General features: G+C 45.0%; 1 protein-coding gene across 1 annotated transcript; it reads right to left on the bottom strand.

The window, feature by feature from the left end:
* Positions 1 to 51,594: 51,594 nt before the first annotated feature.
* On the bottom strand, positions 51,595 to 119,892 carry SMPDL3A (sphingomyelin phosphodiesterase acid like 3A). The gene is made up of 8 exons (XM_073675953.1): positions 119,709 to 119,892; positions 113,153 to 113,366; positions 98,472 to 98,616; positions 89,814 to 89,910; positions 83,970 to 84,148; positions 61,442 to 61,622; positions 57,800 to 57,924; positions 51,595 to 54,651 (listed from the first exon to the last, which is right to left on the bottom strand). Exons 1-8 carry the CDS (start codon positions 119,803 to 119,805, stop codon positions 54,313 to 54,315), a joined length of 1,377 nt encoding a protein of 458 aa, XP_073532054.1. The 5' UTR covers positions 119,806 to 119,892; the 3' UTR covers positions 51,595 to 54,312.
* Positions 119,893 to 144,179: the final 24,287 nt, after the last annotated feature.

Below are 144,179 nucleotides of genomic sequence, written 5' to 3'. Positions count from 1 at the left end.
CGTCACTGACAGCGTGGGAGAATTCTCACACTGAAGCGCTGAGTGCAGGAGAATTCTCCCACGCTGTCAGTGATGTGCAGGAGGTGAGCTGAGTTCATTGGACATGAGCTCACCTTATGCACGTCACTGACAGCGTGGGAAAATTCTCCTGCACTCAGCGCTTCAGCGTGGGAGAATTCTCACGCTGAAGCGCTGAGTGCAGGAGAATTCTCCCACGCTGTCAGTGACGTGCAGGAGGTGAGCTGAGTTCATTGGACATGAGCTCACCTTATGCACGTCACTGACAGCGTGGGAAAATTCTCCTGCACTCACCGCTTCAGCGTGAGAATTTTCCCACGCTGTCAGTGACGTGCATGAGGTGAGCCGAGTTCATTGGACATGAACTCGGCTCATCTGGATGTCGTCACAGAGAGACGCTGAGCAGCGCAAGCAAGCCTGCGCTTCTCAGTGTCTGCGGGATGAGAGGCTGGATGGCAGCGTTCTGCTGCGGTCCAGCCTGTCATCTCGATGTAGCAGAGCTGAAGCTGTCGTGGGAACCATGGAAAGGTAAGGATGAGGTTGCTTTATTATTTTTCTTTTATTGCAGGAGATCGTTGGCTTCAGCTGGAATGGGCGTGACGGTAAGTATGGTTTAATTTAGAACAATAAAGGATTGTGTCTTTATTTCAATTAAAGGACTTTATTCTGGGTGTTTGTGTTTTTTTTAACTTTGACTATGGGGTTAGTAATGGGGGTGACTTATAGACGCCTCTCCATTACTAACCTGGGCTTGATGTCAGCTGGCATTATAAGCTGACATCAACCCCAACCCTATTACCCCCTGCCACCGCACCAGGGCAGCGTGGAAGAGCGAGGCTAAGTGCCAGAATTGGCGCATCCTATGAATGCGCCATTTCTGGGGCGGCTGACGGCTGGTGTTTCTAGCCTGGGAGGGGGCCAATATTCATGGCTCCCTTCCTGGGCTATTAATATCAGCCCCCAGCTGTCTGCCTAGCCTTTGCTAGCTATTAAATTAGGGGGGACCCCACGTCATTTTTTTTGGGGGGTCCCCCATTTTAATAGCTAGTAAAGGCTATGTATTCAGCTGGGGGCTGATATTAGTAGCCTGGGAAGCTCCGTGGGTATTATCCCCTTCCCAGGCTTCAAACATCTGCCCCAGCCGTCTGCTTAACCTCCGCTAGAGCCTAAAATTAAGGGGAACCCCACGCCAATTTTTTTAATAATAAATCCTTTATTTTAATACTAAATGACAAGTACAGTAACCAACACTATCACTGTACTTCATATATATGTGACTGACAAGTTTCTATCTATCTAATCTATGTGTGAAGCTCTATTCTGTCTGTTATAAATTGTCGGGTACCGCTGCTGAATTGCCGGCCGGCTTTTTTAAAGAGACGGTGCATGAAAACACTATTATTTTTTTTGATAAATCCTTTACGCTAAATGACAAGTACAGTAAGCAACACTGTCACTGTACTTCGTATATATGTGGCTGACATGTTTCTATCTCTCTAATCTATGTGTGAAGCTCTATTCTGTCTGTTATAAATTGTCGGGTACAGATGCTGAATTGCCGGCCGGCTTTTTTAAAGAGACGGTGCATGAAAACACTATTATTTTTTTTGATAAATCCTTTACGCTAAATGACAAGTACAGTAAGCAGCACTTTCACTGTACTTCGTATATATGTGGCTGACATGTTTATATCTATCTAATCTATGTGTGAAGCTCTATTCTTTCGGTTCTAAATTGTCGGTACAGGTGTATGCCGCTGCTGAATTGCCGGCTTTTCATGTTTCACTGTTGGCACTGTTCCCATCGATTTGGGCAATCACTGTAATGCCACAACCACCATGGCTGTGGCATTACAGTGAGTGGCAGACAATCCCTGCATGATTGGTGCTCTAAATAGCGCCAGACATGCAGGACACGCTTTTGGTGCACGAACAGTTATCGAACATAACCTCGAACAGCCGAATTTTTTGCAAATCGTTCGGGTTCGTCGAACAACTCGAACACCGCCCAAAACAGCTCGAATTTGAGATTGGCGAACAGTTCTAGTCGAACACCGCTCATCTCTACTTGGAACCCCTAGGTGCTTCACAAATTGATTCGTAAAAATGAAAAAGTATTTTTTTTCCACTTTTTCATTTTTATGAATCAATTGGTGAAGCACCTGGGGGTTCCAAGTGCTCATTATGCATCTAGATAGGTGCCTTGGGTGGTCTAGTTTCCAAAATGGGGTCACTTGTGGGGGAGCTCTAATGTTTAGGCACTCAGGGGCTCTCCAAACGCGACATGGTTCCAATTTGTTAGCGGACACCATGTCGTGTTTGGACAGCCCCTGTGTGCAGCATTGCGGGGGTTAATGTGCCGGGAGCGGTGCAGGACCGCTCCCTGCACATAGTACCGGGTGTCAGCTGTGACAATCAGCTGACACCCGGCGGCGATCGCGCCCGCACAGCCTGTGTGCGCGCGCGATCGTGATGACGTACTAATACGGGTCAGTACGTCATGGGCTTTAAAGGGGTTAAAAAAAAATATGTTTCAAAAATTGTGCTGATGTAAAGTAGACATGAGGGAAATGTTATTTATTAACTATGTTGTTTGACATAATTCTCTGGTTTAAGGGAATAAAAATTAAAAGTTTTAAAAATGCTAAATTTTCAAAATTTTTGCCAAATTTCCTACTTTTTCACAAATAAACGCAAGTCATATCAAACAAATTGTACCACTATCATGAAGTACAATATGTCACGAAAGAACAGCCTCAACATATGTGGGATCATTTGAAGTGTTCCAGAGTTATTACCACATAAAGTGACACTGGTCAGAATTGTAAAGTTTAGCTTGGTCATGAAGGTGAAAACAGGCTTGGGGGTGACGCAGTTAAAGGGAATCTGTCAGCAAGTTTTTGCAAAGAGAAGCTGAATCCAATGATGTATCACTTAGTTTACTGGGTGCAGCAGTTTTGACACAATCAGAGGTTTTAGATTTAAAATGAAGCAGACCTGAGAAAGCTAACCCCGCCCACACCTGGCTCTGTATGTACTACGGCTATAGACAGTGAGGTGCATATCACAGGGGGAGGGGGCTCTGCCAGACTAATGTAGTCAAGCAATGTTAATATTTAGTGATAAATCCATCACAATTAGTAAACAACAGCACGCGCTTTGACAAGTGACACATCCCTGAATTCTATGTTTCAGCCTCTATCTCCTGTTGTCTTCAGATTACATAGCAAAAACCTGCTGACAGATTCCCTTTAACTATAATCTCTGCTGCCCATTAAATATAAATAAGTCTATGTGAGTCTTCCCCCCCAATTCATTTGAATGCTGTGTGCACACGTTTCATTTTTTGTTGCTTTTTTTCTGTACGGATTTCTTGTGGAAAATATACAAGGTTTTACAGTACAAGCAAAATGAATGAGATTTCGGAATTATCATTCATGCGTTGCTTATTTTTTTCCTTGCCGATATACAGCAGATTAAAATCTGCAGCCTGTCTATCCTTGCAGCATATTTCACCTGTTTTAATGAGTGGGGAAAAATATGCCACAAAAACGCATGTAAAAAAAAACACGGGAAAAAAATTCTCAAGGCATCAATTGCAAAGTGATTATTTATTCAATGATGTACATACATAGATGTGCAGCAAGTAATATAAATCCGATAAGGTAAAAACGACACTTTTACCTTATCGGATTTAAAAAGAGAAAACACAGTAGTTTGACAATAAATGGCTTCACCCAACCAATAACCATAAGTGGAGAATTTTTTGTTATCATTCATATTCTCTGAAACAAGGCCAAGAAAGGAAAAATTCTGCCGGGGTATGTAAATTTTTGAGCACAACTGTATTAGTGTCGCTTTTTCCTTATCGGATTTATATTATTTGCTTCACATCTATGTATATACATCATTGAATAAATAATTAACTTGCAATTGATGCTCTGAGAGTGTGGTGGATATTTCTACAAGGATTTATTAGGTTAATTACCTACTCCCCCGGGACATCGCCTACTCTATTCTATTTGAATGCAGACCAATTTTTTTCACTATATTACTTATACTTGGTTATTGCACCTTCCTTCATATGTCGACTGAAACATTTGCCTACGACATTGCTACTGCTGATAACATTTTATCTCACATCACTAACCCAGGAGATTTTCTCAAAGTTCCTACAAGTGAATTACGAACAAGAGAATACGAGGAGAGACGCAGATTACTTACCTATGATCTTCATTCAATTACCCTAGCTCAATACCATCATCAAGTCAAGATTCCCCAATAAATTGGTGAATGAGGGATAGTGTGGAGTAATCTTTTTTCAAATAAAGTGTTTATTTCTGTGTGTGTGTTTTTAATTACTGGGTTAGTAATGAGGGTGTCTAATAGACACCTCTCCATTATCACATCTCATGTGATGCACCAATTCTGGGGCGGCTGTGGGCTTGTAGTTTTAGAATGGGAAGGGCCCAATAGCCAAGGACCTTCCCAACCTGATAATATAAGCCCAAAGCTGTCTGATTTACCTTTACTGATTATCAAAAATCGGGGGGACCCGACGTCATTTGTTAAAATTATTTATTTATTTAATAGTTTAAATAAGGTTAAACACCCTTTAATGCCAAATGAAAGGCACTAAAGGGTGTTAGTTTATTATATGTAGGGACTTGTGAAATTACATATCTACAGGATTTCTATCTATCTATTTATCTATCTATTCATTATATATCTAATACAGGTCTATCATCTATATATGTCTTTCTATACAAGATTGCTTTATTAGGTTTGTAAACTAGCTTTAAATTGCAGAGAGAATTAAAGTATGTAAAAGATTATATTAAAAATGCATTGCATACGGATTGCACACACATGTCATATGGATGTCATACGGATGATAGGTGAGAAAAATCGCATTGTACTCATATGACACTTTTCTGGATCAACATCGGACTGATTTTTTTACGCAGACGTGAGTGAGGCCTTATATTGATTATTGGGAGGGGGAAGGAACAAATAAACACAGTTCAAGAATTGCTTTCATTATATTTTTTTTCATTATGTTGTTTATATTTTTTATGTTTTCCTACTCTTACACATCAAAATATTTTTTTGCCATATTCTGAGATTAACTTTTTTTTTTCTGCCGACAGATATATGTATGAGGGTTTGGTTTTTTCTTTTTGTTGAATGAGATAACATTTTCAGCAAAAAAAGCCAGATGTCGTATAGCAAAGCTACATGAAGATGAGAAAGTTCCACTTGTGAATAAAGTAACAAAAAAAATCCACAGGTCCCAACTAGAGGTAAGCAGCATGCACAGATGACTTTCTGCCAGCCTGGACTTATCAAAAGCTGCTCCAGGGACAGTAGAAGGTAAGAGATTTGCGGCCTCCCGTCCAGCCGCCAGGTAACACTGACCTGGACGCTGGACCAGAGACCCGGGAATCCATCTGCTCATCTCTAGTCCCAACTGTCTTGGATACAACAGACATTCCCGGATTTGGGTCTACGGCCTCCAGCCTTGGGCATCTAATGAATGTTCCTCACTGTCACCACTCCTTTTGACATCTCCTCCTCCGCCAGGGAAGAAAGAAATGGTAAATGGACGTGGATTGGGGAGTGGCCATGGGCATTGCCAAAATTTGCCGCGGCGCACTATGAGTGCCACATTATTTGCCCCTCTTTCTATTCTTCAAAAGTTGGGAGGTATGAATATAGTAGTTGTAGAAATGTAGACAAAAGCGTTTTCCCCCCTTTTTTATGCTCAACACTGTTGTGGACACACAGGGCTATCGTGCTACCAGTTCTTTAAAAAAAAAAACATTTTTCTGAAAATGTAAATGTATTGTGGGAAAGCACAAACTGAAGTGTATTGCAAATAAAATCAATAAACTGCAGACTTCTATCTGTATTTTTCAAATGTTGCCAACAGTCTGAACACCCAAATCTTCTGTACAGCCCCTCTACCCTATTGATTCTAATGTGAAATCATTTTGCCATTCTAAATCTTTTATAGATTGAAAAAAAATCACAAATATTTTAGATAAGAAAAAACCTTGCTAAATAGTAAACAAAGTAGCAAATCCACATACAGTATTTTGATAATGGTTTGGCTTTAAGGGATCCCACTCCAGCAATGATAGGATGTCCTGCAGTGGACTTCAAAGATTTGTATATTTTAGGTACAGATTGTACAATTGCGCCTAGAGGGAAATGGTTGATATAATTTTTCAGCTGCTCTTTTTAGTTAAAAATAATCTACATATTTGCAAAGAAAGGACTGTAATTGTTTTTGAAATTGTAGGTGGGCTCAACGTACTGATTTTATTGGGCAAATTGACCAATAGTAGTGTGTAGATAGTCAAAAAGACTGTTGCCTGCATGATGAGCGCAGATGATTTAAGTCATGAAATAAAGATCTGGTTTTACTTTATAGTGAGTGCCCATTTAACTACGTTCGTATTGCATTATTTGAACTATTTTTAGTAGTTTGGTGCACCTCCATATATTTTTGGAAGATCTGGTGTTGTACCGTTCCACTCTTTATTTAATTAAAATAGTTTGATAGTGCCACACTTAACCCTATCGAGTTTATTAGAAATGCTAGGCAAGTAGATGTCCAAAAATCCAGAATCTGCAAAAGTATTGTATTGTACCATAATGGTGTGGCATGTGCAGAAAGGATTAATGCCTTTTTTAATTGGTAAAATCAGCTCTCTCTAGTTATATCTAACAGAGTAAGAATAATTATCCCCAAAACAAGAATACAAACTCCAAAAATGTAAAATGAAAAAGAAGACCTGGGGGTTCTGAGAAAAACACAAAAAAGTGACAGCGGATGAAATTATGAAGGCCCCCATAAACATGAGGCTAAAGTAGGTTGAACCCGGCGATAAGGCAATAATCATCCAGAAATGTGATGCGTTTGTATGGGGCCTGCCGACTCACCCCTGACAGATGATATTAGGGAGTGAAGGATAGGGCAAGTTAGATTTCCAACAGCTTATCCTTTTGTGCTCTGAGAAGTTGGCCTCCATTATGGGAGTTGATGCTCCTTTGTATAGTGGGGTCAGTGGAGACACCTGTAAGCCATAGTAGACAGCTATCTAATGTGTCAAAGGAAGTGAAACTGATCTGGCACCAGTCCTATAATGACTATTTGAATCCCGTGATTCTTGTCAAATGGAATGTGTAGCCACGTATAGCTTGTCTGTGGTGGTGCCTCCACAGTAATCAAATATGCAGATAATGCAAGAATTCAAGAAAAGATAGCACTTACCGCAGTCTGATGGAACCATGAGCCTTTACTTCAAGCTACCGATCCATGTGAGCAGGTGGCATGGGGGATGTTGTGGAGATGAAAGGAGCTGGTAGTCCAAAATGTAGTAAGATTCTCTTCTCTAAAAGGTTCCAACAGTGGAGGTACTGATTCCTATAAGATGAATGGTAAAATGGAGTCTTGCAAGTGCCATTCACAATAGGTACAGTGGCTTGCGAAACTATTCACTCCATCCCAATTTGGCATTTTTCATGTTTTGGTACCTCACAACCCGTAGTTTCTCTGTTTTTTATTTTTTTTTAGAGTTTGCATCAGTGCATGTAAAAAATATGCCAACATCTGTGAACATTTGGTTTTCTTTTTTTGTGTGAAGCAAACAACAAATAGAAAACTTTAGTGTTTCAAATTTCATAACCCCCCCTAAAGCAGTACTTTGTAGAGCCTCCTTTTGTGGCAAATACAGCTGTAAGTTGCTTTGGATAATTCTCTGTGAGCTTTCCAGATCTAGCCACTGGGATATTTGCCCATTCCTCGAGCGTTGTTTTAGCAATATGCTTTGGGTCATTGTCTTGTTGCTAAGTGAACCTCTGTCCCAATTTCAAATCACTGACAGACTGAAACAGGTTTTGCTCAAAAATATCCCTGTTTCACATCATCCATCTTCTCCTCAACTTGGACCATTTTCCCTGTCCCTGCTGCCGAAAAACTTCACCACAGCATGATGTTGCCATCACCATGTTTCACTGTGGGGATGGTGCTCTTGCGATGATGAGCTGTTGTGGTTTTGTGCCAGACATATCTTTTACATTGGTGGCCAAAAAGTTAAATTTTGGTCTCCTCTGACCACAGCACCTTCCTCCATACATTTGGGGAGTCTCGCACAGGTCTTTTGGCAAAATCAAAATGAGCCTGACAATTTTTGTGTGTAAGTAAAGGCTTTTTTCTGCCCATTCTTCGTTAAAGGTCAACTCTATGGAAGTGTATGGCTTATTGTGGTCATATGGACAGATACTCCAGTCTCTGCTTGGGAACTCTGCAGCTCCTTCAGGGTTACTTTTGGTCTCTGTGCTGCCTCTCTGAATAAGTCCCTCCTTTCCCGGGAAGAGAGTTTTGGCAGGCCACCCTCTCTTGGCAGATTTGTTGTGGCACCATGTTTTTTTACATTTGATGATAATGTATTTGATGGTGCTCTGGGGGATCATTAGTGTTGGCAGCAGATTCAAGATATTCTCAAAGCGTGTTGACAACAGAACAAAGCTTTAATTAGCTATAAACAGGTACAGATATGATAGACTTTGTGGAATCAGGAATATACATAACTTAAGTGTCTCTGTGCAGCATCAGCACAGACACAGGAAACTGAACACAGTCACATGGTCTTTTCTGTGTGTGAGCCTCTGAGAGTTTTTTTTTTTAACTTTATAGACAATGCACAAACCTAGCAATAGAATATTTACATACACAGGAATGGAGTTGTTGCACTAAACATATTCCAACACCCCCACTCGACAACTACTTATCCTGTTAGTCCCATTGCGGTTCTGAAATTCTCAAACTTGGCTCTTGGCAATGGTTTTGTCATACCATCAGCTAACATCTTGTCAGACTCGCAATAAACAAACTCTAGTACACCACGTTCTACTAAGTCACGTAAGTGGTGATGTTTAAAGTCGATGTGTTTAGTCCTTACACTAATCTTCTTACTGCTGGCAAGTTTAATACATCCTTGGTTGTCCTCATAGATAACTGTTGGCTGAGCTAGTGGCTTGCCAAAATCTTCCAAAAGTTGTTTCACCCAAATAACTTCTTGACTTGCATAAGCATCTGACACATATTCTGCTTCTGTAGAAGACAATGCGACTGACACTTGTTTTCTGCTGGACCAAGAAATTGAATTTTCTCCTAACTTGAACAAGTAACCACTTGTTGATTTCCGATCACTTGTATCTCTAGCCCAATCTGCATCCACATAACTTCTGAGAGTGAGATCTCCTGATGCAGATATCTTAAGATTTAGCCTTTGACTTTTCTTAAGGTATTGTAGAATTCTCTTAGTTGCGTTCCAGTCTCTTTGGTGTGGCTTGCTTACATGTCGGCAGAGAATTCCAACTGTGGCTGTAATATCTGGACGAGTTTTGGTTGTATATACAGAAGTGCCCCAACTGCTTGTCTGTATCTCTCATTGGTGGGTAGCAGATCTTCTTCTCCTTCCAACTTTAAGTAGAATGGATCCATTGGTGTTGACGCACCTTTGGCTTCTGACAGTCCAAATTGGTTCAGGATTGCGGAAATTTTAGAACTTTGATTGAGAAGAAAACTCCCATCTTCCTCTCTCTGGATTTGGATTCCCAAATAATACATCACATTTCCAAGGTCCTTTGTCTCAAAGTGCTGGTTGAGAATTTCACCTAGCTTTGTAATTTCCTTTTCCTCTTGATGAGACATGATTACATCGCGTCTACATATAGGAGAACATAAATCCACTCCTTTGCTGCAATTTTCGTACACAAACATGGATCAGCTTGATCCTTCATCCATCAAAATCCTTCATCCAGCAAAACTTTGTTAATTTTTGAGTTCCATGCTCTTGCCGACTGCTTTAGTCCATAGAGTGATTTTTGCATTCTACAAATAAGGTGCTCTTCACCCTTTTTAATATATCCCTCGGGTTGGCTGATGTACAACTCTTCTTCAATATCACCATGTAGGAAGGCTGTTTTGATGTCAAAATGTTTCACTGTCATCTGTTGAACTGCAGCTACAGATATTAAAGTTCGGAATGTGGTTTGCTTCGCAACTGGAGAAAATGTAGCATCATAATCTTCACCATATTTTTGCGAGTACCCTTTTGCGACCAATTTTGCCTTAAACCGGTGAACTTTACCTTCTGAGTCATATTTGTTTTTGAAGACCCACTTACATCTGATAGCTCGTTTTCCTTGTGGTAGCTCCGTAAGCTCCCATGTTTGGAGTTGGTGAAGGGACTCCATCTCTTCATTAGCGGCATTTATCCACTTCTGCACCTCGTGGACAGGCAGTTTTTGCATCTCTGGCCATGACTGTGGATCTGGATCAGGAAGTGTTCTGACCATATAAGAAAGACATCGAGCTGGGATACCTTTGTTTGGTCTTTCTGATCTCCTGACTGGAGGTTGACTTGGTTCTTCTGTTTCTTTCTTGCTGGCTTCAGAGCTTATCCAGACTTCAGCGTTTTCTTTTTCAGTGTCTGGCTTTGGTGATTGAGATTCTTGTTCTTATTTCTTGGCTTGAATGACTGGTGTAACTTCATGGAATTTGAGCAAAACTGAGTTCTCATCAATCACTACGTCTCTGGTTATTGTTACTGTGTTGGTCTCTGGGTACAAGATTCTGTATCCCTTTTGAGTTTTACTATAGCCCACCAGGACTCCTTGCTTTGCATGTGATTCCCACTTGGAACATTTTTATTTGGGAACATACACAAACGTTTTGCTTCCAAATGTCCTTAGGTGCTTTAGGTTAGGCTTTTCATAGTTCCATAGCTCATATGGAATTTTATTTGTGGCTTTACCTGGCAGTTTGTTTTGAAGATAGCAAGCTGTAGTGATAGCTTCTCCCCAATACGTTGTAGGTAGATTCGCATCAAACAACATACTTCTTCCACTTTCACAGAGAGTGCGGTTCTTTCTCTCTGCAATGCCATTCTGTTCTGGGTTGTATGGGATGGTAGTCTGGAAAATGATTCCATTCTTTTTCAAAATGGTTTGCACCTTACCACTTGAATATTCAGTCCCATTATCTGCACGCAGGGCTTTTGGCATTCTTCCAAATTTGTTAAATACCACTGCAAGATATTCTTCAAGTTTCTGTGGAACTTCATCCTTACTGTGAAGCAGGTAGGCGACTGTATATCTGGAGTAGTCATCAATAAATTTGAGAAAATATCTCTTCTTGCGTGGAGTTTGAATAGTCATTGGACCGCAAACAGAGTGATTGCTTTCAGAAGATTGCTTTCAAGACTGGGAACATAAAGAACATTCTTTACCTGGATCTTTCTGCTTTGTGCTTAGAAAACTGGACAGTGGAGGTAGCCGTCTCCTACTCATTCTGAAGTCATATATTGACCATTAGCTAAGATGACCTTTTCTGACTTGCTTTAATCAAGGTCAGTGATGAAATCCTTGTTATTCATCATATGGCTGCTAGCGCCAGAGTCTATACACCACATATGCTTTGCAGATGAGCCTCTACTGGTATTAAATGCAGTTTCAACACATGCAGACTTTTCCTCTACGGCTGTTTTCACCTTTTGATCACTGTTCTGCTTTTTAAGCTGACTCATTCTTGCTTTCCAAATTCTTCAGTCTGCTTTAAGGTGGCTGGGCTTTCTACAGACAAAACATTCACGAGTTTCCCTTAGATTGCTCTTATTTTTAGGAAAGTCTTTAATGCTGTTTCTGCTCTAGATTCATGGCTGCTGCTTACATTGTGTGTTTTTCATTTGAATTCATCTACAAGCTTGCCTTTGACATATTCTATTGTGCGCTCATCATCTGGCCGTGCATCTAGTGCAGTGACAAGTGTGTTATAATTTTCTGGAAGACCAGTTGATAGTAGTGCAGCAACATGAAAGTCTTTAATTTCTTCTCCAATGCCCCTGAGACGCTCCACAATCTCTAGGGTGTTTCTTATCTAGTCCTGCATATTCTGCCTATCACTTATCTTAGACTGATACAGTTTTCTCATGAGATAAAGCTAATTGCTGAGATTTAATCTTTCATGCACTTTCTGTAATTCATCCCACATCTCTTTTGCAGTAGCACATTTGCATATATGCACAATCTGATCATCATGTACACTAAGGGAGATAGTGCTTTGTGCTTTCTGATCCTTCTCTAGCCAATCATCTGGTAATGGATGAGGCACTTGTTCCTGCATATATTTCCATGTACCTTCTCTTATGAGCAGCATTTTCACCTTAAATTTCCAAGATTGATAATTCTGATTGGTGAGACTTTGCACTGAGAACTTGCAGTGATCCCTGCTTGTGGACATCTTCTCTGTTGCTCTGTGCTTTTGCTTTGAACTTCTGTTGCTGTATTACTCTTCTGTGTCACTCCTGGAGTTCTGTGTCACGCTGGAGTTCTGTGTCACGCTGGGCCCATAACCTGTTGGCAGCGGATCATGCAGGATACTCTCAAAGCGTGTTGACAACAGAACTGAGCTTTAATTAGCTATAAACAGGTACAGATATGATAGGCTTTGTGGAATCAGGAATATACATATCTTAAGTGTCTCTGTGCAGCATCAACAGGCTGCTTCTCCTCTCATGCACAGACACAGGAAACTGAACAAAGACACATGGTCTTTTCTGTGTGTGAGCCTCTGGGAGTTTTTTTTTTTTTACTTTATAGACAATACACAAACCTAGCAATAGAACATTTACATACACAGGAATGGAGTTGTTGCACTAAACATATTCCAACAATTAGAGGTTGAGATTTTTTTTATAAGCCATCTATAAAGAATATTCAAGGCAATCCCCTGTCGATCACTGTGCACTCTCAGGCTTGTTTTACAGAGCTCTACATATGCAAATCTGACACTACTGCAGCTCAAGCAGAGGGGAGGGGGCAGAGAGACACAGCGAGGGACAAAAGCCCCCACCACTGTGAAGCTGGTGTAGGCAGGCCCTTCCCCCAAGGAATGTGCTCTTTGTATAAAATATGATAATTCATCACAAAGTTATGGGAATACGATTCACCTCAGTGATAAACCAACCAGATTTTCGGGAACCTGAGGGGATGGGGAATGTAACCCCAGCTTTAAACATAGTGCAGAGTGTAAGAAAAAGGGAGATACCCGGCACAGCCTTGTGGGGGCCCCTAGGGCCCCGGTGTTTGGTATCCACGCGTAGCAGGGGCCCGGCTGGATCCAATGACACCAGAACTGGCTCCCTACGACCGTCAATTAAGGACGTTTGGCCCATTTTAGTTTTGGGAATTTGTTAGCTAAGAGAGGCCAGGGGTGGATATCAAGGTCCAGCCCGGGGGCCATAAGAGGAGTGACCCAGAAAGGTTAAAAGCTCCTGCCACCCCAGGTCTATTGTCTTTTCCTGGGGAGGTCGTGACGTCAAGCCGTGTGGGGAAAGTCCTGCAATAACAAAGAGAAGGCCACCACCAACAGCCAGATCTTCCATACAACCAGTAACTGACTTTTATTAACTGCTTTATACTTTTTGCACCTCAGCTATTGTATTTGTAACTCTGACCCCTGTGTATGTATAACCCTTATGTATATAGTGTATTGTTTAGTGTGCCCCTAAGGTGATTAAATATATAATTTAACCTTGGGCTGTTCTTTTATCTCGATCCACGAACCATACGTCTGTTGTTCGGTCCAACGAACATGCTACCGGGCTGGTTTCTAGTCTGATATAAGTCTGTTATATCAAATACAAACTGGTGGCAGCTCTCCCAGGCCGTCCAGGCTCTTCTTCACTGGAGCTAGTGAAAGAGCCTCTCAGCCTGTCAGGGGTGTGAGCGAGTGTGGTGCTTCGTCAGTAATTGAGTAGGCCTCCTCTTCTCACTCCCTGGTGCCTTCCTGTACCCGTGTGGACAGTGGGTGTCTGTGCAGAACTGTACCAATCTGACCTTACGTGTCCTCGAAGGGGTGCAGAACGTCACATAGGTGCAAAGGACAGGTCCATACCACGTGCTCCATCTGACGTAATTGCAACGTCAGGCGGGAGGCGGGGTGTGGATCCATCACAAGTGGTGCCAGTGGCGAGATTCTGCGGGGTCTCCCTGCTGCCATTTCATCACAGCATTCCAAACTTGTACTTTTCAACAATTTTGTCCCTGACTTGTTTGGAGATCTCCTTGGTCTTCATGGTGTTGTTTGGTTAGTGGTGTCTCTTGCCTAAAGGTGTTGCAGCCTCTGTGGCCTTTCAGAAAAAGGTGTGTATACAGTATACTGATAGCCACTTAGATTGCACACATGTGGACTTCCTTTCACTAAGCATGTGACTTATGAAGGTAATTGCTTGCATCAGAAATTTTTAGGGGCTTCATTGCAAAATGGGTGAATACATATACAGATGGCAATTTTCAGTTATTTGATTCACTAAATTAAATTTATGTTTATATTTTTTTCACTTCATTTCACCATCTTAGACTATTTAGTGCATCACACACAAATTTGATTGCAAGAATATTTAAACACAGATTTTAATGTAACAAAATAGGTAAAAAGCCAAGGGGGGATACTGTTGCAAGCTACTGTAACTGTCGGCCGAATTATGGTTTGGCTTATCATTCAGCTTACAGTTATCTCTGATGATTCTTCCATAAAAAGGAGCATTTTCTCTTCTGTGTTCTCTATGAGAGAGCCGCTGCCAAACTCCTCTACTCGTGCCAGTCCAAAATAAGACATGCCAGAGTTTTATCACCTCTTACATCATGTATATTGGTAAGAGTCTTGAGATCCCCATACACATTAGACTGCTGTTCGAGTCCACCGATATCAGTTGGTTCTCCTGACATTAGTCTTATGAGAATGGAATCTTGGAAACTTTCAAAAAGAACCTGAAGACCTACCTCTTCCGACAAGCCTACAACCTGCACTAACCCTCGCTCCACTATACCGCTGCATGACCAGCTCTACCCTCACCTACCGTATCCTCACCCATCCCTTGTAGACTGTGAGCCCTCGCGGGCAGAGTCCTCCTTCGTCCTCTATCAGTCGGTGTTGTTCATTATTATTGTACTTGTTTTTTATTATGTATACCCCTTATCACTTGTAAAGCGCCATAGAATAAATGGTGCTATAATAATAATAATAATAATGGGAGCCTTTATGCTTAGATCAGGCAAGATTCACGGTAAACAGATTCATTTACGAGCTTTTGTTGTCCATAAAATAAAAATAAGAAAATCAATGAATTTATTTTAACCCCTTTCTGACCCAGGGCGTATTAGTACGTATCTGTGCCCTGGGCCTTATGGGCCTGATACGTATTAATACGCCCTGGCAATTTTGCCTGCACACAAGTGGTGCGGGCGAGATCACCACCGGGTGTCAGCTGACACCCGGTGCTATGTGCAGGGAGCGGTCTCGCACTGCTCCCGGCACATTAACCCCCGAAATGCTGCGATCGAAATCGATTGCAGCATTCCGGTGGCAAGAGGAGGTAAACGCTATACTTACCTTCTCTGCCAGTGTCCAGCGGCGTCTGAATCCGGTCCTGGATGTTGCCATGGTGACCCGACGTACGGGTCACCAGGAGGCAGGAAGTTGCTTTGGTCATGTGCAGTGAAAGTCCCATAGTGGGACAATGTGAACAAGTATTTAAAATGTCAGAAAGTGAAAATAAAAGTAAAAAAAATTTTTAAAAATATAAAAAAAATGAAAAAAATAATAATAAAAAATATATATATATTGTACCCATAAATAAATAATCTTATGGAAAAAAAAATAAACCAATAAAAGTACACATATTTGGTATCGCCGTGTCCGGAACGACCTGACCTATAAAACTGTCCCACTAGTTAACCCCTTTAGTGAACACGGTAAAAAACAAACAAAAAACAAACAAACATAAAACAATGTTTTATCATCATACCGCCAAACAAAAAATGGATTAAAACGCGATAAAAAAGACGAATGTAAATAAAAATGGTACCGCTGAAAACGTCATCTTGTCCTGCAAAAAACAAGCCACAATACAGCTCCAACAACAGAAAAATAAAAAAGTTATAGCTCTCAGAATAAAGCGATGCAGAAACAATTCTTTTTTCTATAAAATAGTTTTTATTGTGTAAAAGCGCCAAAATATTAAAAAAAAAAAAAAAATGCGGTACTGCTGTAAACGTACTGACCCAAAGAATAAAGCTACCTTATCAATTTTACCACACGCAGAACGGCATTAAAAAAAAAAAAAAAAATTCCTGAATTGTTGGCTTTTGTTTATTCTGCCTCCCAAAAATCGGAATAGAAAGCAATCAAAAATTGTAATTTGCCCGAAAATGATACCGATAAAAACGTCAATTTGTCCCGCAAAAAACAAGCCATCACATGACTCTGTCGGCCGAAATATGGAAAATTACAGCTCTCAAAATATGGCGATGCAAAAACTAGTCTTTGCAAAAAAATGCGTCTTTTAGTGTGTGACAGCTGTCAATCATAAAAACCCAATATGAATCTGGCATCGCTGTAATTGCACCGACCCGAAGAATAACATCGTCTAATCACTTATACCACACGAGGAACGGCATAAAAAATAAACTTTAGGGTTAGGGTTGTGCTAGGGTTGTGCTAGGGTTTGGGTTAACGTTGGGCTAGGGTTAGGGTTGGGCTAGGGTTAGGGTTGGGGTTAGGGTTGGGCTAGGGTTGGGGTTAGGGTTGGGCTAGGGTTGGGGTTAGGGTTGGGCTAGGGTTAGGGTTGGGCTAGGGTTAGGCTAAGGTTAGGGTTAGGCTAAGGTTAGGGCTAGGGTTAGGGCTGGGCTACGGTTCGGGTTGGGGTTGGGATTTTTTCAGAAGTAAAGAAAAAAAATGACGACAATATGGCAACTAGTGAGCGCAAGTACTCGCTAATTGAGTTTGCTTCGGATGCTTGGGTATGCACCGAGTATGGCGGGTGCTCGAGTGACATGCTCGAGTCTCCTCCCCAAATGTTTTGCAGCTGTTATACAGCCAAAAAAACCTTGCGGGGATTGCCTGCCATGCACGAGCGATCCCCGCATGTTTTTTTTGGGTGTCTAATAAAAAAAACATGCGGGGCAGGGACTTCAGCATGTCACTTGAGCACCCGCGATACTTGGTGCATACCCTAGTACCTGATGCAAGCTCAAATAGCGAGCACTTGAACTCAAGACTAATGACAACTTATTCAATATGATGACCTAATGTTATCAAATTCTGTGTTGTACCTCTGGGATCAAAATGTTCACTATACCCCTTGATAAAATCCTGGAGGGGTGTAGCTTCCAAAATGGAGTCACTGGGGGAGGGGGTGGTTACCACTATTTAGGCACATCAGGGACTCCCCAAACGCAACCTGTTACCCTTGTGAAAATGCAAAATTGGGGGCTGAAAAACATTTTTGTTGGAAAAATGTGAACATTTTATTTTTACGGTTCAATGTTATAAACTTCTGTGAAGCACCTGGGGGTTCAGGGTGCTCACCACACATCTAGATAAGTTCCCTAAGGGGTCTAGTTTCCAAAATGGTGTCACTTGTGGGGGGTTTCTACTGTTTAGGCACATCAGGGGCACATCCGCTAATTATTCAAGCAAATTTTACATTCAAAAAGTCAAATGGCGCTCCTTCCCTTCAGAACCCTGCCGTGCGCCCAAACAGTGTTTTTTCCCCACATATGGGGTATCGGCTTACTCAGAAGAAATTGCACAACAAATTGCATGGTGCAATTTCTCCTGTTACCCTTATGAAAATGCAAAATTGGGGGCTGAAAAACATTTGTGTTGAAAAAATGTGAAAATTTTATTTTTACGGCTCAATGTTATAAACTTCTGTGAAGCACCTGGGGGGTTCAAGGTGCACACCACATATCTAGATAAGTTCCCTAAGGGGTCTAGTTTCCAAAATGGTGTCACTTGTAGGGGGTTTCCACTGTTTAGGCACATCAGGGGCTCCCCAAACGCAACATGGTGTCCGCTAATTATTCAAGCAAATTTTACATTCAAAAAGTCAAATGGCGCTCCTTCCCTTCCAAACCGTGCCGTGCGCCCAAACAGTGTTTTTTCCTCACATATGGGGTATCTGCGTGCTCAGGGGAAATTGCAAACAAATTTTGGGGTCCATTTTTTCCTGTTACCCCTGCGAAAATAAAAAAATTTAGGTCTAAAGTAACATTTTTGTGAAAAAAGTTAAATGTTCATTTTTTTCTTCCACATTCCAAAAATTCATGTGAAACACCTGAAGGGTTAATAAACTTCTTGAATGTGGTTTAGAGCACCTTGAGGGGTGCAGTTTTTAGAATGGTGTCACTTTTGGGTATTTTCTGTCATAAAGACCACTCAAAGTCACATCAAATGTGATGTGGTCTCTTAAAAAATGGTTTTGTAAATTTTGTTGTTAAAATGAGAAATCGCTGGTCAACTTTTAACCCTTATAGCTCCCTACTAAAAAAAAATATTTGTTCTAAAATTGTGCTGATGTAAAGTAGACATGTGGGAAATGTTATTTATTAACTCTTTTGTGTGACATATCTCTTTGATTTAAGGGCATAAAAATGTAAATTTTGAAAATTGCAAAATTTTCAAAATTTTCGCCAAATTTCTGATTTTTTCACAAATAAACGCAAGTGATATTGAAGAAATTTTACCACTATCATGAAGTACAATGTCATGAAAAAAACAATCTCAGAATCAGGGGGATCCGTTGAAGCTTTCCAGAGTAATTACCTCATAAAATGACAGTGGTCAGAATTGTAAAAATTGGCCTGGTCATTAACGTGCAAACCACCCTCAGGGGTAAAGGGGTTAAAGTACAAATATAGTCAATTAAAGAGACACTTCTATCAGAAAGGAATATTAAAAATTTTTGGCTGTTTTTATGTTTAATTTTCACCGTCCTATGTATTTGAAAAGCAGATACAAAATATTATTCTTTTCTTGCAATGGTAACAGAAAGATAAAGAGCTTGAAAGAGAAAGGAGAGTAATCTCATTTTACTGTTCTGTAAAGGGAAAATATATATTCTTGTACCGTGTTAGCCAGTAGATAGAAAAATATTTAGATTTGAGAGTCCTCAGTGGTTGATACCTTTTAATGGCTAACTGAAAAGATGGTAACAAATTGCAAGCTTTCGAGACTACTCAGGTCTCTTCATCAGGCATAGTATAACACAAAATCTGAAGAGTCACATATTTATACACAATAAGACACACAAGAAAAAAATATATATATATGCAATAGGTAAGACAGGTGAAGAAAAGTAGAGTTATTATGGAAGAGATAAACAGTTCTGGCTATAAATATTTTAGCAGTTAATAGATAAGGAATGTGAAGGTTTTATTGTCCTTTGACCAGGTCCAGTGTTGTGATGGCCTCACAATTCTGAGGAGCACATACCTTAGTTGATGTAGAATGACATAAATCCATGCGACACATTCATTCCTGCTCTGAAAGTGTTAAAGGTCATCATCAGTTTATATTCTGAGATTCTTCTTTCTCTTTGAGATTTGAAATTACCTTTTAATGCTAGTAATTTCATATCTTTTATGCTGTGATCAGGGGAACAAAAATGCTTGGCTACAGGCAGATCTATTCTTTTTTCTTTTATTGTGTGGCGATGATGATTCATCCTTGTTTTAAGTTTTTTGCCCTGTCTCCCCTACATAAAGACCCCCAGCTGGACATTTGGTACATATAATTAAGTACACTACAGGGCTACCATCCAAGAACAATTGAGAACCAGATGCGGATTGTTATGCGGTGCAATGCAAGTCAATGGGTGCGATTTTGCTGCGAAATCACGCCCAAATTGGTTGTGCTGCGGATTTTTCCGCAATGATAATCCGCAGCGGAAATTTCCGCAGCATGTGCACAGCATGTGCGGATTATCATTGGGAAACATGGCAGACATCTTAACAAGCGATTTTAATGCGTTTCCACGGCAGATATGCCGTCGCGGAAACGCATTAAATCTGCATAGTGGGCACACAGCCTAAGGCTATGTGCCCACGATGCAGAAATGCTCCGGATTTTTCCTGAGCGTTTCTGCATCTCCCTGGCAGAAAAAAACGCATGCGGATTGTACATGCATTTTTCCTGCCAGGGACATGCGGATGTGAAGCGTTCCTCACATGCATTTCCGCATGCGGGTTGACAAGCGCTTTCCAAGCGATTTTAGCATCACTTGGAAAGTGCTTGACAACTTGGTCACACTATATAAATCCATGCAAACAGCATGGATTTATATAGTGTGACCCGAGAGAATGTCAAAAAATAAAAAATAAATCTATACTTATCTTCCGATGGCCCCCGGTGTCTTGCTTCGCTCGGTCCAGGCTGCCGGCAGATCGCGGTACACTGAAGGACCTGCCGACATCAGCGTCGCGTGACCCGTCACATGACTATGACGTCAGCGCAGGTCCTCCATTCCATCGCGATCTGCCGGCATGAGAGGAGGAGCGCACCGGGGGCCGCCAGAAGGTAAGTATATATTTATTTTTTATTTTATTCTTTTTTTTTTTACAGTTTTTTATGGTACCCAGGTCCGGAGGAGAGTCTCCTCTTCTCTAGACCTGGGTACCATCCGCATATTGAACGCATGTATTCCGCATGTGCTTATCTAGTGAAGCGGAATGCATGCTTTCTAATGCAAGTCAATGGCGGCGAAAATGCAGCACTTCCGCAAAATAATTGGTAGTGCTGCATTTTTTTCCCCAATGATAATCCGCAGCGGAAATTTCCGCAGCATGTGCACAGCACATGCGGATTATCATTGGGGAACATGGCAGGCCTTCTACCATGCATTTTTAAGCGTTTCTGCAGCGTTTTTGCCGCTGCGGAAACGCTTAAAAAACGCATCGTGGGCACACAGCCTTACCCAGCTTTCTGATTGTCAGTTGTCTTAGAGCTCGTGCACATGACTGTAAAAATCAGACAAGTGCTATCCCTCGTTTTGATGGTTAGCACTCATCCTCATGTTGTTCTATAGGGCTATGCACGTCTGATTTTTTCCTCAAGCATTTATTTCTATAGATCCATGGAAAAAATCGGATGCACTTGGATGACATCCTAGCGCAGTCTGATTTTCACGGACTGACAAAATGGAGAAGATGGAGAAATATTTTTTTTTCTTCTAAACATTCGAGAAAATCGTAGCACTCTCTCTCTGATTAAACTCGGATCAGAGTGTGATTAGAATAATCGGATCGATTTTTTCGGTTGAGAGAAAAACGGTCTTGTGACTCTAGCCTGTGAAGATATCATCACTAGTGATGGGCGAACATGCTCGCCACTGCTTGGTACTCACCCGAGCATCACTGTGCTTGACGAGCTCGGTGCTCGGCGAGTATTTCCGGGTTGCTCGGGGGGGAACGGAACTTGGGTCCCCTCCCTGAATGTTTGTAGCGCTTTAGAGAGCCAATGAACATGCAGGGATTGCCTGCCATGCACTGTAATGCCGTAGCCATATTGATTGTGGGCATTACAGTGATTGGCTGTCCACACAGCATTATCAGGTGTATATAAGACAAGGAGCCGCCATGCTCGTCACAGTCTACCCCGGAATCAGGCAGAGTAGGGAGAGGTGCTGCTGTGTCAGGGAGAGATTTGCTTGTTTATAGTTAGTATAGGTATTCCACAACATAAATATATATCCATCTGAACTAACAGTCCTTCTGAGGACTAATCCAGATGCATATATTCAGTGGTGATAGCAGGAGTTAGGCAGGCAGTGTATGTGGCAGACTGCTGTGCATGATACAGCACAAGAGGGTCCATTGAACATCCAGTTAGTATAGGTATTCCACAACATATATATATATATATCCATCTGAACTAACAGTCCTTCTGAGGACTAATCCAGCTGCATATATATAGTGGTGATAGCAGGAATTAGGCAGGCAGGCAGTGTATGTGGCAGACTGCATTGCATATAGTGCAAGAGGGTCCATTGAAAGTTCCTGCTGCTGCTGTTCTTACAGATATTTGTAGACATAGCCCCAAATATCAGAGGCCAGGGAATTTTTTTTTATCTTAATCCTGTTTATTTGATTAAAAAGCAATCCAGAGTACACCGTTTTTCTGCTCCATTTGCTTGTCCTCACTGCAGAATAAAGCCAGATGTGTTCCATATTTCAGCGATAAAAATCCAGAAATTTAAACTGAACGTGGAAAATATTGGCCTCCTTTTCCATTCTGTTGCAGTGTGTCGTCAAACTATTCACACTAGGTGTCTGTGAAGAATAGTATTAGTAAGTTACAGGCCTGCTATTTAAAACTGTGGTTCTCTGTCAGACATATCACCTATAAGACTGTTCAAAAATCATACATTTATTCCATTTTCAGTCCATTGCAGTGTGTCAGTGAAGCTATTCACACTAGGTTTCTGTGTAGAATAATATTAGTAAATTCCATGCCTGCTATTTAAAATTGTGGTTCTCTGTCAAACATATCACCTATAAGACTGTTAAAAAAATCATACATTTCTTCCATTTTCATTCTGTTGCAGTGTGTCTGTGAAGCTATTCACGCTAGGTCTCTGTGTAGAATAATATTAGTAAATTTAAGGCCTACTATTTAAAACCGTGGTTCTCTGTCAGACATATTACCTATAAAACTGTTCAAAAATCATACATTTCTTCCATTTTCATTCCGTTGTAGTTTGTCGGTGAAGCTATTCACACTAGGTCTCTGTGTAGAATAATATTAGTAAATTACAGGCCTACGATTTAAAACCGTGGTTCTCTATCAGTCATATCACCTATAAGACTGTTCAAAAATCATACATTTTTTCCATTTTCATTCCGTTGCAGTGTATCGATCAAGCTATTCACACTAGGTCTCTGTGTAGAATAATATTAGTAAATTACAGGTCTAGTATTTAAAACCGTGGTTCTCTGTCAGACATATCACCTATAAGACTGTTTCAAAATCAGACATTTCTTCCATTTTCATTCCTTTGCAGGGTGTCGGTGAAGCTATTCACACTAGGTCTGTGTGTAGAATAATATTAGTAAATTACAGGCCTGCTATTTAAAACCGTGGTTCTCTGTCAGACATATCACCTATAAAACTGTTCAAAAATCATACATTTCTTCCATTTTCATTCCGTTGCAGTGTGTCGGTGAAGCTATTCACGCTAGGTCTCTGTGTAGAATAATATTAGTAAATTACAGGCCTAGTATTTAAAACCGTGGTTCTCTGTCAGGCATATCACCTATAAGACTGTTCAAAAATCATACATTTCTTCCATTTTAATTCCGTTGCAGTGTATCGATCAAGCTATTCACACTAGGTCTCTGTGTAGAATAATATTAGTAAATTACAGGCCTAGTATTTAAAACTGTGGTTCTCTGTCAGACATATCACCTATAACACTGTTCAAAATCAGACATTTCTTCCATTTTCATTCCGTTGCAGTGTGTCGGTGAAGCTATTCACACTAGGTCTCTGTGTAGAATAATATTAGTAAATTACAGGCCTGCTATTTAAAACCGTGGTTCTCTAACAGACATATCACCTATAAAACTGTTCAAAAATCATACATTTCTTCCATTTTCATTCCTTTGCAGTGTGTCGGTGAAGCTATTCACGCTAGGTCTCTGTGTAGAATAATATTAGTAAATTACAGGCCTAGTATTTAAAACCGTGGTTCTCTGTCAGGCATATCACCAATAAGACTGTTCAAAAATCATACATTTCTTCCATTTTCATTCCGTTGCAGTGTGTCGGTGAAGCTATTCACACTAGGTCTCTGTGTAGAATAATATTAGTAAAGTACAGGCCTACTATTTAACACTGTGGTTCTCTGTTAGACTTATCACCTATAAGAGTGTTCCAAAATCAGACATTTCTTCCATTTTCATTTAGTTGCAGTGTGTCGGTGAAGCTATTCACACTAGGTCTCTGTGTAGAATAATATTAGTAAATTACAGGCCTAGTATTTAAAATTGTGGTTCTCTGTCAGACATATCACCTATAAGACTGTTCCAAAATCAGACATTTCTTCCATTTCCATTCTGTTGTAGTGTGTTGGTCAAGCTAATCACACTAGGTGTCTGTGAAGAATAATATTAGCAAATTACAGGGCTGCTATTTAAAATTGTGGTTCTCTGTCAGACGTATCACATATAACTGAGTTCCAAAATCAGTAATTTCTCGTGAACGTGGAAAATATGATCTTCCATTAAAAATGGGCAAGGTGCGTGGCAAGGGACGGGGAAGTGGACGTGATGGTGATGGTGCATGCAAAGGCCAAGGACGTAGCCGTGGGCAAGCTGAAATTGTGCCACAACAAACACCCACATCTTGTCGCTCGACCTTCCTGTCCCAATTAAAAGGGGACCGCAGAACACCACTATTGAATACAGAGCAGTGTGAAAAAGTTATTGGTTGGATAGCAGATAATGCTTCCAGTCACTTAGCTACCACCACCACCACCCTGTCTTCCACATGGTCAAGTCTCAGTAGCCGTGAGTCTGGACCGCATATTCTTTACCCTGATCCTCCTTCCTCCCACCACGTCGAGTGCCCGGAGACAACTGATCCCACACTTGGAAGAGCTGTTCACTTTTCCATTTGTAGATTTGGGCCTCTTGCCCAGCCAGCTTCAAGCGAGTCAAGAGTCAAGAGGAGAACGCATGTAGTGATGCCCAAATATTGAAGCAGCCATGGTTGCACGAAGGCGATGGTGGGAAAGTGCCATTACTGTTGCAAGAGATGGATGATGATGATGATGAGACACAATTGTCGGAAAGTCAGGAGGAGGACCAGGGTGCGGAAGTGGAAGACGAGGTGGTGGATGTTATAGTAACTGACCCAACCTGGCAGAGGGACATACAGAGCGAGGACAGCAGCACACAGGGGGAGGGAGGCGTAGCACCACAACAGACAGGAAGAAGCAGCGTGGTGGCCGCAGACACAAGGCGGTAAGCAATCCTCATAATGCCAACACGACGGAAGTTGCCAGTACAACTGTTAGCTCTTCCCGAGTCAGGTTATTTTTTAAAGACTCTGCAGATAACCCCAAAAAGGCCATTTGCACCACCTGCCAGGCCAGCATCAGCAGGGGTAGCAAAACCCACAGCCTGACTACCACCAGCATGATCAGGCACATGTCAGCAAAGCACCCGACTAAGTGTGCCGAACCCCAGGGTCTAGCTACTATAGAAAATTACTTCATCGCACACTCCAATGAATGCAAAGTTCATTTATTATAGGCAAAATAAGACAGAATAAGACAGTCAAACCGAGTTTCACGGCGACAGTAGACGTTTCGGCCACTCATACGGCCTTAATCATTACGTCACTATTGTTATGCAGTTCGAGGGTGTGCTAGTGCTTAATATACGGATCAAGGAAAATAATTTCTAGGTACAAGGCTTCAATAGGCTCCCAGTGGATGTGGGGTCACAGGAATCATTCTTTGGATGCCTGACTTGTTCCTGCGTCAGGTGTGGGATCACTGTGGCATTCCCTGGTGTAGTGAGCCAAGCGGTGGTGGCATAGAGGGATAAAGCAGCGCTCCCGTGTCTTGCTGTAGCCATCAGGGTTCAGCATCAGTGTCTGCAGGTGACACCACTGCTTGTTCCGCTGTTCTGCGTGCACGCCAATCCTCTGTCCATGGCGCATGTCAAGATGCCTCCCGCCCTGCACCTGTCGTTGCGCACTCTCAACTAGCACCATCAGCAAGCACGTCCATGTCCTTGTCCCAGCACAGCGTTCAGTTGTCCCTACCACAGTCCTTGGAATGCAAGCGCAAATACACAGCCAACGCCCCACAGGCCACACTTTAAATTCACAAATTTCGTGAATGCTTGCACTCAAAATGTTGCTTTTAGGCTCGTAGAGATGGAAGCTTTCTGCAATATGATGGCGGCGGCCGTCCCTCGGTACTCGGTCCCCAGCCGCCACTATTTCTCCCGGTGTGCCATCTCTGCATTACACGAGCACATGTCCCACAACATTAGACATGCCCTCAAAAATGCAGTTACTGGGAAAGTCCACCTAACCACGGACACGTGGGCAAGTGCTTGTGGGTAGGGACGGTACATCTCGCTGATGGCACACTGGGTTAATATAGTGGAAGCCGGGACCCAGTTGGAACTTCAGCCTCCATCTCCGAAATTACCACATCAGTCGCAAGCTGGAAGCACTTCAGCACTGCCTCGACCAAGCGGCAACAGGCTGTGCTGAAGCTAATATGCTTAGGTGACAAACCGCACAACGCTGAAGAGTTGTGGACAGCTCTAAAAGAGCAGGCAGATCTGTGGCTCATTGGGTATCCAAGCTGAACCTATAGCCAGGCATGGTCATGTGTGACAATGGCCGAAACCTGGTGGCGGCTCTGAGGCGAGGCGAGCTCACACACGTATCATGCCTGGCCCATGTGCTTGACTTCGTGGTTCAGCGGTTTCTCAAAACCTACCCAGATCTGTCGGATCTGCTTGTCAAAGTACGCCCTCTGTGTGTCCATTTTAGAAAGTCAGCTACAGCTTCCGCCGCCCTTGCCATGCTTCAGCAGCGTTTGCAGCTTCCAGCTCACCGACTGGAACTCTACATTGCAGATGTTGGGAAGCAGAAGAGGCCAGTTGTTGACTAACAGCATCAACAAGGCCATCGGTATTCAGGTTAGACTCCACACATAAGACCTCAGGAGTGGACATGGATGTCAGACATATGTACCAACCTCCATAACTTTGAGGACGTCACCAAGATGGTGAGTGGCAATGATGCCATAATTAGCGTCACCATCCCACTTCTCTGTCTTCTGAAATGCTCTCAACTCACAATTAAAGAGGATGCATTGCAGGCGGAGCACGATGAGATGGAGCAAGGAACCATACAGGGTGATTCCACACAGCCCAGCCTCATCTCATCCCAATGTGGATTCGGTGACACTGAGGAAGAGGAGGAGGAGGAGGAAGAACAGGAGCTAGTTTCCTGCGCTATTGACGGTACTACCTGCACAACTGTTATACCGTCTGTTCAGCATGGATGGCCTGAGGACAGGGAGGAGGAGGAAAAAGAGGAGGATTAGGAGGAGAGCATGGTCAGTCATCCTCTTGGTGAGGACAAGGAAGTTTTGCCTCTTTGCAGTCAGACACACATGGCTGAGTTTATGTTACGCTGCCTTTCCCGCGACCCTCACGTTGTCCAAATTTTGGGTGACAGTCATTACTGGTTGGTGACACTTCTAGTCCCACGCTACAAGGAGAACATTCTGTCTCTTATTCCCTTGCAGGACAGGCCTAATAAAATGGTGCAGTACAAGAAGGCCCTTGTTGAGGAATTATTAAAAAAATTCCCATCTGAAAACGCTGGTGGCAGAGGTCACAGTTCGTTGGACAACCAAGGAGTACAGGCGAGAGAGACACAAATGCAATCCAGCAGAGGCAGAGGAACACTGGGACAGTTTTCTCAGACCCTCTCATCGCACAAGCCCTGATGAGCGGGGTACTCTCTCAAGGAATGAAAAGTTTTGGAAGATGGTGAAGGAGTACCTTGTCGACCGTACCAACGTCCCCCGTGATTCCTCTGTACCTTCTAATTATGGGGTGTCCAAGCTGGACACGTGGCATGAACTTGCTCTCTACTCCTCGGAGAACCTGGCCTGCCCTGCAGCTTGCATTTTGTCATAGCGGGTTTTTAGTGCAGCCGGTGAAATTATAACTGATAGGAGCATCTGCCTGTCAACTGAAAATGCTGACATGCTGACTCTTATAAAAATGAACAAGGGCTGGATTGGGCCAGACTTCTCAACACCACCAAATGATAGCAGCGTAACATAAACTCAAATACAGTGTCTTTTTTTGGGAGGTCTAACTCTATTCCCCTACACCTCTTTCTTCACACCCAGACATGGGTATATGCTTCCTGATTTTGTCTATTTGCCCTTGTCCTCCTCCTTCTCCGCATCCCCATCCTCCACCACCATATCACCATCATATGTACCATATTAACTGTAAGGCAGCGCTAGTCATCATACTGGGGGATACTCGCTGCACCGGGTCAATTAAAGCACACCAGCCACGTTTTTCAGTTTTCACACTTCAGCAGTTTATTGCACTTCATAACTGCTTATCACACAGTCCATCTTAGTGGCTCACCGGCATATTACACACATAACATTCGGGAGCCTTTCCAGCAACAGACACGTCCACTTGGCTCCAGTTACAGCCCTCAGCTAGGCAACAACATAGAAGTCCATATAACGCATTGTTTTTACCTTTGGCGGATTTTTAGCTGCTTCACGTGTATTCTGCCACCACGGTGGCTTTATGGCTTCCCAGATGGGGGTCTCCAGCCCTCGTACCATCCAAGGCTACTGGTATGCTTACACAGCCAACATCCAGCCTCTGCCTTTCAGGCTCTTGTCTTTCAAGTCTCTGCCCTCCAAGGCTACTGGGATCGCTTACACCACTAAGGATCCAGCCGCCCCCTTTCAGGCTTCACCAGGCTTCAGTAGGCCTCATTAGGCCTCACACTCTAGCGGTGTCCCACACAGGAACAGGCCTCACGCCTTACACACACTATGTCAAGACTACCAGGGTTTATATATCTTGTAGTACACACCCACAGGACCTGTGCTGATGTCACAGTCATGTGATCAGACATTCTGTGTGCACAGGATCTGCACTATGTCACAGTCATGTGACCAGTCACCTGAGGGGGAAGGTACATGGTCGGCCAAAACACATCCTGGACCATTACCGTAATGCCAAGCAAGCCGCTGCATTACATATCCCCCCCCTCTGTTCTAACTTGTGGGGTTGAACACATAATATACACAATTACCTCATAACCCACAGTTCACACCAAGTCCATGTACTTGATAATTGCGTTGCTCAGTCCCTGGAACATTAGTCATCGACATTAGCCCATCCCTTAGGGACCTACCATCCGTCATTGTCACTGACTTCGTCACGTCACATTTCCGGGTCATAACCTTGTCAGACCTCCCCCGCTCCCAGCGGTCAGTCGTCACCTTGTCAGACCTCCCCCGCTCCCAGCGGTCAATACAGCAGTGTGACTCACATGCCCTGGTATCTAAGGTCCGGTTCTACTCCGTACTGTCCCGTCCTCTATTGGGTCGTTTGTATGGGCCACTCAAACCTGAGCTACTGGAGGTCTCACTACCTCTAAACCCACGCCCACTACTCTCAGAACATCTTGAAAGGTCCCTAACTTCAGCTGTAGCTGTTCTGTTATTTAGGGGGCCCTTTCTGTGTCTGGTCTCACAATTTCTAGACGGCTGCCATCTTCTGCTGCTCAGATGATGCTGTCTATCCACTCGCAGTCTAGCAAGATTCAACTATTCTACCTCTCGCAGGTAGGTCATTCGGTACTCCATCAGCATGCGCATATATTCCAGGCTTTCTTCCGTTCCTACAGCGGAGAATGACACCATGCCGTCTTCATCTGGTATCCAGTCCTGACGATCACGTGGACTGCTTACTTTCATCACACCAGACTTCTTTACCATCATCTGCATGGCTCGGCCATTTCTCCCAATGAGCTTTCTCACCAGAACATGAGGCACCCGGATGACCTCTTCCCGCAGACTGTGAGCTTTTTTCATAAGCTCCAGTTGTCTAACGGCTTGTTCCGTCTTCAACCGGAGAAACTGCTTCATGCGAATACATCACCAGTGCATGTCACTTAGGATCGCCACTCTCTTCACGGTGACTTCGGTCGTGGACAGGACCACCAGCTGTTCTGAGGTCGAGTACACCTTACAGGCTCCCACGGCCTTCTTAAACTCTTCATGCACGGACTCACTGGTGCACTCTTCTCTCAAATCCTCGAGTACATCTATGAGGCATTTGTACCGAGACGTTTCTGTCTCACCAGTGGTTTCCAGACGATCAACCAGCTCAGGTTTCAGGGACAACTGACTTTCAGCTTCTTCACCCTGTATGGTTCCCCTGAGCTGACTCACAGCTACAACTTCAAGAATTTTTGTCTTGACCACTTCCATCTCATTTTTATCTTCTGTTGACACACTCTTAGCTCTCCTCAGGTCCACCTTCTCATGGTATAAGGGAGTGAGTGTAACTTTTTTTTCCTTTTCCTTCTCCAAGGAGGCCTTGTTCACTGAGTGATACTTTGCCAGGTGACTTTTGAGCTTGAAAACTTCTTCCTCTAGCTCAGCTACTCGCCTCTCAGCAGCCCATCTCTGAAGCTCTTCCTGCTTCAGCTGCTCCTTTAACAGTAGAGTTCTCTCAGACCTCTCTGTCTCCAATGCGCCCACTCGGCTCTCAACAGACAGTCTCTCAAGCTTCTCTTGCTTCATATGGGCTTGTAGCGACTCCTTGAGCTCCTTGATCTCGGCTCCTACATCCACCGAATCATCCGAGCTCGTATTATTCAAGGAGGTATCTGTTTCATACCTCCCATCTCCAGTGGCCAACTCCTGGCCCTGGTCTGTGGCTTCTCCGATAGACTCCTCCATCTGTGTCCGCTCAGCTTCCATCTTGCTGATTCTTTCCTTAAGGCACGTCTCTGCCCTCTGGAGATTATCACAGAACGTCTGCAGCTCCTTCACCTGAGCTTCCAGACCTAGGGTCTTTCTGCGGAGATCACCATTTTCATCACGGGTGTCCTGCAGAGTGGTCTCAACCACTTGGCGCATGTGCTCTGCATCCGCCTTATCATCCTCTAGATTTTCTTTAACCTTGAGGAGATCCTCATAGTCTCTCTTGATTTGTTGCAGTTCCCTATTGAAATTTTCATGCCTCTTTTCTGCCTCACGATCGTGACCAGACACTTCATCTTTTATTGCCTCTTTCAGGGCAGATAGCTCCCGATCTCGCTGGTACAGAGAGTCCACCAGCCGCTCCTTCTCCTGCATTAGAGGCTTTACTTGGTCCTGGAATTGCTGCAGCTCCCTCATGAGTTCACCATATTCCTTTTTGGAGTCACACAGCTCCTGGTTGAACTGTTCGCGCAGTCGTTCTAGGTTTTGTTCACGCCCAGAAACTTCATCCTGCAGCGCCTTCTTGAGGGCAGACAGCTCTAACTGTACCAGAGAGAAGCGACCTTTCACCTCGCACAACTCATCTTCACACTCTGCTTTGTCAATCTCCAATTGAAAAACCTCCTCCTTGATTTTGCGGCGGTCCTCCTCTATTTCGTAGAACGCTTCCTTCCATTGGTTAACCTCCTCGTCGCTTCCCTCCAGGTCTCGCTGCCAGTTCCTTACAACCTGGTATATTTTCTGCTGTTCAGACTCCAGGTTCAGCTGGTCTGAGGACACGTTCCCCAGGTTTTTCCTTAGTTGCTGCACGTCACTCTGATACTGCTGCCTGATAGGCTCCAGCTCTTGGTCAGGACTGGCCGCCTCCTCTTTCAGGGCTGTCAGATCCTTCTGACTCAGTACTGTACCGGAGGTTGCTAATGGCAACGTCACCTCCTCTTCTTCTAAAAGAGGATCCAAACTCGGAATAAAGGCACACAGCCTTGCATTTTCTTTATTTGCCCTTTCAGCAAAATCTACAGGAGCAACTTTTTTTTGGCCCTTACACCGTCGACGACGAGAGGGGGACTCTCTCCCCTCGTCTAGCCCCTCCTGACTGACCTCTCTTTCTACTTTCATAGTGTCACCGTCAGCTACGGGGTCTGTGTCACTCCCCATGGATTTGTGGACTAACAGGTCACCTCCCACTTTCACGTCAACCCCTTCTACTGGAGCTACCCCGTTATCAATGGTCAAATCGTCATTTTTAGGCGGTACCAACCCACAACCAAAAACAAATTTTGGTTTTCCATACTCTACGCTCTTGTGAAAATCCGCCCCCTTTTGAGACCCCACCCCCTTTTGAACAACCACACCGGTAGTAGAATTTTTACACAAAAATCAACAATAGTCTTAGGACTCAGTTCACAACAGCTCTTACCACCTCCCCGGACACTCTGGGACAACAATGGCGCCCCCGGAGAGTTCACAGAATGGTCCACTGCCGCCATTCTATATGATGCCCACCGCTCCTGCGGTTCCTGCACCATGTCCAGTAGAAGTTTCCCAAATACCTGCTGCGGTTTTAACCGGCACTTTAATCGCTCAATAGCTTAATTTTCTTTCACTGCTCCGTTCACAGCCATTGCGGTACACTATTCACACACACCGCTCTCCCCAGAAAATTTCCGTGGCCCCACCGAGCCACAGCAAACCAGGTTTGAGTGCGACGACAATTTTCGTAACCCCTGCCGAGTTACCGCAAGATGCTTTCATCTTCGTGACCCCGCCGAGTCACAGCAAAACAGGGTTTGAGTGCGACGACAATCTTCGCAACCCCACCGAGTTGCAGCCAGATGCTTTAATCTTCGTGACCCCGCTGACCTCGTTCAATGCCGTTACCGCTAGCAACAAGGCTGCCATTGCCCCTAGCAACCGGGCTGCGGTTGCCCCTAGCAACCAGGCTGCAGCTGCCCCTAGCAACCGGGCTGCAATTGTCCGCATTCTCTAACCACATGTAAGGCAGCACTAGTCATCATACTGGGGGATACTCGCTGCACCGGGTCAATTAAAGCACACCAGCCACGTTTTTCAGTTTTCACACTTCAGCAGTTTATTGCACTTCATAACTGCTTATCACACAGTCCATCTTAGTGGCTTCAATAGGCCTCACTAGGCCTCACACTCTAGCGGTGTCCCACACAGGAACAGGCCTCACGCCTTACACACACTATGTCAAGACTACCAGTGTTTATATATCCTGTAGTACACACCCACAGAACCTGTGCTGATGTCACAGTCATGTGATCAGACATTCTGTGTGCACAGGCCCTGCACTATGTCACAGTCATGTGACCAGTCACCTGAGGGGGAAGGTACATGGTCGGCCAAAACACATCCTGGACCATTACCGTAATGCCAAGCAAGCCGCTGCATTACACAACCTATCTACGTCTCTTGCAAGGGACATTGGAATTCCTCTAAATTTTTGGCAGCCGTTGCTTCACTGCATAAGCAAACAGTATGGGAGACACACTTCCTAATAATGGGAGCATTTTTTGCAGGAGGCCCTCTGACCTTTACGTCTCTAACAAGGGGCGTTGGAGTTCCTCCAAATTTTTATCAGTTGTTGCTTCACTGCATAGGCAAACAGTATGGGAGACACACTTCCTAGTAATGGGAGTATTTTTTGCAGGAGGCCCTCCGACCTCTAATTCTCTTGCAAGGGGCATTGGAGTTCCTCCAAATTTTTATCAGTCGTTGCTTCACTGCATAGGCAAACAGTATGGGAGACACACTTTCCAATAATGGGAGCATTTTTTGAAGGAGGCCCTCCGACCTCTATGTCTCTTGCAAGGGGCATTGGAGTTCCTCCAAATTTTTGGCAGCCGTTGCTTCACTGCATAGACAAACAGTATGGGAGACACACTTCCTAATAATGGGAACATTGTTTTCAGGAGGCCCTCTGACCTCTACGTCTCTTGCAAGGGGCATTGGAGTTCCTCCAAATTTTTGACAGTCTTTGCTTCACTGCATAGGCAAACAGTATGGGAGACACACTTCCTAATAATGGGAGCATTTTTTGCAGGAGGCCCTCCGACCTCTACGTCTCTTGCAAGGGGCATTGGAGTTCCTCCAAATTTTTGACAGCCGTTGCTTCACTGCATAGACAAACAGTATGGGAGACACACTTCCTAATAATGGGAACATTGCTTTCAGGAGGCCCTCCGACCTCTACGTCTCTAACAAGGGGCATTGGAGTTCCTCCAAATTTTTATCAGTCGTTGCTTCACTGTATAGGCAAACAGTATGGGAGACACACTTCCTAATAATGGGAGCATTTTTTGCAGGAGGCCCTCCGACCTCTACGTCTCTTGCAAGGGGCATTGGAGTTCCTCCAAATTTTTGGCAGCCCTTGCAATCACTGCATACGCAATAACAGTATAGGAGACACACTCGTTAATAATAGGAACAACAACGCACCAGATGGCCCTATAAAAATAGTATTTGTGACTTTCAGAGTCCCTCCATCATAACTGAAACAGGATGTGTCTGACGATGTGTCACACACCACATGGCCAGATAAGGTTGTAAAATGTTAAAATGACATTTCCCGGTGAATGCATTTGTCTTGGTTGAAAGCAATGCAAAAGTTCAAAAATGCATCAAAAACGCTATGTGTGAACATAGCCCAAGGTGTGGAGGAGCATTTTTGTAAAAGTATTTCTAAATACTAAAAGAGCATACTAAATACTAAAAAGAGCTATACTAAATACTAAAATAGCTAAATGTAAAAGAGCATTTTCTGTAAAAGTGGCATAATACCTCTGACAATGTTGTGGACAACAGTGACCTGGGAGTCAGAAATGCTTCCAGGGGTCTACCCCATGCTGTTCCCATGTCATTTGAGCACTGTTCCCATCAATTTGTGCAATTTTTTGGCCCTCTGCAGACCTCCAGGCGAGCCGCCTGAAAAATGCTCGAGTTTCCCATAGAGTTACATTGGGCTCATTACTGGGTCCGAGCACTCGAGCATTCAAATTTTCTCGACTCGAACAACGAGTACCCAAGCATTTTAGTGCTCGCTTATCACTAATCATCACTGAATTGCAATTCAGCTTTCCGTTTGTCAGCAGTCTCTGAAAATGTAATGTCTGAATTGTAACCTAGCTTTCTCAGCATTGGCAGAAGTTTCAGAAAGAACCCTCACTGAATTTTAACCAAGCTTTCACAGTATTGTCAGTAGTCTTTGAAAGTATTATCACTGAACCAGGGGCGGACACAGACTGTAGTGGGCCCCTGTGCAAGAATTTTTTTGGGGCCCCCCCCCTGCCCTTCACAGGGGGCACGAAGGGCCCCCCCCCCCCCCCGTGCATCTCTCATCCCCCCGGGCATCTCTGATTCCCCCCACTCCTAGTTAATTAATTGTATTAAAAAAAAATAAAACTTGTTATACTTACCCCCAGGGCCGGCTCCAGGTTTTTGTGGGCCCTGGGCGACAGAGTTTCAGTGGGCCCCTTTAACACATACCATGATTCATGATGCACAGATACCGCAGAGAAATATATATATATAGTACAAGGCCAAGGATTTCACTTACTACATTACATGAGCGATATCTATTGTAAATTCTGCAATAGCTCAGAAACCGGCGAATCCTCACAGTGCACAGTGCAGACCGGACAGTATAGTCCTCCATACAGTATAATGGACCCCATATAATGCTCCATACAGGATACTCACCCCCTTATAATGCTCCATACAGGATACTGGTCCCCATATAATGCTCCATACAGGATACTGGTCCCCATATAACGCTCCATACAGGATACTGGTCCCCATATAACACTGCATACAGAATACTGCCCCCCATATAACGCTCCATACAGAATACTGACCCCCATATAACGCTCCATACAGAATATTGGCCCCCATGTAACGCTCCATGCAGGCTGTTCCCCCTTTATAACGCTCCATACAGAATACTGGCCCCCATAAAATGCTCCATACAGAATACTGACCCCCATATAACGCTCCATACAGAATACTGACCCCCATATAATGCTCCATACAGAATACTGGCCCCCCATATAATGCTCCATACAGGATACTGGCCCCCATATAACGCTCCATACAGAATACTGGCCCCCATATAATGCTCCATACAGAATACCGGCCCCCATATAACGCTCCATACAGAATACTGTCCCCCATATAACGCTCCATACAGAATACTGACCCCCATATAACGCTCCATACAGAATATTGGCCCCCATGTAACGCTCCATGCAGGCTGTTCCCCCCTTATAATGCCTCATGCAGGATGACACCCCCCTTTTAATGCCCTATGCAGGATGTCACCTCTACCCCCCATAAAATGCCCCATGCAGGATGTCACCTCTCCCCCCCATATAATGCCCTTTAAAGGATGTCACTTCCCCCCTTTTCAATGCCCCATGCAGTATGTCAGACCACCCCCTCCCTTATAATGCCCCATGCAGGATGTCACACCCCCCTCCTTATAATGCCCCATGCAGTATGTCACACACCCACCCCCCATATAATGCCCCATGCAGGATGTCACTTCCCCCCCATATAATGCCCCATGCAGGACGTCACTTCCCCCTTCCCCTCTTATAATGCCCCATGCAGTATGTCACCCCCCCATATAATGACCCATGCAGTATGTCACCCCCACCATATAATGCCTCATGTAGGATGTCACCTCTCCCCCCCATATAATGTCCCATGCAGGATGTCAATGTCACCCCCCCTATAATGCCCCCTGCAGTATGTCACCCCCCCTATAATGCCCCATGCAAGATGTCACACCACCACCCCCCCATATAATGCCCCATGCAGGATGTCACACCCACTCTCCCCCCACCATATAATGCCCCATGCCCCCATACATAAAAAAAAATCAAATACTCACCTAACTTCTCACCTGATGCTGCTCCGGACTCCAGCGTTGTGCACATCTTCCCTCTCTGCACTGTGACAGGTCAGGAGACATATCACTGCGCCCTCTGACCTTAGACGTCACAGTCAGAGGACGCGGAAGACGCTGCGGAGGCACGGGGAGGGGTAAGTATTGTGCCAGCGCCGTCACATGACCGGAGATGTCCCTGTGCTCAGAATGGGGCCGGGAGCCCATGCTGAGCGCAGGGACATCTCCGGTCATGTGACGGCGGGGGGTGATGTGACGGCTGGGGGTCCTGCGGGGGGGCCCCATGAGGAGACGCACAAGAGGGGGGGCCCCAACCGGCCGGGCCCCATGCTGGAGTCAGTGCAGTCATGCCCTGATGGCGGCCCTGCTGGAGGCTGGAGGGGCCCCCTCTCCCTCGGGGGCCCCCGTTCAATGAACCGGCTGCACAGGCGGTAGGTCCGCCCCTGCACTGAACTACAACCCAGCTTTCCGATTATCAGCAGTCTCAGGGTACAAATGGAAGATACTGGTGAAACTGAATAGACTGTACTACACAAGTTCTCCACAGGGAGGGACATAAACTCTAATCTTGGATACTGATATTAATAAAACAGCTCATGTCAAAAAGTTATAATGTAGTCCAAAGAAAAAAAAATGGAAGGCTCAAATACATTAAAGTGAGTACACTAAACATAAAAGAAGTTCAGAGTCTGAGAGAAAATTAGCAAAAAGTAAAATAAAGATGTTCCTGAATTGCAATTTCATAAAGAATACTATATCCTTTTTTAATCCTTTCATGACCAGGCTACTTTCCATTTTTGCTCTTTCATTTTTCCTCCTCGTCCTCTTTTCCATCAGCCATAACAAGCTGTAGGAGGGATCGTTTTTTGAGTGACAAGTGGCAGTTTTGAATGACCCCATTTATTTTGCAATATAAAATTTTAACTGTGGCGAAATAGTGTAAGAAAAACATAATTCTGCATTTTTTTCTTTGTCAGGTTAGTATGATATTATATTTATAATTTTTTATTTTTCTGCATATTTATATGTATACATATACAGTTATATGAAAAAGTTTGAGCACCCCTATTAATCTTAAGCTTATTGTTTTATAAAAATTGGTGTTTTTGCAACAGCTATTTCAGTTTGATATATGTAATAACTGTTGGTCACAGTAATGTTTCTGCCTTGAAATGAGGTTTATTGTACTAACAGAAAATGTGCAATCTGCAGTCAAACAAAATTTGACAGGTGCATAAATATGGGCACCTCCCCAGAAAAGTGACATTAATATTTAGTAGATCCTCCTTTTGCAAAAATAACAGCCTCTAGTCGCTTCCTGTAGCTTTTAATGAGTTCCTGGATCCTGGATGAAGGCATTTTTGACCATTCCTCTTTACAAAACAATTCCAGTTCAGTTAAGTTTGATGGTCGCCGAGCATGGACAGCCCTTTTCAAATGATCCCACAGATGTTCAATGATATTCAGGTCTGGAGACTGGGATGGCCATTCCAGAACATTGTAATTGTTCCTCTGCATGAATGCCTGAGTAGATTTGGAGCGGTGTTTTGGATCATTGTCTTGCTGAAAGATCCATCCCCTGCGTAACTTCAACTTTATCACTGATTCTTGAACATTATTGTCAAGAATCTGCTGATACTGAGTGGAATCCATGCGTCCCTCAACTTTAACAAGATTCCTGGTGCCGGCATTGGCCACACAGTCCCAAAGCATGATGGAACCTCCACCAAATTTTACTGTGGGTAGCAAGTGTTTTTCTTCGAATGCTGTGTTTTTTTGCCGCCATGCATAACGCCTTTTTGTATGACCAAACAACTCAATCTTGGTTTCATCAGTCCACAGGACCTTCTTCCAAAAAAGAAATTGCCTTCGCCAAATGTGCTTTTGCATACCTCAGCCGACTCTGTTTGTGGCGTGCTTGCTGAAACGGCTTCTTTCGCATCACTCTCCCATACAGCTTCTCCTTGTACAAAGTGCGTTGTATAGTTGACTGATGCACAGTGACACCATCTGCAGCAAGTTGATGCTGCAGCTCTCTGGAGGTGGTCTGAGGACTGTCCTTGACTGATCTCACCATTCTTCTTCTCTGCCTTTCTGATGTTTTTCTTGGCCTGCCACTTCTGGCCTTAACAAGAACTGTCCCTGTGTTCTTCCATTTCCTTACTATGTTCCTCACAGTGGAAACTGACAGGTTAAATCTCTGAGACAGCTTTTTGTATCCTTCTCCTGAACAACTATGTTGAATAATCTTTGTTTTCAGATCATTTGACAGTTGTTTGGAGGAGCCCATGATGCCACTCTTCAGAGGAGATTCAAACAGGAGAACAACTTGCAAGAGGCCCCTTTAAGTAGCTTTTCTCATGATTGCATACACCTGGCTATGAAGTTCAAAGCTCAATGAGGTTACAAAACAAAAAAAAGTGCTTTAGTAAGTCAGTAAAAAGTAGGTAGGAGTATTTAAAACAAGAAAATGATAAGGGTGCCCATACTTATGCACCTGTCAAATTCTGTTTGAATGCAGATTGCACATTTTATGTTAGTACAATAAACCTCATTTCAAGGCAGAAACATTACTGTGTCCAACAGTTATTACATATATCAAACTGAAATAGCTGTTGCAAAAACACCAATTTTTATAAAACATTAAGCTTTAGATTAATAGGGGTGCCCAAACTTTTTCATATGACTGTATATGTGTGTGTGTGTTAGCGTTTAAAAAGAAAAATAATTTTGTAAAGAAAATTGGTTTGTGTTACCATTTTTCGGTTGATGGACCTGTGTGAGGACTTTTATTTTGCATTGCCAGCTGACGTTTTTATCTATACCATTTTGAGGTACATATGATGTCTTAATTGCTTTTTATTGGATTTTTGGGAGCTGTAGGCACTGTGAGCACAAAAGAAAAACTGCAGTTCTTGATATTTCTTCTTCCTTTTCATTTTGCCATTTAATGGATAAATAATTTTATATTTTACAAACCAGATTTTTCTGACACAACAATACCAAATATGTTTATTTTTTATTTTTTTTTAACTGGGAAAAAAGGAGTATTTTTTAAAACTATTTTTTTACTATGTTTAAGTTCCACTAGGGGACATGAAACTGCAATCATTTGATCATTTATAGTATATGTGTAATGACCCAAAAGTGGCCATTACAAACATTTCTGCATTCATATGAGCCTGTGGAATAAGTCATACTTTGATGTACTGCCTGGTGTAATTTCGTTAAATTAAATGTAAATTGTTGTGCTGTAATAGCACTGCAGACCAGCAGGTGGTGGTATAAGGGTCGACAATGGACTGTATTGGTTCTATTGGAGGATGTCTGATCAACATTGTCTATAGTCTGGTCACTATGGTGACCAGGGGGCAGTTGGCAGTTGGCGGTTAGAGAGTGTCAAGCCTGTCTAGAGGTGAGGCATAGGGTACAAGGGCAGCTAGGATTAAGTACCTTGCCAGACAGTCTTTTTAGAGCCCATCGCAGCAAGTCCAAACCTTTTACCATGTCAGAGTATCAGTCCCGTTGCCATTCAGCCAGCACCTGTATGTGTTGCAGCTAAATTCTTGAGAAGCTGTGATTCCTTGATCTGTGATGCAGAAAACCTTTTGAACTGTTCATACAAAGTCTGTTCTGCCTTCTTCCTACCTACATCTAAATCTGCTAGATGTACCTTGTGAACAGGTCTGGTGTGCCAGGAACCAGGTAGGAGCATTGTGATACCCCAAACTACAGAACACCACAGAAGAGCCATACCACCAGTCGGCACCTACGCCTGGGCCTAATAGTGCCTCCTGGACCTACTACTCTGGTACATTACAACTGAAATTTATGGCGTCACCAACAGGATATTTACCTCTGTGCCTTATGTTCGCTTTGTACTGAATTGATCCGGTCCTGTTTTAAAATAACTTTATTTGCCTGCGAATAGGGGAAGATCCTGTCGCCACGGGTGCTTCAGCAGGCACAAGGGTCATCCGCCATTTTGCAGTTTCCTATGCTCCACTGCAATTCCTGAATCACTGGAGCTTGGAGTGTATCATGCTGCAGAGGCCTGAGTGAGTACTGCTGGGGAAATCAAAGTGGGGAGAGACTGTCTGAACCTTTCTGTCCTCTGGAATAGCCGACTTTACAGAAAAAAGCTGCTCTGCAACTCTTAAAGGGGTTACGCTTCCATTTCCCAGTTGCTGCCCATAGAAATACCACCCAAAATTTGGAGTTTGTTCAAATTGATCCATCTGTTCTGGTGCAGGATATCAAAAGCAATGTCTCACAGTGAAGATAGCTACAGCATGGAGCAGGAGGACTCATCAGCAACCCAAGTGATGCGACTACGGAGAAGTTTACCTAGTACCCCAGCAAATGCTAGTCCATCCTCAGTAGCCACAGCAGCCAGCTGTATCATGCCTCTGACCATGCCATATTACTTTGGGGCCCCTTGGCTTCCCCGCTATGAAGGAGCACCTCACACCTACAGAGAGTTCAGAGAGAGAATGCAGGCTACCTTTAAACTGTACCCTGTCTCTGAAGAGCAGAAAGTAGAGATCTTAATTGGTCACTTACTCTGAGCCACACTCCGGGAGGTCTGAACGCCAAACCGTAGATCAGATCTTTGAGAGACTGAAGGTCACTTTTGAATCAAGGATTGCTTCAGAGCTGAATAAGCATTTTTACAGAAAGAGGAAGAAACCCCAAGAGTCCCTTAGAGACTTTGCCCTGTCACTGCAGGAAGCCTTGAGGGCCATCATCCATGTGGACCCTCGAGAGGCTGAGGGTCAAGGTCAGACTTTTCGAGAACAATTCATAGAAGGTGTGTTGCACAAGACTCTGAAGTGTCAACTAAAAATGCTATCCATTCAGCATCCAGATACCTCTTTTCAGGAAGTCAAAGAACTGGACATAGAGGTCCTGGAGGAGAAGCCTCAGTCTGAGACCCAAGAAGATGGAAGGATTAAGCCTGCCTCAGAGTTCCCTCTTTTAAGTCATATTGCTGAGCAAGGAGCCCGGGTTCCACCTTCAGAAGATGAAGCCATGGAACAATGAGGTGGAATAAGATTCTACAGGTGAACAACTGGCTACGTCGATGGTGCCGTCAACAAGGATTTGGATTTCTGGATCACGGAATGAATTACCTATACGATGGACTACTTGCTAGAGATGGGGTGCACCTTACGAAGACTGGAAAACATGTATTTGGAAGTCGCCTTGTTACACTCATCAGGAGAGCTTTAAACTAGAACAATGTGGGAAGGGAAGCAAAAGGCCAGAAAAAGCCATACAGCTGACAAATACTATTGAGATCTCTGCTACTGGAAGTGGAAAGGAAGAACAAAGACAAAACAATTTAAATAATAAAAATATGGGAGGAAGAGAAACCAATCACAAACTAAAATGTTTTTATACAAATGCACAAAGCATGGGCAACAAACAAGGAGAATTGGAACTACTAACGCAGGAAAAGAAATATGATGTCATTGGAATCACTGAAACTTGGTGGGACGATACACATGATTGGAATAAAAGGCTAAAAGGATACAACTTATTTGCAAGAAACAGACTTGATAAACGAGGAGGAGGTGTTGCATTGTATGTTAGAAAAGCGTATATCTGCACAGAGATTGAAGCTTCAGAGACTGGGAGTTCTGTGGAAACTGTTTGGGTAAGAATACAAGGAGAGAACAATGGAAAGGACACCATTGTAGGCATTTACTACAGGCTACCTGGGCAAGCTGAAGATATGGATGAACTCTTTATGTATCAAATGACCAAGTTCTCCAAAAAATATGACGCAGTGGTCATGGGAGATTTCAACTATCCAGACATTTGTTGGGAATCTCTCTCAAGTAAAACTAACAGGTCAAGCAAATTCTTATCCTCTCTTGCTGACAACTTTATCTTCCAAAAGGTAGGGGAGAAAACAAGGGGATCTGCTACTTTGGATCTAATCCTTATAAACAGGGAGGAAATGGTTGAGGAGGTAAAGGTGGCTGGGACCCTAGGAGGCAGCGATCATGCTATTATAGAATTTTGGATAACTAGAGGAGGAAGACATGCGAAGACTCAAACTTCAAGGTTAGATTTTAGAAAGGCAGATTTTAAGAGACTCAGAAAGAGAATAGGAGGGATCCAATGGCTGGATGTCCTTAAGGACAAAAATGTCCAGGAAGGATGGGAAATTTTTAAAAATGAGATTCTCAAAGCACAATCGTTAATAATCCCGAAAAGTAGGAAGAATGGGAAGCATTTAAGGAAACCAGGATGGATGAACACAGAACTTAAACACATGCTAAAAAGAAAGAAAGAAATGTTTATTAAATGGAAAGAGGGAGGCATATCTAAAGAAGATTATAATGCAGTCTGCAGATCCTGTAGGGCACGTATCAGGTTAGCTAAAGCTGACAATGAATTAAGGCTTGCAAGAGATGTCAAAAGCAATAAAAAAGGATTTTGGGGGTATGTCAAAAGTAAAAGAAAAGTCAAAGATGCTATAGGATTTTTACAGGATGAAAATGGAGAAATGGTAAGAGAGGATGTTGAGAAGGCCGAACTTTTTAATTCCTATTTTGCATCTGTTTTCTCTCAGAAAGAAAATGTAACATCAACTGATCTTCACTGTCCTTTTAAAGGAATAGAGGAATCCAAGTTATCTGTAAACAGAAAGATTGTGAGGGAATATTTAGCTAACATAAATGAGTTCAAGTCTCCAGGTCCAGATGAATTACACCCCAGAGTACTGAAGGAGATCGTAGAAGAAATTTTAGAACCACTCTCCATAATCTTTGAAAATTCTTGGAGAACAGGAGAAGTCCCAGAAGACTGGAGAAGAGCAAATGTTGTTCCTATCTTCAAAAAGGGGAAGAAGGTGGACCCAGGGAACTATAGGCCGGTGAGTCTGACTTCTATACCAGGAAAGATCTTTGAACAAATTATTAAACAACATGTATGTAAGTACATGGATAAGAATGAAGTGATTAACCAGAGTCAGCATGGGTTTGTAACTAACAAGTCATGTCAGACTAACTTAATTTCCTTCTATGACAGAATCACTGACTGGGTGGATCAGGGAAATGCTGTAGATATAGTATATCTTGACTTCAGCAAAGCATTTGACAAAGTATCTCACACCATCCTTATTGAAAAAATGACCAAGTATGCAATGGACCAGGCAACTATTAGGTGGATTCATAACTGGCTTAGTGATCGGACTCAAAGGGTGGTTGTAAATGGCTTCACATCCAGCTGGATGAATGTCTCAAGTGGGGTACCACAGGGCTCCGTCCTGGGACCTGTATTGTTCAACATCTTTATCAATGATTTAGATGAAGGAATTGAGGGTAAACTGATTAAATTTGCTGATGACACAAAGCTAGGAGGGATAGCTAATACTAGAGAAGAGAGAGAGAGGATTCAAAAAGACCTAAATAAACTGGAGCAATGGGCAGCAACCAACAGAATGGTTTTTAACAGGGAAAAATGCAAAGTACTACATCTGGGCAATAAAAATGAAAAAAGCATATACAGAATGGGAGGAATAGAGCTAAGCAACAGTACATGTGAAAAAGACTTAGGTATACTAATAGATCATAGACTGAACATGAGTCAACAGTGTGATGCAGCAGCAAAAAAGGCAAATACAATTCTGGGATGTATTAACAGAAGCATACAGTCTAGATCACGTGAAGTCATTATCGGTCTTTACTCCTCTTTGGTCAGACCTCATCTGGAATACTGTGTACAGTTTTGGGCACCACATTTTAAAAAAGACATAGACAAACTGGAGCAAGTTCAGAGAAGAGCGACCAGAATGGTGACTGGTCTGCAAACCATGTCCTATGAGGAACGGTTGCAGGATTTGGGAATGTTTAGCTTGCAAAAAAGAAGACTGAGAGGAGACTTAATAGCTGTCTACAAATATGTCAAGGGCTGTCACATTGTAGAAGGATCATCTTTATTCTCATTTGCACAAGGAAAGACTAGAAGCAATGGGATGAAACTAAATGGGAGGAGACACAGATTAGATATTAGAAAAAACTTTTTGACAGTTAGGGTGATTAATGAGTGGAACAGGCTGCCACGAGAGGTGGTGAGTTCCCCTTCAATGGACGTCTTCAAACAGAGGCTGGACAGACATCTGTCTGAGATGATCTAGTGAATCCTGCTTTGAGCAGGGGGTTGGACCAGATGACCCAGGAGGTCCCTTCCAACTCTACCATTCTATGATTCTATGATTCTATGATTAAGCCACACTAGTCAGTCAAGTCTGTCGTCTTGCTGCAATTCTGGAAAAGGTGATGAAGTGGTTGGAGCGACTGGAGTATCCCTCTAGGCGAGAAAGAGAAGATTCTCCAAGATTAGAATGGGAACGGCCACCTCCAGGACCAAGAGAGAACAGACGTCGACCCCCCAGAGAGGTCTTCAGATACCTGGTACAAGAGTACCCAAAGACTAGAATGTGGATACTGTCATCGATGTGGGTACCAAGAAGAGGATTGCTGGCAGTTAAATGATTATCCCCTGATGCAGCGGGACACTCCTCAGAAGGAGACCTTAAGTCCCGTACATCCAGCCTGGATGCCGAAGTACGTGGGCTCTCGCCCCATGGTTGAAGTCAGCATTAACAAAGTGAGTTTCCCTGCCTTGATTGACACCGGGTCTCAAGTGATCCCTATCCAGCATATGGCATTTGAAAAGTGCTGAAAAGGAGCCCAGCTGACACAACCTCCAAAGTCCTGGCTCTACATCATAGCCACCAATGGAAAATCAGTATCAATAAGAGGCTATTGGGAACCCACACTTCAGATTGAAGAGACCGAACTCACACGGCAAGGGGTATTATTGATCCAAGGTCCAGAAAATGACAACTTTCCTGTGATTCTAGGCACTAATGTTCTCCGAAACTGCTATACCGAAGTGCTGGAAGCCCTACGACAATCCCTGCCAAATGTACCCAAAGACTCTCAGAAGGCTATCCATGACACCATGCAAGTGCTGGCGGCTCAAGAGAAGTTTACCAACAAAAAAGGGGAGATATGCCGCTCCCGCATCAAGGATGCCCAGCCAGTCCAGTTACAACCTGGAACAGAGACTCTGGTGTGGTGTAGAGCCTGCATGGGAGTGTGGGGACGAGACTACGAGGCCCTTGTAGAGCCTCTCTTGATGAGGGATGAACTACCGGTCCTACCAGCAAGAAGTCTAGTTACAGTGTTCAGAGGGCAAGCACCCATTCGTCTGATCAATCTAGGGGACCAACCAGTGGACCTGAAGAAATATTATGCCATAGCCAGCCTGTATAATGTACACCCAGAAGATCTAGTGGAAAGCTCTCTTATGGCTTCACAACAAGCAACCTCAGCAGAGAATGCAGCTGAAGATTCTACCTCGCTGCCCTGGTGGGCCACATTGAATGCTAGCAATGATGCCACTCCAGATGAACAGATCCAAGGAGTAGTAGAGGTAGCCAAACAGCACCAACAAGCCTTCAGCCAACAACCCATAGACTATGGGCAGACCAGTTTAATCCAGAATACCATCCCGACAGGCGACCATATCCCCATCAAGGAAAGGTACAGGCCGGTACCCCCTGCCATGTACCAGCAGGTGAAGAAAATGGTCCAGGACATGAAGACAGCAGATGTGATCAGGGATAGCCACAGTCCGTGGGCCGCCCCCCTTGTTCAAGTGAAGAAAAAAGATGGGACCATACGGTTCTGCGTGGACTATCGCAAAATCAACAATACCACGCATAAAGATGCCTATTCCTTGCCTCGGATAGAGGAATCTCTTACAACTTTAGGGGCCATGGCCTAATTCTCCACTTTAGACCTGACTAGAGGCTACTGGAAAGTTCCTATGGCCCCTGAAGACAAAGAGAAAACTGCCTTCACAAAACCAATGGGCCTCGAAAATTCAATTATATGCTGTTTTGGCTGTGTAATTCCCCAGGGACGTTTCAGAGACTGATGGAAAGGTGTCTTGGACACAGGAATTTTGAAACAGTTCTTCTATACCTGGGTGATATAATAGTGTACTCCAGGATGTATGAGGAACATCTGCAACATCTGGCTGAAGTGTTCCAGACCCTGGCCCAACATGGGTTGAAGATAAAACCTTCCAAGTGCTTCCTCCTGAAGCCTTAAGTGAAGTATTTGGGCTACATTGTGAGTGCTGCCGGAGTCCAGCCAGACCCAGACAAAATAGCTGCAGTGAGAGACTGGCCTGCTCCTACCACAGGCAAGGAAGTGAAGAGTTTTCTGGCATTTGCCAGCTACTATCGGAGATTTATCCCAAAATTTGCCCAGATAGCGGTTCCTCTCCAAGAGCTCCTAAAGGGGCAGACTAAAGGCTGCCAGAAGGCCAGACTCATGGTGGATTGGACTGCTGACAGAGAAGCCGCATCCCAGTTACTGAAAGAGAAGCTGACTGAGCCACTAGTGCTGGGGTATCCAGATTACAGTTTACCCTTTAACCTATACACGGATACCAGCAAAAAAGGCTTAGGAGTAGTGCTTTCTCAGATGCAGGCCTGAGCTGAAAGGGTTACTGCCTATGCCAGTCGTTCACTTAGAGAACCTGAGCAAAATGATCAAAACTATAGCTCCTTCAAGCTGGAATTCCTGGCCCAGTAACTGAGAAATTTAAGGACTATTTGGCTGTGTCACCCTTGACTGTATACACAGATAACTACCCATTGGCGCATCTGAATTCAGCCCATTTGGGAGCTCTGAAGCAGTGATGGGTCTCTCGATTCGCCAACTTCAGTTTTAGTATAAGATACCGGGCCGGCAAGGCCAATGATAATGCCAATGCCTTGTCCAGACCACCTGCTCAGACAGAACTCAAATCCCTGGACGATCAGTGGGAGGATGTGGAGATGCCTGCTTTTTATACCCGGTTCGCTTGGCAGGAAGCCCTGCAGATCAGACAGCAGATTCCTAGGACTATTAGTGCTTCCCAGCCAGATGATTTTATGCCTCCCATTGAAAAGGAGCTCTGGAAGAATCTCCAGGCCAAAAGTAGAGTCATTGGAGAACTACTGGATTACTTGCTGATGCAGAGCTGGGACGTCTCTGGCGGCAGAGAAAATGGCTATTCCTCCAACAGGGCCTATTGCATAGTAGAACCTTGGATCCAGTAACGTATGAGAGAATTTTCCAAGTGGTGGTCCCCAGAAGAGACACTAAAATTGTTCTGGACATGTATCATAACCAATCTGATCATTTTGGGATTCAAAAGAATGAGGCCACTATCAGGCGACGGTTCTATTGGATCAACATGAGAGCTGACATCAGGGCTTGGTGTCAAGAGTGCCCCACCTGTGCTGTGGTCAGGGGTGAAAGGCATAATCAGCTTGCTCCTCTTCATCCTATCTTGAGCAAGAGCCCTTTGGAGCTGATAGCCATCGACCATGTTAAACTGGAGCCTAGTCGGTCTGGGTATACGTATGCTATGACAGTCAATTATCATTACACAAAGTTCATGGTGGCCGTCCCCGTGAGAGACCTTACCGCCAAGACCTCTGCAGCTGCCTTGTGGAAAAGTTCATCTTACCCTATGGTAATCCTAGAAAGATTCTCACCGACCGAGAGTTGGCCTTCGAGTCTCAGTTGTTTTAGGAGCTGGGTGCACTATATAATTGCAAAAGGCTGAGAACAACAGCCTATCATCTGCAGGGAAATGATCTGTGCGAGAAGATGAACCAAACCCTAATTAGCATGCTCAAGGCGGTTCCCACAGACCAGCGAACAGACTGGCCAAGACTTCTGCCGGAACTGGTGTACTCTACAGTAAAACCACGCACTGCTCCATCGGATACACACCTTACTATCTGATGGGAGGCATGGACACTTGACATTGCTTTGGATATCTGTGGACCAGACTCAGAGCCTCTCCTTCCTCAGTCTGATTGGGTCAAAGAGCACCAGAGACGGTTGGAAGATGCCAGAGAAATTGTGGACTCTAGAATTGAGAAGGCCCAACAAAGACAGAAGCAAAACTTTAACCGTTATGCCAGTGCCGAGCCCTTGCAGTCAGGGGATCAAGAACAATCACCAGATCAGTAAGCTAGATAGCAGATGGGAGCATGAGCCATATGTAATTAGGGACAGTCTCTCTCCTGAAGTCTACCTGATTTATCGAGAGGATCGAGGTACCCAAAAAGTTCACCGTAACCGGTTGAAAAAGTGCCTGCAAGAGCCCATTCCTCAGCAACTATCAAGAGAAAATGAGCCAACTGGGCCATTGTCTTTTTCAAGGGGGTCTCCCTTCGAGATGTCTTCTTTACCTGACCCACTTCAATTGTCCATGTTGCCCCAGATCTTGATGAGGATACCTATATCGACAACCACCGTTTGGGCGGGGTCTCCGCAGAAACCTCTTGCCCCTTCTCCACCTTCATTTGAGGATATTGTCTCTCCAGAGAAACAGGTTGCTTTGCTTAGAAACTCTAAACCTGCAAGAAGTCCACTTCTGGTGGAGAATTCTTGGGACAATCTGCGAAGGTCTCAAAGGGAGAACAAGGGACAACTTCCCTCTTATCTGCACAATTATGAGTTGTCCTAAGAGCAGAAGGAAGTTCCTCTTCCTCCAAACCCTAGACCTAAAGTCTAGAGTCACCTCTTCAACGATAAATACCTTATCCTACTGTTGTGTAACGTTTGAAACCATGTGCCCAAGGAAAGGACTCAGATGAATACTTGAGCTCCCCGTGATCCTGTTTTTCACTGGAAAGCACCCTGTTCGTGGTCTTTCTGATTTTACATGTTAACCCAAGTCATTCTGTTCAAGCACTTGTGCCCATTGTGTAGACTCCTTCTGCAATGTGATGGTTTTTAAAATGCATTACACTTCTCCAAAAGATTCATTGCACAGAAAGATAGGACTCATTGCTTTTAAAACTATGGATTTTTTGCTAACTATACGTTTTGTAGAATAGCTAGGCTTTGCAGGTCCTAAATAAGAAGAAACCATGGTTCCAGTGCTGAATGTCTCAAGTGTTCCAGAGAGCGACTCCCACAAAAAAGCCCTGTCTCTGAGGATTGATGTGTAATGGTTTTATTTCACTGTGTAGCTAGAATCCTAGGAAATGTACTTAAGTTGCATGTACCCTTAACCAGATGTCTCCTTAAATGAAGCTGGAGCCAGTGGATAATGTGCCTCGGGTAATATGTGTTGTGCATCAGTGAGACTTACACACTAGGTCACAGGCAGGCACAAATATACACTCGAAGTTATCAAGGTGATAAAAAGGTTCAGAGTAATTACAGGCCTTGATTAAATTGAAGGGATAACTGTATCAGGACACCCTTCTAATGTTAGATTGGTTCAACTGGTTAAGTGGTTGGGATAACCATGCCCCCACACTCTTTGTGTTCTTAAGAGCTCAAAGATGTGAGGAGTCTGCTAGACTAGTCTTTGCCATAGGACACTGATATTAGTAGGAAATACACTTTAGTCAAAGCCTAGTCAGGGAACTGGGTATGAGTTTGTGGCACTTAGCATACATGGGAGCCACATGCAGCATGAAGAGTAGAACTCAAGTGAAGTTCCAGAACACTAGTAACCAGACTTTCCAAAAGTTACACTATGAGAAGACAAAGGCATTCTCTTCAGGTATACATCACCCATCATCTATTTAGCTAAGACCTCTTAGACAAGCCAGGGGCAGCTTGGTTCTTCTTCAAGGTATGTACTGACCCAAAAGTGGCCATTACAAACATTTCTGCATATTAGCCTGTGGAATAAGTCATACTTTGATGTATTGCCTGGTGTAATTTTGTTAAAGTAAATGTAAATTGTTGCGCTGTAATAGCACTGGAGACCAGAAGGTGGTGGTATAAGGGTCGGCAATGGACTGTATTGGTTGTATTGGAGGATGTTTGATCAACATCGTCTATAGTCTGGTCACTATGGTGACCAGGGGGCAGTTGGCAGTTGGCGGTTAGAGAGTGTCAAGCCTGTCTAGAGGTGAGGCATAGGGTACAAGTGCAGCTAGGATTAAGTACCTTGCCAGACAGTCTTTTTAGAGCCCACTGCAGCAAGGCCAAGCCTTTTACCTTGTCAGAACATCAGTCCCGTTGCCATTCAGCCAGTAACTGTATGGAAAAACAGTGTTGCAGCTAAATGCTGGAGAAGCTGTGATTCCTTGATCTGTGATGCAGTAAACCATTTGAACTGTTCATACAATGTCTGGTCTACTTTCTTCCTACCTGCCTCTAAATCCTTTAGATGTACCCTATGAATGGGTCTGGAGCACTCGGCACCTACGTCTGGGCCTAATAGTGCCTCCTGGCACTACTACTCTGGTACATTACATCTGCTACAATTAGAAATGGAGGGAATTGATTTGCAGGACCCTTTCCACTTGTCAAGTCAGTAATCCGTGGCCACCGCATGTGTCTCACGCCATACTGACTAATCAACAGAGGAGCCCGGGAAGCTGTCAGGTCAGAGGCATCTTGCACGGTTGCCTTACAGTGACAACAGATTGATGTGGCAATTGGACCAGGTCAGCAATTTGCACTATCATTACCAACCCCAACTGCAACACTACAGGAAATTGATGGTCTAATATTAAGCTCAGCCACAGGCTGGGCTTCAAAGTCTGAGCATCATAAGAGAATCCTAGGTGCTAAGCAGGTCCACAGCAGCCTCCAGCTGCCAAGACAACCAATTTACACCCCTTAATCACATTGTGAGGGGGCAGTGATGGGTTGGTGCACACACACACCAGTCAAGTGCACCACCAGTGACTGACAGTGGCATCTAAATGGAGAAAACACCAGCAATTGGAGCTAGCTCTGATCTCTGCTGTTACAGGTAGATGTCACTTGTATAATACAGTCGATTTCTGCCAGTTATGGAGCAGGCTCAGCTCCATACATGTGCACCTTGACTGTCATATACCGTTACGTCAGGGTGCACAGTTGGGTTAAAACTATACTGAAATAGCTCAAATCAGAGCACAATATTCATATTAATGGTCTGTTGACTGAGTTTTTAAAATGCATTAAATACATTTTCAAGTTCTGTCTAAATTTCTTTTCATCCTAAATTGGTGGTTTGAATTCTTCAAGTGGATAAAATGCTTTTATGCTTTCAGAGGTAAAATGTGCCGTGTTGATTCTGCAGTCATCTCAACAAGTATAATCTCTCTTAAGATGAAATGTGATACAGAATCTGCGAGGACAGAAAAATATAATGGCAGGGGTTAAGAGCATACAAGTATGAATAAACAGAATTGAGATTTATTTTATGTTAGTTTGCCATAAAAAAAAAGAATGAATAGTCGTCTCTGTTCTCTGTATCTTGGCTACTTGATGGACTAGACATTGCAAAACTTTTATTACTGATGACATCTAGTGGGCAGATTTTATAATGCAAAGACAATCCGTATGTTCACAGGGTGATACCTAATACAGGTGCTTCTCACAAAAGTTCTTCAATACAAAAAGTGAAACACATATATTATAGCCAGCAAATTCGCCTGACCTTAACCCCATAGAGAATATATTATAGAGAATCTATGGGGTATTGTCAACAGGAAGATGAGAGACACCAGACCCAACAATGCAGACGAGCTGAAGGCTGCTATCAAAGCAACCTGGGCTTCCATAACACCTCAGCAGTGCCACAGGCTGATCGCCTCCATGCCACGCCACATTGATGCAGTAATTGATGCAAAAGGAGCCCGACCAAGTATTGAGTGCATTTACTGAACATACATTTCAATAGGTCAACATTTCGGATTTTAAAATAATTTTTCAAGCTGGTGTGATAAAGTATTCTAATTTACTGAGATAATGACTTTTGTGTTTTCATTGGCTGTAAGCCATAATCATCAACATTAACCGAAATAAACACTTGAATAGATCACTCTGTGTGTAATGACTCTATATAATATATGAGTTTCACTTTTTGCATTGAAGACCTGAAATAAATTAACTTTTTGATGATATTCTAATTTAGTGAGAAGCAACTGTATGTCTTTTGCTGCTGATAGCTGAGAATAAAACCAGCTTACAACCTAATAGTCAACATCTAATTATCTAATTTAAAAAAACAAACTACTTTTGGTAATTTACATTAATTGAGAAATATTTGAGTCTTTCTACACTGTGGAGTCTCTAGTGGAACGTAGTTACGGATCTTAGGCTCTGGTCACTTACTTCTTCTAATTTTACCTCCATAAACAGGGACATCATTAGGGAGCTGGGGCAATGGTTACTCCCCATAGCTGCTTTCACCTCCCTGAGCCAAGATATCATCAGTGACATTTGTTTCAGGGGCTGAGCTCTGCTACACTGAGCATGCGCCAGTTGTCAATTCCAGCGTATGCTCTCCCTGCTCACTGTGCTGTCCACCTTTCATCATGCACTGGTAGTGCACTTGCTAACCAGCTCATTATTTCTCTTTACTGAGAATCCGCTAGTTTACAATGCCAACGCATGCCCAGTATGTTTCCTCTCCGCACCACAATCGCTGTCTTTTAAAAGCCTCTGAGGAAGAGTGCTGCCAGTATGCATTGAAAGGGAGAGAGCATACCGAGCATGCATCACAATTTATACTTGGCTCATCTTCAGTAGAATAAAGATAAGACCAGCCATTGAAACAGACATCACTGACAATGTCCAGTTTCAGGGCCAGGAAAGCAGCTGTGGGAAGCGATTTCACTACCAGCCCTTGATGACGTCCCATTTTAGTTCTAAGAAGGGAGAGTAACCATAACCTCAGCCCCTGGATGATGCTCCATTTGAGACTCCCAAGTGCATGCAACGTTATTGGAAGTTAAAAAATATTCTCACACAGGAAGTGCAAAGAATGTTAAGGAATTTTCAATTGATATAAATTACACAAATGGTTAGATTTTTAAATTAGATAGACATGGACTGTTAAGTTTTGGGCAAACCCTTTAAAGGGACTCTGTCAGCACAGAATGACTGTTCAAGTTAAGTTTCACCACTCTGTGCTTCACGGCGGAGCCATTGATTTAAATACACCTTCCCACCTGCTTGTTGTCCCTCTGTCTCACCCTCCCTCCTTATTTGATCAACAACTCTGGCTACACAGAGCCAAAAAAGAGTAGTGATAGAGAGAAAACAAGCAGGTCGGAAGGTGTATATAAATGATTGGCCTCGCCATGATGCACCGAGTGGCGAGACTTAGTTTGAACAGTCATTCTGTGTTGACAGAGTCCCTTTAATTGTATCAATTCATAGAATATCAAGTCCATTACATTCATCCAACGAATTTCAAACAGTTTGTTCTTACTCATGGCATCATTGGCCGAATGTACTAGACGTGATTTTTATTAACTGATGCAATAGAGGTGGAAGTACTCTGAGCTATCTGGGATGTGCGCTGGACTGACCACTACAGTTTCTATGTCTTGATAAATACAGACTACACACCAGGGGCGGACATATCATTGGTGCAACCTGTGCAGCTGCACAGGGGCCCAAGAGGTAAGAGGGCCCATTTCTACCTCCAAAGCAGGTGCAATTTTACATTTTTAGGAGCTCTTGGGCTGCAAAGGGCCCATATATTGTTCTTGCATAGGGGCCCTTTTCTGTGTGTGCCCGCCAGTGCTACATACAATCCCTGAATAGTATCTAATACTGTAATAATAAAGTCAACAAAAAGGTGAGAGATGATCTTTTTCTTGTTTATTATTTTACACTTTCTTTGGATTTAACAAACTTTTCCCATAGATAAAATGACTTGGTCTCATTTGGGTTGATGTTAGCAAATGTATTAACGCCAAACTTATTTTTGCTCAATTAAGATCTCTTCCTTTTCTGAGTTCTGTGGACAGACTTTTTCAGAACAGTTTTTAGATACTTCACAACTGTTATACCCTTAATTTTGGAAAATAAAATTTTGATTAATAAAATTATCTTTTTCCTGTAACTCTTTTATCTCACATTTTGAAACACAGTTCTCCTTAAAGAAAATTTGAGGTGTCCTCCATGGAATTATGTATTTTAAAGTTCGAAATGCAGCGTATGTAGGAGGAGGCATCAACATGTTGTATTGCACAAACTTGTTTTTTTTTGCATAATTTCTCACAACTGTCTGGGGTATCAAAGCTCACTACATAATTCTTGTAGTAATTGTGGAAGTCAACACTTCTTGGCTTTTGAAATCTTCCAATAAGTTCTTGCAAACTTTCAGGACATAGATCCTGTATGTTGTACTCTTTGGTCATAATATATTCCAGCTTCCACATGGCTTCTTTTCTTAGGTTTGCATCAGTAAGATTTAAGTAGTAATGCCAGAGGTCCTAAAAAAACAGCAATAAAAATATTAGAAACTTAAAGCTGACCTGTTAAAATGATATTGATATGAATAGCAGTGCTCATTGCTCCCATGAAACAAAGGAGCCCACCTCCTGCCACTCCTTCAATTAATGCAGTTTCACTTACACAATGAGTGTGAGGCTGCAGCTGCACACCCCTCCTCCCTCTTCCTCCTTTTATAATTTTTAGCAATTGGAGATTGGTGGGGGCTGCTGATCATTTACATAAAGCAGATGCCCCTTCACCTAATAAAATGTACTACAAATATAATATAATATATTTAAGGATTAATGATAGGATTGCTATTAATATTTAGATGGTAATATCTAATATGTTTGGAGGTTGTGTCAGGAAGGTGTAATGCTAATATTTGTTTTGTACTTTGTTATTTTTAGGTTAATATCTAATATCCATAAAAGACTACATTTGACTAGTGGTTATGGGACTTTTACACATACAGACATCTAATCAGTTTCTGTCTATTCAGACCAATGTCAATTTAATATATATTCCTATCAAAAAATGGAGACCTCTACTTCACAAATTCTATTTTTTGATAGGAATATATGGTAGTTTTTTCTGGAGATACTACAAATAATAATAAAATAATTGGTTGGCCCATTTATTGATTATTTATTTAATATCGATTTAAATTGGTGTATAAATAACCTCAGTAAATTTGTATTCTATGCCAGAATGCTGATCTAATATGTAAAATGTAGAATAAGAATGATTGTCATGTCTGAAGGACATTTAAAAGATAAGTAAAAGACAGATTCATTTTAGGAAAGAAAATGATTTTATTTCAGGACAATCACAAGAAGTATAACAGAATTAGTTCAAAACTAACAAAATACACTACAGTATATGAACAAAAGTATTGGGATCCCTACACATAGCATCTACCGGAACTTTAATGATTTCAAATTCTACAACCTCTCTTCCCAAAAAGTTGGGATGCTGTCTAAAATGTAAAGAAAACAAGAATGTAGTAATTTGGAAATCTCTTCTAGCCATATTTTATTCACAACAGAACATAAAATACGTATCAGAAGGTGAAAGTTAGAGATCTTTCCATTTCATTTGAAAAAAATAACTAATTTAGAAATTGTTTCCTTTGCGACACCTTACAGTTTTAAAGCCATCATTTGCAAAAAACATTTATCTAGGTCCCATCACTCCAAAATATAGAGTTCCAGTAGTCTTCATATTTTTCAGCAAGGGCCCTGACATATTGTAAACGGTCATTTTGTGCATGAGGTTTAGGAGAGGCTTCTTTCATGAACAACATCCATGTATGCAATTCCTGAGCAGTGTACACCATATTGTGTCTCAAAAAACACTCACCCCATTTTTGATTTCTACTTCTTTATCTAACTGCAGTGAACTTGCATATTTATTTTCTTCAACCGTTCTCAACAGAAGACTCCCCTGTTTAGGTGTTAACTTCCATAGTTACCCTGGACATCTCTGTGAGATTTCTGTCCTAAATTTTTGGATCACTTTTGCTGCAGTATTTTGACTGATAAGTAATAATTTTCTGAACTTCTTGTAGCCTTCACCTCTCTTGTGTAAAAAAATATTTTCTTTGTCAGGTCTTGTGACATTTCTCTTCTATGTGGTGCTATTGCTGACAGCTTGAAATGTGAAGTGGTTTTCTTTATTAACATCATTTTACAGACAACTGTCTGCTGGACACCTGTTTACTAAACAATTAGATTTACCTGTGGTTGAATTCTTGTTAAGGCTGTGTGCCCACGATGCGTTTTTTTAAGCGTTTCCGCAGCAGCAAAAACGCTGCAGAAACGCTTAAAAAACGCATGGTAGAAGGCCTGCCATGTTCCCCAATGATAATCCGCATGTGCTGTGCACATGCTGCGGAAATTTCCGCTGCGGATTATCATTGCGGAAAAAAACGCAGCACTACCAATTATTTTGCGGAAGTGCTGCGTTTTTGCCGCCATTGACTTGCATTAGACCGCATGGATTACGCATCACTGCATTAGTAGATGCGCATTCCATGCGTTCTAATGTGCGGATGGTACCCAGGTCTAGAGAAGAGGAGACTCTCCTCCGGACCTGGGTACCATTGAAAACTGTAAAAAAAAGAATAAAACAAAAAATAAATATATACTTACCTTCTGGCGGCCCGCGGTGTGCTCCTCCTTGCTTGGCAGCAGTTCGCGATGGAATGAAGGACCTGCGCTGACGTCAGAGTCATGTGACGGGTCACGCAACGCTGACGTCGGCAGGTCCTTCACTCTACCACTGCCAGCAGCCGGGACGGAGGGAATCAAGACAGCGCGGGCCATCGGAGGGTAAGTATACATTTATTTTTTTATTTTTTGACATTCTCTCGGGTCACAGTATATAAATACATGCCGTTTGCATGCTTGGCAGCAGTTCTTGATGGAATGAAGAACCTGCGCTGACGTCAGAGTCATGTGACGGGTCACGCGACGCTGACATCGGCAGGTCCTTCACTCTACCGCTGCCGGCAGCCGGGACGGAGGGGATCAAGACAGCGCGGGCCATCGGAGGGTAAGTATACATTTATTTTTTTATTTTTTGACATTCTCTCGGGTCACAGTATATAAATCAATGCCGTTTGCATGGATTTATATAGTGTCACCAAGTTGACAAGCACTTTCCAAGTGATGCTAAAATCGCTTGGAAAGGGCTTGTCAACCCGCATGCGGAAACGCATGTGAAGAACACTTCACAGCCGCATGTCCCTGGCAGGAAAACGCATGTACAATCCGCATGTACAATCCGCATGCGTTTTTTCTGCCAGGGAGATGCAGAAACGCTCAGGAAAAAATCCAGAGCATTTCTGCATCGTGGGCACATAGACTAATTGTATCTTTGTAGTCTAAACTTTAGCTCTGCTCCTAAGACTTTTATTGGGGTGTATTCATTTTTGCAACATGGTCTTGAATGAATTTGTTCGGAAAATTACCTTTTTGTGTGTAAAAAATAACAAATCTTGTTAGCAATCAATGGCCCACATTTGTGGTAGTATGTTGTAACACGGTATCCCATAGACAATGTTGATTCTGAAAGGAAACTATAGGTTTCTTGACATTTCTCTTTATGCTGAACAATGTATTGTGAGTATAGGTAACAACTTACCTTTAAGCTGTAGCTATTAGTATCATATTGATACAAGCGGAATCCTGGATTATTTGAATCCTGTTCACTGGCGGACTTAATAGGTGTTACAGCTGGTGCAACAAATGCAGATCCAACTGGCTTGTCTGCAAAATAATAATGAATTAGTAATGGATGTGTCCAGAAGTTATCCAGATCTGTGTGGCTCAAGAATCATGGCATTCAGTTTGGAAATATGGCACTCTTGGAAAGTTTGGTGCTAGGATAGGATCCCACCTTGTAGTTTAATAATGTAGAAAGAATCTGGCATTCATAGGCAAATGAAAATAAATGCTTTTATTTTTGCATAATCCAATTCACAGTGTATCACCTATGATGTTTTGGTCTACTCTAAACATTCATCAGACATTCAGAATACCACAATGAGATATACAGAATAACAATGTACTAACAAAAACTAGTAAGCTCAAAGTACCTATTTAGACTTTTTGGCTCTAAAGTATGAAGCTATGGATCTGAAGCGCCTCTTTCTTTTTCAACTGCTAAATACGGTCATCTCCCATTCTAAATCGGGGAACAGGTTCTAACACTTGGAATCTGACAGTAGGATCAACCCTCCTAAGCTGACAATATGGGCATGAAGCTCATAGGAAGCTGAATAAAATGATACCTTGATATCTGTGATCCGATGTCTTATTCCAGAGAAATCCATGTTTTTCTTATATGTAAATGACCTCTCCAAGGCTATGGGGAGGACTTTCCAGAAATATAAATCTGTCCCGAGAGCTTATTATAAATAAAAGGGGGAGTTACCAGTGTGAGACAAGTAACTAACACAGGACAGGAGAAATCATAGAATCATAGAATGGTAGAGTTGGAAGGGACCTCCTGGGTCATCTGGTCCAACCCCCTGCTCAAAGCAGGATGAACTTTGTCTTCTTGCAAACACATTTTTTGAAGCTCTTTGAACTCTGCTGTATTGCACCAATATTGCAGCACTGTCTGCTTGTAAGATGGAAGCTGAGAAGAACCTGCAGATGTGTCAGGTATAATCACACACAACTATACAGTGAGATCATGAGAGCGGCCATTACACATCACACTGGGAGTTATCTTCCAGGCAGCGTCCTTCCCATAGCCTGGAAGAGGTCATTTACATATAGTGATAAAGGATGACTTATCCACAAGAAGATATCTGATATGAGGCATACAGGCATCACTCTCCTCAGCTGTCTATAAACTGTATGCTCATATTAATAGTTTACTTAGATCAAATGTGGCGACAGATTCCCTTTAAATGTGATACCTGTCACGATTGCGGCATTTTCAATGTCCAAGGGATGCTGTGAGTTACAGCTCTGCCGCCCTATGGGATTGAGGGCTGCCTGAGCTTTCAGGATTATGAGTGATGGCTCTGCTGCTCAATCTAAGGCAAAGGTGTTTGGGTACTGATTGACGACTCTGTCATCCTATCTGGCCAGGTTTGTGGGCTCTCCTGCATCTGTTCTGAGTGATTACAGAGCTATTTAGCACTCTGATAATTGCCAGACCTTTGCCAATTGTAGCTTTGCTCAAGAGGTATGTGTGTGCTTGTCCTGTATTCTAAGTTGTATTCTGATCTCTGCTGTTGACCTAGGATTTACCTTTTTGACTTTCCGTTCGATTTACCCCTTACCCCTTTGTCTTGATCTGCATCCTTCCTGATACTTTGTCCTTGGACTGTTACTTGACTATGTTTTTGTCTTTTTCCTTTGTCTATTACGAGCCCTCTTGGTACTGACCGGACCTTTTGACCATCCTTCCTCACGGTAAGTCCAAGAGAAGTGACTAGCGTCACAATACTCAATTGTATTTGCATAATTTATATCCTGTTTTCTAACCTGACTTTTTTTTCTCATCACAGCTCCATTAATGTCACCTACTGGCTCAATGGTTAGATCAATCACTGGGTATACTGTATATTATCATTCCTCTGACTTAATTTTTCTTATTTGTATTAGTTCTTAACATCCATTTTTCTATCTTCCGTGTTTCCTATATGCACTTCTTCTTTGTTTTTACTCATCCACCCTCCTTTTTCCTATTTTTACAGACATTGCAGTTCTATTATACATATTTATCTCAATTCCTACTAAGGTTTAATTAAATGCGTCTATACATTAACTCTCTCACTTTGTATTTCTCTAACATGCCTTTCCTTACATATAGTTATAAAGGACAATAGTTTCCATGGTGACGCTTGCTTTTACTCTCATCACATATATGGCTCCTCCCTAGTACTTTCGGTTCACGTTTACTCACACCCACTATAACCACCACTGCCATCCAGCTTCACGTCACTCCCGATGCATCCACCGGAAGGGATGATGCAGTTCTAGTCTTTCCTGTCAACAGGTGCATATCATGAGTTCTGTTTACATCCAGTCTAGCATCACTTCTGGTGTGACCATAGGAGGTGACATTGCGGTTCTCCTTATAGCTGCCTAGTTTCTTTAAAGATATAGATGCCTACACTACAGTGACAGCCATCACATTACTTCTTGCGTCACTTTAGAAATTGCCATCCAGCCTATTCTACTTTATCCAGCTTAATTTTTAACTCTGTGTTGTTCTTTTCCAGTGACTGACACCTGGACCTAACTATGTCCTTTAGCTCAAGGGAAATAAATATTTTACTACACGTCAAAAAAAGTCTCTAGGATCCTCTCTACTTCTATACTATTATTATTATCTTGACTCCCACTGAAAGGTCACCATTATTATTAGTTTTCTGATTAGAAGATATAACCCCAGATACATGTTATTGAATGGTAGGCTAATTTTGCTACGTAAGTTTAATCTGCATCATCATCCTATTTTGTGGTGTATATGAGGGACCATCTGGTATGTGCTGGTCTGTGGGTTCAATATACTGTGTGGAGGGACTGTGGGGGCCATAATACTGAAGGTGGGGGCTGTGGGTGCCATTAAACTGTGTGAGGGTCATCATATTGTGTACTGGAATGTGAGGGCCATCATATTGTGTGGGGAGCTGTGGGGCATATCATACTGTGTGGCAAAATGTTAGGTGCATCATACTGTTGGTGGAAGGGCTATTGAGGGTCATCATACTTGGTGGGATGTGAGGGTCATCATACTAGGTGGGGGTTGCTGTGGGGGCCATGATACTGTGTGGATGGGCTGTGGGTCCATTTAACTGTGGGGGGCATCACACTTGGTGGAGGCTGTAGGGGCCATCATAGTGTGAGTGGAGGAGCTGTGGGACATCATACTGTAAGTGGAGAGGCTGTAGGGATATCATACTGTGGACTATGCATTTTATGAGTATCATAATGTATTAGCGGATTATGGGGTACATCATACTGCGTTGATGGCACTGTGGTGGGTGGACATTTTAATGGCATCATAATCTATGGGGGCCATGAAAGGTGTGCCTTAGTGGTTGACTACACTAAGAGAATTCAGTAGAGGCACAATAACCTTGTTCTTGCAGCATCCTTAAAAGTTAGACCATTTATGACTTCCCCTATGCACCATCAACCTGCCTACTCTGCAGAATTTTTTGGGGGAGGGCAAGGGGGGATTGAGAGAGGGACTAATTAAGGAATTTTGCCATGGGGCCTCTTGTTTTCTATGTACACCATTGGAATAATCTAATCTTACCTTTTTCATCTAAAACAACCATAATACTATCACGGTGAGTATGTCCATAAAACTGTCCAGCAATAACATCACTATAATTGCGGAAGATTGTCACCAGTTTTTCATTGAATCCATCTCTCATTGCTGTTGTCAATATAGTAAATGGAAGAAATCCAATGGGAACATGAGCAATGATGTACACCTACAAAAATATGGACACCAGTAAAGTGAAATAAATAAATAAGAAGATACATACAAAATATTTGTAATATTAGATTAAAAAGTGTTTAAATGTAACAGGTATCAAAAACTTTGACAGTCAACTGATTTGAATTTCAGCTACTTTCCTTCCAAAGCTGATACAAATGTATTATTTCTTTGTATATTTATTTTGGTTACTTATTTTTTTATATAATAATATATATTATAACAATATATAGTTATCCTATACATTTCAAGGTAACATTTTATTCAAGTAATCAGAAACAAGCAATGTTACTGTTCCTATAACTTGTAACAGCTATCAGTTTCCACAATCCATTTCCATCACTATTAACCACTAGATGGAGACTCAATCCCACACATTCATTTTAGAAACTTGACTTCCATTTATAAATTTGTAGATGCCTCAGAATGAGTGTTATTAGCCTGAACCTCATTAGCAGTGAAGTGTCTGAGAACTGCATGCAGCGGCTACTAGAAGACAATAAAAGTTTAAATGTTTTTAAAATTGTACGTTACTGCATGTAATAGCTAATAATGACAGTTTGCATAAACTTTTTGATTTTTCTACTGTTTAAAGGGAATTTATCAGGATTCATGCCAGCTTCTTAATCACTATTTTAATTTTGTGTGTGTGAGAGTAAAGCGTCAGTTTTTGACATAATCGATCTAGATAAGTTGTCTGCATGGGCAAACACTTGGCAGATGAAGTTTAAATGCAATGCACCTAGGCTGGAGTAATTATATTGCTGCATATACATTAAATGGGAGTATACTCGGGACTACAGAACAGGAGAAGGACTTGGGTATTCTGGTTACAAGTAAGAAAGCAGCAGTACTCAATGTCAGGCAGCAGCCGCAAAAGCAAACAGGATTTTAGGATGTATAAAAAGATAAATTCTGTGATTCCAATGCATTGTTACTCCTCCATGAATCATTTTTCAGGCCACATCTAAAATACGGGATCGAGTTCTGGGCATTTTAAAAAGGATATTCGAAAATTTGAATCAGTTCAAAGGTGAACAACTAGATTATTACATTGGATGGAAAGTCTCTCCTATAACGAGAGGTTAGAAAAGTTGGGTTTGTTTATCTTAGAAGATAGATGCCTCAGTTACATGTGTGCTCAGTACAAAGGACTGGCACATGATTTATTGTTTCCAAGGACCTTACAAAGGACCAAGCGACATCCATTATGTTTTGAGGAAAGGCGATTCTGGCAGCTAAATAGGAAAGGGTTCTTTACAATTAGAATAGCAAGACTATGGAATGGCCTACTGCAAGAGGTAGTGATGGCAGACTCTTTATTTGCATAAAAAAAGGCTTGATGCTTTTCACACAGCAAATGGCATTGTGGGTTATGAACACTAGAGAATATATAACTGATGAAGAAAGGTTAAACTTGATGGATCTATGTCTTTTTCAACCTACGTATAGTGGGGCAAATAAGTACTGCATTTTTCGAACTATAAGACGCAATTTTTTCCTCCAAAATTTTGGAAGAAAGTGGGGGAGGCTTCTTATAATCTGAATGTATTATATTATACTGCTGCTGTGGATGGTGTGGGTTGTGGGGGGCGTGATGGGGATAGGGGTGCCATGCATACCAGGATGAGGGGTGCCATGCATTCCAGGATCAGGGGTGCCATGCATACCAGGATCAGGGGTGTCATGCATACCAGGATGAGGGATGAAGGGTGCCATGCATACAAGGATGAGGGCTGCCATGCATACCAGGATGAGGGATGTCATGCATACCAGGATGAGGGCTGCCATGCATACCAGAATGGTGGAAAGGGGTGACACGCATAACAGGATGTGGGGGTGCCATGCATACCAGGATGAGGGGTGCCATGCATACCAGGATGAGGGGTGCCATGCATACCAGGATGGGGAAGAGGGGTGCCATGCACACCAGGATGGCGATGAGGAGTGTCATGCATACCAGGATGGGGATTGGAGTGCCATGTATACCAGGATGGGAATTGGGGTGCGATGCGTACCAGGATGAGCATGAGGGGTGTCACGCATACCAGGATGGGGATGGGTGCCAAGTATAACAGGAAGTGGGGGCCATATATACCAGGATGGAGGATATTAGTACAGAATTGGGGGACATTGCCCATATAACAGTGTCAGCAGCAAACCTCCTCCCCCATAACAGTTCATCATGACCATATTTTTTGCTTCAATTTTTTTTTCTATTCTCCTCCTATACAACCTAGGTGCGTCTTATGGTCCGGTGTGTCTTAAAATGCCCCAAAAATACGGTGTTTGATACACTGCTGATTTTGCAAGTTTTCCCACCTACAAAAAATGAAGAGGTCAGTAATTTTTATCGTAGGTACACTTCAACTGTGAGAGACAGAATCTTAAAAAATTTCAGAAAATCACATTGTTTGATTTTTAAATAATTAAATTGCATTTTATTGCAAGAATTCTGGCTCTCCCAGACATGTTAGTTTTTCTTTAAGAAGCCCTCCTACTCTGCACTCATTACCTGTATTCATTGCACCTATTTGAACTCGTTACATGTGACGCGCCCCTGGGCCTGTGTCGCGCTGCCTTGCGCACGCGGGAGCTTACCCGGAGCCGGATCTCTTGAGGGTTGTAGTCTCATGGCGGTGACCCGGTCCGTGCCCAGGGAGTCAAACTGAGCGGCGATGTAACAGCGGTAGATGTAGGACGACTACGCCACCCGTTGAATGCAGCTATGGAGCTGCCGCTGCAAGACAGTCCGCTGAGGCCGGTGGATGGATGGTGCAGCGTAGATGGTATAACCCCCAACGGGAGGGGTATGGCCTCAGGGCAGCAGATGTGGATGATGGGGGTAGCAGGAACCACTCAGAGACGGTGCGGTGTAATTCAGGGTCTTTACTGGTAACAACGATAGACCCTCCCGGAGTACTTGCTAGTGAACGGGGCCTGGTCAGTCCTTGAGCAGATGGGATCTCCCCTGGCCAGGCGGAGTTGTAGGCCTCCCAAACTGACTGTACTCTTCTGGCTACCTTGCTAGAAGCGGATATAAGTAGCCCACGTCCCTGAGTGTACCGTGTGGTGCTCACCCGTATGGCCGGTGACTCGGGGCCTTCTAATGGCTTCCGCTCCACGATGGCGGTGCTGGTCCCACGCGTGTGACCGTGCCTTCGGGTTTCTGGGCCAGAGGACCTGAAATCCCCTGCCGGTCGGCTTCTGCTGCTGGGTAAGAGTTAGTCCCCACAGCCTCGGACGCCGGGTCCGGTAAGAAAGCTTCTCAGTCAGGGCGAGCTCTGCAGCTGCCAGCCCCTGACTGGTAGTAGTATTGCTCCCACTGAGCTTCTGCTGTTTCTTCCTGTGACTGTTTCTTGTCTCTACTCTCCTTGACTGCTAACCCTGCTTCAGCCCCGGGTTTATATAGGGGAAGTTCTTCCCCTCCCAAGACTGGGCAGGAGGTGTGGCATGCACAGGATCCCTGACCAAAGGACCTCCCACCTGCTCTCAGACATAACATTACATTACTGTGGGAAACCAGACCCCTGGGGTGCCACATTCCCCCCTAGTGAAATTTAGTACTCCGGGACTAAACATATTTTAGAAAAACATAACAAGATATAACAACAATAATAGTACAATAAGAAGAAACACATAAAGGTGGTCACGGCATGTCCGTAACCGGGTGTAGTCTTTGAAGAAAAGCAAGGTGTCCATTTCACCAAAACAGGGAGACGTAACCAGGTAGGGGTCAGTCCTACCCCGAGTCCTTAACAGTCTCTAGTCCATCCTGGGTTACGCTCCAACTATGTACAAGGATTCCCGGTAAATCCACCAAGGATTCCTAAAAATAACTGTAAACACAAAATTATACACAAGCAACAATACACAGATAAACATAAATAAAACAATTTATACACTTCAAATCCTCCAGCGTGCGGGTAACTGGCCTCTAGTGGCCCTAGTGGACCTACGGAGCTGACTGTCTGGCCCTGAACTACAGGGTGTAGGAGCTGTCAAGGGTAAACTGGGCAGCTGTCTACCGGCTCTTTGTCTCACTAGGGGTACGGCAGGCTCACTATAAGCAGAGGGTTGATCCTCCTGTTCTGCTTGTGTGGAGTCTTCTGCCTCCTGGACCGGCTGTTCTTCCAGCTCTACCTGTTGCTCCGTAGGTGCTTGGGATGCTGGTTGGAGGAAGGTGAGTACGGGTACCACAACTGCACCATTGACTTGAGTCCAAGACCGAGGGAAGTCCCTGAGCACAGTACTAACCATATCTTCCCTTTCCTCTACGGGTCGATGGTCTTCTTGTTCCTCTTCAGGGTTCCTCAGTTGTTCGGGACACTTCTTCAGGTGGTCCCGGGATACAATGGCTGTGGTTTCCCCTCCGTCTTTACTGATGGTACAAACCTTCGGGTTCTCGTGGCTTGAGGGCAGTACGGTGTACGGGTCCTTCTCCCACTGGTCATCCAACTTGTGGAGCCGTCTCTTCCTCTTCAAGACCTGCTCTCCGGGTACCAGGGGAACAGCGGGAGCATACTGGTTGTAAGTTTTCTCTTGTCTTTCCCTAGCCTGACAGAGACTTCGCTCCACGCTCTCCTGTACTCTCCGGTACTGCTGCTGCCTCTCTGTGTCCCAGTCTGTTTCTGGTGAAGTGTCCTCGGGTGTCAGGACTCCCATTTCCAGGTCAACAGGTAACTTACCAGGTCTTGCCCTCATTAGGTAAGCCGGGGTACAGTTGGTGGAACCTACCGGGATGTGGTTGTATAGGTCCACCAGATCGGGCAACTTCTCAGGCCACAGACTGCGTTCTTCCAGGGGCAACGTTTTTAGAAGTTCCATTACCACCTGGTTCATTTTCTCACAAAGTCCATTAGTTTGCGGATGGTAGGGTGTCGTCCTTATCTTCCGGCAGCCATACAGATTGCAGAATTCCTGGAAGACCTCCGCTTCAAAGGCAGGTCCCTGGTCCGTCAGCACTTGGTCCGGGTACCCGTGTGGACGGCAAAAGTGCTGCTGGAAGGCTCTAGCTGCTGTTTGAGCCGTTAAGTCCTTGACGGGGACGACAACCAGAAACCGGGAGTAATGATCCACGATGGTTAACGCGTAGACGTAGCCACTTCTGCTTGGGGTCAGTTTTACATGATCCAAGGCTACCAGTTCCAACGGTTGCCGGGTGACGATGGACTGCAGGGGAGTCTTCTGGCTGGCACGGTCCTTCCTTCTCAGGTTGCACGGGCCACAGTCTCTGCACCACTTCTCGATGGTTCCCCTCATGCCTACCCAGTGGAACCGCTCGCGCAGCAGGAACTCCAGCTTCTTCCACCCGAAGTGTCCAGCTCCGTCGTGGTATGCCTCCATCACCATGGCTGCGTCTCTTCGTGGCACCACTACTTGCCAGAGTAATTCATGCGTCCGGGAGTTAACCATTCTGCGGCACAACTTCCCTTTGTAAAGGAACAGTCGACTCTTCTCTGCCCATAGTTGTTTGGCTTCCTCCGGAGCGTCTGGTTCAAGGCGAGCCTCCGGCCGAGTCAGCATCTCCTTCACCAGTCGGACGGCAGGGTCGCTGTCTTGCGTTTCCGCCCAGTTGTAGTGGGGTAAGGGGTTCAACGTAGCAGCCTGCTTACTCCTTACCCGGTGGGAATACTGGATAGTCCCATGACGGTGGAACGCAGGGAGTTCAACTTCTTCCAGTCCCTCCGGATCTTCTCCTCCGTCCGGCAGGTTGGGCATCCTGGACAGGGCGTCCGCGTTGGTATTGGAGCGTCCTGCCCGGTATTTGATTGTGAACTCGTAGTTGGACAGACGGGCCATCCACCTCTGCTCCAGGGCACCGAGTCTTGCCGTGTCCAGGTGTGTCAACGGGTTGTTATCCGTGTACACGGTGAACCGGGAAGAAGCGAGGTAATGCTTAAAGCGCTCGGTGACTGCCCATACTACGGCCAGGAACTCTAGCTTAAATGAGCTGTAATTCTCGGGGTTCCTTTCGGTGGGTCGCAGTTTTCGGCTGGCGTAGGCGATTACTCGTTCCTTCCCCTGCTGGATCTGGGACAGTACGGCTCCTAGCCCGATGTTACTGGCGTCGGTGTACAGGATAAAGGGCTGGCTATAGTCCGGGTACGCCAGGATTTCGTCCCCCGTGAGGGCCATCTTCAGCTGGCGGAAGGACTCTTCTTCCAGCTCCTCCCATCTGAAGGGCGGCTTCTGGTTCTTGGCCTTCCGGGACTGGCCTATCAGGAGGTCCTGCATAGGTGCTGCCTTTTTGGTGAAACCGGGAATAAACCTTCGGTAGTAGCCTACCAACCCGAGGAACTGCCGCACTTCTTTTACGCTGGAGGGGCTTGGCCATTCCTTAATTGCGGTGATCTTATCAGGGTCGGGAGCCACTCCGTCAGCGCTCACCACGTGTCCCAGGTACTGCACCTTTGGTTTCAGGAGGTGACACTTGGAGGGTTTCACCTTTAGGCCGTAACTTGCCAGAGCTTCGAACACTTCCGCCAGGTGTTTCAGGTGGTCCTCATACGTCTTGGAATATACGATGACATCGTCCAGGTACAACAGGACCGTCTCGAAGTTTCTGTGGCCCAGACAACACTCCATTAGTCGTTGGAAGGTTCCCGGTGCGTTGCAGAGTCCGAACGGCATGCAGGTGAACTTGCTAAGTCCCATCGGGGTGGTGAATGCGGTCTTCTCCCGGTCCGCCTCTGCTACAGGAACCTGCCAGTACCCGCTAGTGAGATCCAAGGTAGAGAAGAAGTTAGCAGATCTTAAAGCAGCCAATGACTCCTCTATCCTTGGTAAGGGGTACGCATCCTTGTGTGTGATACGATTGATTTTCCGGTAATCTACACACATCCTCATGGTGTTGTCTTTCTTTCGGACTAAGACTAGTGGAGCTGCCCAGGGGCTACAGCTATCCCTGATCACCCCAGCCTCCTTCATGTCTCTAAGCATCCCCTTGGCGTGTTGGTAGTGGGCAGGGGGTACGGGTCGATACCTCTCTTTTATAGGAGGATGGTCTCCCGTGGGGATGTGGTGTTCTACCCCCTTGACTCGCCCGAAGTCTAACGGGTGTTTACTGAACACTCTCTCGTACTCCTGAACCACCCGATAGACTCCTTGTTTCTGGTGTGCGGGAGTGGAGTCAGTACCCAGATGTAGTTGCTGACACCAGTCCTCCATGTTTTTCTTAGAGCCGTTACCTTCCTCCGGGTGAGATGGAGGCAAGGGTTCCACAGATTGTATAGAATTTTGGTTAATGGTATATAATTTGGCTAGCGTGGCATACCGGGGCAGGTACACTTCCCTCTCCCCGATATTTATTATGCGAACGGGCACCCTCCCATGGCGTACATCAACCACCCCCCGTGCTGTCAAAATGGTGGGCCTACTGTCCGAGTAAACTGGTTCTACCATTGCCTGGTAATCTCTACCTCTCAGACCAATAGCTGCCCGGCACCAAATCATCATTTCACTTTTTGGGGGCATGGCAATAGGAAAAGGGTCACACATTCTTACGCTACCAATCTCACCGCCGGAGAGTTCCACCTGTTGCCGTCGCATCAGTGCCCGGATCTCTTTCTGGAGCACCCGCTGCTCGCCGGAGCTGGCGTTCTTGGCAACCTGCTGTAAAAGGAAAATCACCTCTGCAAGACAATTTTCAATTACATTAGTTCCTAGAGTTATTTTTGGGTGACTCTCATGTTTGTCAATATCTACAATGATCAGTCCCTGTGCTGCCAGTTCGACTCTACCGATTTTGATGGTCACCTCTTTAAATCCGATCTGCGGCACGGGCTGGCCATTGCTGGCGATGATACTCAAGTCGTCGTCAGGGTAGCGGGTAATATCCGAGTCATTCCAGTACTGCTTGAAGAGCACGTACGGGATGGTGGTGACCTGTGACCCGGTGTCCAGTAGGGCACTCATGGGAATGCCATCCAGTACCACAGGCAAGACTGGACGTCCTCCCACATATCTGTCGCGCCAGTTCGATGGGCCTGGTGATCTTTTTCCTGGGGGTTGGCCCTCTACCCCAGGTTGTGCCCGTTTAAAGAACAGTACCTTGCCATATGTCCAGGTTGATTGCAGCGGCGGCAGATGGGTCGTCCGTCCTCGCTGTATCGGACACTGGGTCTTCCTCTGGCCGGTGGGGTCCTCCTTGGTCGACGCCACGGGATGTCCTCCGGTCCGGATGCCAGCTGGATCTTCCTTGGGGTGGAAGCCTGTAAAGACTGCACAGTTCGGGTTAGCGCAGCAACGCTCTTAGCTAGCTCTTGGACCTGATGGTGTAGGTCTGGAGCCGGGTCATTGTCCAAAGCCTGCGCATCAGCTCCCACAGGCCCTGCCGACAAGGGCGCCGCCTCCTGGTGGTAAGTGATAGCAGGGCGCTTGTGGGTCACAACGCCACCCGGTGCCGGTTCTCGGAGCACCCGGATGGCTCTGTCCTTGAACTGTGCAAAGCCCAGATGGGGATCCTGTAAGGCCATTGCCCGCAACTGGGTTCGGTGGGTATTACAATACAGTCCCTCTATAAACTGTTCGGTCAACAGCCTGTCCTCATTTCCCACTCCATCAGGGTCGGTCTGCTTAATGGCCCTCAGGGCCTCTTGTAGGTTTAGTGCATAGTCCCTTATACTCTCATGCGCTCGCTGCTTGCACCCGTAGAATCTAAGCTTAATCTCGGCTGAGGTGCGGGTATCAAAGGTGTCCTTCAGCCGGGTTAGTATCCCTGCGACAGTCTTCCTCCCAGGTGGCCAGGATTTTACTTCCCTTTTGGCTGCCCCGGTTAGTTGGGCCACCAGGATGCTCACTTTTTGCTCTTCTGTGAGGGGGTACACCTGGAAGAGGCTATCCAGCTTTTCTCTAAAGTCATGCAGGTTATGTGACTCCCCTGAGTACTGGGGTAGCCAAGCTGCTCCCGGGATATAGGGCATGGTGAAGGGCATAACTGCAGCAGCGGTAGCGCTGGCGGGGGTTGAGGCAGTGAAGCTCTCCTCCGTATCCGACATCTTCCTCCCCCTAGTGGACCGTGGCCTACCTTGCGATGATCCTGTTCCGTAGGCCGCGGCTCCGCAGTGGATCGTCAGGGTTGAGGACCTTCCGTCGCGCTCCTGTGACGTCGGCGTCTGCTGGGCTCCTTCCAGGACCTTACGCAACGTCCGGACGTGAGGCGGGGCTTCAGTTCTCGCGCGCTTTCGGAGTCCACGCCCCTCTTCTTCCCGCGCGGCATCCTCAAGATGGCGTCCAATGGCGGGAAAACTCCACGGATGGCGGGAAGAAGGCAGAAGATGGCGCCGGATGGCGGGAAACTTCACCGATGGCGGGAAGAAGGCTGAAGATGGCGCCGGATGGCGGGAATCTTCACCACAGGTAAGTTTGAAAAGTCTCTTTTTCAGGCACGCAGTACCCGGTGGTTGCGGGCACGAAATCCTGCCGACTACGCCAAAGTTGACGCGCCCCTGGGCCTGTGTCGCGCTGCCTTGCGCACGCGGGAGCTTACCCGGAGCCGGATCTCTTGAGGGTTGTAGTCTCGTGGCGGTGACCCGGTCCGTGCCCAGGGAGTCAAACTGAGCGGCGATGTAACAGCGGTAGATGTAGGACGACTACGCCACCCGTTGAATGCAGCTATGGAGCTGCCGCTGCAAGACAGTCCGCTGAGGCCGGTGGATGGATGGTGCAGCGTAGATGGTATAACCCCCAACGGGAGGGGTATGGCCTCAGGGCAGCAGATGTGGATGATGGGGGTAGCAGGAACCACTCAGAGACGGTGCGGTGTAATTCAGGGTCTTTACTGGTAACAACGATAGACCCTCCCGGAGTACTTGCTAGTGAACGGGGCCTGGTCAGTCCTTGAGCAGATGGGATCTCCCCTGGCCAGGCGGAGTTGTAGGCCTCCCAAACTGACTGTACTCTTCTGGCTACCTTGCTAGAAGCGGATATAAGTAGCCCACGTCCCTGAGTGTACCGTGTGGTGCTCACCCGTATGGCCGGTGACTCGGGGCCTTCTAATGGCTTCCGCTCCACGATGGCGGTGCTGGTCCCACGCGTGTGACCGTGCCTTCGGGTTTCTGGGCCAGAGGACCTGAAATCCCCTGCCGGTCGGCTTCTGCTGCTGGGTAAGAGTTAGTCCCCACAGCCTCGGACGCCGGGTCCGGTAAGAAAGCTTCTCAGTCAGGGCGAGCTCTGCAGCTGCCAGCCCCTGACTGGTAGTAGTATTGCTCCCACTGAGCTTCTGCTGTTTCTTCCTGTGACTGTTTCTTGTCTCTACTCTCCTTGACTGCTAACCCTGCTTCAGCCCCGGGTTTATATAGGGGAAGTTCTTCCCCTCCCAAGACTGGGCAGGAGGTGTGGCATGCACAGGATCCCTGACCAAAGGACCTCCCACCTGCTCTCAGACATAACATTACATTACTGTGGGAAACCAGACCCCTGGGGTGCCACACATGTATAAAAGACACCTGTCCACACACTCATTCAATCGCACTCCAACCTCTCCACCATGTCCAAGACGAAAGAGCTGTCTAAGGACACCAGGGACAAAATTGTAGACCTGCACATGGCTGGGAAGAGCCTTAAGGGTTGTCTTAGACAATTATGTTGATAACCTATTCTTAGGACAGGAAAATCAATTTCAGATCACAGGAGTGAATGTGATCCAAGTTGCAGTACCCATAAATGTCCCCCCACACAATGTACAGAACAGTAGTGTTCTGGCTCTGTACATTGTGTACTTCAGTCGGCCATGGCTCCAGGTATTAGCAGATTGGTGATGGTGCTGAATGTCGGACACTCACCAATCTGATAGTGATGACCTATCCTAACAATTGGTCATCAATATCATACTCCAGGAAAACCTCTTTAAAGAGGGCCATTCACAAAATGTTTAATGTTGAACTGGACACATGATTTAATAGTGGCTGCAGATGATGTAATAGGGGCTGCAAAGCTGAATAAAACTTATTTTTTATTTTTTTTATTTCACCTCCCCGTTGCAGAGATATCAGCAAATCAAAGTATTTGGCACCTAATGAATTAACTTTTGTTAAGTCTAAGTGGGTGTTATGTGATAGTTTTCACAGAGGGTATGTACTTCTTTCCCCTGTATGATGCTGAGCAATCATAAGCAAGCAGCAACAGAGCAAAAAAGAACATGCTCCACAATAGCATAGAGTAAGTTTCTCAGTATATGAGATATAATGATAGTCTGATTTCCTGGTCTACAAGAAGACCTATAAGGTTGAAACGCGTAGTCTGTTCCTAGACAGCTGTGTCCTCTATACTGCCATAGAGTACCCACTGTATGTACATACCTGGTCCAAAAAGGAATGATGTTCTTTAAGGATTGTTGAAGAATAAAAAGATGTTAAGAAAAATGCCAAAATAAGGATTCCTCAGCTGGACTTTATTTGTTTTGGTTCCAAGCGATTGCAGACCTCCCTCATTTCCATGCGGATCCCTGGCAGATGATCGGACCAAGGAGAAACTACGATCTGGAAAAGCTGGCTACTATTGACTTATTGAATTATTACAGGATGGGGCACAGGAAAAGGGACATTATTACAGGATTATGTTGGTATGGGTGCCAGAATAATGAACATACATTATTAGCTTATGGTGGCAAGTGGAGGATATAATTACTGTAGAAAGCAAATTGAGTGATATTATTACTGTATGAGGTCCAGAATGGGGACATTAATAATATTCCCCATTGTGGCCGATCATTACTAAATTTTAATTTATGGAGTCACAATATGGGATGTTCCAACTATATCAAGACATAAAATGTGGATGCTATTACTGTATGGGGGCTGAAATGGTGTATGTTACTACTGTATTGCTTCTACTGGGCAGGGGGCATTATTGTTGTATTTGAGCATAAAGACAGACATTATTACTGTATCGGTACATAAAGAGCAATTTTTCTATTTAACGGGTGTCACAAAAGAGGACATATGCATTAATATTTTATGGGGGCCACAGAGAGGGCCATTTCTACCCTAAGGAGATCATATAGGGAGACATCACTACTGTAGTATATTTTACTTTTGGGGATACTTAATCGTGGGGGGAACAAAAGAGAGGTACTGTTACTGTGCAGGGGCACAAGGGTGGTACCATTGCACACACTGCTTTATCTGGTGCAGTGTTGAAGTAGAATTTGAAGTGTGGAAGGTGCTGTAGAAGTGATCAGTCATAAATGTCTGTGTGTTGCTTTCTGCAGAGGTCCTGACTGGAAGAAGTCATAGCAGTCTGTGCCGGACTAAGAAGAAAAGCAGGATGGTGGCTACACTCAAGACACTCTGTGGTCATTGTGTCATGGTATATATTTTTTTATTTGTTCAGTAACAATATGGTCATAGCTCCCAACCGTCCCTTATTCGGCGTCATTATCCAATTTGAGGGTTCAGTCCTGCATCCCATCACAGCACAGCTGTTCTCCCGGCATGTGCCGGGGCCCAGAAGAAGCGAGGGGCAAATTCGCTGTCGGGGACCACGGCACGCTATGGGCCCGGTGAATCGGGAGAGCCCCGTGTCGACGCCCGCGAGTAGGCCTGTCACGGTCTCCACACTTTCCTTGTCTGCTAGGTTACTATTGTGTGGAGGCTGTCAGTCTGTTTTGGGTTTGCTGGGTTGTTTCTGCAATCATCTGTGTTCACTTCCCTTGATTAGTCTTCTACTTAAGCATGCTAGCTCCTTCACCCAGTGTCAATTGTACACTTGGTATTACCTGTGTAGGACTGATCTCTCTGTGCTCTGTGCCTGACCCAGCCTGACTATTTTCCCTTACCTGGATTTTGACCATTTGCTTGTTATCTGACTACTCTTTTGTCTGCTCCCTTTGTACTGTGCCATCTAACTGGACATGACTTTGGATTGTTTGACCTCCCTATTTTTATCTAGTAAGTAGCTCTAATATTATATTTCTTTCAGTAATATTAGTCTTTTCTCTCCTCTTCTGAGACTGTTATTTCTGTAGTGACTCGCGTCACATTACAATTGACCGTTCACTTTTTTTTTTCCTTTTTCCCACCTATGGATCCGTTACGTACTTTGTGTGATCAGGTGGCGAATCTGACTCAGTTAGTTCAGGATCTGGCCTTGGAACAACACAAACTGGCGTCCTCACAGGCTCAGTTACAAGACTAGATTTCTGGTACGTTTACAGTCCCTCAGAATCTTTCCTCTCCGACCACTGTCATGACTTCTGAACCATCTGACGTATCTTTGAGCCCCCCTGAACCGGCTATAGCACTCCCTGACAAATTTTCGGGGGAGAAAGATCAGTTCAGAACTTTCAAAGAAAGTTGTAAATTATTATTTACCTTGTGTCCTCGGTCATCAGAGAATGAGTCACAGCGGGTGGGAATTATAATGTCACTTCTGCGCGGGGGTCCCCAGACTTGGGCATTTTCTCTACCCCCTTTTTCTCCTGAACGTCTTTCTGTGGACGCTTTCTTTGACGCTTTAGGACAGATCTATGATGAACCTGACAGGGTCAAGGTGGCAGAGACAAGGATCATGAACCTGACACAGGGTAACCACACAGCAGAAGACTACTGTTCTGAATTTCGTCAGTGGTCTACTGAGGTTCTCTGGAATGACGCGGCTCTCAGGTGCCAATTCCTCAGGGGTCTTTCGGAGCCTCTAAAGGACGCTCTGGCTCTGCATGCTCCACCTGGTTGTTTGGGGGAGGCCATGACTCAGGCTATCCGCATGGATCGGAGGATGCGGGAGAGACGCAAGGTTCAACACGAGGTTCCATTTTGTCCACCGGGCCCGGGTCGTCTACCAGAGGTAGAATCTATGGAGGTTGGAGCTGCCAGCTCAAGGGTTAAGGAGAGGAGACGCCGCCTGGAACTTGGACTTTGTCTGTATTGTGGCCAATCTGGACATCTCTTAAAGGATTGCCCAGCACGACCTGCAACGAATAAGCCGTCGGGAAACGCCTAGGTCTGGGTGATTGTCGAGGAGGTCACCCAGACTTACAGGTACCCTTTTACTCCTCTGATAAAGTGTTGTTGAATGCTGAACTTCTGTTTCAAAAACAATGTCTATCAACATTTGCCTTTATTGACTGTGGAGCCACGGCTAATTTCATTGATTCGGGACTTGTTCAGAAATTAGGATTAGGGACAGTTAAGTTAGAAGACCCTATTCAAATTGTGGCTATTGATAGAACACCGTTGCTAAAAAATCTGGTTCAGTTAGTTACGGTGGAGTTCACACTCAAGGTGGGGTCACTGCATACAGAATTAATCTCCTGTTATGTTCTGGACAATTTACCTGCTGGGATTGTGTTGGGTCTTCCTTGGCTGCGCATACATAATCCGATCATTGACTGGTATCAGAAAGATATTGTCAAATGGGACCCTCATTGTATTGAAAAATTTCTTAAATCTGTGCATGCTTGCTCCGTTAGTCTGGAGGGTCTTCCGGAATACCTGAAGGACTTCGAAGATGTTTTTTCGGAAGTAGAGTCTGAGATCTTACCTCCTCACCGTCCCTATGACTGTGCTATTAATCTCATTCCTAATGCCAAATTACCCAAAGCTCGCTTGTATAACTTGTCTGGCCCTGAGCGGGCATCCATGAAAGCTTATATTAACGAAGTTTACGGAAAGGTCATGTTCGTCCTTCCTCATCGCCGGTTGCAGCCGGATTCTTTTTTGTTAAAAAAAAAGATGGAGGTCTCCGTCCCTGCCTCGATTTCCGAGAATTAAACAAGATAACTGTTAAAAATACTTATCCGCTTCCACTTATCCCCGATCTATATAATCAGCTTTCGGGGGCCAAATGGTTTTCCAAACTGGATCTTAGAGGGGCATATAACCTGATACGTATTCGAGAGGGTGATGAGTGGAAGACAGCGTTTTTAACTTCTGAAGGTCTTTTTGAAAATCTCGTCATGCCTTTTGGGCTAACAAATGCACCCGCGGTCTTTCAGAATTTTATGAATGATATTCTCTCTGATTATATTGGGAGATTCATTGTGGTTTATTTAGATGATATTCTAATTTTTTCACCTGATCTGGATATTCATTATAAACATGTCCGTTTGGTTCTGCAAAGGTTAAGAGATAATTGTTTGTTTGCCAAGATTGAAAAATGTACCTTTTCTGTTCAAGAAATATCATTCTTGGGCTTCATTGTGTCAGCCTCCGGGTTTAAGATGGATCCTGGGAAGGTTCAGGCCATCATTGATTGGGTTCAACCCAGCGACCTTAAGGCTCTGCAGCGCTTTTTAGGGTTCGCAAATTATTACAGAAAATTTATTAAAGGTTTTTCTCAGATCGTCAAGCCTTTTACGGACCTCACTCGCAAAGGGGCGGAGCTAAAGGTTTGGTCGTCAGAAGCAGTCGGAGCTTTCGAAAACTTGAACAAATGTTTTATGTCTGCTCCTGTACTTGTTCAACCAGATCTCCAGAGGCCGTTCATTGTGGAGGTGGATGCTTCCGAGGTTGGGGTTGGGGGCTGTATTGTCTCAAGGTCCTAAACCTTTAACTAATCTGCGACCATGTGCCTTTTTCTCTAAGACGTTTTCTCCTGCTGAAAGAAACTATGATGTGGGTAATCGATAGTTACTTGCTGTCAAATTGGCTTTTGAAGAATGGAGGCATTTTTTGGAGGGAGCCATTCATCTGGTCACCGTGGTGACAGATCACAAGAATCTAGCGTACATCGAATCTGCTAAGCGGTTGACACCTAGACAGGCCAGATGGTCTTTATTTTTTTATGTTTTTTATTTTTTTCCCAGCTCATTCTGTGAGGGCTGATCGGTTGGTCCGGGCCTTTCATCGGCGGTTTCCTGGGAGACCTGGGGGTCCGGTGGCCCCCCCTTGAAGAGGGGGTACTGTCACGGTCTCCACACTTTCCTTGTCTGCTAGGTTACTATTGTGTGGAGGCTGTCAGTCTGTTTTGGGTTTGCTGGGTTGTTTCTGCAATCATCTGTGTTCACTTCCCTTGATTAGTCTTCTACTTAAGCATGCTAGCTCCTTCACCCAGTGTCAATTGTACACTTGGTATTACCTGTGTAGGACTGATCTCTCTGTGCTCTGTGCCTGACCCAGCCTGACTATTTTCCCTTACCTGGATTTTGACCATTTGCTTGTTATCTGACTACTCTTTTGTCTGCTCCCTTTGTACTGCGCCATCTTCCTGGACTTGACTTTGGATTGTTTGACCTCCCTATTTTTATCTAGTAAGTAGCTCTAATATTATTTTTCTTTCAGTAATATTAGTCTTTTCTCTCCTCTTCTGAGACTGTTATTTCTGTAGTGACTCGCGTCACAAGGTCCCCCTGCTCCCTCAGGGCCCCGGCACTTAACTTACCCCTCCCTGTTCATCCGCAGCTCTGGCGTCTTCCACATCTCCTGACTCTGTGACGTATCAGGGCAGAAGTAGCGCTGATGTCACTACACTGCGCTGCCTGCTCTGACAGTGCAGAGTGTGGGAAGACGCTGAGGGGTCCTGACCCGCCAGCGGGGAGAGGTGAGTATTTGATTTTATATATATATATCTATAATATAACGCTGCAAGCGTTACTCTGTCTGAATCCTTTATAGACTGCGCATGCGTGACACGCAGTCTGGCTCCAGACAGAAGAACGCTTGGAGCCGTTACAGGTAAGAGGAGTGTATGGCGCCGGAGATCGCGTTATGTGTAGACACTGAACACATACCGCGATCTCCGGCGCCATACTTAGATATTTACCTGACCGGGAGGAGCGTTGCCGCGACACCTCTCTCTTCGCCGGAGACCGGGGCAGGAGTGATGCGTGGGATCGCCGCATGCGCATAATGCTATCCGGTGCCATTTTACTGAAGACACATTTGCAGTGTTTTCAGCAAAATGGCGCCGGACAGCGCAGTGCTCTGGCGCAGCACTCCTCCCTGGCCTCCGGCAGAACAGGACGCAGCAGCGCTGGAGCACAGAGAAGAAAGGTGAGTATAAATGTTTATTTTTTTTGGATGTGTGTACAGCGTGAAAGGGATGCGGGGGCTACACATACCAGGATTGGGGTGAGGGGTACCACACATACCAGGATTGGAGTGAGGGGTACCACACATACCAGGATTGAGTGAGGGGTACCATGCATACCGGGATTGGGGGGGTGAGGGGTGCCACGCATACCGGGATTGTGGGGATGAGGGGTGCCACGCATACCGTGATTGGGGGGATGAGGGGTGCCACGCATACCGGGATTGGGAGGATGAGGGGTGCCACGCATACCGGGATTGGGGGGATGAGGGGTGCCACGCATACCGGGATTCGGATGAGGGGGGCCACGCACACCGGGATTCGGATGAGGCGGGCCATGCATACCAGGAAGAGGAATACCATACATACCAGGATAGGGATGGGGTACCATGCATACCAGGAAAGGGATGAGGTATGGGGTACCACGCATACCAGGATTGGGGTGAGGGGTACCACGCATACCAGGATTGGGGTGAGGGGTACCATGCATACCAGGATTGGGGTGAGGGGTACCACGCATACCAGGATTGGGGTGAGGGGTACCACGCATACCAGGATTGGGGTGAGGGGTACCACACATACCAGGATTGGGGTGAGGGGTACCACACATACCAGGATTGGGGTGAGGGGTACCACACATACCAGGATTGGGGTGAGGGGTACCACACATACCAGGATTGGGGTGAGGGGTACCACGCATACCAGGATTGGGGTGAGGGGTACCACGCATACCAGGATTGGGGTGAGGGGCACCACACATACCAGTATAGGATGGTGGGAACAGGAGGGGGGCAGCACATACCAGCATGGGAGACCATATACCAATAAAAATGCTCGCCACCCAGGCGTAGAACGGGTTCAATAGCTAGTATCTATATATATATATATACTGTATATGGGGCCCATACAGTATGTGGCTATATATGGGGCCCTTACTGTATGTGGCAATATATGAGGCCCATACCGAATGGAGCAATATATGGGGCCCATACTGAATGGAGCAATATATGGGGCCCATAGTGTATGGAGCAATATATGGGGCCCATAGTGTATGGAGCAATATGTGGGGCCTGTACTAAACGGAGCAATATATGGGGCCCATACGGAATGGAGCAATATATGGGGATCATACTATATGGAGCAATATATGGGGCCCGTACTGAATGGAGCAATATATGGGGCCTGTACTAAATGGAGCATTATATGGGGCCCGTACTGTATGGAGCTATATATGGGGCCTATTATTCTGTATGGAGCATTATATGGGACCCATTATTCTGTATGGAGCATTATATGGGGCTTATTATTCGATATGGAGTATTATATGGGGCCCATTATTCTGTATGGAGCAATTTAATTCTGTATGGAGCATTATATGAGGCCCATTATTCTGTATGGAGCATTATATGGGCTCATTATTCTGTATGGAGCATTATATGAGGCCCATTATTCTGTATGGAGCCTTATATGGGCTCATTATTCTATATGGAGCATTATATGGGGCCCATTATTCTGTATGGAGCATTATATGGGCTCATTATTCTGTATGGAGCATTATATGAGGTCCATTATTCTGTATGGAGCATTATATGAGGCCCATTATTCTGTATGAAGCATTATATAAGGTCCATTATTCGGTATGGAGCATTATATGAGCTCATTATTCTATATGGAGCATTATCTGAGGCCCATTATTCTGTATGGAGCATTATATGAGGTCCATTATTCTGTATGAAGCATTATATAAGGTCCATTATTCTGTATGGAGCATTATATCGGTTCATTATTCTATATGGAGCATTATCTGAGGCCCATTATTCTGTATGGAGCATTATATGAGGCCCATTATTCTGTATGGAGCATTATATGGGCTCATTATTCTATATGGAGCATTATATGAGGCCCATTATTCTGTATGGAGCATTATATGGTTTCATTATTCTGTATGGAGCATTATATGGGCTCATTATTCTATATGGAGCATTATATGAGGCCCATTATTCTGTATGGAGCATTATATGGGCTCATTATTCTGTATGGAGCATTATATGGGGTCTATTATTCTGTATGGAGCATTATATGGGCTCATTATTCTGTATGGAGCATTATATGAGGCCCATTATTCTGTATGGAGCATTATATGAGCTCATTATTCTGTATGGAGCATTATATGGGCTCATTATTCTATATGGAGCATTATATGTGGAGCATTTTTTTTATGTGTAAGGAGACAAGACACTGTGGAACCAGAACAGCGTGGAGGCGGGGCAGAGGGGAGGAGTTTGATCAGGTCTCTGGGGACAGCGTTGTCAGAGAAACGAGCTGAGGAGAAAAACAGCATGTGTGCAAGCTCTGAGGTGATTCTGACGCCGAAGAGAGAGTCGGAAGGAGCAACAGCAGTGTCCGGAGTCCCTGTCAGGAAGAAAAGTGCTGCGTATTGACCAGCCCAGACATCGAAGGTCAAGCCCCGAAGACCCGAGCGATGCCAGTCACGCTTCCCAGCCCAGATGTCGATGGTCAAGCCCTGAATATCCGAGCGACGCCAGTCAAGGTTCCTCACTCAGGTGACATCGGTCGACAGGACGGGAACAGGTTGCGGTGGCACGGTTCTCAGATGTGTGCGCCAGTGACAGGACGTCGCAGAAGCTCCGGAGGTGTAAGATCGGAGATTCACGGTCAGGCCGGCGACCAGGAAGGACGCGGGAGAAGGGCCGTTACTTCTGACAGAGACAGGGCACGAATAGAGGGAAAGACAGTAGTCAGACGGGGACCAGCAGACACAAAAGCAACACCGCAAAAGTGGATAGAGAGTTACGGGGGAAACGGGCAGCGAGTAGCGGTAGGAACAAAGTATTGTCAAAGCTTTAAAAGTCTGCCCCTTGCCCAGTATAGTTAATGACAATCTAGCTCCCCTTCCCTCCAGTAGATCATTTTAAACCACCAGCCTCTGAATTCTAGTGTATTCTGATATTTTATTCTGTTATGTGATTTACTGCTTATTTTACTGTCAAACATTGTAAAGAAATTGTTACCATATAATACATGTTTTACAATTAATATTAGTTGTTAAATAAAATAAATATACAGTACTTTTGTTCCGTCTGTGTCTCTGCTGTTGCATATTGTTTAACTGCATTATATATGCAGCATTATATGGGGTCCATTATTCTGTATGGAGCATTATATGGGGTCCATTAGTCTGTATGGTGCATTATATGGGGCCCAATATTCTGTATGGAGCATTATATGGAGTCCATTATTCTGTATGGAGCATTATATGAGGTCCAATATTCTGTATGCAGCATTATATGGGGCCCATTATTCTGTATGGAGCAATATATGGGTCTCATTATTCTGTATGGAGCAATATATGAGGCTTATTATACTGTATGGAGGACTATGTAGTGCCCATAATACTGTATGGAGGATTATACTGACCGGTCTAAAATGAAAACTTTTGACTCCCCCCAGGACACACACTGTGCGCTGCGAGGATTCGCTGGTTTCTGAGCTATCGTAAAATTTCCAATAGATATCACTCATGTAATGTAATATGTAAGTGAAATCTTTGGCATTGTACTATACCTATATTTCTCTGCCATATATGTGCATCATGAATCATGGTATGTGCTAAAGGGGCCCACTGAGACTCTTTTACCCTGGGCCCGTGGGAGAAACAAATGGTAAATAGGCGTGGATTTGGATGTGGCCAGGGGAGTGGCCAAAATTTGCTACAACGCACTACTCGTGCGGCATGATGTGTCCTTCTTTCTCTTCTTCCAAAGTTGGGAGGTATGATATGGTGGTATATGGTAATTGTTTAACTTGTATAACTACTATTTAGAAGTATTAATTTGAAAATTATCTTTTTGCCATGTTTTCTATGAGATTTACATTCTTTATCTGTAGTCTTTTTTAATGGGAGTTGGGAGAAACACATACAGGTGTTTCTCACTAAATTAGAATATCATCAAAAAGTTAATTTATTTCAGTTCTTCAGTACAAAAAGTGAAACTCATATATTATATAGAGTCATTACAAACAGAGTGATCTATTTCAAGTGTTTATTTCTGTTAATGTTAATAATTATGGGCTACAGCCAATGAAATCACAAAAGTCATTATCTCAGTAAATTAGAATAATTAACAAAAAACACCTACAAAGGCTTCCTAAGTGTTTAAAATGGTCCCTTGGTCTTCTTCAGTAGGCTCCACAATCATGGGGAAGACTGCTGACTTGACAGATGTCCAGAAGGCAGTCATTGATACTCTTCACAAGGAGGGTAAGCCACAAAAGGTCATTGCTAAAGAAGCTGGCTGTTCACAGATTGCTGCATCCAAGAATATTAATGGAAAGTTGAGTGGAAGGAAAAAGTGTGGTAGGAAAAGGTGCACAAGTAACCGGAATAACCGCAGCCTTGAAAGGATTGTTAAGAAAAGGCAATTCAAAAATTTGGGGGAGATTCACAAGGAGTGGGCTGCTGCTGGAGTCATTGCTTCAAGAGCCACCAAACACAGATGTATCGAGGACATGGGCTACAAGTGTCGCATTCCTTGTGTCAAGCCACTCATGACCAATAGACAATGCCAGAAGCGTCTTATCTGGGCCAAGGAGAGAAAGACCTGCACTGTTGCTCAGTGGTCCAAGGTGTTGTTTTCAGATTAAAGTAAATTTTGCATTTCATTTGGAAATCAAGGTCCCAGAGTCTGGAGGAACAATCCAAGCTGCTTGAGGTCTAGTGTGAAGTTTCCACAATCAGTGATGGTTTGGGGAGCCATGTCATCTGCTGGTGTAGGTCCACTGTGTTTTATCAAGACCAAAGTCAGAGCAGTCATCTACCAGGAAATTTTAGAGCACTTCATGTTTCCCTCTGCCGACAAGCTTTATGGAGATGGAAATTTCATTCTCCAGCAGGACTTGGCCCCTGTCCACACTGCCAAAAGTACCAATACCTGGTTTAAAAACAACAGTATCACTGTGCTTGATTGGCCAGCAAACTCACCTGACCTTAACCCCATAGAGAATCTATGGGGTATTGTCAAGAGGAAGATGAGAGACACAAGACCCAACAATGCAGACGAGCTGAAGGCTGCTATCAAAGCAACCTGGGCTTCCATAACACCTCAGCAGTGCCACAGGCTGATCGCCTCCATGCCACGCCGCATTGATGCAGTAATTGATGCAAAAGGAGCCCAGACCAAGTATTGAGTGCATTTAACATTAACAAAAATAAACACTTGAAATAGATCACTCTGTTTGTAATGACTTAGCACTTGTATGTGTTAGGCTAAGTGCATAGACGTAGTGTGCATGTAGCCTAAGAAAATCTCTCTCTCTATGCTTTTATGAACTATCATGTCCACTCATTTGTTACCTTCTCATTATTTTGGCGAGAATATTTCAATGTCTCTTCCAGCCATTCCAACTGATCAGCGGGATCTGTTATGTTTACCGTCTCTTTATTTGGACTATAGTACAAGTTGGTGTTTAAACTGATGATTCTAAGAGGAGGCGAAGATCCATTCAATTTGTAGATCTGAGAATAGTACCCGCCTGCGACAAGGATGGAAAATATGCAATAATTAAATAATCCTACAATTTATATGTATCATTTAAGGGCAAATTCTTAATCTGTGGTAAAGGATTTTTTTTTTTTAATGTGTGACAAAACGATAGTTTCATTGAAGCCGTAAGTAGAAGAGAGGATACTTAGAGGGTATTAGAGCGCTCCCTTGAGGTCATATATTAACATTTTTTTCAATCATTTTTATTTAGACTTATTTTCTACACTTTTACATTGCACACATATTTCAGAGAAATTTCATAAAAAGCCAAAAGACTGCAATTATTACCTGGAAAGACATTATACAGTTCAACTTATTATCCTTATTCGTATGGTGTGTTAACTAGTTCAAGACCAGGCCAGGCACATTATTTTAGTACATGTGGTTTAAAGAAGTGTACTTTTTTTTTTCTCATTTGGCTATTCAAATAACTTTTGCATCTTTTTTCCTGATATGTGGGGTGCAATTTTTATATCTTATTTTCATACTTATTTTTTTGAGATATTGGTGGGAAAATAAAGGAACTATATGTCTATTTTTCCCATTTTTTTTTTTTTTTTATAACTTCAAAGTACCATTGAAATACATTTTAAATTTTGTTACCCTTTCAAAAACACTTATTTTTAAATATCGGACATGTTGTTTTTTTTCTATGGGAGCGGGACTAGTAAGAGCAATTTGGTTTGTGGCAGGATTTTTTTATTGATTGATTTTGTTTCCAGCATTTATTTATTCATTTTTCATTTATTTCAAATATTGTGCCCATCATAAGTTCGTAAAAAGCCTTTTGGAGGCATTTAAACTTTTAAATAGTTTTTTTTTTACTTGATTTCCCCTGTAACTTGGGTTGGTATATTAGCCCCAGTTAAAGGAGAAATTCGGTCTCCTGGATGCATAGCAAAGCTGACTAGGTCTCCTAAGACCCAGTAACTTCTAATCCCTCCCTACACCCAGCAATGTCACATGACCAATTGTTCCGGAGGAGGAAACACCGTTAGCGCTTCCTATTACTGTATACACATTGCTTGATTCATGCTGTGTACAGTACACAGCAATCGGGAAGGCAAAGATGGCAATAAACTGTCTCTGCCTTCTCTATGTGGAATTTTTGACAGCCAACTCTACACTCCCACAGCTGCATGATCATGTGAAGCTGCTCTACTATGCAGTGATGTTTTAGAACAACCAGGACGTTTACTGTCTATGGGTCATCCAAATCCAGAAATAGTTAGACAGGAATTTCACAGGTTTTTTTTTTAATTTAAACTGTATCTGCTACAATTGGTGCCAATCCACTGATTCTGGAACAGTTTTTCTTTTTTTTTATTGTGACCTTCCCTTTCAAAGTTATGCTCCTGAGAAGTAAAGGTGTAAATTTTCCATTCAACCAACTGGGCGTATACTGCAGAACTTCGCTTTTCTCCATTGACACTGGCCAATCAAAATACAGCTGTGCCCATAGAAAAATTCTATGATATACAACCAGTTTGTTGAAGGGAACATTTGCTTCTTTATTTCCGAGGGGTGGGGAGACATAAGGGCGCATAGAACAGCATGGAACGGAGGGGCATAGAGAAAAAAGAAAATCTTTTTTCAGAATAAGCAACTCAATTCTTTAACCCTTTTCTGACTTTGTGCGTAATAATACGTCCCTGTGCCCTGGGCCTTATGGACCAGGTACGTATTAGGGCACAAAGACAGACACTGTGCGGACGCGATCGCTGCCAGGTGTCAGCTGATTCAGACAGCGGACACCCGGCACTCAGTGCCAGGAGCGGTGCCCAATCGTAGCATTTAGCAAGCAAGCAGAGGGACAGAAGCCTCTCTGCTCTTGGATCGGAGACCCTGTAATGTACTCGTGGGGTGCCGATCATTCCCATGGTGACCCGATGTCATCATGACGACATCCATGTCACCAGGCACTAGCAAGCTAGTTTGATCATGCGCAGTGCATGATCAAACTAGCTTTTGTCTGCAGCACTGACAGGTCATAAGGTATAGCAGTGATCCTGCACTGCTATACCTTATAACTGCGATCAGGCTGCAGAAAGTGAAAGTCCCATAGTGGGACGAAGTAAAAAAGTGAAAAAAAAGGAAAAAAAATGTGTCAAAAAAATAAATGAATAAATAAATAAATAATAATAATCATAAAAAATATATACATATACCATATATTGTACTCAGAAATAAATATTATTATGAAAAAAAAAATAAACAATAAAAGTACACATTTGGTATCGCCACGTCCGGAAAGACCTGACCTATAAAACTGTCCCACAAGTTAACCCCTTTAGTGAACAAGGTAAAAAAAGAGAAATAAAAAACGAAGCAAAAAAGGGTGCTTTATCATCATACCGCCGAACAAAAAGTGGAATAAAACGCGATCAAAAAAACTAATGAAATAAAAATGGTACCGCTGAAAATGTCATCTTGTCCTGCAAAAAATAAGCCGCCATACAGCTCCAGCATCCGAAAAATAAAAAAGTTATAGCTCTCAGAATAAAGCAATGCAAAAAAAATATTATTTTCTATAAAATAGTTTTTATTGTGTAAAAGCGCCAAAACATAAAAAATGATATAAATGTAGTACCGCTGTAAACGTACTGACCGGAAGAATAAAGCTACCTTATCAATTTTACCACACACGGAACGGCATAACAAAAAAAAAAAACGTTCCTGAATTGTTGGTTTTTGTTTATTCTGCCTCCCAAAAATCGGAATAGAAAGTGATCAAAAAATGTCATGTGCCCGAAAATGGCACCAATAAAAACGTCAATTTGTCCCGGAAAAAACAAGACCTTGCATGACTCTGTTGGCCGAAATATGGAAAAATTATAGCTCTCAAAATATGGCGATGCAAAAACTAGTCTTTGCAAAAAAAAACATTTTTTAGTGTGTGACAGCTGTCAATCATAAAAACACTATATAAATCTGGTATCTCTGTTATCGCACAGACTCGAAGAATAAAGTAGTCTAATCACTTATACCGCATGAGGAACGGCGTAAAAAATAAATAAGAAAGCAAGAATTATCAGCTCACCCACTTAGGAGATCTCAGCACGGAACCAGTACTGCGACTGGGGTAATCAATCAGGAGGCAGAGGAAAATCCAGCTGTACGAATCTTCTAAAATCAATTGTACTTTATTTGGTCATAGAAGTAATAGAGAACACACTTAGGAGAACATCAGCAAACGAGTATGCAATGATTAAGAACTCATAGTTCGAAACGCTTTTGCTGATGTCCTCCTAAGTGTGTTTTCTATTACTTCTATGACCAAATAAAGTACAATTGATTTTAGAAGATTCGTACAGCTGGATTTTCCTCTGCCTCCTGAAAAAATAAATAAAACCAAAATATTCACCTGCTGCTGATTTGTTCATTCTGCATCACAAAGTTCGCAGTATGGCTCGGCTAACATTTATCCTGCGCTCTGCGCTGAGCACTTACACCGGGGTTTCTGTGTAAATCTCTGAAATATGTGATTCAGACGGAAACCCCTGAGAAAGATTCCCTGTAATGAGGCAGCTGGAGGCACCGTGGACACCGTCTGACCTGTGATCCCACAGTGTCAGTCTTTTTAGTAGGCGTGCATAAAGGTGCCATCGGCCACAGTTTTGTGAATCTGTGAAAAAAAGGACACCGTTAAACAGAGGCCAGCCAAGTGGGCCCTGGAGTTGTCCTGTCACTCACTAAGCTCAGCTCACTCCGGGGCTCGCTGGAGTGAATCATTCTACCCGGCTCCTCTGCGTGAGCGGTCAGGTGGATTACATCTTTGTACAGGTGAGTATAAGGATTTTTTTATTTTATTCTTATTTTTACACCAGGACACAGCACTACTCTCATCATTGTCCCTTGCTCTCGCTGATCGCAGCACAATCAGGGGACAGTGTTGAGGGCTGCGTTCAGCACCTGGCGCTTGGTAAAAACAGTGATAATTGTATGCTGATTCCCAGGCATTGGTACGTGTCACGCTGATGACACACTGATGACACACTGACGTGTGAAAGAGGCCTAACTCTACTGCCTCATTAAGGTGAATGGATCCCTTGGAGATTCATCTGAATTACGTAGGAGCTGTGTATATGCAGTCTGCATACTATTCTAGGAAAATCTACGCTCCAGGAGGCAAATAATGCTCCGTCCCTCCGGAGTCTCGCCATGTGGCAAAGCAGTACTACACAGCCACATATGGGGTATTTCTACATTCAGGAAAAAATTGTGTGACACATTTTGGTGCCATTTTTACCCATATCTCAATGTGTAAAATCTTGGGCTAAAACAAAACTTTGGGGGTAAAAATGTAATTATTCTTTCTTCGCCACCCAATGGTGTAAAATTCTGTGAGGCACATGTGGTGTAAACATGTTCACTGCACCCCTAGATGAATTCATTGAGAGATGTAGTTTGTAAAATGAGGTCTCTTATGGGGGTTCTGCTTTTCTGACACCTTAGGGGCTCTGACAATGTGACATGGCACCGTAAAACCAGCCCAGCAAAATATGAACTCCAATATGGAGATATTCCCTTCTGAGCTTTGCACTCTGCCTCAAAAGTAGTTTTCGACCACATATAGGGTATCTGCAAGCTCAGGAGAAATAGCACAACAATTTTGGGGTCCACTTTCTCCTGTTACCCTTCTGAAAATATATTTTTTTTGGCTAAAATAACATTTTTGTGGAAAAAATGTGAATTTTTTTTTTCACAAGTCAACGTTATAATTTTCTGTGAAGCATCTGAGGGTTCAAGCTGCGCACCACACATCTAGATAAATTCATTGGGGGGTCTAGTTTCCACTGTTTAGGCACATCAGGGGCTCTACAAATGTGACATGACGCCCGCAAACGATTCCATCAAAGTCTGCATTCTAAAATAGCACTCCTTCTCTTCCGAGCCCTGACGTGCACCTAAACAGTATTTTTGTCCAGCATATGGGGTATCAGCGTACTCAGGAGAAATTGAACAACAACTGTTGCGGTCCAATTTCTACTGTTACCCTTGTGAAAATAAAAAAATGGGGCTAAATTGCGAAAAAAAGTAAAAAAATGGTTTTGTAAATTTTGTTGGAAAAATGAGAAATCGCTGGTCAACTTTTAACCTTTATAACTTTCTAACCAAAAAAATTTTTGGTTCCAAAATTGTGCTGATGTAAAGTAGACATGTGGCAAATGTTATTTATTAACTATTTTGTGTGACATATTTCTGTGATTTAAGGGCATGAAAATTCAAAGTTTGAAAATTGCGAAATTTTTGCCAAATTTTGGATTTTTTTCACAAATAAACGAAAGTGATATCAAATAAATTTTACCACTGTCATGAAGTCACGATATGTCACGAAAAAACAATCTCAGAATCAGTGGGATCCATTGAAGCCTTCCAGAGTTATTACCTCGTAAAGTGACAGTGGTCAGAATTGTAAAAATTGGCTTGGTCATTAACATACAAACAGCCTTCGGGAGTAAATGGGTTAAGCAGAAGTGGTCCTGCAGCAATTTATTGCTCTAAATGTGACCAAGGTGTTAGCGTTGCTTGCTTTGTAACTTTATTGAGTAACATAGGAATTTTTCACAAGTACTGTATATATTTTTGTTTCCTCTTTTGACAAAAGTCATATTCTTATAACTAGTAAACCAATGTAGGAAGTACAAAAATACCTTTTCGAAATGTGCTGAGAGCTTCTTCACATAACCATGGCTTCCAAAATTCGGCCACTGCTGTATACACCTCACTTCCTGATAGAGGCAACTGGTCCTGAAATACGTAAGGAGGACAACAGTGGAAGTGTGTTTGGGGCTACAATTGCAGTAGATAAAGAAAATATTATGTAATACAGACATTTTAGGCAATGTAGTTTGTAGAGAATTTCTAATTTTAATTATATGTTTTGCATTTAGGTCCAAAATTCTGAGCTGTTTATTTCTCATAGCAGTCTGAGCATTGTTTTTCTCCGAAATCATGCTTCAAATCCTCTTCAATGTCATAGAGTTAAAGGGAGATGTATTATCAGAGTCAGTCCCTTTAATATTACAATGTGTTTGCTGACATCTCTAGGGAAATATATAACATAATGACTATTCAGCTGAACAGTTTTCTGACATCACAAGTCCACCAAGAATTAAAGAGTGGCTTATGAAGCGTCTTTCTTTTCTGGCTCCTATAGAGACTATAGTGTAAGCGACCTCAATCTAGGACATGCATGGGGCAGCCCAGTGGCTCAGTGGTTAGTTCAGTGGTCAGCACTGTTGCCTTGCATCGTTGGAGTCCTGGGTACAAATCCCACCAAGGACAACATCTGCAAGGAGTTTGTATGTTCTCCCCGTGTTTGTGTCGGTTTCCCTCAGGTTCTCTGATTTTCTACCACACTCCAAAGACATTCTTATATAAAATTTAGATTGTGAGCCCCAATGGGGACAGTGATCATAATGTCTATAAAGCGGTATGGAAATTAATGGTGCTACATAAGCAATTTAATAAAATAAAATAAATATGACTTCATAGAGAACTCTATATAAGAATTCTACCTTATGTGTTTAGTAACATCACAGCCCAGGCAACGTTTCAACCCTGCATGGGTCTTTATCAAGCAATGGGGTACATGTAAGGCAACCCCTTTAAAAGATGAGCTTATTTAGATATGAAAATAATGAGATCAAATTTCAATGGGCATACTCCTTAAGCAAAAATAGAGATGGATTAATTATGTTTTAGTAACTCAGAGCTTAGAGCACAAAAGCACTTTTACCAAAACTGTCATAGTTGGAAACAAAAAATGCAGCAGATGTGCCATTTCTATATATTTTTTTATCCAGTTTTTGAAACTATAGCAATGAAAAAAGAGAAGTTGCATCGTTCATTATTCCACTTCTCTTCCCTTCAAAATTCACTCCTGACATTCAAAAATTGTGTAAAAATGTCATCAATATGATGTGTGAAATTACTCTATCTACCGCAAAAAAAAAGGAATTACATGATTCTGCAATGTATAATTTATAATATAACAGATCTTCTTTGTTCTTTGTCTATTGGGATCTCATTAGTAAAACATATACGAGAATTTCCTTATGTTTAGCCGTATAGCAGGCAAATGATTGCCTTACCAGTTTTGCTTTCTCTGGATTTTTGTCCATCTATATGATATCAATATTTAATTTATATGAGAAATATATTAAAGCTCTTGAAACCTCGCCCCCATTAATCTGCCATAAACTAGTGAGAATCTCACTGCCTTATTCATCACTAAATAGTCAGAAGCTATAATTGTATAAAGCAGAAGTACACTGTCATAAAACACAGGAAAGACAGAAATGTCAAACAAAACGAGTACAATGCAATAGCACACAAAGATAAAGAGTGAATATTACTATTTGTACATGTGAACTGTTACGCTCACGCCCGGACTGACTGGCGTGAGCATGATTAGTGATCCCACTGAACCAATAAGCGAGGAGTGCCTGGAGGGGCGTGACTAAGTATCAACCCGGTCCGACCAAGGTCGCACGGCGGCTCAGTCGACTCCATGAAGCAGGGAGGAACCGAGCAGAGGGACCAGGTGCTACTCCAGGTCAGACCCCGGTCACAGCTGTTGACCCACACCGGGGAATGCAGGAACAGGCAGGTTAGACTGGCATATAGACAGATGGGTATTGGCAGGCATGGCTGCTATGTAGACAGGTGGGTATTGGCAGGCAAGCAGAGCAGAGCAAAATCCGCAGGTGTGGTAGACGAGCAGAGCAAAACCCGAAGGTGCGGTAGACAAGCAGAGCAGAGAAAAACCCGCAGGTGCGGTAGACAAGCAGAGCAGAGCAAAACCCGCAGATGCGGTAGACAAGCAGAGCAGAGCAAAAACCCGCAGGTGCGGTAGACAAGCAGAGCAGAGTAAAACCCGCAGGTGCGGTAGACAAGCAGAGCAGAGTAAAACCTGCAGGTGCGGTAGACAAGCAGAGCAGAGCAAAACCCGCAGGTGCAGTAGACAAGCAGAGCAGAGCAAAACCGCAGGTGCGGTAGACAAGCAGAGCAGAGCAAAACCCGCAGATGCAGTAGACAAGCAGAGCAGAGCAAAACCCGCAGGTGCGGTAGACAAGCAGAGCAGAGCAAAACCCGCAGGTGCGGTGAACAAGCTGAGCAGAGCGAAACCGCAGGTGCGGTGAACAAGCTGAGCAGAACGAAACCTCAGGTGCGGTGAACAAGCAGAGCAGAGCGAAAACGCCGATGCGGTGACCAAGCAGAGCGAAACCGCTGGTGCGATGGACAAGCAGAACGGAGCGAAACCGCAGGTGCAGTGGACAAGCAGAGCAGAGCAAAACCGCAGGTGCGGTTAACAAGCAGAGCATAGCGAAGCCGCAGGTGCGGTGAACAAGCAGAGCAGAGCAAAACCGCAGGTGCGGAGAACAAGCAGAACCAGATACACACAAGGTACTTACAATGAAGAAGCGGGTGTACACAAAACTCACAAACAGAAGTTCAGAGACAATGAGTTGGAGTTAGGTGCAGGTTCAGACACTGCAGGAAAAGAGAAGGTTCGGACATAGAGAGAAACAGGTAACGGGCTAAGACACAGTTCAGAAACAGGTAACGGGCTAAGACACAGTTCAGACAGGAACTGAACCAGGAATAAGATACAGGAACGAGCCTGGGAACTCAGGCCCCAGGGTGGAGGAGACAGACAAGAAGTCACAGATACATGTAACAGGCCTGGGTATACAGCCCCCAGGGGTGGAAACAGACAAGATACAGGACAGGACCTGGCAACTCAGTTGCACAGAACACGCTGAGTGAAAGTGTTGCTCAGGCACCTCCTACTCGGTGGAGGGGGTTTAAGTATCAAGTGACTCACAGCAATAGGCTGGCGAGGCATTTGGAGTGCGCACACAGTAACTATAAGAATCAGGCAGTAGCCACGCCGCCGCCCTAAGCAATCAGACAAGAGACACAGCAGGTACTGGAGCAAAGTGTGCAGCCTGGATTGATAGGTAAGATGGCGGTCTTGCATGGTGGGAGGTGGTAAGCCATGCCAGCACGCCGCCAGGGATGTTACATGAACATTTAGTATTGTTGGTCTAATGCTTAGATTCACTCAAGATCTGCATATTCATCCACCACAAACCCCAATGTCCCACATACTCTGTAACTCTGCCATCCCTGCATGATCCCACTTCATCTTCCCGACAGGAACCCCGACATGTTGTTCCTTCCGCTTCGGTCCCTGCCATGGCTTCCTGCCCCCCAGGGCCTGCGCACATCGTGCAAGTCTCCCAGCAATGCATTTAGGGTGCCCGCACTTCTTAAAGGGGCAGCGCGCAAACTCTGGAAATGTGGGAGGCACCAAGTACGTAAGGCACCCTCTCCTGTAGGAAGGTGCCTGAGCAGTTTTAGTTTCTAGTACCCACTAGTTTGTTGTCAGGTCCCTGTTCCTGAACCCATCCTGTCTGAACCAGAACCTGTTCCTAAACCCGTCCAGTCTAAACCTGCACCTGCATCCTCTGCTAGTGTTCCAGAACCTGTCTAGTTTAAAAGTTGAGTCTGTCCAATATGAACATGCTGTTCTGTCCGATCCTAATACTGTTCTGTCTGAACTGGCTCCGATATCCATTCTACCCGTGATTCTGAATTCTGTCCTGCCAGTCACTCCGAGTCCATGTCTGCGTTCCTGACCCTTGGGTTGCTGCAGTACCAGGGACTGCCCTGGAGTGGTACCTGGCTTCTACCTGTAGCTCACGCCTGACTCCACCATCAGGAGTTATAGTGAAAACCAGGAAGCTGCTTAGCCATGCCCCTCACGGTTAAGCCCGGCCCATGGTGCAATGGGTCCTCCATCCACCAATGTGACATCCTCCATGTTATACTCACAAGGGTCTGAGAATCTGAGCTTTTTTGAGGTTTTTAAAGACCCTTACACATTAGAAAAAAGTTGAATGAACCCATTGATTTTTAATGAGACCAGGTGACCATCCAACATCTACAGGTGCTTCTCACAAAATTAGAATAGCATCAAAAATTTTATTGATTTCAGTTCTTCAATACAAAAAGCGAAACTCATATATTATATAGAGTCATTACAAACAGAGTGATCTATTTCAAGTTTTTATTTCTGTTAATGTTGATGATTATGGCTTACAGCCAATGAAAACACAAAAGTCATTATCTCATTAAATTAGAATAATTAACAAAAAACACCTGCAAAGGCTTCCTAAAGGCCCCGTCACACTAAGCGATATCGCTAGCGAGATCGCTGCTGTGTCACGGTTTTGGTGACTCACCAGCGACCTCACCAGCGATGTCGCTATGTGTGACACTTTGCAACGATCAGGCCCCTGCTGTGAGGTCGCTGATCGTTGCAAAGTGTCCTGGACCATTTTTTGGTCGTTGGCCTCCCGCTGGCCAGCACACATCGCTGTGTGTGACCAGCGGGACCAACGATCTGGCTGGTAACCATGGTAAATATCGGGTTACTAGGGGCACGCGCGCACTTAGTAACCCGCTGTTTACCATAGATACCACTCTGCTACGGTGAGCGGAGGCTCCAGCGCACCGTAGCAGAGTGGTATCCATGGTAAACAGCGGGTTACTAGGGGCACACGCGCACTTAGTAACCCGATGTTTACCATAGTTACCAGCCTGCTCCTGCTTGCAGCAGGCTGGTAACGGGAGCAGGACATCGTGGAACGATTCTTTCCACGATATCGCTGCTCCCCTCATCGCTGGTGAGCCTGCCTGTTTGACAGCTCACCAGCGATGTATTAGCGATGCAGCAACGATCCCTGACAGGTTGTATCGTTGTCGGGATCGCTGCTGCATCGCTTAGTGTGACGGGGCCTTAAGCATTTAAAAAGGTCCCTTAATCTGTTTCAGTAGGCTCCACAGTCATGGGGAAGACTCATGACTTGACAGATGTCCAGAAGGCTGTCATTGACACACTCCACAAGGAGGGTAAGCCACAAAAGGTCATTGCTAAAGAAGTTGGCTGTTCACAGAGTTCTAAATCCAAGCATATTAATGGAAAGTTTAGTGGAAGGGAAAAGTGTGGTAAGAAAAGGTACACAAGCAACCGGGATAACCGCAGCCTTGAAAGGATTGATAAGAAAAGGCAATTCAAAACTTTGGGAGAGATTCACAAGGAGTGGACTGCTGCTGGAGTCATTGCTTCAAGAGCCACCAAACACAGATGTATCGAGGACATGGGCTACAAGTGTCGCATTCCTTGTGTCAAGCCACTCATGACCAATAGACAATGCCAGAAGCGTCTTACCTGGGCCAAGGACAAAAAGACCTGCACTGTTGCTCAGTGGACCAAGGTGTTGTTTTCAGATTAAAGTAAATTTTGCATTTCATTTGGAAATTAAGGTTCCAGAGTCTGGAGGAAGAGTGGAGAGGCCACAATCCAAGCTGCTTGAGGTCTAGTGTGAAGTTTCCACAATCAGTGATGGTTTGGGGAGCCATGTCATCTGCTGGTGTAGGTCCACTGTGTTTTATCAAGACCAAAGTCAGCGCAGCCATCTGCCAGGAAATTTTAGAGCACTTCATGCTTCCCTCTGCCGACAAGCTTTTTGGAGATGGATATTTTATTCTCCAGCAGAACTTGGCACCTGTCCATACTGCCAAAAGTACCAATACCTGGTTTAAAAACAACAGTATCACTGTGCTTGATTGGACAGCAAACTCACCTGACCTTAACCCCATAGAGAATCTTTGGGGAGTTTTCTTAGAGGAAGATGAGAGACACCAGGCCCAATAATGCATGAAGGCTGCTATCAAAGCAACCTGGGCTTTTGTAACACCTCAGCAGTGCCACAGGCTGATCGCCTCCATGCCACGAGGCATTGATGCAGTAATTGATGCAAAAGGAGCCCCAATCAAGTATTGAGTGCATTTACTGAACATACATTTCAGTAGGCCAACACTTCGGATTTTAAAAACATTTTTCAAGCTGTTGCTATAAAGTATTCTAATTTACTGAGATAATGACTTTTGTGTTTTCATTGGCTGTAAGCCATAATCATCCACATTAACAGAAATAAACACTTGAAATAGATCACTCTGTTTGTATTGAAGACCTGAAATAAATTAAATTTTTGATGATATTCTAATTTTGTGAGAAGCACCTGTATGTGTGTAAAGGTGGAGAAGACATCCAAACACCCTCTCTGAAGACTTCTCTAATGTGATTGTGTGGATTTGCGGTTTTAAAAGTGATTTTTACATGTACTTTGCTGTACAGAAGGTTGATTGTTTGTGACAGGGTTAACAGCTACTGTCAGCCCAGGGAAGGAGTTAATGGGGCATTTGGTACAGGAAGCTAATTCCTGTTAGTTAGCTGGTTAGTTAAGGCCCCGTCACACTTAGCGACGCTGCAACGATCCCGACAACGATACGACCTGTCAGGGATCGTTGCTGCGTCGCTATGTGGTCGCTGGTGAGCTGTCAAACAGGCAGGCTCACCAACGATCAGGGGAGCAGCGACATCGTGGAAAGAATCTTTCCACGATGTCCAGCTCCTGGTTACCAGCCTGCTGAAGCAGGAGCAGGCTGGTAACTATGGTAAACATCGGGTTACTAGGGGCACACGCGCTCCTAGTAACCCGTTGTTTATCATGGTTACCACTCTGCTACAGTGAGCGGGAGGTTACCGCTCACTTTAGCAGGCTCGTACCCATGATAAACAGCGGGTTACTAAGTGCGCGTGTGCCCCTAGTAACCCGATGTTTACCATAGTTACCAGCCTGATCGCTGCTCCCGCTGGTCACACACAGCGATGTGTGCTGACCAGCGGGAGAGCAACGACCAAAAAATGGTCCAGGACACTTTGCAGCGATCAGCGACCTCACAGCAGGGGCCTGATCGTTGCAAAGTGTCACACATAGCGACATCGCTGGTGAGGTCGCTGTTGCATCACCAAAACCGTGACACAGCAGCGATCTCGCTAGCGATCTTGCTATGTGAGATGGGGGCTTTAGTTGATGGAGAGATTGTGAAGAAGACAAGAAGTATTGTGGAATAGTTGGGCACAAGTGAGGAGTGTGCAGGGCGTAGGAGCCAAGAACAGTGTTCAGAATAGTGTGAAAGAAACCTACTACCATCTATACGGCCGGAGTACAAAGACAAAAAAGAAGTCACAGCCACACACAGTGGCCCATGTGACTTGTATATAGGGTATTTTTCAGTGAGTGTGAGTACCTGCAGTGGCATTAAATAGAGCTGATGCAGGTGTGATTCCTGTAGGCATCTGGTATGTAGTGGACCAGTAACAATGTGTGAAACCCTCTCTGGAGTTGTAGCGATAGCATCCTATTCTGACCAGAGAGAAGCAGGGAGGTACTACACAGTAGTTTGGAATCTTTGAAGAGTAGAAGAATTACTCTGTTACTCTGAAGTTTCTTATAACATCAAGCTATGCCTCCTCCTTTGCCTACAGGACGCAGCGACAATTCAAAAAATACCCAGGACTGGTTGAAACATCAAGCACTGCCTATCACTTCATGACCCCCAACCCAGCACCATGGTGAATTATTTTATATCAATAAAACAGCATTAAATTTCAAGATTTTCGTGTGAGTGCGGTTGATTCATCACAGTTTATTACTTGACAGCCGGCTTTGTACTGATGCCAGGGAGTGCTTACAGTCACGTGGGCACAGCTCTCAGTATTGTGAGCGGTAATTGTAATTGCTCTGGGCACACCTGCATGACTGAAAGCCAGCGGCTCCTGGTAAAATAAAGTACATTTTCTTCCGGGTGCCGCACTTTCAGCACTGAGGTCCGACACCTTCATAATGCTAGTAATCTGCAGATTAACCTTATATCTGCAGGTTAATAGCGTTATAGGACCTGACAGGTTCCCTTTAATTCAGTATTTTTAACTTTAGTACATACAAATAAATATAGCGAAAAAAATATTTTTGTTCTTGTTTTTATCCCCCTGATTTTAGTTGTGCCTTATTGTCATGTGTATACTATTGTTTAAAGAATTGTAAGCAAGTGTAAGCAAAGTTAAAACAATTGGACATTGCGTTAGGGCCGCCGATAATGCTGTAGGTGGTGCCACTGTGGTATTAAGAATTTTTTCTAGGGTGCTACTACAAGTGCCCACTCTTACAAATCAGCACTTCCGATAGAAAGAATATGTTTTATGTGAGTGATGGAGCCAGGAGAGTGCTGATGAAGCCAGGGATTCTATAATGGGCACGTCACATGATGGCAGCTTTGTGAACTGCACTGACAATGGTAAATGCAGTATTTCAAGATTGGTAGAAAGAGGGCAAGACAGATTGAGATTCAGGAATGACATTTTATTGCAGAATTAAAAAGTAGAAAAATACCTGAGGCCAGTAGTCATGATTACCGAGTGCAGGAAAAACAAGTATATCGGGTAAAAGGCCACGAATAGTAGAGGTCATATTTCCAATTACATCTATCACCATTTTTGTGGACAACTCGCTTGCAGGAACATGAGGTGGACTATCACTGTGGAAGATAAATATAAGTTAGATTTGTCTGAATTAGACAGTTTTGTATATTATTGAGGATATTTCATGTTTTAGTACTTTATAAAAGTTATTGCTATGAAAGGACAATCAGGGTTGTCAACTTGATTTTTTAGTTTTTCTGGACACTTTATCAAAAAATTGGAAACCATAATAAATAATAAAGAATTTTAATTGATATATGCAGGGCCGGCGTCAGCACCGGGGCAAGTGCCAGGGCCCTGAGCAGGCGGGGGGGCCCACTCACCGTCGGGCACCCCGGCACGCTATGGGACCCGTGAGCAGTGCGGTGGCGGTGACAGCGCCTGCCCTCCCTCTTCCCAACCGCTTGCTCAGTGCCCCAGCACAATACTTACCTTTCCCCATGCCTCCGCAGCAGCTCCGGTGTCTTCCGCAGCTGCTGCACTGTGACGTCTCAAGTCAGAGGGTGCAGTGATGTCTTTACACTGCGCTCTCTCCTGAGCCGTCATAGGCAGCGCAGAGCGGGAAGACGCCGGCTACGCTGGAGCCCAGAGCAGCGGCTGCAGGTGAGGAGTGAGGTGAGTATTTGATTTTTTTTTTTTTTAATGTATGGAGGCATGGGGGATTATAAAGGGAGTGGGTGACATCCTGCATGGGGCATTATAAGAGGTGGGTGTGACATCCTGCATGGGGCATTATAAGGGAGGGGGGGTGTGACATCCTGCATGGGGCATTAAAAGAGGGGGGTGTGACCAGGGGTGGATTAAGAGTACCAAGGGCCCCCTGGCAGTTTAGAAGGTGTGGGCCCCCCCCCACACACACACACCTGATGTATCACATGTCACATGATCCCCTGTGATAGATCATGTGATAGTTCACGTGAAATTAATTTGGCACAATTTTAATATATTAATTATAATAATTTTTTTTAGGCTGTGTGCCCACTATGCATTTTTTAAGCATTTCCGAGCGGCAATTCCGCTGCAGAAATGCTTAAAAAACACTTGGTAGAAGGTCTGCCATGTTCCCAAACGTAGCCATCTATACACAGCAGGAGGCCACACGTAGCCATCTATACACAGCAGGGGGCCGCACTGAGCCATCTATACACAGCAGGAGGCCACATGGCGCCATCTATACACAGTGGGAGGCCGCACACGGTCACGCACACACACAAACATATACAGACATATATATACACGCATAAACACATTTGAAACACAAAAATACATATAAACAGACATCACACAATGATATCTGCCTGCACACACACACACACACACTCACCCACTCAATCACTCACACACACACACACTCACACACGCTCTCACACACACACACTCACGATCCCCCGGCTCGGCTCCAGTCCTCCAGCTCCTCTCTGGTGCAGCAGTGCAGCACGCACTACGTGACATCACACTAACAGACATGGCCACACACAGGGCCGTGTCTCCTAGCAGTGACACGGCTGGGCCAGCACACAGGGAAGTTAATAGGTGACCCAGCCGAAAAAGAAGTAGCGGCCGTGCGCCGCTGCTGAGGGAGCGATCCGGGGCCCCTGGCCTCTGACTGCCTGTATGTGCCGCGGCGCCGCACATATTATAATGAGGGCAATCTGGCCATGGACCCCCGGAGCCCCGGGCCCCCTGGAGCCCCGGGGCCCCTGGTGGTAGCCCAGATTGCCCTCATTATAATCCACCTATGGGTGTGACATCTTGCATGGGGCATTAAAAGAGGGGGGGTGACATCCTACATGGGGCATTAAAAGGGGGGTGTGTGTGACATCCTGCATGGGGCATTATAAGGGAGGGGGCAGTGACATCCTGCATGGGGCATTATAAGGGGGGGGAGTGACATCCTGCATGGGGCATTATATGGGGGGGAGGGGACATCCTACATGGGGCATTAAAAGAGGGGGGTGTGGGACATCCTGCATGGGGCATTCTAAGGGAGGGGGGGGTGATATCCTGCATGGGGCATTATAAGGGGGGGAGTGACATCCTGCATGGGGCATTATAAGGGGTGGAGAGTGACATCCTGCATGGAGAATTATAGGGGAGGGGGGGTGACATCCTGCATGGTGCATTAAAAGGGGGGGAAGTGACATCCTGCATGGGGCATTATATGGGGGGGAGTGACATCCTGCATGGGGTATTATAAGGGTGTGACATCCTGTATGGGGCATTATAAGGGGGGTGACATCCTGCATGGGGCATTATATGGGGGGAACAGCCTGCATGGGGTATTATAAGGGGGAACAGCCTGCGTGGGGTATAATGTGGGGGGAACAGCCTGCATGAGGCATTATGTGGGGGGAACAGCCTGCATGGAGCGTTATATGGGGGCCAGTATTCTGTATGGAGCGTTATATGGGGGCCAGTATCCTGTATGGAGCCTTTCGCCCAGGGCCCACAAAAACCTGGAGCCAGCCCTGGATATATGTCTACAGCTTAGAAACCCGTTACAAAGCCATTAGTTGCATTCACTATGAACTGTAAAATGATAATTACAGTAATAAAAAGCTGTACAAGTTTCTCCAGCTTGAAGAAAATATTTTTTTAACAGACAAGGGAAAAAATGACTCTATTTTTACAGACTGTCCTGGAATTTTTGGACAGTTGGTAAGCCTGTGCAGTTATCTTCTTTTACCTAGTGCAAATATTTCAAACCTCCTGAGAATGTGAGCAGACCATGCTAAATCAGGTCTGGGCACTTAGGATAACAGATAAAGTCTGGTCGGCCTTCACAGTCTTCTTTAGTAATCAGCACACACACATTCTTCTTGCATTGTTTGCTTCTTCATTGTTCATTGTTTGCTGGGTGACCGCTGTATCAATAGGGAGACAAAGGACTAGTGTTGAGCGAGCATGCTCGACACTGCTCGTTACTCGCCAGAGCATCACACTACTCGGGATGTTCGGCGAGCACCGAGCATTTCCGGGTTACTCGGGCGGGAGCTCGGGTCTCCGCCCTGCACGTTTGGCACTCTTTACAGAGCCAATGAAGATGCTGGGATTGCCAGCAAGTCACTGTAATGCTGCAGCCATGTTGTTTGTGGGCATTACAGTGATTGGCTGGCCGCACAGCGTCACCTCGAGTATTTAAAACCGGGCGCCACCATCTTGGACACAGTCGCTCCGGATCAGCCAGTGTAGGGTCAGTGCTGCTGAGCTAGGGAGAGTTTAGTGTAGGGTCTCTAAAGCCTGCCAAATCAAACAAACAGTCCTTCTCAGGACTAATATCCATCCCAGATATCAGGCAGGCAGGCAGGAAGGCTGTATAGGAGACGCAGTGGTTATACCAGCAAACACTGCATTACAGTCCTGTGTGCTCCTGTTGGTCAAATTGCTAGACTTATCACCCCGGTCTCAGGGGCCAGGAAAACTAATTATTTTTTTCATCTAAATCCTGTATTTTTTTTTTCCTCAGTCAGACTGTCCAAATACACATCTTATTAACCTTTTGGTATTCCCCCCCCCCAAAAAAAAAATTGAGTGTGTCTGTGACTGTTCAGACACCAATATATCTCTTTAAAAGAGTCTGGTGTAGGCCAGAAAAATAGAACTGTGGTTTTGCAGTTCCACGGGTCAAATCTCTATATTATCCTGTTTTTGGCATTTTTTGCCGTAAAAAAAAACTGTAATAGTGTCTCCCTGACTGGTCAGACACCAATATATCTGTTTAAAAGAGTCTGGTGTAGGCCAGAAAAATATAACTGTGGTTTTGCAGTTCCACGGGTCAAATCTCTGTATTATCCTGTTTTTGGCATTTTTTGCCGTAAAAAAAACTGTAATAGTGTCTCCCTGACTGGTCAGACACCAATATATCTGTTTAAAAGAGACTGGTGTAGGCCAGAAAAATATAACTGTGGTTTTACATTTCCAGGGGTCAAATCTCGGTATTATCCTGTTTTTGGCATTTTTTGCCATAAAAAAAAACTGTAATAATGTCTCCCTGACTGGTCAGACACCAATATATCTCTTTAAAAGAGTCTGGTGTAGGCCAGAAAAATATAAGTGGTTTTGCAGTTCCACGGTTCAAATCTCTGTATTATCCAGCTTTTGGTATTTTTTCCGTAAAGAAAAACAGTAATAGCGTCTCACTGATTGTTCAGACACAAATATATCTGTTTGAAAGATTCTGGTGTACGCCACATAACTATAACTGTGGCTTTGCAGTTCCACGGTTCAAATCTCTGTATTATCCACTTTTGGGCCTTTTTTACATTAAAAAAACAGTTTGAGTGTGTCGCTGACAGTTCAGCCCCAAATATATCTATTTAAAAAAGTCTGGTATACGCCAGTAAATTAGAACTGTGGTTTTGCAATTACACGGTTCAAGTCTCTGTATTATCCAGCTTTTGGTATTTTTTCCGTAAAGAAAAACAGTAATAGTGTCTCCCTGACTGTTCAGACACAAATATATCTGTTTGAAAGATTCTGGTGTGCGCCACATAACTATAACTGTGGTTTTGCAGTTCCATGGTTCAAATCTCTGTATTATCCACTTTTGGGCCTTTTTTACATAAAAAAAAAACAGTTTGAGTGTGTCGCTGACAGTTCAGCCCCAAATATATCTATTTAAAAAAGTCTGGTATATGCCAGTAAATTAGAACTGTGGTTTTGCAATTCCACTGTTCAAATTTCTGTATTATCCAGCTTTTTGCTTGTTTTACGTAAAAAGAAATTAAAATAGTGTCTCCCTGTCTGTTCAGTCACAAATATATCTGTTTAAAAGATTCTGGTGTAGGCCAGAAAAATATAACTGTGGTTTTGCAGTTCCAAGGGTCAAATCTCTGTATTATCCTGTTTTTGGCGTATTTTGCCATAAAAAAAAACTGTAATAGTGTCTCCCTGACTGGTCAGACACCAATATATCTGTTTAAAAGAGTCTGGTATAGGCCAGAAAAATATAACTGTGGTTTTGCAGTTCCACGGGTCAAATCTCTGTATTATCCTGTTTTGGGCATTTTTTGCCATAGAAAAAAACAGTAATAGTGTCTCCCTGACTGGTCAGACAGCAATATATCTGTTTAAAAGAATCTGGTGAAGGCCAGAAAAATATAACTGTGGTTTTGCAGTTCCACGGGTCAAATCTCTGTATTATCCTGTTTTTGGCATTTTTTGCCGTAAAAAAAAACTGTAATAGTGTCTCCCTGACTGGTCAGACACCAATATATCTGTTTAAAAGAGTCTGGTGTATGCCAGAAAAATATAACTGTGGTTTTGCAGTTCCACGGGTCAAATCTCTGTATTATCCTGTTTTTGGCATGTTTTGCCGTAAAGAAAAACAGTAATAGTGTCTCCCGGGTTGTTCAGACACAAATATATCTGTTTGAAGGATTCTGGTGTACGCCACATAACTATAACTGTGGTTTTGCAGTTCCATGGTTCAAATCTCTGTATTATCCACTTTTGGGCCTTTTTTACATAAAAAAAAAACAGTTTGAGTGTGTCGCTGACAGTTCAGCCCCAAATATATCTATTTAAAAAAGTCTGGTATATGCCAGTAAATTAGAACTGTGGTTTTGCAGTTCCACTGTTCAAATTTCTGTATTATCCAGCTTTTTGCTTGTTTTACGTAAAAAGAAATTAAAATAGTGTCTCCCTGTCTGTTCAGTCACAAATATATCTGTTTAAAAGATTCTGGTGTAGGCCAGAAAAATATAACTGTGGTATTGCAGTTCCAATGGTCAAATCTCTGTATTATCCTGTTTTTGGCGTATTTTGCCATAAAAAAAAACTGTAATAGTGTCTCCCTGACTGGTCAGACACCAATATATCTGTTTAAAAGAGTCTGGTGTAGGCCAGAGAAATAGAACTGTGGTTTTCCTCTTCCACGGTCCTAATCTCCTTTTTATTACCCTTTTTCCATTGATAGTGCGAGTGTAAGCTATTTTACTTCCTTTACAATGGGCAAGGCGCGTGGCAAAGGACGTTGAACTGGACGTTCTGGTGATGGTGCGTGTAGAGGACAGGGCCGTGGCCAAGGTGAAAATGTGCCACAACCAACAGCCACATCTTCTCGCTCCCACTTCTTGACCGAATTACTAAGGAAGCACACCACAACACCAGTATTGCGAACTGATCAGTGTGAACAGGTTATTAATTGGATAGCAGATAATACTTCCAGTTACCTGGGCACCACCACCTCCGGTCTGTCTTCCACACGGTCAAGTTTTAGTAGCCGTGAGTCTCGACCACATACTCCTATTCACCCTGATGCTCCTTCCTTCCACCATGCCGAGTGTCGTCAGACAGCAACTGATCCCACACTTGGACACTCTGAAGAGCTGTTCACTGGTCCATTTCCATATTTGTGCCCCTCGCCTGCTCCGCTTGAAGTGGTGGAAGAGGAGATCCCATGTAGCGATGCCCAAATATTTGAACAGCCACGGCCACAGGAAGTCGACGCTGGCAATTTGTCACAAGAGGTGGACGATGACGAGACAAAATTGCCAGGAAGTGAGGAGGAGGATCGTGGTGCGCAAGTGGAAGAGGAGGAGGTGGTGGATGATCTAGTAACTGACCCAACGTGGCAGGAGGACACGCAGAGCTAGGCAAGCAGCACACAGGGGGAGGGAGGCAGAGAACCCCAACAGGCAGGAATAAGCAGTGTGGTGGCCGCACACAGAAGGCGGGCAACAGTTCCCTGTAACACCAACAAGAGGGACGTTGCCAGTACAACCGGTAGGTCTTCCAGAGTCTGGAATTGTTTTTAAGACTCTGCTGATAACCCCAAAAAGGCCATTTGTACCACCTGCCATGCCAGCATCAGCAGGGGTGACAAAACTACCAGCCTGACCACCACCAGCATGATCAGGCACATGGCAGCAAAGCACCCGACTTTGTGGGGCGAACCCCAGGGTCCACGACCAGTGTCAGCGGGTGTCACCACTGCTTCTTCCGCTGTTGTACGTGTAATAGAACCCCCTGTTGTGCGTGCAAGGCAATCCCCTGCCCATACTGCATGCAAAGATGCCCCCTGCTCTCAGTCTTCACTTGTTATGGCAGTTTCTCAAGAAACAGCATCAACGTCCACGTCCCACCGCAGCGTTCAATTGTCCATATCCCAGAGCTTTGAACAAAAGCGCAAATTCGCCAACGTCCCACAGGCCACAGTCCTAAATTCGCACATTTCACGACTGCTTGCGTTGGAAATGCTGCCTTTTAGGCTGGTGGAGACGGAATCCTTCCGCAACCTTATGGCGGTGGCCGTCCCTTGGTACTTGGTCCCCAGCCGACAATATTTTGCCCAGTGTGCCACCCCCGCACTACACAAGCACGTGTCCCAAAACATCTGCCGTGCCCTCAACAACGCAGTTACTGGGAGAGTCCACCTGACAACAGACATGTGGACAAGTGCTTGTGGCCAGGGATGATACATCTCCCTGACGGCACACTGGGTAAACATAGTGGAAGCCGGGACCCAGTCGGACCTTGGGACGGAACACATCCTCCCCACACCGAGGATTGCGGGCCCTATGTTAGTCAGAGTTGCCTCCACAGTGTACAGCTCCTGCGCATCATCCTCCTCATTCTCCTACTCATGTTCAGCGTCCACCTCAGATATCACCACATCAGTTACAAGCTGGAAGCACTGCAGTACTGCCTCAGCCAAGCGGCAACAGGCTGTGCTGAAACTCATAAGCTTTGGTGATAAACCTCACACTGCTTGTTGTGAGTTGTGGACAGCTGTGAAAGAGCAGGTAGATCTGTGGCTGAGACCGCTGAACCTACATCCAGGCATGGTCGTGTGTGACAATGGCCATAACCTGGTGGCGGCTTTGAGGCGAGGCGAGATCACACAAGTACCTCGCCTGGCTCATGTGCTTAAGCTCGTGGTTCAGCGGTTTCTTAAATCGTACCCCGAGTTGCCATATCTGCTTGACAAAGTACGCCGCCTGTCGGCTCATTTTCGCAAGTTGGCTACAGCTTCCGCCGCCCTTGCTGTGTTGCAGCAGCGTTTGCAGCTTCCGGCACACCGACTGGTGTGTGATGTCCCCACACATTGGAACTCTACCCTCCACATGTTGCAAAGGATTTGTGAGCAGAAGAGAGCAGTTGTGGAGTACCAGCTGCAACAAGGCCGTCGATATTCAGGTCAGACTCCACACATAAGACCTCAGGAGTGGACCTGAAACTTTGAGGAGTCCACCAAGATGCTAAGTGGCGATGACGCCATCATTAGCGTCAGCATCCCACTTGTCTGTCTTTTGCAACGCTGTCTGCAGAGAATTAAAGAGGAGGCATTGCAGCCAGAGTATGATGAGATGGATCAAGAAGCCGTAGCGGGCGATTACACACAGCCCAGCCTCATCTCATCCCAATGTGCATTGGGGTACAATGAGGGAGAGGAGGAGGAGGAGGAAGTACAGGAGCTGGTATGATGTGCTGTAGACGGTAGTACCTGTACAACTGTCATACAGTCGATTCAGCTTGGGTGGCCTGAGGACAGGGGGGAGGAGGAGGAGGAGAGCATGGTCAGTCGTCATCTTGGTGAGGACATGGAAGTCTTGCCCGTTACCAGTCTGGCATGCATGGCTGACTTTATATTACGCTGCCTTAACCGTGACCCTCGTGTTGTCAAAATGTTGGGTGACAGTCATTACTGGTTGGTGACACTTTTAGACCCCCGCTACAAGGAGAACTTTCACTCTCATATTCCTGAGGTGGAGAGGTCTACAAAAATGGAGCAGTACCAGAAGGCCCTTGCTGCAGAACTGTTAAAAAAATACACATCTGAACATGCTAGCGGCAGAGGTGACAGTTCGTTGCCCAACCAAGGCGTACAGGCGAGAGAGACGCAACTCCAATCCAGCAGAGGCAGGGGAACACTGTCAACATTCTGGGACAGTTTTTTGAGACGCGCCCAGCTTACAGGCCCTGAGGCGCGGGGTACACTCACAAGGAGTGGAAAGTTTCAAAAGATGGTGAGGGAGTACCTTACCGACCGTACCAGCGTCCTCCGTGATTCCTCTGTGCCTTTTAATTATTGGGTATCCAAGCTGGACACTTGGAATGAACTCGCTCTGTACGCCTTGGAGGTCCTGGCCTGCCCTGCCGCTAGTGTGTTATCGGAGCGTGTTTTTAGTGCCGCTGGGGGAATTATAACAGATAAGAGCACTCGCCTGTCAACTGACAATGCTGACAAGCTGACCCTTATCAAAATGAACAAGGGCTGGATTGGGCCAGACTTCTCATCAACACCAAATCACAGCAGAGTAACATAAAGTCAAATCCACTGTGTTCTTTCAGGAGGTGTATTCCCATGCACCGCTTCACACCACACATGGGTATACGCTTCCTCATTTCGGCTGTATTTTGCTCTTCTCCTTATCCTCAGCCTCCACCACCACTATACCACCAGGGTGACCTTGCTCCATGTTGCCAGCATTGCAAGTTCCTCCGTCCTAATTTTTGGCAGCTTTTGCTTGGAAGGCATAGGCAAAGACTATGGTAGACCCACTCCCCAATAATGGGAATAATGTTTTTAATATGCTGTACTGCATGGCTCTTGTTTGCCAGCATTTCAAGTTCCTCCGTCCTAAGTTTTGGCAGCTTTTGCTTGGAAGGCATAGGCAAAGACTATGGGAGACCCACTCCCTAATAATGGGAATAATGTTTTTATGATGCTCTACTGCATGGCTCTTCCAAGGGGCATTTAAACCATCTTGTTAAGCTACTGCAACCTCTACGCCTCTTCCAAGGGGCATTAAAACCGTCTTATTAAGCTACTGCGACCTCCACCACTTTTCCCAGGGGCATTGATATTGTTTTCTAATTCTACTGCGACCTCCATGTCTCTTCCAAGGGGCATTTAAACCGTCTTTTTAAGCTACTGAGACCCCCACCACTCCTCCAAGGGTTATTAAAACCATCTTGTTAAGTTACTGCGACCTCCTCCGCTCTTCCAAGGGGCATTAAAACCATCTTGTTAAGCTACTGCGACCTCCACCGCTCTTCCAAGGGTCATTAAAACTGTCTTGTTAAGCTACTGCGACCTCCACCATTCTTCCAAGGGGCATTAAAACCGTCTTGTTAAGCTACTGCGACCTTCACTATTTTCCTCAGGGGCATTAAAACCGTCTTGTTAAGCTACTGCGACCTCCACGACTCTTCCAAGGGGCATTAAAACCGTGTTGTTAAGCTACTGCGACCTCCACCACTTTTCCAAGGGGCATTAAAACCATCTTGTTAAGCTACTGCCACCTCCACCACTTTTCCCAGGGGCATTGATATTGTCTTTTTATTCCACTGCGACCTCCACGTCTCTTCCAAGGGGCATTAAAACCGTCTTGTTAAGCTACTGCAACCTCCACATCTCTTCCAAGGGGCATTAAAACCGTCTTGTTAAGCTACTGCGACCTCCACCACTTTTCCCAGGGGCATTGATACTGTCTTTTTATTCCACTGCGACCTCCACGTCTCTTCCAAGGGGCATTAAAATCGTCTTGTTAATCTACTGCAACCTCCACATCTCTTCCAAGGGGCATTAAAACCGTCTTGTTAAGCTACTGCAACCTCCACCACTCTTCCAAGGGGCATTGATATTGTCTTTTTATTCCACTGCGACCTCCACGTCTCTTCCAAGGGGCATTAAAACCGTCTTGTTAAGCTACTGCGACCTTCACCACTTCTCCAAGGGGCATTAAAACCTTCTTGTTAAGCTACTGCGACCTCCACCACTCTCCCAAAGGGCATTAAAACCATCTTGTTAAGCTACTGCGACCTCCACCACATTTTCAAGGGGCATTGATATTGTCTTTTTATTCCACTGCGACTTGCACGTCTCTTCCAAGGGGCATTAAAACCGTCTTGTTAAGCTACTGCAACCTCCACATCTCTTCCAAGGGGCATTAAAACCGTCTTGTTAAGCTACTGCGACCTCCACCACTTTTCCCAGGGGCATTGATACTGTCTTTTTATTCCACTGCGACCTCCACGTCTCTTCCAAGGGGCATTAAAATCGTCTTGTTAATCTACTGCAACCTCCACATCTCTTCCAAGGGGCATTAAAACCGTCTTGTTAAGCTACTGCGACCTCCACCACTCTTCCAAGGGGCATTGATATTGTCTTTTTATTCCACTGCGACCTCCACGTCTCTTCCAAGGGGCATTAAAACCGTCTTGTTAAGCTACTGCGACCTTCACCACTTCTCCAAGGGGCATTAAAACCTTCTTGTTAAGCTACTGCGACCTCCACCACTCTCCCAAAGGGCATTAAAACCATCTTGTTAAGCTACTGCGACCTCCACCACATTTTCAAGGGGCATTGATATTGTCTTTTTATTCCACTGCGACTTGCACGTCTCATCCAAGGGGCATTAAAACCGTCTTGTTAAGCTACTGCGACCTCCACTATTTCTCCAAGGGGCTTTAAAACCGTCTTGTTAAGCTACTGCGACCTCCACCACTCTTCCAAGGGGCATTGATATTGTCTTTTTATTCCACTGTGACCTCCACGTCTCTTCCAAGGGGCATTTAAACAATCTTTTTAAGCTACTGTGACCTCCACCACTACTGCAAGGGGCATTAAAACCATCTTGTTAAGCTACTGCGACCTCCACCACATTTTCAAGGGGCATTGATATTGTCTTTTTATTCCACTACGACCTCCACGTCTCTTCCAAGGGGCATTAAAACCGTCTTGTTAAGCTACTGCGACCTCCACCACTCTTCCAAGGGGCATTGATATTGTCTTTTTGTTCCACTGCGACCTCCACCACTCTTCCAAGGGGCATTGATATTGTCATTTTATTCCACTGTGACCACCACGTTTCTTCCAAGGGGCATTTAAACTGTCTTTTTAAGCTACTGTGACCTCCACCACTCTTCAAAGGGGCATTAAAACTGTCTTGTTAAGCTACTGCGACCTCCACCACTTTTCCAAGGGGCACTTTTGGTACAGAAACATATCCTACAAGATATGTGTGGTTGACTGGCCTGATATTGATGTGAATGGTCCCTGTTCCTCCTGCTCTTTCTCCTTTGCCACCACCTCATCCATCATTCATCACCTGAAGCTATGTTTTAACGGGAGTCATAGAACTGGGATAGTAGCAGGAAAACATCCAGCAATCCTCGGAGGAGGTAGGAAATGCGCCAAAATGCTGACCACCTCAGGCCTAGCTGCTACTACATACATGCGCTTGCATTCCAAGAAAACGAAGCAGACGCTAACTTCTATCATCATCATCATCATGCTCCTCATCTTGGCACTTTCAACTCCCCTGATGGACAAGCCAGGGCCCACCGGAGGAGTCTGGTTCTCTGGTGGGCTCATCCAATGCTGCCCTAAAGCAGGCCGGGCTAAGAAAAGTGTGTGGGGGGATGTTCCAAGGAGAAATAGGGGCGGCTGGGGACAGTTTACGAACACCCGGCAGCCCCCAGGCGGCTGGGGAGCGTGTGTGGACTCCCGGCCGCGGGGAGGCTGGGGACCGAGTATGGACACCCGGCCGCCCCCTGGCGGCTGGGGACCGAGCGTGGACACCCGGCCGCCGGGCGGCTGGGGACTGAGTATGGATACCTTGCTGCCGAAGCAGCCATGAGGTAGTGGCAAGCTTCTGCCTCCTCCAAACTAAAAGGCCCAATTTCAAGTGCAAGCAGGCTAGCAGTATGGTATTGCAGCCTGGGGGTGGGTGGGTGGCAGGCTGCATACTTGCGCTTGCATTTCTAGGAATGGGGGAGGTACAATTGAACACTGCCCTGGGACAAGGACTTGCACGGGGATAGTTGCAAGTCTGCATCTTCTGATGCGGCAAGGATCACTTCTGATGGGCACACTTTTAGGCAGTGACCTGGGTGTCAGAGATGCTTCTAGGGGTCTTCCTCATGCTGTTCCCATGTCTTTTCAGCACTGTATGCATGTGTCGCACAGCACATGGCCAGATAAGATTGTAAAATGTTAAAATGACATTTCCTGGTGAATGCATTTGTCACGGTTGAAAACAATACAAAAGTGCAAAAACGCATAAAAAATGCTACTTGTGAACATAGCCCAAGGTGTGGAGGAGTATTTTTGTTTTTGGTTATTTATGTTACCTTTTACACAAGTCTTTACCCTGGAAAGGAAGTTCCTTAACATATTTCACAGGAAAACCGTTTCAGTTTCGTTTTTGAACGTTTTATTGTGAGCCCGTAAAAGTGGCTTAATACCTCTGACCACATTGTTGACAGCAGTGACCTGGGGGTCAGAAATGCTTCCTGGGGCGATGCCCAAGCTGTCCCCATGTCATTTGAGCACTGTCACTATCGTTTTGGGCACTTTTTAGGCTTTCTACAGACTGCCAGGGGTGCCACCGCAAAAATGCTCGGGTCTCCCATAGTCTAACATTGGGCTCGTTGCTCGGGTCGAGCACCCGAGTATCACAGCGAGCTCGGCCCGAGCTTCGAGCACCCGAGCATTTTAGTGCTCGCTCAACACTACAAAAAAACAAAAATGGTACCCTGACGTGACCTGACAAACATGTTACAGACTGTCAGTAAGGATTTAAAGAGATGTCTTTTTTCTTTTTTTCAGAAACAGTGCCTTGTCCATGGATTGTGTCCAGTATAGCATTGAAGTGAATGAGTGCAGACTTTACTTTATTCTCAGACAACCCATTTAACACTTGAAAATTCCACATTGTATATGGGTCTACTAAAAGAGTGGAAAAGCTCAAGGACAACAAAAAGGAAAGAGACAACTCCTTTAGGGCTCATTCAAACGTCTGTGGATCTCTGGCTGATCTCGGACTGCAATGCATAGACAGGCCGCAGCACTCGCCACTCGAAAGTGACAGCTTCATATATTTCTATGAAGCTGGCATGCTTGAGTCAGGACAGCCATGGCCAGCCAAGCAAAGGCTGTCCGTGCTAGGAATAATTTTCATGAACATCTAAATGAGTGCTTAGACTAACTATTTGAGCATCCCCAAGCACTTAGTCTAATGCAGTACTTATTAAAGTTTAAAAGCCAACCCACCAGGTCCCCCACATACATTGTTCTAAAGGGAATCGGTCATCAGGGTTTTGCCAGCTAATCTGAGAGCAGAATAATATAGGGGCAGAGACCCTGATTTCAGTGCTGTATCACTTACAGTATTTTGTGTAGTTTTGATAAAATCACTATTTTATCAGCAGGAGATTATTCTTAGAGGACTAGTAAACCTGCTGCTAGGTAGTCAAGCATATTCATGAGCTCTGTATAACCCCGCCCCCACCAGTTGTTGGCAGCTTTCTGTGCACACTGTACATGGATATGGATATACAGAGCTCAATATTGAGATAACTGGTAGATCTGCAGCAGATAAAACAGTGATTTTATCAAAATAACAGCAAGCAGCCCAGTAAGTGACACATTGTTGGAATTAGGGTCTTTGCCTATAAATTATGCTGCTTTCAGATGAGGTAGTAAAAACCTAGTGACAGATTCCCTTTAACCTTTAACTGTTAACATAATTAAGTATCATAATTTTTTATTCCATAGAAAAATTATGAAAAATTAAAAGAAGACAACTCCTTTAACTTTGTCAGCTAGATATCTCTTTAACAGTGGCAGAAACTTTTATTTACCCAGTCCATATCATGAAGTCAACTTTTTGTCCAGATGTTTTGATATACTGGATTGATGATAAAATAAGTTCATATGGTGAATCACACATAAAGTCTCCAAAAATTCCAGGACTCGAGGCATTGACACCCTTAGAGGATAAGCATACTTTGGTATGGTCATCAGTAAGGTGATAGGAAAAATCCAAATGAAGGTCTGAAATATGCCAAAACTGGCCTGTAGGTAAAGGAGAAAATAAAAGTTAGTATTTACTTGACCCAAAATTATATAAATGATATTTTGGGATATACATGCCAGACTTATTTACTGTAAGATTTAATGTATTCAAAGTTGTAGATAGATACATATTCTGGAGGTGGATCTATCTCAGGAGAATACATCTGTGCCAAGCAGGAAAAATGACTTCTGGATAGTGAAGGTGAGGTTTCAGCATTGCCCTTTGACCCAGCTATGCCCCTGATAGAACTAGAAATATTGGACAAGATGTTTTTTTTCAATAAGAATTCCCAAGGGAACACTTATGGGAATATCACATGTTCTACAACATCTTTATACAAAGGGAACATTAATGTGGAAATTGTGCAAAATTGAAGATTGGAAGCTATTTTTCATCTTTAAAAGGTGTATTCTCAAGTTTCATAGTTATCCCCTATCTATGGGATAGAGGATAACTTCCCAATTGCTGTTGGTCTAACCGTTTCACCATCATCAATCCTGAGAACCAGAGCACGTGCTGGAGTGGTGATCGATCATGCGCCCTGCCACTTCATTCATTCTTGTTGGAGTGCCGAAGACCAGCTGAGTGCAGCACTGGGCTATCTCCCGCAATCCCATTAGAAATAAATGCAGTACACCTGATCGAACACCGCTCCATTCACACAGGAGCCTTGGTTCTCAGGATCGCTGGGAATGCCAGTGGTTTGACACCCAACTATCGGTAAGTTAGAGGAAAATCTTCAAACTTGAGAATATCCATATTAAGAGTTGTTTCTTAATTGGGTAAATTACAGAACCTCAGAAAGAGGGCTATAAAGATAACCTACACTTGTACAGTAAGTAGGGAAATTTTTAGCAATGACTTGTTTCATTACTGTCATCAGTTCATTAGTCAGATGCTGTTATCTGAAATCAAAAATGCAGACTGGTGGAAATATGGGCAGAATTGCATTGACGCAAATGTGATGGAGCAGAGGGAACCTGCCACTTCCCTGCTATAGATTGTCCCAGCTCAAAGATACGGGAAATTGTTCAGCAAGTATTGGGTCATGTATAACCCACAAAAGAGGAATCTACAAATTAACTCCTGAAAGCCAGCCTTTCCACAATGTATGAAATGCAATATTACATACTTTATTATAGTATGCTATATTACCCCTCAATAAAAACCCTATAGTAGTATAACACTGAACTGTTTCCATAACTTTAATAGTGATCATATGGGTTGCTCCACTCAAATTCCTAGTGTTGTGCTTCATAAGGATATGAATATATATTTAACCCCATCACTCTCAATGTAATATATATCCCCTATCCAGTGAATAGTGAATAAACGTTTCTGGCTAGAATACCTCTGTAAGTAAGCAAGTGAATGTTATTGGCTCAAATGTAGTGAGTAGAGTCAGTTCTTAACTTCTAACTCAACAGCCTCCAACCATAACAGACAATCTCCAAAACTCTTTGATGTGGCCATCCCGATATACAAATTACATGTGTTGTTACAAAAAGAAGTAAGCAGGTGGGATTTTGGTCACGTTACTGGTGGTCCACAGCTCAAAGGTTCAATAAGGAAGGAATGGTCAATGAATTGACAGTCCCCATGAGGGATGCCCCGTACATGTGTTCAATGACTGCTTCTGTCTCCCTAAACGGCTTAACACGCCCAGAAGCTGGTGTGGTTAATATTCTACCTGGACTTCTTGAAGAGTTTTACCACAACACAATACCTCAGCCATTGCTACTATTTAACTTCAGCTGTGTATAATATTATCCACAACTACACCTTATCGTACCCCGATGTGGGTCTTTCATAACTATAGTGGGTACAGGATTTGCAGTCACAACCAGGCCCTGGAATCTAAGGGTGCCGAAAGGTCCCTTTGGCTCATATGAGAAGACCAATACTATTAAAGACCCATGATATTAGGGGGCCCTGTTGGAGATTTTGCATTGAGGCTTACAAGCCACAATTGATGCAACTGACTTCTACCAATGGAAAAGACAAGGAGTCACCATCTTCTGGCTGCTGAGGTTCATGCAGTATAAGATTGAGAAGCGCAGAATTCAAGGCTTCTCATGAGATAAAACAAGGGGCGCCAAAACAAGTATGTAACATAAATATGTAGTCATGGGTGCACTGTTTTCAAATTCTTCTGACAGAAACTTTGGTATGCCAAGATCTAACAAAAGAATTGTAATGTTAAATTGTAGGACAATCCTGATAACACTGACTCCAGCTTTACAAGACTGGACATGCGCCTTTAACAATGCTGATCAATGCATATATATTTTAAAAATATTTGACGTTGTTGATTGCTTATCTCCAATTTTTATAAGGTTGTTATTTTCAGCTCTTATGCTATATATAAAAAGCTTCCTGGTGACACAACAACGAGCAATGTCAAGTGTCAGGATTATATGTGGATATACTGGTTGCTCTAGAAACACAATTCCACTACATATTATACAGTATATTGCTCTGGCGTACTTCTTATGCTAATTCTGTAGTAGAGTCATTATCTCTACATGATGTGTATAGAAGTATAGCTTGCTTTGTCATTTGTGCCAATAGTAAATTTATTTAACATTGCGATTTATGGTATTTATGAAAACCAGTGCAAGTAAAACAGGTGGGTGTTGCCTAAACTAACAAGTCTGCATTCATTTTCTGACCCTCTTATAACATAATAGATGGAAATCACATAGCTCTCTTGGATCATTGCCTCAACACCTGCTATTTCTTCTGTGATGACTTCAACAATGCTCAAAACTCAGAAAAGACTGGCTGACATAAGCTTATGTATTAAAAGGAATATATCAGCAAGATTTTTCCTTAACCCAAACTAATTATATGCACATGTAGCTCTTTCAACAACAAATCCAGCAATACTTTTACTAGTCTGCTACTCTGTTGCTGAGAAACCAGCTTTTAAATGAATATGCAAATGAGGCTGAAGATCTGAAGCCTCTGTCACTCCAGCTCTATTTATTCCCAGACCAGTGCTGCCTCCTCCTGCTTGACCGACAGCCTCTATGATGTGAGACTTCAGGCAAAGGAGCCATCAGCCAGGCAGGAGGAGGCAGTGTTGGGCAGGCAATAGAGCTGGAGTGACACAGGCTTCAGATCTACAACCTCTTTTGTATATCAATTCAAACAACAAATTCTTAGTAATGGAGGAACGGACTGGCCATGTAAAGGTTTTGCTGGGCTGGTGTTTGAAAGAATTACATATGCTCTTAAATAGTTTGGGGTGTAAAATCCTGCTGACAGTTTCCTTTTAATGCCTACTATGAATCTCATTTTATTTTTAAGAAGTCATAAAAAGCAATTAAAGTTACATTATCTAGATTGCAATATTTTTGGCATAATGCTGGTACTGAAAGTCTCATCAGTTCTGGGTCTATCAATGTTGCTGGGCATGGAATGTCTATTATTTCCAGCTTTTTTCAGACTATTAGCCTATTTATGGCAACATAAAATAAAGTCAATGCATTATCTACATACCCTCAGATTGTCAATGACCCTATGTGTACGGCCAGTGTACATCTCCCATGCCATGAACATAGATTCTATTTGCAGTGCAGACTGCCTATACACAGTTTGGTTTAGTAAGAGGTTCCCTTACTCACTCAGTTTCATGATGACTGTTTACTTCAGTTTCCACTGAGTCAGTAAGGAGACAGCTGATCAGGAACTTTATGCTGTGCACTAAGGACATACAAACTGTGTCAGAGGCAGAATATAATAAGGATTTAAAGGGGTAAAAGATTGCCTTTTTTCCAGAAAGATTTGTCCATGGATTGTGGCTGACATTATAACTCACCTGCCTTGAACTAAATAGAGCTTAAAGTAGCTGAAATACCAGGAAGAGTATACTGACAATCCCACATTGTCAGTGAGATACCAAAAAATGTAGATCTCCAACAAAATCACAATGTCATGTGTATCCCCTGTAATCTGTCTATTTCACAAGTGCAAAGCATGGAACTGAGCCATAGATGTTTAATCACATACAGAGTTTATTTAAAGGCAACCTGTCATCTGGTTCATACCGCCTGAACCACGGGCAACATGAATCAAATACTGGCTGAGCTATTACAACTGCTTATGTTTTACTCTGAAACGTTGTGGCATTTCAAAGAAAACAGATTTTGAAAAATCAAGGACTAGGTGTCTCTGCTGACTAGTTCAAGGCAAGTAGCCAGCTGTTTCTCCAAACCCCGATCGAGTTGACTGACAGGTCTCTCCCTATACACACATATAGGGTAGGTTCACATGAGCGTATAAAAAAAAAATCGTTCAGAGTTTCATCCAGAAAAGTGTTACAAATTTTTTCTCACTTGTCATCCGTATGTAATCCGTTTTTTAACATTAAAAGCTATTAATCACTTACAGGACCATTTTCAGTTTCCTATGCTACTGAACTGCAATGTATCTGTAAAAATCAGATGCTATATTGTGGCTCCGTATTGCATCTGATTTTTTTCAAGCACCCATAAACTGGAATGGGTGAGTCTCATCTGATTTACAGAAGAAACTAGAACATGTTGTGATTTTTTTAACACACATACAGGCGCATCTCACTAAATTAGAATATCATCAAAAAGTTAATTTATTTCAGTTCTTCAATGCAAAAAGTGAAACTCATATATTATATAGAGTCATTACAAACAGAGTGATCTATTTCATGTTTTTATTTCTGTTAATGTTGATGATTATGGATTACAGCCAATGAAAACACAAAAGTCATTATCTCAGTAAATTAAAATAATTAACAAAAAAACACCTGCAAAGGCTTCCTAAGCATTTAAAAAGATCCATTAGTCTATTTCAGTAGGCTCCACAATCATGGATGTCCAGAAGGCGGTCATTGACACACTCCACAAGGTCCCAGAGTTCCAATTTTCATTAGGAAATCAAGGTCCCAGAGAGTGGAGGAAGAGTGGAGACACACACAATCCAAGCTGCTTGAGGTCTAGTGTGAAGTTTCCACAATCAGTGATGGTTTGGGGAGCCATGTCATTTGCTGGTGTAGGTCCACTGTGTTTTATCAAGACCAAAGTCAGCGCAGCCGTCTACCAGGAAATTTTAGAGCACTTCATGCTTCCCTCTGAGGACAAGCTTTTTGGAGATGGAAATTTCATTCTCCAGCCGGACTTGGCACCTGTCCACACTGCCAAAAGTACCAATACCTGGTTTAAAACCAACAGTATCACTGTGCTTGATTGGCCAGCAAACTCGCCTGACCTTAACCCCATAGAGGATCTATAGGGAAGATTAGAGACACCAGACCCAACAATGCAGACGAGCTGAAGGCTGCCATCAAAGCAACCTGGGCTTCCATAACACCTCAGCAGTGCCACAGACCAATAGCCTCCATGCCACGACACATTGATGCAGTAATTGATGCAAAAGGAGCCCCGGCCAAGTATTGAGTGCATTTACTGAACATACATTTCAGTAGGCCATCATTTTGGATTTTAAAAACATTTCTCAAGCTGTTGTTATAAAGTATTCTAATTTACTGAGATAATGACGTTTGTGTTTTCATTGGCTGTAAGCCATAATCATCAACATTAACAAAAATAAACACTTGAAATATATCACTATGTTTGTAATGACTCTATATAATATATGAGTTTCACTTTTTGGATTCAAGAACTGAAATAAATTAACTTTTTGAGGATATTCTAATTTAGTGAGAAGCACATGTATTAGGTAATTGCAAATAAAATCGATCATCTACTTTGCCCATTGAATAACATTGGTCCGAGTGATGTCCGTTTTTTCCATGACGGGAGTCGGACAGAAAATACGGTCATGTGAATGAACCCATAGGGAGAGAGCTGTCAATACAATATTGCAAGACAGAGGGAGACCTCAGCCAGAAGGAAACCTCAGAGTAGTCATCCGAGTCGCCTAGTCCCCATCAGCTTTTCAAAAGTAAGTTTATTCTGGAACACCGCAGCATTTCAGAATAAGATATAGATAGCTGCGATAGCCCAACCGGACTCTGATTCCGATAGTATGAATCAGATAACAGGTTCCCTTTAGAGGTAGGGGATTTAAATGCAAAAGACCTAGACCATACCTAGCACAAGCTGAGGAGGGGGAACTAAACAAAATTAGAAATTGTCTTACACACAAGTAAAGCAGTGTAGATTATAAGTACAGGCCAAAAAAATGTTCCCATTAGGAAATAGTGCATTGACAGCTTTGCAGTTTGCCGTTACTCTTGTGCAGATAATATGTTTTCGCTTAGTTGTACAATACGAGGTACATTACACAGTTCACTTTGCATTCTAGCCTATTAGTTACACATGCGCCTCCACAGTACTGACCTGACACTTCTTGTTTACTGTCCTCTCCAGGCTTCACTGGAAAAGCTGAGGTAGCCAAAGGGGCGAGAAGTATCATCCAAACATTAAGAGCCCCCATGTTGTTCTTCTGCTGGAGCTCTGGGATCTGAGGTTATTCCTTCACTAGACTTATACTTAGATACTTCCTTGTTTACACAATGCTAGGCTGAGTAACTTATCAGGTTACAGCAATTAACCTCTTCATGGGTACTAGCAAGTAGAGGCACGAAACCACAGGAAACACGCAAGAAACGCGAAGTTTTACTAAACTACTTTTGAACTTTACTAATATTTTTAGACAGTGTAAACTTAAGCTAGACAGTCTTATGATACCAAGTGTCTGACGTTGGTTGGTGAATCTGAAGCATCTTTAGACTGTCTGGTCTGAATTTATACCATTTGTTATTTAGCTTACTTTGGTCCATAAAGTTAATGCAAATTTTGGCCAAATGTTAGAGCACAATATCTCAATTTAGGCAACGTCCCTTTCTCACTTATTCCTAATAGGTCACACCTACTTGATGCATATGACGCGCCCCTGGGCCTGTGTCGCGCTGCGTTGCGCACGCGGGAGCTTACCCGGAGCCGGATCTCTTGAGGGTTGTAGTCTCGTGGCGGTGACCCGGTCCGTGCCCAGGGAGTCAAACTGAGCGGCGATGTAACAGCGGTAGATGTAGGACGACTACGCCACCCGTTGAATGCAGCTATGGAGCTGCCGCTGCAGGACAGTCCGCTGAGGCCGGTGGATGGATGGTGCAGCGTAGATGGTATAACCCCCAACGGGAGGGGTATGGCCTCAGGGCAGCAGATGTGGATGATGGGGGTAGCAGGAACCACTCAGAGACGGTGCGGTGTAATTCAGGGTCTTTACTGGTAACAACGATAGACCCTCCCGGAGTACTTGCTAGTGAACGGGGCCTGGTCAGTCCTTGAGCAGATGGGATCTCCCCTGGCCAGGCGGAGTTGTAGGCCTCCCAAACTGACTGTACTCTTCTGGCTACCTTGCTAGAAGCGGATATAAGTAGCCCACGTCCCTGAGTGTACCGTGTGGTGCTCACCCGTATGGCCAGTGACTCGGGGCCTTCTAATGGCTTCCGCTCCACGATGGCGGTGCTGGTCCCACGCGTGTGACCGTGCCTTCGGGTTTCTGGGCCTGAGGACCTGAAATCCCCTGCCGGTCGGCTTCTGCTGCTGGGTAAGAGTTAGTCCCCACAGCCTCGGACGCCGGGTCCGGTAAGAAAGCTTCTCAGTCAGGGCGAGCTCTGCAGCTGCCAGCCCCTGACTCGTAGTAGTATTGCTCCCACTGAGCTTCTGCTGTTTCTTCCTGTGACTGTTTCTTGTCTCTACTCTCCTTGACTCCAGGCTCAGGCCCCAGGACAGGGCCTGCCTGTGGAGCAGAGCCCATAGAGCAGCTCTGCTCCCTGTCTTCTCCTCTCAGAACTCCCTACCCTGCCTCAGCCCCAGGTTTATATAGGGGAAGTCCTTCCCCTCCCAAGACTGGGCAGGAGGTGTGGCATGCACAGGATCCCTGACCAAAGGACCTCCCACCTGCTCTCAGACGTAATATCTCTATCACTGTGGCAACCAGACCCCTGGGGTGTCACACATATGTGTCACAAGGGCACTGTTTGTGGTAACCTGTCAGCTCCAAAATAGCTACCATGAACAGGCATGATGATAGCTACTTCATTTTCCAGATGCCAGACCCTGGGTTTCACCCTTTAACCCCCGTACAGGAATCTGGACACAGGCAGGAGCGTAACAATCACAGTCGCAGAGGTCCCGGACCAGACCCATACAGGAGGGGGGCCCACCAACGCCAGCTCCTACTTCAGCTGGATGTGCATCCAAGGAAGTGTATTGCAGCACAGGAAACCTCTGGCTCCCTGCACTGCAATATATTTTGTCAGCTCATCAGAGGACAGCATGCCACGTGTGCCATCACTATCGCAGGCATGCCGGTGTCAGCTGCTCGAGGCCTGAACTGAAAGCCCCGCCGCCGGAAGGAAATGAAATTTATTCCTCCCGGCAGCCTCGAGCTTTCAGTAATGTAGGCACGGCATCAGTCACCACTCCATACATAGAGAGCAATGGCTGAAACCATGCCCCCCCACTGACTGACAGCCGGCTCTACAGCACATCAGTCCTGAACCAGCTGTTAGTCGATGCGGGGACGTGGTTTCAGCCGCCGCTCTTTATGTATGGAGCAGTGACTGAAGACGCGCCTATATGACTGAAAAGGGCTGCCGAAAGGAATAAAGGTAATTTCCTCTTGGCAGCAGGGCTTTCAGTGCAGCTTCAGCATGCTGTTAGCCTGCAGATTAACCCCTTATCTGCAGGGTAATAGTCTTTTTTGACATGACAGGTTCCCTTTAATTATCTGTGACACCCCAGGGGTCTGGTTGTCACAGTGATAGAGATATTACGTCTGAGAGCAGGTGGGAGGTCCTTTGGTCAGGGATCCTGTGCATGCCACACCTCCTGCCCAGCCTTGGGAGGGGAAGAACTTCCCCTGTATAAACCCGGGGCTGAGGCAGGGTAGGGAGTCCAGGAAGAGTAGAGACAAGAGCAGCATAGGAAGCAGCAGAGTCACAAGGAGTCAGGGGCTGGCAGCTAAAGAGCTCGCCCTGACTAAGAAGATTCTTTACCGGACCCGGAGTCCGAGGCTGTGGGGACTAACTTCTACCCAGCAGCAGAATCCGTCAGGCAGGGGATTTCAGGTCCCCTGGCCCAGAAGCCCGAAGGCCCGGTCACACGCGTGGGACCAGCACCGCCATCGTGGAGCGGAAGCCATTAGAAGGCCCCGAGTCACCGGCCATACGGGTGAGCACCACACGGTACACTCAGGGACGTGGGCTACTTACATCAGCTTCTAGCAAGGTAGCCAGAAGAGTACAGTCAGCTTGGGAGGCCTACAACTACGCCTGGCCAGGGGAGATCCCATCTGCTCAAGGACTGACCAGGCCCCGTTCGCTAGCAAGTACTCCGGGAGGGTCTATCGTTGTTACCAGTAAAGACCCTGAACGCTACCATACCGTCTCTGAGTGGTTCCTGCTACCCCCATCATCCACGTCGGCTGCCCTGAGGCCATACCCCTCCCGTTGGGGGTTATACTATCACGCTGCACCATCCTTCCACCGGCCTCAGCGGTCTGCCCTGCAGCAGCAGCCCCCTGGCTGCATTCAACGGGTGGCGTAGTCATCAACCATTTTCTACCGCTAACAGACTGCCGTCCAGTTTGACTCCCTGGGCACGGACCGGGTCACCGCCACGAGACTACAACCCTAAACAGATCCGGCTCCGCGTGCGCAACGCAGCGCGACACAGGCCCAGGGGCGCGTCAACTTTGGCGTAGTCGGCAGGATCACGTGCCCGCAACCACCGGGTACTGCGTGCCTGAAAAGCAAAGACTGTTCAAACTTACCAGTGGTGAAGATTCCCGCCATCGGTGAAGATTCCCGCCATCCGGCGCCATCTTCAGCCTTCTTCCCGCCATCGGTGAAGTTTCCCGCCATCCGGCGCCATCTTCAGCCTTCTTCCCGCCATCCGTGGAGTTTTCCCGCCATTGGACGCCATCTTGAGGACGCCGCGCGGGAAGAAGAGGGGCGTGGACTCCGAAAGCGCGCGAGAACTGAAGCCCCGCCTCACGTCCGGACGTTGCGTAAGGTCCTGGAAGGAGCCCAGCAGACGCCGACGTCACAGGAGCGCGACGGAAGGTCCTCAACCCTGACGATCCACTGCGGAGCCGCGGCCTACGGAACAGGATCATCGCAAGGTAGGCCACGGTCCACTAGGGGGGAGGAAGATGTCGGATACGGAGGAGAGCTCCACTGCCTCAACCCCCGCCAGCGCTACCGCTGTTGCAGTTATGCCCTTCACCATGCCCTATATCCCGGGAGCAGCTTGGCTACCCCAGTACTCAGGGGAGTCACATACCCTGCATGACTTTAGAGAAAAGCTGGATAGCCTCTTCCAGGTGTACCCCCTCACAGAAGAGCAAAAAGTGAGCATCCTGGTGGCCCAACTAACTGGGGCAGCCAAAAGGGAAGTAAAATCCTGGCCACCTGGGAGGAAGACTGTCGCAGGGATACTAACCCGGCTGAAGGACACCTTTGATACCCGCACCTCAGCCGAGATTAAACTTAGATTCTACGGGTGCAAGCAGCGAGCGCATGAGAGTATAAGGGACTATGCACTCAACCTACAAGAGGCCCTGAGGGCCATTAAGCAGACCGACCCTAATGGAGTGGGAAACGAGGACAGGCTGTTGACCGAACAATTTATAGAGGGTTTATATTGCAATGCCCACCGCACCCAGTTGCGGGCAATGGCCTTACAGGACCCTCATCTAGAATTTGCACAGTTCAAGGACAGAGCCATCCGGGTGCTCCGAGAACCGGCACCAGGTGGCGTTGTGACCCACAGACGCCCCACTACCACTTACTACCAGGAGGCGGCGCCCTTGTCAGCAGGGCCTGTGGGAGCTGATGCGCAGGCTTTGGACAATGACCCGGCTCCAGACCTACACCATCAGGTCCAAGAGCTAGCTAAAAGCGTTGCTGCGCTAACCCGAACTGTGCAGTCTTTACAGGTTTCCACTCCAGGGAAGATCCAGCTGGCATCCGGACCGGAGGACATCCCGTGGCGTCGACCAAGGAGGACCCCACCGGCCAGAGGAAGACCCAGTGACCGATACAGCGAGGACGGACGACCCATCTGCCGCCGCTGCAATCAACCCGGACATATGGAAAGGTACTGTTCTTTAAACGGGCACAACCTGGGGTAGAGGGCCAACCCCCAGGAAAAAGATCACCAGGCCCATCGAACTGGCGCGACAGATATGTGGGAGGACGTCCAGTCTTGCCCGTGGTACTGGATGGCATTCCCATGAGTGCCCTACTGGACACCGGGTCACAGGTCACCACCATCCCGTACGTGCTCTTCAAGCAGTACTGGAATGACTCGGATATTACCCGCTACCCTGACGACGACTTGAGTATCATCGCCAGCAATGGTCAGCCCGTGCCACAGATCGGATTTAAAGAGGTGACCATCAAAATTGGTAGAGTCGAACTGGCCGCACAGGGACTGATCATTGTAGATATTGACAAACATGAGAGTCACCCAAAAATAACTCTAGGAACTAATGTAATTGAAAATTGTCTTGCAGAGGTGATTTTCCTTTTACAGCAGGTTGCCAAGAATGCCAGCTCCGGCGAGCAGCGGGTGCTCCAGAAAGAGATCCGGGCACTGATGCAACGGCAACAAGTGGAACTCTCCGGCGGTGAGATTGGTAGCGTAAGAATGTGTGACCCTTTTCCTATTGCCATGCCCCCAAAAAGTGAAATGATGATTTGGTGCCGGGCAGCTATTGGTCTGAGAGGTAGAGATTACCAGGCAATGGTAGAACCAGTTTACTCAGACAGTAGGCCCACCATTTTGACAGCACGGGGGGTGGTCAATGTACGCCATGGGAGGGTGCCCGTTCGCATAATAAATATCGGGGAGAGGGAAGTGTACCTGCCCCGGTATGCCACGCTAGCCAAATTATATACCACTAATCAAAATTCTATACAATCTGTGGAACCCTTGCCTCCATCTCACCCGGAGGAAGGTAACGGCTCTAAGAAAGACATGGAGGACTGGTGTCAGCAACTACATCTGGGTACTGACTCCACTCCCTCACACCAGAAACAAGGAGTCTATCGGGTGGTTCAAGAGTATGAGAGAGTGTTTAGTAAACACCCGTTAGACTTCGGGCGAGTCAAGGGGGTAGAACACCGCATCCCCACGGGAGATCATCCTCCCATAAAAGAGAGGTATCGACCCGTACCCCCTGCACATTACCAACACGCCAAGGGGATGCTTAGAGACATGAAGGAGGCTGGGGTAATCCGGGATAGCTGTAGCCCCTGGGCAGCCCCACTAGTTTTAGTCAAAAAGAAAGACAACACCATGAGGATGTGTGTAGATTACCGGAAAATCAACCGTATCACACACAAGGATGCGTACCCCTTACCAAGGATAGAGGAGTCATTGGCTGCTTTAAGATCTGCTAACTTCTTCTCTACCTTGGATCTCACTAGCGGGTACTGGCAGGTTCCTGTAGCAGAGGCGGACCGGGAGAAGACCGCATTCACCACCCCGATGGGACTTAGCGAGTTCACCTGCATGCCGTTCGGACTCTGCAACGCCCCAGGAACCTTCCAACGATTAATGGAGTGCTGTCTGGGCCACAGAAACTTCGAGACGGTCCTGTTGTACCTGGACGATGTCATCGTATACTCCAAAACTTATGAGGACCACCTGAAACACCTGGCGGAGGTGTTCGAAGCTCTGGCGAGTTACGGCCTAAAGGTGAAACCCTCCAAGTGTCACCTCCTGAAACCAAAGGTGCAATACCTGGGACACGTGGTGAGCGCTGACGGAGTGGCTCCTGACCCCGATAAGATCACCGCAATTAAGGGATGGCCAAGCCCCTCCAGCGTAAAAGAAGTGCGGCAGTTCCTAGGGTTGGTAGGCTACTACCGAAGGTTTATTCCCGGTTTCACCAAAAAGGCAGCACCTATGCAGGACCTCCTGATAGGCCAGTCCCGGAAGGCCAAGAACCAGAAGCCGCCCTTCAAATGGGAAAAGCTAGAAGAAGAGTCCTTCCGCCAGCTGAAGATGGCCCTCACGGGGGATGAAATCTTGGCGTACCCGGACTATAGCCAGCCCTTCATCCTCTACACCGACGCCAGTAACATCGGGCTAGGAGCCGTACTGTCCCAGATTCAGCAGGGGAGAGAACGAGTAATCTCCTATGCCAGCCGAAAACTGCGACCCACCGAAAGGAACCCCGAAAATTACAGCTCATTTAAGCTAGAGTTCCTGGCCGTGGTATGGGCAGTCACCGAGCGCTTTAGGCATTACCTCGCTTCTTCCCGGTTCACCGTATACACGGATAACAACCCGCTGACACACCTGGACACGGCAAGACTCGGTGCCCTGGAGCAGAGGTGGATGGCCCGTCTGTCCAACTACGAGTTCACAATTAAATACCGGGCAGGGCGCTCCAATACCAACGCGGACGCCCTGTCCAGGATGCCCAACCTGCCGGACGGAGGAGAAGATCCGGAGGGACTGGAAGAAGTTGAACTCCCTGCGTTCCACCGTCATGGGACTATCCAGTATTCCCACCGGGTAAGGAGTAAGCAGGCTGCTACGTTGAACCCCTTACCTCACTACAACTGGGCGGAAACGCAAGACAGCGACCCTGCCGTCCGACTGGTGAAGGAGATGCTGACTCGCCCGGAGGCTAGCCTGGAATCAGACGCTCCAGAGGAAGCCAAACAACTATGGGCAGAGAAGAGTCGACTGTTCCTTTACAAGGGGAAGTTGTGCCGCAGAATGGTTAACTCCAGGACGCATGAACTACTCTGGCAAGTAGTGGTGCCACGAAGAGACGCAGCCATGGTGATGGAGGCATACCACGACGGAGCTGGACACTTCGGGTGGAAAAAGCTGGAGTTCCTGCTGCGCGAGCGGTTCCACTGGGTAGGCATGAGGGGAACCATCGAGAAGTGGTGCAGAGACTGTGGCCCGTGCAATCTGAGAAGGAAGGACCGGGCCAGCCAGAAGACTCCCCTGCAGTCCATCGTCACCCGGCAACCGTTGGAACTGGTAGCCTTGGATCATGTAAAACTGACCCCCAGCAGAAGTGGCTACGTCTACGCGTTAACCATCGTGGATCATTACTCCCGGTTTCTGGTTGTCGTCCCCGTCAAGGACTTAACGGCTCGAACAGCAGCTAGAGCCTTCCAGCAGCACTTTTGCCGTCCACACGGGTACCCGGACCAAGTGCTGACGGACCAGGGACCTGCCTTTGAAGCGGAGGTCTTCCAGGAATTCTGCAATCTGTATGGCTGCCGGAAGATAAGGACGACACCCTACCATCCGCAAACTAATGGACTTTGTGAGAAAATGAACCAGGTGGTAATGGATCTTCTAAAAACGTTGCCCCTGGAAGAACGCAGTCTGTGGCCTGAGAAGTTGCCCGATCTGGTGGACCTATACAACCACATCCCGGTAGGTTCCACCAACTGTACCCCGGCTTACCTAATGAGGGCAAGACCTGGTAAGTTACCTGTTGACCTGGAAATGGGAGTCCTGACGCCCGAGGACACTTCACCAGAAACGGACTGGGACACAGAGAGGCAGCAGCAGTACCGGAAAGTACAGGAGAGCGTGGAGCGAAGTCTCTGTCAGGCTAGGGAAAGACAAGAGAAGACTTACAACCAGTATGCTCCCGCTGTTCCCCTGGTACCCGGAGAGCAGGTCTTGAAGAGGAAGAGACGGCTCCACAAGTTGGACGACCAGTGGGAGAAGGACCCGTACACCGTACTGCCCTCAAGCCACGAGAACCCGAAGGTCTGTACCATCAGTAAAAACGGAGGGGAAACCACAGCCATTGTATCCCGGGACCACCTGAAGAAGTGCCCCGAACAACTGAGGAACCCTGAGGAGGAACAGGAAGACCATCGACCCGTGGAAGAAAGGGAAGATATGGTTAGTACCGTGCTCGGGGACTTCCCTCGGTCTTGGACTCAAGTCAATGGTGCAGTTGTGGTACCCGTACTCACCTTCCTCCAACCATCATCCCAAGAACCTACGGAGCAACGGGTAGAGCTGGAAGAGCAGCCGGTCCAGGAGGCAGAAGACTCCACCCAAGCGGAACAGGAGAATCCACCCTCTGCTTATAGTGAGCCTGCCGTACCCCTAGTGAGACAAAGAGCTGGTAGACAGCTGCCCAGTTTACCCTTGACAGCTCCTACACCCTGTAGTTCAGGGCCAGACAGTCAGCTCCGTAGGTCCACTAGGGCCACTAGAGGCCAGTTACCCGCACGTTGGAGGATCTAAATGTTTAAGTTGTTTTACAATGTTTACCTGTTTATTGTTGCTTGTGTGTAATTTTGTGTTTCTAGTTGTTTTTAGGAGTCTTCGGTGGATTTACCGGGAATCCTTTGTATATAGTTGGAGCGTAACCCAGGATGGACTAGAGACTGTTAAGGACTCGGGGTAGGACAGACCCCTACCTGGTTACGTCTCCCTGTGTTGGTGAAATGGACACCTTTGCTTTTCTTCAAAGACTGCACCCGGTTGCGGACATCCGTGACCATCTTATTGTGTTTCCTTATTGTATTTTATTGTTCTTTGATATACCTTGTTATATTTTTCTAAAAAGTGTTTAGTCCCGGAGTACTAAATTTCACTAGGGGGGAGTGTGACACCCCAGGGGTCTGGTTGTCACAGTGATAGAGATATTACGTCTGAGAGCAGGTGGGAGGTCCTTTGGTCAGGGATCCTGTGCATGCCACACCTCCTGCCCAGCCTTGGGAGGGGAAGAACTTCCCCTGTATAAACCCGGGGCTGAGGCAGGGTAGGGAGTCCAGGAAGAGTAGAGACAAGAGCAGCATAGGAAGCAGCAGAGTCACAAGGAGTCAGGGGCTGGCAGCTAAAGAGCTCGCCCTGACTAAGAAGATTCTTTACCGGACCCGGAGTCCGAGGCTGTGGGGACTAACTTCTACCCAGCAGCAGAATCCGTCAGGCAGGGGATTTCAGGTCCCCTGGCCCAGAAGCCCGAAGGCCCGGTCACACGCGTGGGACCAGCACCGCCATCGTGGAGCGGAAGCCATTAGAAGGCCCCGAGTCACCGGCCATACGGGTGAGCACCACACGGTACACTCAGGGACGTGGGCTACTTACATCAGCTTCTAGCAAGGTAGCCAGAAGAGTACAGTCAGCTTGGGAGGCCTACAACTACGCCTGGCCAGGGGAGATCCCATCTGCTCAAGGACTGACCAGGCCCCGTTCGCTAGCAAGTACTCCGGGAGGGTCTATCGTTGTTACCAGTAAAGACCCTGAACGCTACCATACCGTCTCTGAGTGGTTCCTGCTACCCCCATCATCCACGTCGGCTGCCCTGAGGCCATACCCCTCCCGTTGGGGGTTATACTATCACGCTGCACCATCCTTCCACCGGCCTCAGCGGTCTGCCCTGCAGCAGCAGCCCCCTGGCTGCATTCAACGGGTGGCGTAGTCATCAACCATTTTCTACCGCTAACAGACTGCCGTCCAGTTTGACTCCCTGGGCACGGACCGGGTCACCGCCACGAGACTACAACCCTAAACAGATCCGGCTCCGCGTGCGCAACGCAGCGCGACACAGGCCCAGGGGCGCGTCATATCTCCTTTAGTACTGCATCTCTGGAGTGCTGTGGTTGTTCTCTCATTGTGTATATTACCATTGAAACAGCAGAATATAGCCAGATGTGCCAGCCATATCTTTTAGTAAAAAAATATCTACACCATGTCTAAAAGCATAATAATTGTGACACAAAGCATTCATTTGGTACAAATTACGTTTATAGCACTTGTAGCTCTGTACATCAGCCACATTAGGCATATGTTTACCCAATTTTTACTAGCTTATAGGTCTGACCTGGGCGAAGTGTGGCATACATAATAGCCCTGTGGCTTGGGTTCTTGTTTGGGCTGAAGACTGGGACAGCCAAAAAAGCAGACAAGAATGGTGTGCTGCACCATGCGCCCGGCGTCTCAATTTCACCGGGTGAATAGAAGGCTTTCAGTGCCACTATTCAGCTTGTTTATTCAGGTCTCAGAATAGCAGATGCAATGACATAACCAGATCAAGCCTGCTGTGCAGAGCTTCAGTCCATACGCTGCACAAAGCATAGCCGCATATTGGAGGTAAAGGGGTTAGATGACTAGTTTTATTTTTTTACTTTTTTTTTAATTATCAGTCAGCGCTTGGGTGAAAATGTGGGGGCTAACATATCTTGTGGGGAGCTGCAAACAATATACTTGCTTATTTTATCATTTATTTCAGATTCTGTTGCACATTATTTATGATATAGAGTTTTTAGGCATCATCCATTCATAATGCAGATTAATGGTTATAACTATATAGCATGTTACTATTCTTTATCACTTGTATTGCACTCTCTATCTTTGCATTTAGCTACCTAACTATACAGTGGGTACAGAAAGTATACCACTGCCAGGTTTAGAAAGACTTCTGGTGGTCACAAACTTCTTCCATTTAAGGATTATGGAGGCCACTGTGCTCTTAGGAACCTTGAGTAATGCAGAAATTCTTTTGTAACCTTGGCCAGATCTGTGCCTTGCCACAATTCTGTCTCTGAGCTCCTTGTGCAGTTCCTTTGAGCTCATGATTCTCATTTGGTCTGACATGCACTGTGAGTTGTGAGGTCTTATATAGACAGGTGTGTGCCTTTCCAAATCAAGTCCTATCAGTTTAATTAAACACAGCTGGACTCCAATGAAGGAGTACAACCATCTCAAGGAGGATCACATGACTTAAATATGAGTGTCTGAGCAAAGGGTCTGAATACTTATGACAATGTGATATTTCAGTTTTTCTTTTTCAATAAATTTGGAAAAATTTCTACATTTCTGTTTTTTTCCAGTCCAGATGGGATGCAGAGTGTACTTTAATGAGAAAAGAATGAACTTTTTAGAATTTACCAAATGGCTGCAATGAAACAAAGAGTGAAAAATTTAAAGGGGTCTGAATACTTTCTGTACCCAATGTATATGATGCTTTATTCAGCTGACAATCTACGTTACTTGCAATGTAGTTTATCTTAACTTTAATAACCCTAAATATCACCCAAAATAGCCAGAATATAGGAAATGGCACCTCCATAAGGCAATTATGAAAACTACAAATCAAATTAAGGAGCACAAACCAAATCAACAATCAAGGTCTTCTATTGATTCAACACAAATGCAGAGAAAATCACAATTAAATCAGGACCATATGACACAGGACTAAATATCTGTCTGTCAATACAATATCCTGATACAAGATACTTTGTATAAGATAATACATCCAAGTGATCAGTAGACTTAATTATAGCTAAATTGTAAATAAACAGATTACTCCAAAGATTTAATACATGAACCAACCCCCAAATCACAGTTATAAGACCCAATAGAACAGAAGTACAATAAATGTACTAACTTAATATATAACAAACCATATGGTAACAGTAAAACCCACAATAAGTACGTTTAAGTAAAATAGCAATGACCTATGAATACGGTCACCAGGAGTGGCATGTGTTAGGAGAAGTAAGGGCAAGCAGAATGTACTCCAACGCATTTCATGTTTTATTCTCCTGTGTATCAAGATATTGTATTGGACAGTCAGATATTTAGTCCTGTGGCATATGGTCGCGTTTTAATTATGTGTTTATATCTGCATTCATGTTGATTCAATAACGCTCTTGTTTGCAGATTTGGTATGTGCTCCTTCATTTGTAGGTTTTAGTAATCCAATTACATGTTAGGTATTGTCAGGGAAGTATTGAGGAATATTGAAACTGTTCTTCCATATTTCCCTGACCCAGATATTGACCATTCTTCCCCTTCTGCTCAGCACAAAAGCACAAAAGCCCCAATTAACACACACCTGAGAAATAGCTTACACAAACAAATGCCAGCCAAGGAGTGTTATAACTTCGTTAGAATGCGAGCCTCTAGTCCCTGGCACACGCGGGGGGGTAATTACTGGCAGGATTGCACTAATTTGCTTGTCGCTGGGAAAGTTGCTTTCCCGAGCTTAACAAAGAAATCTCCAGTCAATTCAGGCCTGTATTATATTTCAAACTTGGCAAGTGGTGGCAGAGAATATTAATAATTTGAGCTATCGTGAAGCTGACAGTGACCGTACGGAGGGCGTAAACACGAATTCCATGCTTGGGTACCCAGAGGTGTGATGCCATATGCTCACTGGTCGCTCACCGATACCTACGCAGCGAGTAGTCTGGATCGTATGCTCGCGACTCCAGACAGCGCGATAGCACGATGAGATATTGCGTGATCTCCCCGGTGTCGTCCCTGTGTGTGGTGTTCCCTGACAGGTATTTAAATACATTTTCGTCTTTGTACTATAGGACAAGACTGTACTTTTATCTATTTATTATACAGTATTGTAATTTTATGTTACTTTATCATTTGTTCAGGCTCATGCATATATATAATCTGTTAAGCATATATTTATATAAAAAATGTTATAGTTAAGCTATATATTTAAATAAAATGTGCCTCTATTATGTATTACAGAAGTTTCCTCTAAAAGATTCTCAGCAAACAGTTCTTATAGCTGTGGTGCATGCTCTGTAAACGGCAGCATGCTTTATACCTAACTATTGTGTGCATGTGAGCATGACAAGTATCTTTTCCTTTCATGATCTACCCTGTGTAGGTGCTTTGATTTGCTATTCACAGACCTCACTGTATCCACTGTTGTATAATTGCTTGATCAGCTGCACACGGATGTAGACACAGAACACTGTCTCTTTAAGTTTCGGATTGGTTTATTAAAAATGGCATAAACCAATCTAGAGTTCATAAAGCAAACACAGCCCATTCGGCATAATGGCAAAACAAAATAAAAAGTGTAATGCAGCTGCTTGTGGCATTACTGTAATGGTCCAAGGTGTGTTTTTGCTGACCATATACCACCCCCTCAGGTGACTGGTCACATGACTGTGACATAGCACAGGTCCTGTGCACACAGAAGGTCTGATCACATGACTGTGACATCAGCACAGGTCCTGTGTGCATTGGAAGATATATAAACCCTGGTAGTTTTGAGACGGGTGTGTAAGGCGTGAGGTCTGTTCCCGTGTGGGACACCGCTAGAGTGTGAGGCCTGGTGAGGCCTGGTGAAGCCTGAAAGGCAGAGGCTGGATGTTGGCTGTGTAAACATACCAGTAGCCTTGGATGGTACGAGGGCTGGAGACCCCCATCTGGGAAGCCGTAAAGCCACAGCGGTGGCAGAACAAACCTGAAGCAGCTAAAACCCGGCAAAGGTAAAAACACTAATTGATGTGGACATTTATGTTGTTGCCTAGCTGAGGGCTGTATCTGGAGCCAAGTGGACGTGTCTGTCGCTGGAAAGGCTCTTGGACATTATGTGTGTGATATGTCGGCGAGCCACTGAGATGGACTCGGTTATGAGCGGTTTATGATAAATAATAAACTGCTGGATTGTGAAGTACCGGAAAGCTGTTGCCTGGCTTACATGTGGTTGGAGAATGCGGGCAACTGCAGCCCGGTTGCTAGGGGCAACTACACCCCGTTGCTAGGGGCAACTGCAGCCCGGTTGCTAGGGGCAGTGGCACAGGACGACGAGTGTGGATACAGGCATCTTGCTGTGGCTCGGCGGGGTCACGAAGATTAAAGCATCTTGCTGTAACTCGGCGGGGTTACGAAAATTGTCTTCGCACTCAAACCTGGTTTGCTGTGGCTCAGCGGGGTCACGAAAATTAAAGCATCTGGCTGTAACTCGGCGGGGTTACGAAAATTGTCCTTGCACTCAAACCTGGTTTGCTGTAACTCGGCGGGGTTACGAAAATTGTCCTCGCACTCAAACCTGGTTTGCTGTGGCTCGGCGGGGCCACAAAAATTTTTCCAGGGAAAGCGGTGAAGTGTATAGTGTGAATAGTATACCGCGATGGTTGTGAACGGAGCAGCAAAAGAAAATGAAGCTATTGAGCGATTAAAGTGCCGGTTAAAACCGCAGCAGGTATTTGAGAAACGTCTACAGGACATGGTGCATGAACGGCAGGAGCTGTGGGCACCGTATAGAATGGCGGCAGTGGACCATTCTGTGAACTCTCCGGGGGCGTCAGTATTGTCCCAGAGTGCCCGGGGAGGTGGTAAGAGATGTTGTGAACTGGGTCCTAAGACTATTGCTGATTTTTTTTGTAAAAATTCCCCTACCGGTGTGGTTGTTCAAAAGGGTGCGGAGTCTAAAAAAGGGGTGGATTTTCGCAAGAGCGTGGAGTATAGAAAACTAAAATTTCATAGAATCATAGAATCATAGAATGGTAGAGTTGGAAGGGACCTCCTGGGTCATCTGGTCCAACCCCCTGCTCAAAGCAGGATTCACTAGATCATCTCAGACAGATGTCTGTCCAGCCTCTGTTTGAAGACGTCCATTGAAGGGGAACTCACCACCTCTCGTGGCAGCCTGTTCCACTCATTAATCACCCTAACTGTCAAAAAGTTTTTTCTAATATCTAATCTGTGTCTCCTCCCATTTAGTTTCATCCCATTGCTTCTAGTCTTTCCTTGTGCAAATGAGAATAAAGATGATCCTTCTACAATGTGACAGCCCTTGACATATTTGTAGACAGCTATTAAGTCTCCTCTCAGTCTTCTTTTTTGCAAGCTAAACATTCCCAAATCCTGCAACCGTTCCTCATAGGACATGGTTTGCAGACCAGTCACCATTCTGGTCGCTCTTCTCTGAACTTGCTCCAGTTTGTCTATGTCTTTTTTAAAATGTGGTGCCCAAAACTGTACACAGTATTCCATTTGTTACTGGTTGTGGGTTGGTACCGCCTAAAAACGACAATTTGACCGTTGATAACGGGGTAGCTCCAGTAGAAGAGGTTGACGTCAAAGTGGGAGGTGACCTGTTAGTCCACAAAACCATGGGGAGTGACACAGACCCCGTAGATGACAGTGACACTATGAATGTAGAAAGAGAGGTCAGTCAGGAGGGGCTAGACGAGGGGAGAGAGTCCCCCTCTCGTCGTCGACGGCGCAAGGGCCACATAAAGGTTGCTCCTGTAGTCTTTGCTGAAAGTGAAAATAAAGAAAATGTAGTACTCTGTGCCTTTGTTTCAAGTGTGGATCCTCCTTTAGAGGCAGAAGAGGAGGTGACGTTGCCAGTAGCAACCTCCGGTACAGTACTGAGACAGAAGGATCAGGATCTGAAAAAGGAGGCGGCCAGTCATGACCAAGAGCTGGAGCCTATCAGGCAGCAGTGTCAGAGTGACGTGCAGCAACTATGGGAAAACCTGGATAACGTGTCTTCAGACCAGCGGAGCCTGGAGTCTGAACGGCAGAAAATGTACCAGGTTGTGAGGAACTTACAGCGAGACCTGGAGGGAAGCAACGAGGAAATTAACCAGTGGAAGGAAATGTTCCAGGAAATTAAGGAGGACAGCCGCAAAACCAAGGAGGAGGTTTTGCAGTTGAAGCTTTAGAAGGAGGCTCTGCAGGATGAAGTTTCTGGGTGTGAACAAAACATAGAACGACTGCGCGAACAGTTCAACCGGGAGCTGTGTGAATCCAAGAAGGAATATGGTAAACACAGTGGGGAACTGCAACAAGTTAAAAGAGACTATGAGGATCTCCTCAGGGTTAAAGAAAAACTAGAGGATGATAAGGCGGATGCAGAGCACATGCGCCAAGTGGTTGAGATCACTCTGCAGGACACCCGTGATGAAAATGGTGATCTCCGCAGAAAGACCCTAGGTCTGGAAGCTCAGGTGAAGGAGCTGCAGATGTTCTGTGATAAGCTCCAGAGGGCAGAGACGTGCCTTAAGGAAAGAATCAGCAAGCTGGAAGCTGAGCGGAAAAAGATGGAGGAGTCTATCGGAGAAGCCACAGACCAAGGCCAGGAGTTGGCCAATGGGGATGGGAGGTATGAAACAAATACCTACTCGAATAATGCGAGCTCGGATGATTCGGTGGATGTAGGAGCCGAGATCAAGGAGCTCAAGGAGTTGCTACAAGCCCATTTGAAGCAAGAGAAGCTTGAGAGACTGGCTGTTGAGAGCCGAGTGGGCGCATTGGAGACAGAGAGGTCTGAGAGAACTCTACTGTTAAAGGAGCAGTTGAAGCAGGAAGAGCTTCAGAGACGGGCTGCTGAGAGGCAAATAGCTGAGCTAGAGGAAGAAGTTTTCGGGCTCAAAAGTCGCCTGGCAAAGTACCACTCAGTGAACGAGGCCTCCTTGAAAAAGAAAAAAAAAGTTGCACTTACTCCTTTATACCTTGAGAAGGTGGACCTGAGGAGAGCTAAGAGTGTGTCAACAGAAGATAAATATGAATTGGAAGTGGTCAAGATGAAAATTCTTGAAGTTGTAGCTGTGAGTCAGCTCAGGGGAAGCATAAAGGGTGAAGAAGCTGAAAGTCAGTTGTCCCTGAAACCTGAGCCAGATGATCGTTTGGAGACCACTGGTGAGACAGAAACCTCTCAGTACAAGTGCCTCATAGATGTACCCGAGGATTTGAGAGAAGAATGCACCAGTGAGTCCATGCATGAAGAGTTTAAGAAGGCCGTGCGAGCCTGTAAGGTGTACTCGACCTCAGAAGCTAAACAGCTGGTGGTCCTGTCCATGACCGAAGTCACAGTGAAGAGGGTGGCGATCCTAAGTGATATGCACTGGCGGTGTATTTGCACAAAGCGGTTTCTCCGGTTGAAGACGGGACAAGCCGTTAGACAACTAGAGCTTATGAGAAAAGCTCACAGACTGCGGGAAGAGGTCATCCGGGTGCCTCAGGTTCTCGTGAGAAAGCTCATTGGGAGAAATGGCCCAGCCATGCAGATGATGGTAAAGAAGTCTGGTGTGGTGAAAGTAAGCAGTCCACGTGATCATCAGGACTGGATACCAGATGAAGACAGCATTGTGTTATTCTCCGCTGTAGGAACGGAAGAAAGTCTTGCATATGTACGCATGCTGATGGAGTACCGAGTGACCTACCTGCGGGAGGTAGAACAGTTGAATCTCGCTAGACTGCGAGTGGAAAGACAGCATCATCGGAGCAGCAGAAGATAGCAGCCGTCTAGAAATTGTGAGACCAGACAGAGAAAGGACCCCCTAAATAACAGAACAGCTACAGCTGAAGTTACGGACCTTTCAAGATGTCCTGAGAGTAGTGGGCGTGGGTTTAGAGGTAGTGAGACCTCCAGTAACTCCGGTTTGAGAGGCCCATACAAACGACCCAATAGAGTACGGGACAGTACAGAGTCGAACCGGACCTTAGATACCAGGGCATGTGAGTCACACTGCTCTATTGACCGCTGGGAGCGGGGGAGGTCTGACAAGGTTACGACTGACCGCTGGGAGCGGGGGAGGTCTGACAAGGTTACGACTGACCACTAGGAGTGGGGGAGGTCTGACAAGGTTACGACCCGGAAAGCTGATTTGACGAAGTCAGTGACAATGACAGATGGTAGGTCCCTAAGGAATGGGCTAATGTCGTTGACTATTGTTCCAGGGGCTGAGCAGCGCAATTGTCAAGTACATGGTCTCTGTGTGAACTGGGGGTTATAATGTTATGTGTATATCATGTGTTCAACCCCACAAGTTTGAACAGAGGGGGGGGATATGTAATGTAGCGGCTTGCGGCATTACTGTAATGGTCCAGGGTGTGTTTTTGCTGACCATGTACCTCCCCCTCAGGTGACTGGTCACATGACTGTGACATAGCACAGGTCCTGTGCACACAGAAGGTCTGATCACATGACTGTGACATCAGCACAGGTCCTGTGTGCATTGGAAGATATATAAACCCTGGTAGTTTTGAGACGGGTGTGTAAGGCGTGAGGCCTGTTCCCGTGTGGGACACCGCTAGAGTGTGAGGCCTGGTGAAGCCTGAAAGGCAGAGGCTGGATGTTGGCTGTGTAAACATACCAGTAGCCTTGGATGGTACGAGGGCTGGAGACCCCCATCTGGGAAGCAGCAAAGCCACAGCGGTGGCAGAACAAACCTGAAGCAGCTAAAACCCGGCAAAGGTAAAAACACTAATTGATGAGGACATTTATGTTTTTGGCTAACTGAGGGCTGTATCTGGAGCCAGGTGGACGTGTCTGTCGCTGAAAAGGATCATGGACATTATGTGTGTGATATGTCGGCGAGCCACTGAGATGGACTCGGTTATGAGCGGTTTATGATAAATAATAAACTGCTGGATTGTGAAATACCGGAAAGGTGTTGCCTGGTGTACCTTAATTGACCCGGTGCAGCGAGTATCCCCCAGCATGATGACTAGCGCTGCCTTACAAAAGATACAGCAAAGTTCAGTATATCGGCAGTGTAGATGATAAAGATGTTGTGGTGTAGTGCAGGGGGTGATGGTGCAGCAATAACTTCACAGAGACAGTGGGGTGCAGTCCTCAGAGTTTACTCACAGTTAGTAAGGTCCTCGGGTTGCACTGTCCGGAATACAGCCTCCCCCTTCGCGCTGCGTTCACCAGGCTGGGGTCAGCAAACTCCCAGGTGTTTCAAGAGTGCCTGACAGGACCCCGTTCTATATGGCCTTCTCAGACGTCTTTCTGCGCTGGCCCTCACCCTTCTTGCCCTGCGCCTCGCCAAACAATGTCCCAAGCCGGTATCCTCGGATCTTTCTGGGCAACCTGAAGTTCCCTGGATCCTATGTGGTTACCTTTTTGGTGACTTGAGTGCGGATGTGGCAACTGCACCCTGAAAGTACAGAAGCCTCCGGTTTCCAGTTGAACTTTGTAATTCTCACTGATTAGGGGCCGGTCCCCTCGGCGGCACGATCCCTCCACTGTCTGGTAGATTCGGGCGTACGGGTGGCCTCCAGCACTGCCCATACCCCTGGGATCCCTTCTTCGTTCCTGGAGCCTTTCTCCTTCTATTCTCCTCCTCAGTGTGTCCTGGGCCTCTCTGCTAGGCCCTCCTCCCGAGCAGAGCTCCAGCAGAGCTCCTGCTCCCACTACTTCTCCTCTCAGACTGCCTTGTCTTTCTAAGATGGTTCCCTCTTTTATATCACTTCTAACAAGTGCTCCTCTGATCTACGTTCTCCACCCACACCCACTACATGGTTCATCCTACTTTGGCTCCCCCCCACTCCAACCGGGTCAGGGCTCAGCAGGAAGCGCAACACATCTTGCCCCTCCAGCTGGTCTGGAGTAGTGTAGTGTTGGATGCAGGTGTTAGGGTCCCGGGTAGCACTCTATCCTTACATGAGAGTGAGATACCACACCTCTGGGTGATATGCAGTACCTCTGTGGCGACTGAACCCGCAGGGGCGCCACACTTACATGTACACAAATTGCAGAAAAAAGAGATAATATTGGAGAATATAAATAGATTTTAACCGGCTCTGAACAGCTTTTTTTGGACGTGGCAGTATCAAACTGTGAAGGAACGCAAGCAACCCTGCCTGCTTTCAAGAATTTGTGAGTACAGATCACCATTAAAAATTAAGAATCGGTCATTGAGTGCATGGAAAATCTCAATCAATTCACTGTGGAAGAGATGTATTTGACCAGAATGAACACTCATTTCCAGCCGATGTTATCAGCTAGCACCTGTCCCTATTGTAAATGCTGCTAACAGCGGTATCAATAGGGAATAGAATACATTTATTTATTTATTTTTTGTTTGGTTGCAACAGCAAGGAGTATAAGGCAATAATCTCTGGCTGGATGCATGTAATACACTATCCTAGTGTGATCGTTCACCAGTACACGAATTGCAGATAAGAGAGGCAATATTGTAAAATATAGAATCAATTTGAATTGGCCTTCCCATTATTAAGGAGTGGGTCTCCTATACTGTTAATGCGTATGTAGTAACTGCAAGGGCTACCAAAAATTAGGACGCACTCCAATACCACTTTGAAGAGAAGTAGTGAAGGGCCTCAGAATAATTGTATTAAAAATGATTAAGGAGTGAGTCTCCTGTAATGTCATTGTGTATGCAGTAAGTGCAAGGGCTACCAAAAATTAGGACGCACTCCAATACCACTTTGAAGAGACATAGTAAAGGGCCTCAGAAAAAAATGTATTAAAAATTATTAAGGAGTGGGTCTCCTATACTGTTATTGCATATGCAGTAAGTGCGAGGGCTACCAAAAATTATGATGCACTCCAATACCACTTTGAAGAGACGTAGTGAAGGACCTCAGAAAAATTGTATTTAAAAATTATTAAGGAGTAGGTTACCTATACTGTTAGTATGAATGCTGTAAGTGCAAGGGCTACCAAAAATTAGGATACACTTCAATACCACTTTGAAGAGACATAGTGAAGGGCCTCAGAAAAATTGTATTAAAAATTATTAAGGAGTGGGTCTCCTATACTGTTATTGCATATGTAGTAAGTGCAAGGGCTACCAAAAATTAGGGCGCACTCCAATACCACTCCATTATTAAGGAGTGGGTCTCCTAGACTGGTAACGCCCACACACTAAGTGCATATGCTGAAAAACTTTTACCTCTGAGGGGTATTTATTAGTGATGAACGAGTATGTTGACTTAAACATAACACCCGAGCATGCTGAAGACACTCGGAAAACACCCGAGCATGCTCGTAAATCTCGAGTAACGAGCATGCTCGCTCATCACTAGTATATATATGTTATGAAATGTTAGAGGCAGGCCTCTAAAAATTGTTCCTATAGGCATCAGAAAGACTCTTAAAAAAATTAATGGGGGTGTTGCATGATGGTCAACCTGTTTATATGGTGGTGGAGGATGATGAGAAGGAGGAGGATGATATAAAAAGGACTAAATCCAGAAGCGTATACCCATGTCTGGGTGTGAAGGTGTACATGGGAATAGATAAACTCAAATCCAGTGTTTGTTTTTTTTATGTTCCGCTGCTGTCATCCGGTGGGGTTGAGAAGTCTGGGCCAATCCAGCCCTTGTTCATTTTGATAAGAGTCAGCCTGTTAGCATTTTCAGTTGACAGGCGGATGCTCATATCAGTTATAATTCCTCTAGCGGCACGTGACCAGCTTGGATACCCAATAGTTGTAAGCCACAGAGGAATCATGGATGACGCTGGTACGGTCGGCAAGATACTCCTTCAGCAACTTCCAAAACTTTTCCCTCCTTGTCAGAGTACCCTGCGCATCAGGACCTGGGTGCTGGAAGGGTCTGAAAAAACTGTCCCAGACCTTTGACAGTGTTCCCCTGCCTCTGCTGCATCTGGTTTGTGTCTCCATCGTCTGTACTCCTTTGTTGTCCAAGGAAATGCGACCTCTGCCTCCAGTGTTGTCAGATGGGAATTTTTTTTAATAATTAATCAACAAGGGCCCTCTGGTACTGCAACATTTTATTAGACCTCTCCGCCACGGGAAGGAGAGATAGAAAGTTCTCCTTGTTTCATGGATCTAGAAGTGTGACCAACCAGTAATTACTGTTTCCCAAAATGCATACAACATGAGGGTCATGGGAAAGGCAGCAGAACATAAAGTCAGCCATGTGTGCCAGACTGCCAACAGCCAAGACTTCCCTGTCCCCACCAAGAGGACGACTGTCCATGTTCTCCTCCTCATCCTCCTCCTGGTCCTCCTCCTCGTCCTCCCTCTCCTCGTCCTCTTCAGGCCATCCACACTGAACAGATGAGATGAATGTGGTGTGGGTAGTACCGTCTGTAGCACAGAAAACCAGCTCCTATTCCTCATCCTCCTCATTATCACCCAATCCGCATTGAGATGAGATGAGGCTGGGCTGTGTAGTATCACCCTGTATAGTTCCTTGCTCCATCTCATCGTGCTCCGCCTGCAAAGTCTCCTCTTTAATTGTGAGCAGCGAGCATTTCAGTAGACAGAGAAGCAGGATGCTGACGCTAATTATGGCATCATCGCCACTCACCATCTTAGTGCTGTCCTCAAAGTTTTGTAGAGCTGCACATATGTCAGACATCCATACCAACTCATCAGCTCTTATGTGTGGAGGCTGACTAAAATACCGACGGGCGTGTTGGAGCTGGTACTCAACAACTGCCCTCTAGTGATGAGCGAGCATGTTCGCTTCTGCTCGGTGCTCGCCCAAGCATCTCACTGCTCGAGATGCTCGGCGCTCACCGAGTATTTCCGGGGTTGCTCGGCGGGAGCTCAGGTCTCCTCGCTGCATGTTTGGCTCTTTAGAGCGCCAATAAACATGCAGGGATTGCCTGCCAATTACTATAATGCCATAGCCATGTTGGTTGTAGCATTACAGTGATTGGCTGGCCGCACAGCGTCATCAGGTCTATATCAGACCTGGCGCCACCATGTTCGTCACAGTCAATCCGGAATCAGACAGTGTAGGGAGAGGTGCTGCTGAGCTAGGTGTTAGCAGGCAGGCAGTGTATATAGCAGACTGCAGTGCATATAGCACAAGAAGCGCCATTCCAGTTCCGTCTGCTGCTGCTGCTGTTAGATATTTCTAACAATAGGCCTAGGTCTCAAGGGCCAGGAATAATTTTTTTTTGGTTCTTAACCTCATTATTTGCTTAAAAAGCAATCCAGAGAACACAGTTTTTCTGCGCCATTTGCTTGTTGGCACTGCAGAATACAGCTATTTAAAACTGTGGTTTGTCCACGGATCACATATAATTGCGCTGAAAATACTGCAATTTCTGGCCTCCATTAAAAAATTTTTCAGTGTGTCAGTGAAGCCATTGACACCAGTTTGCTGCTCAAAATAGTTACCTACAGGCCAGGTATTTAACACTGTGTTTTCTCCGTCACACGGATCACATATACGTTTTCAGAAATTACTGCTATTTCTGGTCTCCATTCAATTTTTTTTTCAGTGTGTCAGCAAAGTTTTTGACACCAGTTTGCTGTTCAAAATAGTTACCTACAGGCCAGGTATTTAAAACTGTGTTTTCATCATCACACGGATCACGTATACATTTTCAGAAAATACTGCCATTTCAGACCTCCATTAAAATTTTGTTTCAGTGTGTCAGTGAAGCAATTGATACCAGTTTGCTGTTCAAAATACCTACAGGCCATGTATTTAAAACTGTGGTTTGTCCGTCACACTGATCACATACAGTGTAAGTTCGCTCCAAATTCATTCATTTGTAATGAGCGGGGAAGATATTGTCCTCCATTTAAAATGGGCAAGGCACATGGCAAGGGACGGGGAACTGGACGTGATGGTGATGATGGTGCATGCAGCGGCAGAGGCCGTGGGCAAGCTGAAATTGTGCCACAATAAACACCCACATCTCCTCGCTCGACCTTCCTGTCCCAATTAATAGGGGACCGCAGAACACCACTATTGAACACAGAGCAGTGTGAAAAGGTTATTGGTTGGATAGCAGATAATGCTTCCAGTCACTTAGCCACCACCACCACCACCTTGTCTTCCACACGGTCAAGTCTCAGTAGCTGTGTGTCTGGACCGCATACTCCTCATCCTGAACCTCCTTCCTCCCACCATGCCGAGTGCCCAGAGACAACTGATCCCACACTTGGACACTCCAAAGAGCTGTTTACTTTTCTATTTATAGATTCGGGCCTCTCGTCCGGTCCACTTGAAGCGGGGCAAGAGGAGATCGCATGTAGCGATACCCAAATATTTGAGCAGCCACAGTACCACGAAGGCGACGGTGAGAAAGTGTCACAAGAGGTGGACGTTGATGAGACACAATTGCCAGAAAGTCAGGAGGAGGACCAGAGTGCAGAAGTGGAAGACGAGGTGGTGGATGATATAGTAACTGACCCAACCTGGCAGGAGGACATGCAGAGCGAGGACAGCAGCACAGGGGGAGGGAGGCAGAGCACCCCAACAGGCAGGAAGAAGCAGTGTGGTGGCCGCAGAAGGAAGGCAGGCCAACGCCCCACAGGCCACACTACTAAATTCCCACATTTCACG

The sequence above is a fragment of the Phyllobates terribilis genome, unplaced genomic scaffold (genome assembly GCF_046119375.1).
Source record: "Phyllobates terribilis strain yellow unplaced genomic scaffold, ASM4611937v1 Scaffold_3__8_contigs__length_932513732, whole genome shotgun sequence".
Classification (NCBI taxonomy): domain Eukaryota; kingdom Metazoa; phylum Chordata; class Amphibia; order Anura; family Dendrobatidae; genus Phyllobates; species Phyllobates terribilis.
The sequence above is the reverse complement of the archived record's forward strand: the minus strand, read 5'-3'. Positions and strand labels throughout refer to the sequence as shown.

What these genes read in the sequence shown, in the direction of transcription:
- SMPDL3A (XM_073675953.1), bottom strand. Translation starts at nt 119,805, where the DNA reads ATGGGGGCTCTTAATGTTTGGATGATACTTCTCGCCCCTTTGGCTACC. An exon ending in CAGTAAACAAGAAGTGTCAG is followed by an intron (nt 113,367 to 119,708) that starts GTCAGTACTGTG and finishes CTTTACCTACAG; the next exon opens with GCCAGTTTTGGCATATTTCA. An exon ending in ATCATGACTACTGGCCTCAG is followed by an intron (nt 89,911 to 98,471) that starts GTATTTTTCTAC and finishes TACGTATTTCAG; the next exon opens with GACCAGTTGCCTCTATCAGG.